The sequence below is a fragment of the Clinocottus analis genome, unplaced genomic scaffold (assembly GCF_023055335.1).
Source record: "Clinocottus analis isolate CAN_PGR_092001 unplaced genomic scaffold, fCliAna1.0.p SCAF_3, whole genome shotgun sequence".
NCBI classification, from domain to species: Eukaryota; Metazoa; Chordata; class Actinopteri; order Perciformes; family Cottidae; genus Clinocottus; species Clinocottus analis.
Window position 1 is genome coordinate 9684412 of NW_027176042.1, and position 131260 is coordinate 9815671.

General features: G+C 43.5%; 11 protein-coding genes and 1 long non-coding RNA gene across 25 annotated transcripts; 5 read left to right on the forward strand and 7 right to left on the reverse strand.

Moving 5' to 3' along the window:
- Nucleotides 1-2771: 2771 nt before the first annotated feature.
- On the reverse strand, nucleotides 2772-14704 carry taf4a (TAF4A RNA polymerase II, TATA box binding protein (TBP)-associated factor). Of its 2 annotated transcripts, none has more exons than XM_068594697.1 (15): nucleotides 13312-14704; nucleotides 12986-13113; nucleotides 11676-11804; nucleotides 10598-10687; nucleotides 9821-9943; nucleotides 9512-9601; nucleotides 9182-9394; nucleotides 8896-9037; nucleotides 8708-8810; nucleotides 7089-7258; nucleotides 6869-6999; nucleotides 6483-6608; nucleotides 5348-5404; nucleotides 5133-5255; nucleotides 2772-4130 (listed from the first exon to the last, which is right to left on the reverse strand). In XM_068594697.1, the coding sequence occupies exons 1-15, from the start codon at nucleotides 14054-14056 to the stop codon at nucleotides 3963-3965; spliced, it is 2538 nt and encodes an 845-aa protein (XP_068450798.1). In that variant the 5' UTR covers nucleotides 14057-14704; the 3' UTR covers nucleotides 2772-3962. The 2 variants fall into 2 exon arrangements, with proteins under 2 accessions (XP_068450798.1, XP_068450800.1); XM_068594699.1 differs by having other exon boundaries at nucleotides 11676-11786; nucleotides 13312-14702.
- Nucleotides 14705-15577: 873 nt separating this feature from the next.
- LOC137796614 (protein LSM14 homolog B-like) lies at nucleotides 15578-17574 on the forward strand. Its single transcript, XM_068594634.1, has 8 exons — nucleotides 15578-15704; nucleotides 15827-15990; nucleotides 16105-16234; nucleotides 16405-16584; nucleotides 16687-16764; nucleotides 16966-17106; nucleotides 17212-17335; nucleotides 17418-17574. The coding sequence occupies exons 1-8, from the start codon at nucleotides 15578-15580 to the stop codon at nucleotides 17572-17574; spliced, it is 1101 nt and encodes a 366-aa protein (XP_068450735.1).
- A 1147-nt stretch (nucleotides 17575-18721) lies between these two features.
- Nucleotides 18722-25732, reverse strand: cdh27 (cadherin 27). Its single transcript, XM_068593697.1, has 16 exons — nucleotides 25712-25732; nucleotides 24960-25082; nucleotides 24639-24788; nucleotides 24157-24298; nucleotides 23912-24075; nucleotides 23585-23716; nucleotides 22587-22769; nucleotides 22095-22402; nucleotides 21851-21993; nucleotides 20993-21217; nucleotides 20701-20916; nucleotides 20489-20610; nucleotides 20327-20386; nucleotides 20058-20117; nucleotides 19855-19944; nucleotides 18722-19060 (listed from the first exon to the last, which is right to left on the reverse strand). Exons 1-16 carry the CDS (start codon nucleotides 25730-25732, stop codon nucleotides 18854-18856), a joined length of 2346 nt encoding a protein of 781 aa, XP_068449798.1. The 3' UTR covers nucleotides 18722-18853.
- A 377-nt stretch (nucleotides 25733-26109) lies between these two features.
- LOC137796781 (dysbindin-like) lies at nucleotides 26110-38356 on the reverse strand. Of its 2 annotated transcripts, none has more exons than XM_068594895.1 (4): nucleotides 38149-38356; nucleotides 27206-27358; nucleotides 26969-27112; nucleotides 26110-26885 (listed from the first exon to the last, which is right to left on the reverse strand). In XM_068594895.1, exons 1-4 carry the CDS (start codon nucleotides 38273-38275, stop codon nucleotides 26632-26634), a joined length of 678 nt encoding a protein of 225 aa, XP_068450996.1. In that variant the 5' UTR covers nucleotides 38276-38356; the 3' UTR covers nucleotides 26110-26631. The 2 variants fall into 2 exon arrangements, with proteins under 2 accessions (XP_068450996.1, XP_068450997.1); XM_068594896.1 differs by lacking the exon at nucleotides 38149-38356 and adding an exon at nucleotides 28282-28501.
- An 8668-nt stretch (nucleotides 38357-47024) lies between these two features.
- Nucleotides 47025-55391, reverse strand: LOC137796246 (bone morphogenetic protein 7-like). Of its 2 annotated transcripts, XM_068594058.1 has the most exons (8): nucleotides 54968-55391; nucleotides 50834-51011; nucleotides 49747-49757; nucleotides 48112-48255; nucleotides 47667-47888; nucleotides 47477-47535; nucleotides 47264-47374; nucleotides 47025-47174 (listed from the first exon to the last, which is right to left on the reverse strand). In XM_068594058.1, exons 1-8 carry the CDS (start codon nucleotides 55371-55373, stop codon nucleotides 47025-47027), a joined length of 1281 nt encoding a protein of 426 aa, XP_068450159.1. In that variant the 5' UTR covers nucleotides 55374-55391. The 2 variants fall into 2 exon arrangements, with proteins under 2 accessions (XP_068450159.1, XP_068450158.1); XM_068594057.1 differs by lacking the exon at nucleotides 49747-49757 and having other exon boundaries at nucleotides 47477-47550; nucleotides 47682-47888; nucleotides 48112-48260; nucleotides 50822-51011.
- Nucleotides 55392-57220: 1829 nt separating this feature from the next.
- Nucleotides 57221-63263, forward strand: rae1 (ribonucleic acid export 1). Of its 5 annotated transcripts, XM_068595258.1 has the most exons (13): nucleotides 57644-57779; nucleotides 57914-58055; nucleotides 58172-58276; nucleotides 58488-58580; nucleotides 58663-58749; nucleotides 58834-58920; nucleotides 59199-59270; nucleotides 59383-59490; nucleotides 59658-59764; nucleotides 60195-60270; nucleotides 61811-62005; nucleotides 62119-62204; nucleotides 62715-63263. In XM_068595258.1, coding segments are annotated over exons 2-13 (1107 nt in total). In that variant the 5' UTR covers nucleotides 57644-57779; nucleotides 57914-57965; the 3' UTR covers nucleotides 62716-63263. The 5 variants fall into 5 exon arrangements, with proteins under 5 accessions (XP_068451356.1, XP_068451358.1, XP_068451357.1 ...); XM_068595255.1 differs by lacking the exons at nucleotides 57644-57779; nucleotides 62715-63263 and adding an exon at nucleotides 57221-57340 and having other exon boundaries at nucleotides 62119-62208; XM_068595257.1 differs by lacking the exon at nucleotides 62715-63263 and having other exon boundaries at nucleotides 57560-57650; nucleotides 62119-62208.
- Nucleotides 63264-64864: 1601 nt separating this feature from the next.
- Nucleotides 64865-74220, forward strand: LOC137796601 (RNA-binding protein 38-like). 2 transcript variants are annotated; one of them, XM_068594605.1, is made up of 4 exons: nucleotides 64865-65293; nucleotides 67477-67600; nucleotides 68021-68075; nucleotides 72403-74220. In XM_068594605.1, the coding sequence occupies exons 1-4, from the start codon at nucleotides 65081-65083 to the stop codon at nucleotides 72743-72745; spliced, it is 735 nt and encodes a 244-aa protein (XP_068450706.1). In that variant the 5' UTR covers nucleotides 64865-65080; the 3' UTR covers nucleotides 72746-74220. The 2 variants fall into 2 exon arrangements, with proteins under 2 accessions (XP_068450706.1, XP_068450708.1); XM_068594607.1 differs by having other exon boundaries at nucleotides 65187-65270.
- A 13966-nt stretch (nucleotides 74221-88186) lies between these two features.
- On the reverse strand, nucleotides 88187-92527 carry tada3l (transcriptional adaptor 3 (NGG1 homolog, yeast)-like). 2 transcript variants are annotated; one of them, XM_068593419.1, is made up of 9 exons: nucleotides 92372-92527; nucleotides 91779-92026; nucleotides 90862-91109; nucleotides 90599-90704; nucleotides 90324-90459; nucleotides 90120-90223; nucleotides 89876-89982; nucleotides 88846-89037; nucleotides 88187-88728 (listed from the first exon to the last, which is right to left on the reverse strand). In XM_068593419.1, exons 2-9 carry the CDS (start codon nucleotides 91986-91988, stop codon nucleotides 88536-88538), a joined length of 1296 nt encoding a protein of 431 aa, XP_068449520.1. In that variant the 5' UTR covers nucleotides 91989-92026; nucleotides 92372-92527; the 3' UTR covers nucleotides 88187-88535. The 2 variants fall into 2 exon arrangements, with proteins under 2 accessions (XP_068449520.1, XP_068449521.1); XM_068593420.1 differs by lacking the exon at nucleotides 92372-92527 and having other exon boundaries at nucleotides 91779-92230.
- Nucleotides 92528-92872: 345 nt separating this feature from the next.
- On the forward strand, nucleotides 92873-95620 carry LOC137795878 (actin-related protein 2/3 complex subunit 4-like). The gene is made up of 6 exons (XM_068593421.1): nucleotides 92873-93014; nucleotides 93702-93820; nucleotides 94163-94274; nucleotides 94381-94476; nucleotides 94824-94994; nucleotides 95121-95620. The coding sequence occupies exons 1-6, from the start codon at nucleotides 93012-93014 to the stop codon at nucleotides 95124-95126; spliced, it is 507 nt and encodes a 168-aa protein (XP_068449522.1). The 5' UTR covers nucleotides 92873-93011; the 3' UTR covers nucleotides 95127-95620.
- A 254-nt stretch (nucleotides 95621-95874) lies between these two features.
- On the reverse strand, nucleotides 95875-107981 carry LOC137795875 (6-phosphofructo-2-kinase/fructose-2,6-bisphosphatase 4-like). 4 transcript variants are annotated; one of them, XM_068593418.1, is made up of 14 exons: nucleotides 107867-107981; nucleotides 104040-104156; nucleotides 103822-103918; nucleotides 103670-103736; nucleotides 103482-103556; nucleotides 102888-102944; nucleotides 102685-102806; nucleotides 101915-102122; nucleotides 101686-101832; nucleotides 101485-101589; nucleotides 100522-100651; nucleotides 100012-100074; nucleotides 99825-99889; nucleotides 95875-96748 (listed from the first exon to the last, which is right to left on the reverse strand). In XM_068593418.1, the coding sequence occupies exons 1-14, from the start codon at nucleotides 107916-107918 to the stop codon at nucleotides 96689-96691; spliced, it is 1365 nt and encodes a 454-aa protein (XP_068449519.1). In that variant the 5' UTR covers nucleotides 107919-107981; the 3' UTR covers nucleotides 95875-96688. The 4 variants fall into 4 exon arrangements, with proteins under 4 accessions (XP_068449519.1, XP_068449517.1, XP_068449518.1 ...); XM_068593416.1 differs by lacking the exon at nucleotides 107867-107981 and adding an exon at nucleotides 105163-105423; XM_068593417.1 differs by lacking the exon at nucleotides 95875-96748 and adding an exon at nucleotides 97599-98341.
- A 2040-nt stretch (nucleotides 107982-110021) lies between these two features.
- LOC137796608 (uncharacterized) lies at nucleotides 110022-112713 on the forward strand. Of its 2 annotated transcripts, XR_011078595.1 has the most exons (3): nucleotides 110022-110097; nucleotides 110967-111061; nucleotides 111863-112713. It is a non-coding gene; the product is annotated as an uncharacterized lncRNA (long non-coding RNA). The 2 variants fall into 2 exon arrangements; XR_011078594.1 differs by lacking the exon at nucleotides 110022-110097 and having other exon boundaries at nucleotides 110672-111061.
- Nucleotides 112714-114112: 1399 nt separating this feature from the next.
- On the reverse strand, nucleotides 114113-127525 carry LOC137796379 (MAP kinase-activated protein kinase 2-like). Its single transcript, XM_068594280.1, has 10 exons — nucleotides 126813-127525; nucleotides 122012-122151; nucleotides 118671-118735; nucleotides 118377-118456; nucleotides 118135-118261; nucleotides 117947-118022; nucleotides 117693-117817; nucleotides 117277-117362; nucleotides 117080-117160; nucleotides 114113-115067 (listed from the first exon to the last, which is right to left on the reverse strand). Exons 1-10 carry the CDS (start codon nucleotides 127104-127106, stop codon nucleotides 114912-114914), a joined length of 1230 nt encoding a protein of 409 aa, XP_068450381.1. The 5' UTR covers nucleotides 127107-127525; the 3' UTR covers nucleotides 114113-114911.
- Nucleotides 127526-131260: the final 3735 nt, after the last annotated feature.

Here is a 131260-nt window from a genome sequence, read left to right on the forward strand (position 1 = left end):
TAGTCATTAAGCATGACCTACTGATCGTTGTGAAACATTAATACGAGCCATGTAATTGAAAGCTACACAACAACGTATAGATGTTGTTGAATGAAATCATGCATCGTCGCTGAGATGGAGCCCGGTGTCCTTGAACCGTGTGAGCGTTCAGCCAAGAAGCAAAAACACGACTGCAACTACCCATGGGTCATTGCTGCCTTTACGAGATTGAAACAAAGCGTTTTGCATTCACACCAACTCCCCTGTACTCAACCCCCCCCCCCCTCCCTCCTCCTCACGTTGCCATGCTAGCATTTAGCTCAAAGCACTGCCTAGCTGTGTATACAAAAAAAAAAACCCTCAGCTTGTTTGTTCCTGTGCATGTCGCACAGCACAGGTGTGTATGCTTAACGCATTTCAGTGCCTGTCCCTCCTCACATATAGGAGATGACTAAACGGAGATGTTCCTCTCCTGTGGGCTGATGGTGCCATGCTGCTTGACCTAATCCAACTCCATTAAAGAGGCCAACGGGCTATTAACCCCCGCGTCAATACCTCCCAGGTTTAGCCACACTTACAAACCCATTTCAGCAGCAGTCGTAAACACTGGCCTTATTATAGTATCTGCAGGCCAGAGCAGTCTGCCCCCAGCAACCCCTTAACGAAAGAGTCCTAAAGTCAGTATTAACCCGGGTGGAACAAGGGCCCACAGGAAGCACACAGGAAATGGACTCTTTTGTTGGTCTGGACTAATAAACTGTTGTTAAATGTGATATTGAATGGTTTGATTATTCAGGAAAAGGCTCAAATTCATTCACTTTGAAACCATGATGAGTGGTTATAGACTACTGAATTTGTGCATCTTAATGGGAGATAAAGTGCCACATCAGTTCTTCCAAATCCCATTCTCATGTTCCTCCTCGGAGGGAGTTTTATTCATAAGCTCCAAGCTTAATCAACAATATGCAAGGAGGCGTTAAAAAGGATCAAATTAATTAACTGACTTTTAGTATTGCATTTGTGGGATTACAAATGTCATTTTTAATCTATTGGTTTGCAAAGTAATGTCAATGAAAACGCGTCACGACGCTCTTATTCATGTTGCTATAGGGGTCGTACCTTTAATAAAGATTTTCATAACTGTCTGATTCATGTGGGTAATGGGGACAGAGGCAGCTTTCATCAGCCTCCAACCATCATTAAATCTGAGCCCCTCTGTGAGCGTAAACAAGCAAAGAATTTCAGACTGGAGATTTATCCTAACAGTGCAAGAGGAGCACCCTGCTGAGAAGCACTATCGCAGCAGTCAAATCGCATCTCGGATTCAGGATCCAGACAAAAGCACCCGTAGCCAAGAACAGGCCAGCAGTCACAGTAACACACACACACACACACACACACACACACACACACACACACACACACACACACACACACACACACACACACACACACACACACACACACACACACACACACACAAAATATGGTTTATTATATAATCTCGCCCTGGGGCCAAAAAAGAACAATATTCAATGTAACAAATTAATACCCGCCCCCTTTAATAAATGCCAAGGAAGGCGGTGGCAATGTTGCTTCTCTCCTCTTCCCTCTGGCAGGCTTCGGGTGTTTACCCAACACCCTCAGGTGCAGTGACTGAGACGTCGCTAGGCAACCGCACCATCCCTGTTGTTGCTCTGCCTCTGGCACTCAAGTGGGAGCTTATGTGGACTTAACTCTGAAAGAGCAGCAGTGTTGAGGAGTGGAAGGAGGATTACCAGGAAAAATATTGGATTGGGCTGAGGCGCGAGGGTCGAGGCCTAACCCGAGTCACCAGCACAACCACCAGACAGACGCCGCGAGGGACCACCGGGCCACGCCAGCCCTGTACTCAAGACTGAAAGCCTGGTTTTCATCCAGCTCTGCTCGCTCGCAGCAGCACAATGCTGGGATATAGCTGTCAATCCACGCCGTTTCCCTCTCTTTCTAATTCTTTTTGTCAAATAGGAGTGCCCAACTCCTTTGTGGTGTGTAATGTCCAGCAGAGCAAAGCATGTGAACACTTAACTCGACCAAATGTAACAAGAGAATATTAACTATACACAAGAACCTGCTGTTTCAGTCCACGTCGTCGGCTACAGGAGAATCCTGTTATGGGGTAAAATTGCCACCTAGTGGCTCCCCAGATGTACTTTCATTGAAGAAAATGAGAGCGTGGGTCATCCCCACTGATGGCTCCAAATATACACTTATTGTTCCTCTTTAGTCAACGCCGATACGAAAGCTGCTCCCAATCACTGCAGCATCAGGAAACTTTCCCAGTGGAAGAGCAGCCTAATTATTTCCAGCCTATGGTTGTAGTGAATGCTCGCAGCTGTTGTGCGCCGTGTGTCGGGCCGATAATGGAGACGGACTCAAACACGACTCCCCAACATAGTACCGCACAGACTGGGAGCAGACTGTGTGTGTGTGCGAGTGTGTTGTTCTCTGTTTGAGAGCTGTGTGTTCTGCCCATGGGAGTTGTGCTGTATAGATGTGGACCCAGGGGACACGCGTTGTATACTACATGCGGCTTTGCAGATGTTAGAGGCTTAAGTGGCTTTATCTGCGAACAGGGAAAGTGAGAAAGACTTAAAGGTGTTCAGCTCATTCATGTACAAAGCCTCAGTATTCTCGGTGCTACATGGAGCACACGTTCAAATGTTATGATAACGCAATGCTGCCCCCTGGTGGGTTGCAATGCATTGCAATGTGTTCACTGGAATTTTCTCTGGAATCACAAAACAATGCCATTTCCTGTAAAATCATTATTTATTTAAACTATTTCATTTCTTTATGCGAGCTGGGTAAATTCTCAATTCTATACAAAACCATGTGTAAACCTTAGGTGTAACATTTACAAATATACAAGAAGATACTCCACCTTCTTGAGTCAGAGGATGCTGTCAGTCACTGTTGAAAAAGTAAAAATGTGTGTTGGTGGGCAGCTACAAAAATATAAATCACTTTCAGGTAGATGTATGTTTGGTATAGCAATAGAGGTTAAAAGCTTTCTGAAAACTTAAGTTTTAGAAGTCAATACATGTTAAACTACTATTAAAAATAACAATTTAAAAGATTAAAAAAAACAAAAAGATAGCAAAGAACAAACCCCTTTTTCACTCACTGAAATCTACACACACCCAACAACATATCAAAACTGATTTTAAAACACATCCTATGCAGGTAAATGCATTTTTGTTTTGAATTTAAGCTACATGAAACAACTGACCGAAACATGAAATTAAATAAATATCTAAACATTAATTTAAGCTTGAGTTTAGTAAATAAATATGCTGAGCAAATAAAGTATAGTGATGAAGATGACAGACAGAGAGCGGTTAATTGCGGCAGGGTGGCTATATGGCTTATTCATAGTTAGGAAGGCAACTCAGTAGGTTACACAGTTTGGAGCTCAAACTAAATCAGTTAACAAATCCAAAAATAAAATCTTCAATTATTCAATAAAATTAGTCGGCGGTCTATTAAATCAAATTTGAAACAACAAAGCGACTTCCATTACTGTTAAGTCTAAAGCACAAACAAATAATCTACAAATATACTGTGCTGAGTGACAGTGGATAACGTAAAATAAGCCATTTGTTCATACAGATACTCTTCCTCGTAGCACACATAATCCATTACTGCTGCATCAGAGTAAACAGTCCATCTGAAGCCAAGTAGGCATTATTTAAAGAGAGAGGGGTGGCGGGGGGATAGAGAGGCCATCCAATATGGTTACTACTGTACTTCAGGTTATCAGGTGGATCTGCAAAGCCTCAAAATGTTCCTAGACGCTGCCCTCCTCATCATTCAAAGGAGTCTGTCTTTGTGGTGGGAGTGATTGGTCTCTCCACACACCACACACACACACACACACATACATACACACACACCCACACACCGACTCACACCCCCCTCCTCTCTCCCCTCTGACACCAGGCCTATTTGAGAAAGCCTTTGTAGAGGAAATGGGAGTGACTGGTGGATCTCTCGTTCTCCAAACAGAAGAGCAGGTCCCTGAGATTGACACGCGTGATGCGCTGCCGCGTGGGTCTGGAGCTCGACGACGCCGACGCCCCACCGGACAGAGAGGGACCCGATCCTGACCCCTGTGAGATGAGAGTTTGCTTTACCCACGTATCTTTTATACATAACAGGTTTTGTTGACCACTAAAGGAGCAGCAGAGTGGTTGAGTGTGTGAGCCTTCCCACGGGCAGAGTGTGCATGTTCTCCCGTGCGTTCCGCATTCGATTCAAAACCATGCAGTCAATGAAATCTGTCCAGGAGAACTGATGCCCCGGGGCGCAGCCCTATTTCTGAAGCTACCGGGGAGTTCCTGGAAAGATTGTGGAATAGCTCGACTAAATAGAAAATGCACCGTTTGATCACGATGAATGCATCCACACCACGCATGGAAGGTCCACCAGAGAGCTGGCAGAGAGGTTTAGAAAATGGAAAATGTTGAAATAATATTGAAATAGGAAGGTAGTTAGCTATGGTTTAACTGTTGGTGTGCATGTGTCCATCTACATGTGTGAGCACAGACACAGAGTCTGAACTGCTTCTTGTCAGAAGCATGATAGCATGGGATGGACGTCAGCCTCACACGACCCTGAACCGCTTTGGGAGCAGTGAAGGAAGGTAATGTATGCATATGAACTTGTTTTTCTTTCATACATCAGAACAACATATTTTTTCTACAAGAGTAGATTAGAATAGATTGCAGTATCATAAAAATATCGCATTATCGTATCAGGACTTAAGTATCAGGATGATATGGTATCGTCAGACCTCTCGTGATTACCACCCCTACAGAGAGCAGGTTTCTCTCGGGGTAGTCGGACACTCTAAATGGCAGTTAGTCAATAAAACGACAAAGCCTGTTGGTCACTGGGGTAAAGAACTGACTAACGTTATCTATGTTCTATTCTGACATAGTAAGTACTGTTTTAACTCTAACCTGATCGTATTATTGGCATTTTATTATTTATTATTGGCATTTTAACTTTGATGTATTTTTGGAGTCATGCAGGATTTTCCATTCAGTCTTTACCCAGCTGGCCCGGGACAAATAACAGTGTGTTGGGAATGTACTGTAATTAGCAGTTACCTCGGCTGCAGCGGAGGAGGATGGAGAGTCCAGCATCTTCCTCTTCTTCCTGGGGCCGATGGCTGCCAAAGCTGTGAGGTTGGCCTCCCTCTGTCTCATCTGAGCCAGCTCCTGCTGCTGCATCTGGAAAATGCACAAACAGCAACAGGACAATTCACACACGCATTGCCTGAACAAAAAAGAAACTAGTTGACCGTCCTGCTCCTCTCGCTTACCTCTTTTGCCTTCTGCTTCAGAAGCAGCTGCTCTGGGTCTTCTTGCCGAGCTCGAGACTGCAAGGCCAAGAGTGAAACACATTAATAACTGATGCTAACAGAAGCAGATCAAGTCCCCTGAATAGCCCTTTAAACAATCATTTTTTTACTGAACAATTCTTTGTTTGTTTCAGTCTTTTGTCACACACACATATATAGTGCCTGTTATATTGTTCTGATAACATTACTTGAAAATAAAAGCATGCAATACACATAGTTTTTTACTTCAATTTGGTTGAATTTGGCGCATTATGCGATAAATCACAGAAAAAAATCATGCGATTAATTTTTTTCAACTTTGCACAGCCCTAATATATATATATATATATATATATATATATATATATATATATATATATATATATATATATATATATATATATATATATATATATATATATATATATATATATTATCAAACTCAATGAAAGCATAACACAGGGAATCTCCACTTTTCCAGTCTCTGATATATATATATATATATATATATATATATATATATATATATATATATATATATATATATATATATATATATATATATATATATATATATACACACACTAACATCCTGAGGGTGAGTCAAAATCAATCGCAAGTAACCTCTAGTCAAACTTCATAGAATACAAATGTCTCAGGAGAAGAAAAAGCTGTGAGATACCAAAACGATCGAATGTAGGCCAAACAAATCAGCATTTATGACACCTGCTAATATTATTAATAAATGGGTGGATCTCATCCAGACATGAAAAATACAACACAGTACAGCCTGGAAATAAAAATTAATTCAAAAATGGATAAAATCTATTTATTCCCAGAAGATCTGCCTGCTGCAAGTCACGGCAAAAAAGTGCATGTTTTGATGAGAGTTTAAGAACACCGAATCTTTTTTATCCAAGTATTTATTAAAGAAAGGACTTGATTTTGAAAAAAATGTAAAACTCTTACTCTATTATGGTGCCATTTATGTTAATCCACAGAATTTTACTTACTCTTCTACCTCATTACATATACTACAATATTGTGTTTAGTGAGTTTCACCAATATCCTCTGGACATATTATTATGATTATTATTATCTGATAGTGGAGCTGCACCTTAGCTGCCTTTAGGAGGATCTCTCTCTCCTGTCCCTCCTTCCGTTGTTTCTCCAGCTGGTCCAACTGCTCAAAGAACTTGAGCTGAGCACGAACCTCACTGCTCTGCTCCCAATTGTCATCCTCCTGCAGCCAGACAGCAGTGACACAACGTTATCCCAGAAAAGGCCAAAAGGTTAAAAAACGAAGGAGAGATTATTGCGTTTACATGAACTCAAAAAAAATTGTTGACTGTATCCGTCGCTTGCATGCTAGGCAGCATTGTAAAAACAGTGGAACCTTACACGTTACAGCACTAACATTACATGTATGCAAGATGTGCCCTAAACTCTGTGGAGGAAACAAGTACACTCGTACGAGTCTCTCTCATGATGCTGTGAACAAACCTTGAAGTTGCCGTTTCTCTGCTGAGCCACTTGGGAAACTTTTCCCAACAGGTTCTGGAGCCGCTGCTGAGTAGCGTGGGAGACCAAGTTCACCACCTCTGCGCCCAAGTCGGTCACACAATGCCTCCGACCTGGAAAAGAAACAGACATCTTGGGGCTTAAGGAGGTTGGACGGATGGATACCGTACTGTCAAAAATGTTGGAAGTGTCTCACTCTCACCTATCTCCTGCATTCTCCTCTGTAGAATGGCAAAGGAGAGGAACGCCTCGTCCTTACAGGAATGTGTCACCGCTCCCACAAGTCTAGAATTGGTTGCGAGGATATTCGCGCTTTCCTCAGATAGATTAACCCCGGCCATGGAGGCCACGTCGTTGATGTCGTCCTCATCTCTGTCAACATAAATGAAAGGTGTGTCAAAAAAACAGACATGACATATCACTATCAACTGTAATTTATTTGTCTAGCAACTCAACATTTTTAAGTTCTAAAAAGTACTCCAACTATGGGATTAAATCAGTGGCAGGCAATCAGGGTCTTCCAAGCCTTCTCTGAATTCCTAAACAGAATCACAAAGTTAAACAAAAAAACAATATATATTTTTTATAATTAAAAGTTATACCTTTTTTATAATGTAATTGTTTTTTACAAATACACTACATGTATTAAAATTATGTTTGCTTATTAGTTTATTTTCTCATTGCACAACTGAGCCTTCATCTGTTCCTCTGCTCCTTCAGGCTTCCTGGCACCTGTTTAACAGCATTTTTTATCCAATCACATTTTCACTTCTCTTAATCTATGCAAGATTAGCCTAGTTAAAATACATGGAAGAGCCTTTGCGAGACCCTAAACATTGGATTGGTCATGGGCCCGCGGGACCATTAACATGCGCTGTGATTGGTCAGTGAAGCTACCATCTCAAACCTAGGTTCATGTACGTCTGGTAAGTGAAATGCTCATTATGTTACTGTTTTATACATTTGCAGTCATATTTGAATCATAAACAAGCCAAATCGCTGTTGTTGCTGCAGCACCTGGGGCTGCTTGTGGCTCTACCCGCGGCCGGCGGGGTTTCGCGGATCGGGTCCGCGGGTGGGGTGTCTGCTGGTAGTGGGTCCCAGCTCCGTGGGGACTACGGCGCGTGCTGGTGCTTCTCAGTGCGGCCTCTCCCTGTGCCAAAGTACACACCTTGGCACAGGAAGAGGTTGTTGCCAGCTCAAATGCTCTGCAATGTAATGTCTGCACTGTGCAGGGTCAGTCTGGCGGTTTTTGTTGGATAGATTTGGACAACATGCATTGTTGTTGAAGCATTGGGTTGTGCTCTCTCCTCGCTGTGCTGGCCCTCATTGGGCACATTTCCTCCACTGTGATGTGCCGCGACCAGCTCTAGGTCGGCTTGGAAAGGCTCAAGCTGAAGGTTGCATGCCGGCTTCGGACGTGGCCCCCTACTCCAGGTGGGATTGTCCACTGGTGCGCATTGTCCTTAGCGCCACATCGCATCGCCAGGGCGGGGCTTGGCCTACGTAAAGGGTGTCAGGGGTCTGCGGCGATGTTGGCAACCCATCCGACCAGTCTTGTAACACCGACCAAGGAGTCTAACGCACGCGCAAGGCGCACCTTGCCCACGGCGTCTCCTTTTTTTTTTCTTGCACCACTCATTGAAGGCCTAGGCCTGAATCCCATGGCCCGCCACTGGAGAAAATACACTTTTTTTATTTTACTGGGCAAGTTTCCAAAAGTAAAATTTCCACTGCCAGTGATGCTTTCAGTAAAACCTGCACAATTAAAAAGAACATTCATGGTGAAACGGATATGAATTCTGTAATCTTTGTTCTTACTTGAACAGGCCACCCGCCTCTTTCAGCTTGTTCTTTTGAGCCAGGCTCAAGGACGCAGGAGAGACTTGTTTCGAAAAAGGTGACACCTCTGGCCTCACAGCAACTGGTAGAGAAACCAAATCTCAATAAATACTACACATCACCCACAGAAAGACAGACGTAAGATGTGATCACATCTCCGTCCTCACCTGGCTGCAGCGCTTTCAGCTGGACCTGTTGCTGTCCCAGCATGATGCGGCCAGGGGCCTGATTCCTGAGAGTCACCATGGGGGTCGTGGGTAAGGCTACCTGAGGTTTCAACAATGCTCTCTGCTGTTGGGGCTGGATGACCTGCATGGATAAAGTTCCAAATGCAGATTGTGTAATTATAACCAGAGTGATATGTAACCTTTACGTTTGATCGTGCAAGGTCAGGGAGAGGAAATATTAATACTGCTCAAAGTTACGGATTTGAGTTTCGGAGTATCGGTTTACCAGTGAGGGGGTCAGTCCTGGTTTGGTAACGCCTGGCTGGAGCTGAGGCCTGCCGACTGGAGCAGTGAGACGCGGCGCCGTGCTGCCCACCACTACCATGGTGGGGATGGGTGAGGTGGAAGGGACTGGACCCGAGGCTAGCTGGGGAAGATGACTCTGCTCGATGAAGGCTGCAGAGTCTGGGGTGAGCTGCCTCAGTGCGGGAAGGCTTCTCTACAGAAGATGAACGGGTTATATTTAACAGAAATGCACACTGCGCTACGAGAAAATACTTTAAAAAATAGTTTTGCTCGTAGGGAAAAAATTACATTAGAATATAAGCTATCTTACTTTGAGGAAAGGCACAAGGTAAGGTTGGGGTGAGGAGTTGAGCTCTTTGTACAATCTGCTGGTGAATTCCTCCGCCTCCAGTCTTCCCTCCTAGTGCAATATTCACACATAAAGAGCTGAGAGAGAGAGCTGTCATTTGCAGGTACAGATGATGCTTCCACTTTTTAAAAAGGATGATGGAATTACTTTAATTGTTGTACTTTTAAAGTCAATAATTCTCTGTATTTGTTATTTGACAATATCCTTGTCAAGTGAGAGGCCTAATAGAGCAGTTGGCATGTGTGTCTCGTGGATGTATGGCTCACTCACCAGCAGGTCCTTGACCAGGTCTCTCACACTGGCTGCAGTCTCTGTGGATTGCTTCCCAGAGGATGCTAGCTTAATCAATGTGGACAGGAAGTTCTTACATTTCTTCACGTTCTCCATCGTCTCCTGCCAAAAACACACAGCATTCAGATTATGAACAAATTCCTGATTTATTTTTGAATAATCATAGTGCACATCTTCTATCATCTGACTGTTGTCTAGAGCAGTGGTTCTCAACTGGTGGGTCGTGAATCTGTTTTTATTGGGTCGCGGGCCGTTGCTTGGGAATTTTTTTTTTAAAGTAATTCTTTTTTTTTTAATTTTGTGATTTTATTTTGAAGATACTTTTTTATGCAGCGGTGTCGGGTTTTTTTGCCGGCCCGTCCGTGAGCCAAGTTGGGTCAAATCAGGGGCGGACTGGCCACAGAGGATCCCGGGAAAATCCCCGGTAGGCCGACAGGGTTGGGGCCAGGCCACCTCCATTACTAACTGGCCCTCCCTCCAGAACACCGACAGACTTGAAACGTACGTTTAAGTTTCATTTTTGGGGCAACGTTGTCACGTAGCCTCTTGACATGTGTCAAAGGTAAGAGGCTCAGATGCACAGACGGATGTATCCGGTTTGAGATGTTGAGAATGTTCCTCGATTTGGGTCGCGGCTTGTTATTAAGGGTGATGATGGGTCCTGGAGCCAGACCAGTTGAGAACCACTGGTCTACACTCTACAGCACATGCAGACACCCAGCTCTATCTGATCCCTTGGGGCACAGCACAACTTACTTTGCTCATTGTTACTGAGGAAACTGCGGTCCCAGCTGTTTGGCTGACACTCCTCGGGGTAATTCCTGGTACTGCAGTCCCAACAGAGCTCTGTGAAGACAGACATCACAATCATCACAAATGTGTTATTTAGGTTGTTCAAATGTGCCAAAAGCCCAATTTCAAGTCATCATAGAAGACTATGGGTTTTAGTGTTGCTCCACAATTAATCAAGTGCATCAAATGTCAGGTTTACAGGAGGAAACAGGTGTTCTTGTCCTGCAATGGATTTGAGTTGGGTTTGCGTCCTCAAAAAATGACTTCAAATGCTTTTGAAGTCAATCAGAAAAACATGTATTCTCTAGGGCTGGCCAAGTCAACGCGTTAATATCGCGTTAACTTTTCTATCAATTAACAGCGTTAATTATTTGATCATGCATTTTTTTATTTTTAAAAATAAAATAAAATTTGAGGGCTATCACTTTGAAGGCGATAACTTACTTCCGCCCTCTGGCTTCCGTAGCATTACCGGACTATTTGCCGACTTGAGCCAGACGTGAAAGCACGTATTGTTCTGTAGTTTCTGTCCTTAACGAGCACTGCGCGAGCGAGTCGCCTCTCAAAGCTTCACAAGCGTCACCGGCAGCTCGCGCTGCAAGCTCAGCAGACCCGGATTGAACATTAATCGGGCATGCGCAAAGCCACCGCTGATACCTGTCAGCTGTTATTCACATCTCCACCTCATTCAATCAGATGTTAGTGCACTTGTTCAATACAACACAGACTAGACTTTTTTCACTGAGGAAGAAAAACTGAACTGAAAACATGAAAAGCACTTATTGCTTTTGTATAAAGTGAATCAATGGCTGGTCTTTAACATCTTTAAGGTAAGCAACAGACTGAACATGGACCAAAGAAGGAGTGGCTTGTCCCTTACAGGGACCCTTACTATTTAACAGTACCTGTTAATCTTTTAGAGATAGAGTGTTTGTGTCTTTACCATTGAGACTAAATGCACTGCAGTGTCTCTTTGATAATGTATTATAGTTACATATTATAGTTATACATTCTGATGTTTGACGCTAACAGACAGTGTTACCTGAAGGATGGGAGGTCTGTGAAGAGTGGTGGTCGCAGTGAGCGGCGTCGGGGCAGGACAGCTTTGACGGATTGTGCTGGGGCCTACTTGTCTGCTGATGTTTCCAGGAGCCTGAGATGAGACAACACACTGTTTCGTGTAACCAGAAGACGTCTATTGATTATATCTTAAAAGTGACAAACAATGTAGTGATCAACAATCTGATGTCATCATTAAGATACTCTTTGAGTTGAAAGTTTCCATGGTACTTCTGTGTCACCATGTCAGTCAGGTGTCCAATGCCCAGTAATAAAATTGTAAAATCCCATTTTAGTTCATAGAAATGTAACTCAGTGTGTAAATTGGGCAAATGACACCGTTTCAAATTGATCGCATGACCCTGACAAATACAAATTTATATTGTATTGTGGCATGAGGACATATACTACGGCTGTCCAAAAGAATCAAAAGAACATATTGTGATGAATACAACACAATAATATAGAAACAGAGTGTTACCCACATTCCTACACAGGAGATAGAGACCTACATAATTCGCCTTCAAAGAAAAAGCAGTGTCATATTGCGTTTATCTTATTTATTTATTTGTCATTTTTGATTGACGGAAGAGCCGTAAGACGCCCAGGTAAGGCGTCTAGGAGGGATTTAAAGTGTAGCCCTGTGTGCGGCAGTGATGAGCCCCTCCCAATGTAACTACTAATGTTGTTTTACTCTTTGCCTCTCCGAGTATACACGGAAAGCAAGCGCAGGAGGCGATATATATATATATATATATATATATATATATATATATATATATATATATATATATATATATATATATATATCTATATATATATATATATATATATATCTAGATATATATATATATATATATATCTAGATATATATATATATATATATATCTAGATATATATATATATATATATATATATATATATATAACTAAAAATTAATTATTAAATTAAAAAAAACTAAAAAATAAACGGGTAACGATCAATAATAATAAGAGTAAAGGTAAAGTAAGGTAAAGTAAAGTGCACGGAATGAGGTTATGATTATTGAAAGTGACAGGTGATGGGTTAAGTGGCGAGTGATTTTAAATGTGTGGTGTGGAGAGATGTGCAGGGGAGAGAAGGGAAGATCCTGAGGGAGACAGAGTCAGTCAGAGTCAGTCAGTCATATCTATATATATTAACTAATGTGCTACTAAACAAGTAATACCTGCACTGTAGGCCGGATGATAAGCTGCTGTAAGTGGACTATAACACTGACACAGAGCTCTTCCAAGGCAGAGAAGGGGATCTTACCTGGCCAGGAGGCATGCTTGTTGGTGTAGCGGTCCGAGGTGCCATGCCTGCCTGTGCCTGTATCTGGGCCAGAGCCTGCTGAGGAATCATCAGCAGCTGTCCACTCTCACTGCGCACAAGCACCATCCCTGAACCATAAATCATCACAAATAGTCTTATTTAGGGCATTTGGCGCACGACTCAGTGAATCTGAGAGAACACATATTGACGCTTATATATATAAAGAATATAGAAAAGAATCATTTAAGGTATATTTTCACAATCACTGATGAGAGCAAACTATGAAGGGAATCGAGTCAAGTGTGTAAATGAACGACCTCACTCACCAGGGGGGAGCTGGATGTTATGCAGGCCTATGCTGGGCTGTCCCGGTGAGGTCTGGGGTAACCTCGGGGCCAACATCTGGGGCGTCAGGGGTCGGATCCCGCCGGGAGCGCTCGCCACCGTCGACGGAAGCCGGGCTGCGCCGACGGCACCAGGAGTGACAGCCAGCGGCGGGGCCACCTGCATTATTGTTGTGGGTGGCTCTGCCTTGATTATGTGCGATCCGGCGCTGACGGGCACCGGATTGGACGGCTGGCTGCAGGTCACAAGCGGGGTCCGGATGCCGTAACCCGCGTGACCCGTTGTGCAGACCGCCGCGGCACGGCTTGCGTTGTTGGTCCCGTTGAAAGTTGCACCTGAGCCCGCGGGTTGCGCGGGCGGCCTGACGAGCTCCGCTGGCTGAGCCGCAGAGACGACGCTCTGCGGGTTCACGACCGCCGTCTGAATCACGCTGTTAGACGAAGGGTGCGTTATTGCCCCAGCCAGACCTTTTGACAACGCCGGTCCACTGGTGACAGATATCACGGTATCGCCGCCGTTGCCACTTGTCGGCGTCGCCCCCACGAGAGAGTCGGCACTTCCTGAATTGTGAGAGTTCATAATTTGGCTCCCATTGAAGGTCTGCGCCGAGTGCGAGCCTACTTTCCCCCGGTGGTTCGGGAGCGGAGTTACGGCGCCGCTAGCAACAAGTGTTTTGTCGGGATCGTGTCCCGCGGTGGAGTCCGTGCTGGCCGTCGACGCATCCATGGTTCAACCATGGGGGACCTCGTTATAATGAGACCCCCCGCTCGCAACTTCAACTTGTTTGGAAGGAACACGGACGGATTTTGTTGATGGGGGCAAAAACTCTGACAGTTTATTTTTTGTTTTTTTGTTTGTTTTTAACTCAGTCGGCTCCTGCGCTTGCTTTTCGTGTATACTCCGAGAGGCAAAGAGTAAAACAACATTAGTAGTTACAGCGTACCTGCTATGGCAATCGTCTTGACCAAGTCCCAGCTGGACATTAGCTCGCGCTACCCCGTTGTCCGGGAACTATAGCCATGAAATTACCGGCTACCTCGTGCCTACACCGGTGGTTGCTGTGACACAAGAACGACAGGTGTGACTCTACGGACTGCACGGGACGACAAACTACCGCTTTATTCACCTCTGTGTGTAAAAAAGGCTCATCCAGCGGACCGGACCCGACCGCCATCTTCACACTTCTGCGAGCTAGTGAGAAGCGAGGGACTTACCAACTGACGTGCGCGTGCGCACATCAGCAAAACGTCTCCGTGCAGGGCTTTCGGCGAGCTGTGATTGGCTGCTCCGCATTCTAAAAGGCGGTACCAATGGCTTCAGCTGTCATTCCTCGGGACGCACGAGACGGAACAACATCATAACAGAGACGAATGGTTTTCATCAAATATTACGCGGTCGCCGACGTGTTTTCTCAAACCCAATGACGATTTCGTGTCAGAATTGTACAGCGTGACTATTAGAAGAATAAAAACGCGGTTTACGACGACACAACACACCTATTTCCATAGTTTCCTCACTCTTGGTGCGCGGGGCAAGATGGCTGCAGTGTTTTGGCCAACAAGTGAAGTAGCTGTTGTAAAGAGGCTCGCGATGGCGCCCCACCCTCCTTTTTAGAGAGCAAACAGTGAGCCGAGATGGGACTAATCCCGTGGTTGAAGTCCCACGTGCGCTCATGTTTAGATTGTTTTTGGTTTTTAAATATAATGTATTAAAAATTAAAAACTGCAAAGTTATAATCTCTACTGTGTAGTCATTTTCTGGTATATATATATATATATATATATATATATATATATATATATATATATATATATATATATATATATATATATATATATATATATATATATATATATATATATATATATATGTGTGTGTGTGTGTGTGTGTATAAATGGAAATTAATTGTTAAATGGAAATTTAACATGTTAATCTACTCACTGCCATTTCACAATATCTATTCCAATTCGCTTTTCTTTTTAACATAAAAAAAATGCGACTTGATTATCTTGAGTAGAATGATATGATATAGCCTCATAAGATAATAGTGGATTTTACATAATTCACACGCAGGTGTGCGCCATCGACAAAGAGGCGTGTCACTGACGAACTCATAAAGCGCACAGGTGCTCGTTAATTGTGCACACAGCTGATCCGATTTGATTCGTGTCTAATGTGTGCACCATGGTTCAGTGCTCTAGGATTTAGCCACAGCTTTTTAAGTTTGAAAACATTTTCGCTGCTACTATGAGTGCTGGAGGAGGAACCCCGTACATTGGCAGTAAAATTAGTTTGATATCCAAGGCGCAGATGAGGTATGAGGGAATATTGTCGTCTGTCGACACGGATAGGTCCACCGTCGCTTTGGCCAAAGGTAGGCTGATGGACACGTGGTTTTCTCGCGAATGATCTCTTCATGACGGTAGAGTAACCTATCCATCTGATCCTGAATGTAAATGGAATTCTGATTTTTTTTTTTTTTTTCTTTCTTTTCAGTTAAGTCCTATGGGACAGAAGACAGGTACACGGATAGACCGGCCCCACCCAAAGATGAAACTTATGAATACATAATTTTCAGAGGAAGTGACATCAAAGATATCACTGTGTCTGAGCCACCAAAACAGCAGCATGGACTTCCTCGTGACCCTGCTATTGTACAGGTGTGGATGTGTGCCCTCAGATTTGGCAGACTTTCTAAACATTATTTAAATGTTCATCAAAAGTTGCATTACTCTATTAATGAAACGGAATGTTTTTGTAAATTTCTATTATAGTCATCCCTCGGCAACTCCTCTTCTACGTATCACCCGCGTTGGAGTTCATACAGGGACATGTTGCCCACCTACAACCAGCTGGCTGCGACTTCCCTCCTCAACCAGCAGTACAATGCAGCACTGGGCCTAGGTACAGTGCATACCTCAATGTCAGATTGAACACTTTTTTTTTTTTTTTTTTTTTTTTTTTTTCCCCAATGCTAAAGTGGAACGCCAGTGGCTTTTTTCTCACATGAATCTGCTGTTTATCAAACCCCACCATGTTTGCTCCTGCTTCCCCCAACCCTCCTTCCACCTCAGTACCAGGACTTCATGGCCTCCCACCCAGAAGGGCTCCCTCGGTGGAGCAGGCTGTCCAGACTGTGCCCTTGGCCACTGTCGCCCAGAAAAGGGGAAAGACTCTGACCCAGCCTCAGGGCAAACCGCATGTTCGTCCACCTCAGCGCACTGCCCAGGTTCAGAAGGAGAACGTACCTGCTAGTAAGCAAACTTAAACATCGGCTCATGCATGCAAGAGAAGGCACTTGTTTGTTACGTTGATTCTAATATACTTGAAGACCTAACATTTTTATTTGTGGTTAGGTCGGGCACCATCTCAGCCAAGTGCAGCCAAGGTTCAAGGACAAGGTACTGAGAATCAGAAGCAAAGGCAGAAACAAGGTATTACAATTCAAAATGCGTTTTTTAACACTGATGGGTTGCAGTATTTTGTTTTAGTCTGTTTCATGTGAGGGCCAGCAGGCATTTTTTTTAATCGTAAACTTAAATTTGCTTTGCTCTAAGTGCAAATATCCAAGACTAGATGAACCTGTTCTAAATGGCTACAAAAAACGGTTTCATAGTATTTGTGATCCCGCGCAGGCAGTCGCAGGTCCAGGAATCGAAGCAGAGGTCAACTTCTTGTGAAAAACCCAAAGGCCACAACCTTGCAGTTTGAGTCGGATTATGATTTTGAAACTGCAAATGCTCAGTTTAAAGATGATCTTACTAAGGAGGTTGAGGGTATGTTTTATTTCAAGGAATATCCGTCAAGCTGTCGCAAGTGAACATCACACAATTTTGTGTATATGCATTAATTTTTTTTTTTTTTTTTGTGAATTGCCGCAGTGGAAAAGGTTGACTCTGGGGAGGCCCAGGACTGCTCGGGTATGCAGGAGGACACTCTGGGAGAGAAGTACTACGACAAAGCCAAATGCTTCTTTGACAACATCTCCTCAGACCCGACGCCCAGGTAATTATCTGTTTATCTTTGTTACCTCAATGGTTTGTCATGTTCAACAATATCTACTTATTTTAATGTTGTGCGTACGCAGGAGAACCACTTGGGCAGAAGAGAAAAAAATGAACATGGAAACATTTGGAGTGCCCGGGCGCTTCCTGCGAGGCCGAGGATTCAGAGGCCGAGGACGTAGAGGGCAGAGCACCGCTGAGCAGCGACCCCTCCCAAAAGTTGGTAGTGGGAGGGTGTAAAGGCACTTTTTGTTAACCTTTTCTGTAAATATTGTAGTTTTCTACTTATTTAAAAAAAAAAAAAAGAGTACCTCCCTTTTTGTCCCCGATTTTGAAGTGAAGACATTTATTTTTAATTTTCTTTCCCTCGGTCCCAAATTCACATTCAAGGAATTTTGTACTTTGAAGCTTTATTACATGAATTGGGGAAAGGTATTTATTTTAATCAAGCAGCTGGAAGCAAATTTATTAATTTGCAGTTGGCTTGGTACGATGCTATGTGCAATTTGTCTTTTGAACAGGCCAGCAGGCACAAGCATTTGTTTTGTTTTTTTGTTTTGGGGTAAATGTATTCAATGTAACAAATTGTTTTGGAGGACAGTTCTACTTTATTTCTTTCCCTACTAGTAAAATTAAAACTGTGGAGGACTTTGTAACAGTTGCTATTAAATACCATATAATTAACAAAATGGCTTGTATCATGCTTTCCTTGTAAAGGTGCCTCAGTGAAATGACCTGAAAGTATTCAAGTGGATAATGAAAGCTGTTCAAATGCTCTAAATGCTAAGGAAATGCACTTCAATGCATTGGAAGGGAGAGGGGTGGGGGAACTATACCAATCCCTAGTCGTATGCTAATGGTATTTATGTTGAATGAGGTGGTGACCACTAACCTGTAAAATAAGTGTCGCTAAAGAAATTCTCAAACGACATGCGATGAAAAAATAAACCTGCATACCTAGTCTCAGAAATGTATAAACTCATTGTCATAGAAACCTTTGTAACGGGTCGCCTGTATTAAATGTTTTATTTAAATTCCTAACATAATGTCCAAATTTAGGATAAGAGAATCCTTTCCACGGGAGCGACATTGTCAGACTTACAGCAGCAAAGGAAGTGCACAGCAACAGGCATCAGTTGATGAGTTGAGTTTACAATCGGTAATTAAACAGTGAAAAGCTAAATGGTTAAAATCATGTTCTGCCCATAGGAGATATTGAACAGTTTAATATTGCACATGAAAGATGCGACATCTGATGCACTTGTTATAGTTAATCTTTCATTGTGCCACCCTCATTTTGTAGTTAAGTGTTTGCTTGTGAGCCCTGCGGTTGTCTTCATAACTCCTTTGGGAACCTCCTTCACATCTGTCATTGACCACATGACTTATTCCATAAAGGTTAAGGAAACTTGGTTAGGAATAAATGTTAGGCAGTAATTCTTTGACTTTTCATTAGCAGCCCTTGTATGGTTTTCAAAATGTCTGGTTTGTTTCACCGCTCAAGAACAAATTATGTTGGTTATTCATTGTTTGTATCTAGTGGTTTGCAAATGGACGCCAGTTGCTTGAAGTTGGGACCCAAGTCTTCCATCGCTTTCTCGAACGTATCCTCGTCAGAAATGTAGATGTTGTCCAGCTCCGAGACTGTGTCAGAGTCGCCCTCATCGGCATAGAGGTGAGGCGGATATTCCAGGAGATCTTCCTCTGTCTCCAGGCGAGAGAGTTCCTGCAGGAGTGGAAAGAAACAAGCGACGTCTTACTATAGAGCGTATTCACGTGACGCCATCTCAATCGCGCCATCTTGGGGTTCACCTTGTTAGCCTGCTGCTAGTGGGAGGCAATGGATTTTGCGTACTGGAGAAAGTTTTTACACACAGGAAAGTTTCAAGGCGTACAAAAGTCTGCAGGCTTATGCTGTATTCACACCAAAAGCGCAACGCTTATTTCCCTTATTGTACTCGCTTCACACGTGATGTGGTTAACTTCTTTTTCGCAACCAGTTGCGGTGGAAAGCCGGCGCGGCTTGAGTCCCGTTAACCCTAGTTACCATCGTCACATAGCCCGGTCACGTTCCTGTAAAACAGTTTTCCTTTCTGCTATCGACCATGAGACGTTACCAACTATGTCTGCATTATGCTTGTGTAAATACCACAAATAAAACAAATGTCGGAACATTAAGCGCCCCGTGTCTGGGTTCATACTATTCTCCGTAGTCGCACACAGCTGTCTCCGGCTCCAGGACGAGTGTCTGGATGAAAAATAATCATGATAAACCCATATTCTGAATCATTAGTCCCACATCCAACAATAAGGCACAGTACAATAATCACAAGACACACCGCTTTGAACTGAAATTGTGTCTCCGTGATATAATGGTCATTTCCTAAGAAGAGCGGCATAAAACACAGCAAAACCATGCCGTGCATGGACCCCAACATGGCCGCCAAAGCTTGTTGTGGTCATGTGGATGAATACGCTCTATAGTGATTCTTCTGAATGCATGTGTTTATAGTGTCTTACCGAGATACCAACCTCAAGAAGCAGGCCTAGGAGCGCTGCATTGCTTGAGTTTCTTTTGTAGCAGAAATCCATTCTCCTCATGTCATCAATCTGTACAAAAAGTTGACATAGGTTTCTTCAGCTGCATCCTCAAAGTGATAAAGGAATTATTTTTTCATGCACATGTATAACAGATATTTGACCATTCGATGAGTGCATATTACCTGTTTCCAGTCCATATTGAATTGGTAGGAAACATATCTGTCCAAAGTTGTCTCCATATCCTGTTAAGTGACGGGAGCAACTGTGATAAACGGCTAACGACAGGTCACACTCACTCAAATAGAAATCTTTAATTTCTACTAGGTGTGTTAACTTCAAAGTATTAGTGTGAGAAAAACTTTGAAAGACTAACATCGTACCCCTCGTAAAAATCTGAAGGTTATTGCATTTGAATCGAAAACCTTACAACATAATTTGAGTCTATTCCCACCGTTGAAGCTGTGCTGTAGTGCGTCTTATCAATGGAAAGTGCCAGGACACCATCAGGTACCTTGAATGAAGAGTGGGGGAGGGGAGGGGTTACTGATATTTGCATGAAGGCAAATCTGGGAAAGTTTCACAGGTTTGTTTGCAAATGTTTTTAAATAGCAACCTGGCAATCAGTTCCAGGTGTCTCAATGTTGGATACAAGGAGGGTTTCTCCAGAGGGATCACTGGTCTCTAAAGTGGTGAACTCTTCTTTGCAGGTGAAGACGACCGCCATCACAAGCAGAACTGTCAGCGAGGAGACCACAAAATCAGAATTGTGACAAGACCGCAGTATCCTCTGACGCTAACTAAAAGCCGACAACTTATATTTCTTACACAGGAGCAAAAAAAGCGAGGCAAACACGATGCCTATCGCACCGGAGACGCCTTTTGTGGGCGTGCGGTTTCGACAGTTGGACGTCACAGAGCAGTCGCACGCGGTCACACTGAGGCTGTAAACACCAAACTCTCCCTGCATGTCAGAGATCTTCAGATCAATTGTATGTGGGCCAGCTGGCACACTGGGCTCCTTCACCAGGCCAGCTATGTATCCTGTGGGGAAATTAAATGATTAGTTTTTGTTTCATTTATGCCCTAATTTTTCACTTCAAATCATTGCTGTCCCTACCATATGAGGGATTCAGTTTCCATTTCCTGTTGACGTCCCCCAGCAGTTCAAATGTGAAAGGCCCTCCGAAGGGGTTTTCATCCAGGTCAAAGGCTGTGATGTTGGTTGTGGTGGGGCCATCAGACAAACACACATCAATGTGGTCCACTGTTGGCTGAGGCGTGTTGTCGTTCTTGTCAGTCACATGGATGTTCAGTGTGGCTGTACCTGTCAATGGTGGCTTACCTGTCCAAGATGGAAGAAGACAAGAGTAAGTCTACAATCCATGCCAGCACCACTCACACTAAGGTCTGCTAACGTGTTGATGTGAAGCAGGTATAATGTTCATACCATTTTCACCAACTTAGATCTGCATGCTAACATTTGCCAACTTAGATCTGCATGCTAACATTTGCCAACTTAGATCTGCATGCTGACATTTGCCAATGGGAAGTTTTGGTTACTTTGCTGGTATTTGGTCAGAAATGGAAATGTTGACTCGATGGTGGTGCCAGGCAAAAAGGATCACCACAGTTATTCCAAGTTATCTTAAAATAGATGTTTGAATGTGATGGCAATCCATCCAACAATTTAGAATTTCACTTAAACACACAAATGTGAACCTCATGGTGGCGTTAGAAGAAAAGGCAGATGGTAACCAAAGTCCTTTGGAGTGGGAACTGGCGAATTACATTTATTTTACAGAATAAGTAAAAACTTTGACTTGCTGGGGGCACCAGAGGAAAAGTCCCCACAAAGTTGTGGCAAGCATGGCTCAAATAGTGCGACAAAGCAGTAGAGAATGGAATGAAACATTTCCTCAGTCATAAAAATATAAAATACTTGGTTTGTGCCAATGAGTAACACTTTGAGTTTTACCATCGTCCACCGCATGCAGTACGATGGTGTAGACACCGTTCACGACATGGGGAGATTCTCTATCTGGTGTCTGGGATGTTGTGATGTCTCCTGTGTGTGGATTCACCGTCACCCAGCCAGCAGGGTCATTTCTTACCTTGTACCTGAGGACAAATACATTTTGCTTTAGAATAGCCGGTCCCAGACTTGAGATCCCGCATATAATTGGTGACAAACAAACCAGACGGTGAACATAGCCTCTTACACAAAATCACTTGCGTGACTGGAGTCCACATCAACAGCGGTCACCTTCTCCACCCAGGTTCCAATGGGTGCGTTCTCCTCCAGCGTGGCCTCTTTGACAGTCACACTAAAAAGTGGGGGGTCGTTGGTGTCCTCAACTTCGATGATGACTTTTACAGAATGAGGTTGAGGCTCATCATCGCCTTTGTTGGAGTCAACTTTCCAGAGGCCAAAGTGCGTTTTCTCCCTCACTTTGCATGAGAAATATGGCGCATCATTTTCCACTGAAATGGTCATCTCCACTTGTGCTCCCGCCTCAAAGTCGAAAGGCTGAAACAATACTGTGTGGTTTATTTTTTCATTTATTAGATGTATCATTCATGAAGCAATAATTAAATTGAAGCACTCAAGTGCGAGCAGACGTTCTGTGACAAGCATGCGTGTGTAGTAACTACATACCAGACTAGAGGTGGGTGTCACGGAAAGGTAAAGAATGCAGCTAAGCGTCACTTACTTTTATGACCGTCAAGATTCCATCATTGGTGTCTGGGTCTGTCGTTATTTTAAAGTGCTCTCCCGTGTCACCCTGAATGGTGTATTTGGCTTTCCATGCCTGGCTGTTTGGGCTGTCTTTGTCCGAGGCATGCAGCCGAAGAGGAGAGGTCCCGATCTCATCTTCTTTTACTTTGCCAGATCCCTGTGGTATTACATTACATTTTATTTTGCCCACGCTTTTATCCAAAGTGACTTCCAATAAGTGCTTTCAACCATGAGTACAAACTCTGAACAAGAATCAAGCAAGTACAATTTCTACAAGAAAGCGATAACTATAAGTGCCATTTAGTTGCTAATAAAGTGCTGCTGTCTTTATTGTATGAATCCAAGGTCCAAGGTCAGGAGAATGAAATCTGCCATACTACTTCCTCTTCCCGCAGGTACCAAATATGTGCACACCTTGTGGTCATATTGTAACCTACATTTTTAACCTACAATTAGAAGGAGTTGATGGGGAAAATATAAGTGTAAGATAGGAATTGCATCTAATAATAATATATAATTTTTATAATAATGTTTTATGGTCATATATATAAGGGGTTAAACCACTATATACAATTAAATTACTGACAAAAGCATTTGCAAAAACATTGCGTCTTCTTAATAAAAATAATTATAGGATAAAGTGAAACAGATTTTTTAAAATGTTTTTGATGAAGTGATTATGAAACTCCAACTTGCAGCATGAATTCCTGTATATATATATATATATATATATATATATATATATATATATATATATATATATATATATATATATATAGCTTGGCCCTTGACAAATCTATCTATCCTCCCATTATTTAAGAATTTCGAAGATTAATATTTTGACTAAAAACATCTGTCACATTTTTAAATGGAAATTGCAATATGTCAAGTCCAACATGCACTGTACAAAAATATGTAGAACTGTGTGCTAAAATCATTGTGTTGTTGACATATAGCTAACCAACTTCTTACTGTTTGTCCACTGATGATCGGCGTGTGGTTGTTGCCGTCCTCCACATGGATGACAACAGTGGTTGAACTGGACAGACTGACCACGTCTCCATGGTCCTTTGCCTCTACCACCACAGTGAACATTTCAGCCACCTTGATGCAAGAACATTTAAAATGGGATTGCAATTATGGTATACATAACTGCTAATCAAGTCTTTGTATGTTTCTTTCCTTCTATGATGATAAATGTATCTTGCAGAACAGGAACAGCTAGTACAATTCGATTCACTGTACAGTATAAACTGTATGTACTTCTAAATGTACTGCATGTACTGTACAGACACTTGCCTCATGGTCCAAACACCCTTTAAATGAGAGTGATCCAAACTCATCAATGGCAAACTTGGTGTCTGGAGGGCTTGGATCCACAGACTTGATTTCATAGTGGAACGTTGAATTCGGCGTCCCGCTCTGGTCTCTGTCATACGCTCCCACAGTCAGGAGATATGAGCCTGTTGGAAAATGACAAGAAATAGTTAATTTGTTATACATTGTGAAAGAGAAGGAAAAGTACTATTTAAGATCGTGTTTACCTTGTCTTGTTTCCTCATTAACGCTGATTTCAAACAGATTCCTCTGAAAGCGTGGCGGGTTGTCGTTGATGTCCAATATGGAGATTTCAACTCCTAATGTGGTGTCAATCGACAAATCAGTCTTTCTGGCCTCAAATTTCAGCTACGAATTGAAAGATATGAATCAATACAAACAAATAAATGTGATTGAATTATTGGATGTTGTCATATGATATGGAGTCAAACAAGATTAAGTGTGCAAATAATACATTTCTATGCTACGCTAGCCACAGAAGGTATACTAATTCATAACGCACGCTGCTCTTGCTTTTTAATGTTTGTCCATTAATGAGTGCAAGGTTTGACCACTTTCCAATGTGTTTATTCATTCCAATACCAATATGACAGATTCTGCATCAGTGTGTCAAACTTTACAGCAGTATAAATATGAAAGGAGTTGTCTAGTTGTTTCTAGATGTTGGGATGTTATATGGAAATCTAACCTTCAGCATTGTCTTCTCCTCGTAGTCCACAGCCCTGTGTACAGAGACGGTGCCAGTCTCCTTATGAATGGAGAGAACTCCTTTTGGCTCCTCATCCACTCCTTCCCCAAAAAGATCAAAGTATACACGATATCTCCGCTCGATATTTATCTGTAAGCAACAACCACTTTACAGCTGTCTTTGTTTGCCATTTATTCATTTATTAATATATAAATCATTATTGACGTAACATGATTCATGATAATTGGTATTGGAGTTTGAAAACTATTCCATTGGCTATTCTGGCAAAACTCTTTATTTTCTGACTGGATGGTTTCTCACCTTGCCCAGCACATAAGGGAAGGGTCCTGAAAGCTCCTCCTCAATAGAGAAAGAGCCAATGATCCAACTCCTTCTGTGACGGCTTAGCAGCTCTGAGCATGTTGCACTTGAGAAATAACAAGCCTGTAAGACACGCAACCACGCAAACCTGAAGCACGAGGTCTTCATTGTAAAACGTTGAAGGAATGTTTGTTTAAAAGTTTGTTGTTGTCTCCCCAAATAGAGAGGGAGCACACTTTTTAAAAACCTTTGCAGCTATGTTGGTAAACCAGTTCAGAATGGACACTAGCAGACATTTCCACAGAAATGTTTATATCACAGTGGGCTGCTGTACTCACGTTTATTTAAAGTATATGTATTTATTGTATAAAAGTGGTCAATTTTAGACCACCGACTCACTTAAAGACCTACACGGAAACTTGAACTTAGACTGCAGAGTGATGGAAGATAATATTAACTGAAAATTAAGGTAAAAAAAAAGTGACAGATGTTTATAATCAAATATTAAATTATTACAATTATGTAATTTTTATTATGATCGTTATTATTGCATCATTTCAAATCGTATTGTGTCACAAATTCACTTCTAATTGCAATATATATCATTCCTTTTAAGTATATATTCTTTTCTAAGGAAGACTCAATCAGAAATAAAATACCTATAAAAATCAAGTAATAATAAACTTGAATTGGAGTGTTTTTGAATTGGAATTGGAGTGCAACACAGACCTGATGTCTGTGTTGCTACTTACCAGGAGGAAGAAGCAGAGCATGGTGCTTGTTTGGTACATCCAAATGTCAAAGTGTACGAGGACTACGAAGGGATACGAGACGCTGTCCCCTCTCCTTTACACACCCACACACCAAGAAAAATATTCACAGGTGTGTGTGTTTATTACCTCTAAAACGTCACTGTTTGCTCAGGCTGGTTCCTTAGGAATTGAACCACAAGGTGAAGTTTTTTTTCAAACACTGTCCTACAGGTTCAGGTTGTAGAGTCCTCCGGCTCCTGTGAAAGTTGTTTGCGGCTCTTCATGAGGCCGCCCTGCAGTTTGCAGCGTCCTCGGGCTTCAGTGGAATCAGCCGAGCTGTTCAATACAAAAATAACCAGTAACTTGTTGGTTGATTATTAGAAATTGTCCCCTCTTTCTTTATTGTTCAAACAAAGAAACCTTGTTAGAGATTCATTTTAGATTGGAAAATTCAAAAACCGCGAATGTTGCATCATCTGGACAATGTATTGCTTTGAATTACAGAACTCGCTTTCTCTTGCCAAATGTACCTCAAGTCACCCAATTGTCATTGTATTCTTATAGTCACTGCTTTGCGGCCTTGGATTTTGTTAATACTGTACAAAATGCATCATTTATCAACAAGAAACCCTGTGAGATCAGAAACCGGGGAGCAAATTGTATCTGTCAAAAACATGCCAAAACAGAAATGGAAACAGGTGCATATGAATAAATCTCCATATTTACAGTTCACGATCTCCACCTCCAAATCAGACACAGCACACAACTCACAAGTCAAAGAAAAGGTTGAAAGCAGCCATAAGAGCCACTATGTCGCGGCCGAAAGACCTCTTTCAACCGCTCCCCTCCCAAAGTCCAGTCCTGGCCGAGGTGTCGGCTTCCACGCTGCAGGTGGAGTCCTATTGTGCGGAGGATCCCTCCTACGAGGATGGGGTCTGACTTTTCAAGCTCTCTATCTCCGGAGGCAAGGCTCTTCGCTTGACTGTGTTGGTGTGCGTTTCCTCATCGTCTGATCTGACAATGCGGGTGTCTCCTCCGTTGGCATTGGTGGTCTGACTGTCAGAGGAAGAGTTTGAAGACGTGGAGGACGTGCGGGACTTGGCATCAAGACCCTCGAGGACGTGTCGAAAGAGTCCATTACTGATGACTTCATTGTTGTTGTTGTTTCCTTGGACTGGGAGTCAAATAAAACATCTTGTTAGGGATGGAACTGCGCAGCGCTTCTTGCAACCTCCGCTCTGTTTCTGGTTTCCTTACCTGGCAGCGGGGAGGTCAGCAACCCCTCTTCTCCCCCGGAGCTGAAGAAGACATCCAAGGTCTCCTGGTCAGAGATGTCAATCTGCTCCATCTGGTCTAGCAAGTCCACGTTCACCTCCATGGACGAGATGCTGCCAATTGGAGCTGCAGGAGAGGGGAAACAGTGAAATGATGTGCAACTGGATATGAGTGTGCATTCGTGCCGGGTTTTACAAACATGCCACCAGTTCGACTCACGCCTCTTGTAGTCTCGGATACACAGGTGCGCCGAGGACAGGTAGACGTCCACGTCGTGCTGGAAGACCTCCTCGAAGAAGCGCTGTCTTTCTCTCAGTTTCAGCTGCTGTGCTGTGTCCACATCTGGGAGCCTCTGTCCTCGCTCGGCCTCCGCTGGCAATCACAACCGGAAGGACATAAAGTTAGAAACCAGCTCAGGGAGAGTTTACCATCTGATACCAGTTAGCTGCCTTACAATCAAGTACCATACAGGAGATTTTTACACCAGTCCCTTCTCTCTGGACGTGCTCGTGCTCGGCAGTGAGATAACATTGTGTTACATATTATGACATATAGTCTCAGGCCCATTTTGCAGTCACTCAAGGGTCAAATGTTGGCTGCCAGAAGGGGGAGCCATTGATCTGTAAGTGAGAGACATCAGGAGGTGGAATCCCCTTTGTGTGGACTTACAGTGAGGAAATAAAAGGTTGGTCACCTATGTCTCAATTATGAACCGATATTGTTGATCAACTGTTTGCATTTCATCAGGACACTAATAAAGCAAGCTTGCCAAACACTCCCACTGTACTAGCCTGCACATTTATCCACAGATCCACAGATTTATTTTCAGAAGTAAGCTGCCAGGTCCTTAACTAAGTTAATCTTGTCAGAAATACCATACGACCCCATTTCCCCACTCATCAGCATTATTGCAATAAAGCTGAGTGCAAGACCAATGAGTGGATGGGTGAACTGTAGCAGTGTGACCGCAAGAGGAAGGAGGAAAGGGCGAATGCTGGACTAGAAATGTCTGACACTATGAGTGTTTTCCACAGTGAAAACCACGCTTGGATTGAGTCTGAAGACGCGTCAAATTGTAAAGCAGTTCCTTTTTAAATGTGACTTATTAGAGCCTTGGACGGCTTTGTAGGTGGACAGAGTCAAGCTTGTAGTTTCCATTTTGTTATGCTAAGCCAAGCTACACTTATCATGCCTTGGCTGTAGCTTCATATTTACCGTACAGACATATGAGAGATCATTCTTCTTATGTAACTCTGTACTGTGAGTATGCACGGACAAAGTCTGCAGTCTTTTACCTCCACCAGGCGCCATCCTCGAGAGAAGTTTTGTGTTAGGTCATGTGTGCGCGTCCGTCCGTGACTGAGTGCATGTGCATCTCTGTGTCTGTCTGCGGCTAATCTGGCGTCCTGCTGCACAATACTACCGGTGTACATGATTTTTTTGATGGCCAATTATGGTTGTATGCTCTAAGACCTCTAATAATTGGTGTGACTCGCGATTTCTTCATTGGCTGCCTGCTTACCCCTTCCTTGCTCACCACTAGGTGCCGTTAGTTCTAACACAACTGAGTGACTCACTGACCACAGTCTCTCACGGTGGGGCGAAAACAGTTGTGCACGCTGTGTTTGGCAAGCGCAACTTCCGAGTACTCCTCGGCCGCTGCTCTGCGAATCGCTTGAAATGTTGTGTTTTTTTTAATGTTTAGTTTGGATAACAGCTATCGGAACTACCAGTGTGCAAACTGTGAACTACCTCGCCCCCAAATGACTTAGCAGCACTGGTTGTATTCATTCAATCACACATTACAGCTGTGGTCATTGCAGACATGTCTGGCTGCGTGAGTGCGCCTTCCTGGTTGTGAAGTGCATTTTAATTCTGTGTTGTGTTGTGTGAGTCATTACAGCAGAGCCTGAGTCTTGAGAAGATATTACAACCTGCAGTCAGGGATTGAGCTAACTGGATGACGCTTTCAAGCCATGTCTAAACTGGGAATAATGTGAAGATTATCCCGCTTGTGTTGACAGCAGCAGTCACAGCAGCTCTATAAATACGCAGCACTGGGTGATGGAGAGCAAAAAGACATTCAGCGCATAATGTTTACAGTACCAGGAAAAGAAAGGATTCCAGGGTTTGTTTATGAAGAGACCCCTGTTGAGACATCCTGCCTCATAAGGCCTCATAATGCTCCACAGCCAGCACTTAATAACCGCTGCAGTCTGGATAAAGCTGCAAAGTTGCCCCAAAGCAGCAATAGGTTGCAATCGGCGGAGCGCTGTGTCTGCGTCGTCCTCCCAACACGTCGTGGCCACGCGTCTGTGGTGACATTAGGACACTTGCCTGTCACTGCAGCTCTGCTCTGGCTGTTTGACAGGTGGCCTCCTGGGTGCAGGGACCTGCTGGCTCTGATATCAGACCGGCAGACAGATTTGGATGGGAAGAGAAGTAGAGGACAACTCAAATCCCAGGGTTGACCCAGCTGACTGCAGCCACGAGCTGACAGTATGTATGTGAGACGGAACCCGAAAATATAGACGGGGATTCCCAAAAGACCGAAAGCACACGTTTACAAGAAAACTGACGAGAAAAAGTGATGAGTTGACAATATCTGCCTTGACACAGATATCATAGTGTAAATGTGTGTTTTAAAAAAAAAAAAAACTATTACGCTGGAATAACAGACGAACAGAGCATCAACGTGTCTTATGTACTGACGTTTGTATGATCCTGTCATTGGACACATTGTCAGTGATCATAAGTGTTTTAGCTTGATGTCAAATAGTGTTTATTTACGTGCTGTGCAGCCTAACTGACTAGGCTTGTTTGTAATCAGCACATCAATAAAACTATATGATAAACGATCATATCTTTCTCTGGCGTGTTGGACAAGTTCAGACGGCCCTCTCACAGCCACCAACTCTCACGCTTTCGCCGTGTGACACACGCGTTTTCATGTTTTCACACGCTCACACGCCACACAACCAATATCTCACGCCAAAAAAAAAAAAGTCTGGGGCGCGTTGGTTCCTTTTCAAACTCCCCGACGATAGATGGCGCTGAAGAGCGCATCTGTAAACCTATTCGCTGCATAGACATCCTGTTCAACCCAAACAGACAGTCGGGGGACTGCGTCCATGACTGTGTCCGTGACTGTGGGACCGCCGGCAGAGAGGAGCAGAGGGACTGAGGTATCCGGGCTCTCAAGTCTCACGCATTGAACGTGACTGTCACTCAATGGTCTTAAGTCACGCCCTCCCGACACACAGCTGTTCGCTGCGGCGCGTATTTCTCGTCGTCAGCTCTGCCCTCTTATCCAAATTCATCCTCCACTTCATCCCCAAACAAAACATTACTTATTTCCAGTTCCATATGGACGTCGATGCATTCTACTGTATGTTTAATGCATATTGCATTTTAGAGAGCAAAACATATTGACAAAGATCCAGCTTCTCTTTTTTTAATGGAATAGCGTCCAAAGAGTTTGAGGCCCTTCAAGAAATCTATGTGAAAATAGTAATAATGGTCAAAATTGGTGGAGCGGAGACTGAGATACTATTATTTTTATCCCCACGACTATTTCACTCCCTAGTATTGGGCAGGTTCCAGAAATCCCGGAGCCTATGATACCATAATGCTGCTCAATAGCATCTTTCATTTGCGTCTCTCTGCCTTGTAAATATCTAATATCTTTTCAATTTCACGGCCCTAAATTACAACTGAGTCTCCAAACCCAGGATGAGATATCTCGATCACATGATCATGGATTCTTTTCTGAAAGCTTAAAAGGGTTTCAGCATTGTACTTCCATAACTTTAAAAGAGTCAAAAACAGAAAAAGGATCAGACTCGACGCAGCAGAACCAGAGACATTGTCTTTTTGTTCTCCTTTTTTACAACATGGTGCCTACATTGCCCACAATTCAACTTCAATATTAAACTTGACCGCCTCGTCAGATATTTAAGTATGTTATGAAAACATTCAAACATTAGCCGTCTAATAAGCTCACTTGTTTTTCACTCTACATCACCAGATTGTTTTTCGCCTTCAAACTTCTGTCTCAATTGATGCTGTTTTAAGTGACATCTCTTAAGGCAATGCATCAGATTTGGAGCAGCTCCCTCTGGAAACCTGACTTTGATGTGTCAAATTGGCGCACTTCACCCTCTTAAGTCATTTCCACCACTGCTCTTTAGCGAGCAGACACAGGAAGTCTGTGTAGGAGGTGGTGTGATTGAAAGTATGCAATAAGGGAGTCGGTCACATGGGACGACTGCTCTTTAGGAGCTGCAATCTTCCTCGAGAAAAGTGAGATGGCAGTTGAACGATTCCAAGTTGCTTATCCTCGTGCCAGTCGTCTTCATGGCGGTTTGTGTTTGCAGCGTTCCTGTGTCTTACTGTCGACGTCAAAGGTCGTGTGAGAGTGTGACGTGTCCGCTTTTCTTGCACTGTCTCACAATCAGAAACAGCGTATTGTCTGCGGGGTCTTTCAGAAGCAGAAGGACGAGCGCTGACAAAGCAAGTTGTCAGTCACAGTCAGGAGCTGCCTGTTTGAGTTGGTGTCTCAATGAATAGAGAGAGCTCCTTGTTTTAATGTAACCAACCGAGGACGTTGCATCAGATAAAGCACTGGATCTGCACTGGATAAAAGACTATCCTCTCTTTACTTTTCCAAAGACGGGCAGCGGCCAAGGAAACAATGCTTTGCATTACGTGCTACAGGTTGATACAGATTGCTTATCCTGTAGTTTTTTTCTCCCCCACGCTCAGTTAAACTCTGATTGATCACAGCATTGATTGTTTCCACTTAGAGGATGAGACCTGTGTGAGCTAAAGGTTAGCCACGGATGCATATCCTCACATTGATTTTGCTTGCCTATCCAGTTCTTTTTTTTCCATTGAATCACATTGATCGATGCTTCCCTGGCCGCGGACGACCCCGGTGACCTCTGATTAGTTAAACCGCTCACACGGGAAATACGTCTTTCACAAGAAAGGCCCGGCCACAGTCTTGATGAGATCACAAGTTCAGTCCGCTAAAGCCAAACGTCTTTAGTCTGACGCCACGAGATGTCTGAAGGGCCTGGGATTGTCTTCTTTGAATTATTGTCTTTATGCCTTTATTTTATTACTCTATCTTTCTTTCTTTTTTTTCTTTCCTCGTCTTTCTTTCTTTGTCTTTTTTTTTATCCTTGTTGTCTTTTTTTCTTTATCTTTCTTTCTTACTGTATCTCTTTGTCTTTTTCTCTCTCTTTAAGTTTTCTCTCTCTTTCATCCTCTCATTTCCTGTCTCTCTTCCTGTCTTTCGTTCTATCTATGTTTTTCTCTTCTGTCTTTCCTTTTCACATCTTTCTATCTATTTGGGTTGTTATTCCAGTTTGTCTTCTTGTTCTCTGTCTCTCGTTATGTTTTTGTCTCTGTATTTGTTTTTTGTCTTTTTTTCTGTATTTATTTATCTTTCTTATCTAGTCTCCTTTCTGTCAAACTTTCTTTCTTTCTTTCTTTCTGCCTGTCTTTCTCTCTCTGTCTCCAACTCCATCCTCTCTGTCTCTCCATTCTTCCTTCCGCTGTGTCCTTTTAGTCCTCTGGGACTGTAAAAAGAAAAAGGTCATGGGTTCAGACCCAATTGGACAAGCAGAATGACGGGAACAGACAGAAAGAGCAGGCTGGACGTGTATGCGAGCCACTCTGCCTCCCCACATAAAGACAAACCCAGATCCCCGCTCAGGAGGCAGAGAGAGAAAGAGTCCATTCAGAGCCGGACAAAGGCTCAGATGTAAGGGAACGGGACTGGTCCTCGCTCTCTTAGACGTGATGCCATTTACAGGAAATCGCTTTGGATTTAGCCACGAATAAATTTGCCTTAACTCAGCCTCTAATTACTGTATTTACTTTTCCTTCAATGAAATGTTCGTTGAATTTCTCCTTTTTTTCTCAATATCAAAATTGCTAAATAAAACTCATCGAAACCACTCGGCAGATATAATGCATCATCCCCCAAATGATCGCCAAACCTTTACCGTCTACAGCTTGACTATCCATCATATTTAAAAACACACACACAAATGCTAAGAACCAGCTCACTTTTTTTCTTCATCTATCTGAGTATCATGTGCTTCTTTTCACTGCCACATTGTCAAAGATGGGACCCTGAAACGCCGTTTTGGAAGCTCCGACTGCACAGACAGCAGAGGCAGCGCATTGATCTGAAGCCTAAGTGAAGGAACAGCAGGAGGGCTCGGTGTCGCTAACAGGCTGCCTCTAGCCCATCACTGTGCGAAGTGAAAATGTGAGCTCACTGCCTGGCTCCCATGTGACGGGGAAAGAGAAGGTCAGGCCAGAATGGAGCAGAGAAAAAGCATCTCCAGACGATCCCGTTGTTTACACACTTGTTGGTTGAAGGAGAAGCTCTGGCTAAAACCCCTGAGTGTACACTATGGAGAAACCCCAGTGGGAAACATCACTACCTGCTCTGCTTTGATTATGCAGCCTGAGGCTATGTGCACACGACAATGTTTCCATTTTAAAAGGCATATCTTTGGCTTTGTTTAAACTGAGTGTCCACACTACAAGCAAGAGTTTTAGAGAGTCAGGAGGCTCCGGGCTACGTCCTATCAATTCAAATGCAATGCTGAAACGCTCCTGGATGTAGATCGTTTTTGTTTTAAAATAAAAACGTATTTCATGGATTGAGCCTAATTATTCAATCCAATGCTTGGTGGTTTTCATGTACAAATCCCTGTTTAAATGGCTGTGGTGATGGTGTTACATGCATCCACGTTGCTGCTTCATCCACAATGTGTAAATATGGCTTTTAGTTGGGAGGACAAAACAATGACATTCATAAATTCATAAATTAATAAATGTTAAAATTAGGGCGGGGCAAAGTTGAAAAAATTAATCGCGATTAATCGCATGATTTTTCTGCGATTAATCGCATTATGCGCCAAATTCAACAATGAAGTAAAAAACTATGTGTATTGCATGCTTTTATTGTAAAGTGATAATATATATATATATATATATATATATATATATATATATATATATATATATATATATGTATATATATATATATACATATTTCAAAAAATGTGTTCATCTACTTATTGATTAATAAGTTATTTTGTCTCTTCCATCGCTCTGTAGCTCTTCTTCTCCCTCTGTGTTTCTCTCCAAATATCTCTACTACATTGACTAGTTGAGGCATGATGTCACTAAGCACTAAACACTGGGACAGATGTGGAACTCTGTAGTGACACTTGTTTGTGCTGAGGCCACGACGAACGGACTGGCTGCCCTTTTCACCCAGGCACTCTTCCTCTCAGGGACGATCTTATTTACCATGGATGTGTTCTCAATTTCAACAAGACAGCAAGAGAGGGAGAGAGAGAGAGAGAGGAAGAGAGAATGAGTGGCTGTAAACACAGTAAGGCAGCAAGAAGAGAGAGGGATGAAAGGTGAATGGAGGACAGGAAGACTTAAAGGAAGGCTAAAAACATAGAAGAAGTCTTAAAAAATGTAGGGATTGATGGGGTAGAGGTTAACCACAACTAAGTCAATTCAAGGGTGTGGGTTATAGACGCGGAAAGCACAGAGAGAATGAATTCTGCACGGGCTCATTAGAGTTAAATGTCTTGTTATTTTTACCAAGCGTCTCTTCCGTATACCTTCCGGCACAACAATGGCCCAAACAGCCGGCTATTAACAGTCTCCATCGGTCATTAGTGGATCAGTCTCGGGCAACAGTAATTAATGGTGTCCCGGTGAACGATGGTGGAGCGCCTGATTGGCTACAGGTAGAATATTTATCCGTCTCTAACAGCGAGAGCAGAGCTGCAATCATCATTACCCCATCCTGGTCATCCTGGTCAGCTCACCCTAAGGGTGAAGTTGCTCCTTCCATGTTACACTTTTCTATTTTCTCGTGCCTCTTTCACATTGCTTTGCTTGTGTCTTTTCCTCTTTTAACTAAAGTGGAACAGACAATTGGCCACGCTCATAGAAGTGGACGGTAATATCTTTGGAGACGATGCACTTGCGCTGTCTCACACTTTTATTTTGGGTTCCTATAAAAGTCTCTTCTCCCAAAAACCTGCCACTTACTGGGCTCCAGTTTCAAGGGCTGTAAATAATTCATGGCAGCAGTTGATGTGTGTCTGTCCGGTCTGGACCTCAGCGTGTGCATTTGCAAGTTGTCATCTGCATATTAGATCTGTTTATTTTTCCCAGGGACAAAGCAGTGTCCAGCCCCGTCGGCCCAGTCCGTCAGGACAACAATGACATCAGTGTTACCCCTGCGCTTCCTTCCTGATGGACAAAAGGACAGTTTGTAGGTCAGTGTCCTTACCCACTGTCCTGCATAAGCCTAAGAGCAGTAGACCTCCCTCGCTGACAAATCCTTTTATCCAGACTAACTATTAATAAACAATATTGAATAAGATGTATTGAAGCAAGCCAACCAGTTAAGTTCAATCATATGGGCAAGATTGATGCTAAACCAGCGTAATTAAACAGCTCTCTATACCTACAGGATTAATCATCATAAGCCTCATTGTGAAGACAATGGTGTTGATTGATTCATCCTTATTTTTTTATAGTAAAAAGCAACGTGCATCTGGAGTGATGACCCTGATGACTAAATCTGTAATTAAACTCCAACATTGAATTATCTCGTGAAGGTTAGCAGAGTACATCGTCTCTGTAAGGCTTGCAGTTCGGGCTCCGACACATTCCTGTCCCTGGATCAGCTGTGAGGCCGGTTTAAAGGTACTTTCACTTCAGGAATGCTTGCTTCGACTCGCCACAGAGTCTTAGGAGCGTCCTCAGACGTTTGCTGAGGTTGAGGAGGGTTGGTCCGCTGGTCACAAAAGACAAGTGCTTTATAAGAGGACAGTATTCCAAGATTACATGTGAACTATATTGTCTTAACTGTGGCTCTAAGAATCATTTGGACTTCATGCTTTTGGGTTTATCCTTTTTTTAAATGTAATTACTTTTATTTTTTCTTCATTGCATTTTGAGAAACGTATAAATGTGCTGTTCCTGCACTATAATTGTATTTCTTCTTTATGATTTGGTGATTTTTAATTGGATTCTAATTTGACAGGTTTTATTTTCCTTGCACACCCAGTTTCAAATGTTGTTTCAAAGCCTTGTCCACACTGTATGCACTGACTTTATGTTTGTGAAGTCATGTTTTCTGAAAGTTGTTATCTACTGTTTGTAAAATGTGTAAATAAAAAAAAAAGTGTAATTTAAAGTTGCTATAATAAGTGATTTTACACCCACAATGAGCGGCATTGGGGTGTAGTGGCTCGCACTGACGCCTCACAGCAAGAGGGTCTGGGGTTTGGATCCCGGTCTGGACGGGGTTCAGATACTGGTCTGGAAGGTCCTTCTGTGTGGAGTCTGCATGTTCTCCCCGTGTCAGCGTGGGTTCTCTCCAGCTTCCTCCCACAGTCCAAAGACATGCAGTTTAGGTTAATTGGACTCTAAATTGCTGAATGTGAATGGTTGTCTGTCTGTATGTCTGCCTGCAATCGACTGGCGACTTGTCCAGTGTGCTGGTAAACCTGCCTTTGCCCATTGACGGAGGGGATCGGCTCCAGCACCCCGCAACCTTTAAGAGGCGGTTTGGATAATGGATGTGAAAGGGGTCAGTTGTTGTGTTTCCCTCAATTTTATTGTCTTTGAGCTCCTCTGTTTTGGTTCAACACTCCCAAAGAGCTGTTTTCTCCTCTTTGAAGCAGGTATTTTAGCAAAAAGTTCCCTACCCGGCACCAAACTGACAAAGTTAGCAACTAGCTGGTGAACACAGCAGAGTATTTAGCTGCTAAAGAACCAGGTACACTCAGGAGTTGGTCGTGACCAAAAACGAAGGTAAGAAAGTGAAATACTGGAGGTACATTCATAAAGGGGGTACGAAAATAAGTGGTTCAATTTAGTCCTATTTGTATCCTTACAGCGCTGACAAAAGTTAAGTTCTTATGACTCGATGGCAGAGCAGCACAGCAGATATACACACTGTATGGATCATTCAGAGGGCGATCAATTAAAGGTACTGACGGTACATGTTATGGACTTTTACCCCACTAACTTGCTCCTCAAACAGATTCTCCTCCTTATTCCTATCTGGGTCAAGTCAAAGGGGACTGCTCTAATAATACATGAAGGATATGACAATTCCTTCTCTATGCAACACACTACTGTCTGTAACATGCTCTCAGCAGCTGGCCGGCTATTCACTCCACAGCACACCGGTGCGGCGCTCTCTGGCACGGACCCACAATAATCAAAATGTGACAGAGCGGACTGTCGAGGCTCAGAGGCTCTGGGCAGAGCAACAGATGGGGGACGTCTTTCTCTGGAGTCGCAGCCCTGATCCTTTTTAGCCTCTGTGAAATAAAAAAACTGATCTCACTGGGACTAATTCAATTTCAGTCCTTGTGCGTTCCATCTGGGTTGGTGTGTCTGTGGAATGAGCTGCAGTCAGTCGACTCCGATGAGATCTGCAGCACAATCCCATTAGAAATAAGAGATCTTTGTCTGGAGCCCTGCGGTGGCCCTGATCCAAGGCTGCTGCTGTGTGTGTGTGTGTCTGTATGTGTGTGTGTGTGTGTGTGGATGGGGGGGGGGGGGGGCGCTTCCCTATTCCGGAAAGAGTGTGACCGACCTATTCACTTGGTATTAGTGGTATATTACTCAGGGTGATGATTCAACATTCCTGTCTAATTTTTGGCTGGTGCAGCAATTGGACTGTTCACTTCAGGCAACATCCACACAAAGGCAGCTAGTTAACACACTGGCTTATATCACACACGTTATATCACACACACACACACACACACACACACACACACACACACACACACACACACACACACACACACACACACACACACACATACACTCACACACACACAGACAGACACACTCACAGCGTATGTCTCATGGAGCAGTGAATACATTTGGTGTCCATCATGAATAAAGAAAAATGTGTGTGTCTGTTTGTGTGTGTGTGTGTGTGTGTGTGTGTGTGTGTGTGTGTGTATGGGGAATCCTCCTTCTCCTCCATGCTCTGCATCTGGATAAATGGAGCTCCATCTCTAAATATCCACCCGAACTGAAAAGGTGACTATGCTTAGAAAGTTTTGAAGATGACTCACAAGGCAGGCGTTTGCTGTGAAGGTTGGCTGACGAGGCGCTCATGTTGCCGGAGAGTTGTGGAACACGAAAATAATCAATCGAGAGATGATGATCAAGTGAGAGTTCAGCAGAGAGGCTGCCGACCATCTCCCACGCCCTCTGCTCACTCCGACTGCTCCAAGGTGACTGATGCTCGCTGCCAACGCTGCTGTTCTCCCGCCCCGCTTCCCTCGCTTTGCCTCGCTGGACTCTGAGCCACTTGGATGAGGCGAGAACAAGTTTGTGGCTTTGTGAAGCCGACCAGCTGACCAATGGCAGCGAGGAGGGAGGAGCCGAGGGCAGCCGGAGGAGAGGATCGAGAAAAGGGAAGGGGGGATTTATGTAACGGAGTGGAAAATACCAAAGAGAGACAGGCACATGCCTTTGTTATTTTTGTCTTCTTACGCCCTCCCCTCCCTCTCCTTCTGTTTCTTGTCCCTGTCTCCCTTTTTTGGTTACAGATTTAAAAGCTCACTCTTATGTGTCACCTTCTGGGTCAGGTGATGTCAACAAATGTTACACGAGCAGACAACAAGTATGCCTTTCATTGTAACTCACTGGTTTAACAATAATTGGAACTGATGCCCCTGAATGATTCAAATTATTTTGGTTCCTCATCACAAAATCATTTTGATGCTGACAGAATAATTCATACTGAATGAGTAATTAATATAATATTAGAGCCAAATTTGGAAACAATGTGCAACTAGCTTTTTTTTAAAAAAAGAAAACAAAATAGATTGTACATCCAAACATTAAAAGCAACATTTTTACACAAAAGTAGAATTGTTTGGTGTGTTTTTAGATGAATAGCTGACAGAAAACTCAAATGTTTTCTGTTGTATATTTAGATATACATTCAACAATCACACAGCAATATTTACTTATTTCATATTAGAGCGAACATTCAACATCAATAAGATCGTACCAACAAAACTCAGTTTTGTGTGTTAAATACTTGACTCAGGACATCATTTCCAAACAGTGGTAGAAGTAGATTACTGTGTGTCTGAGACACCATCTAGTGGACAGCAAACAACACTTTCAGGTCTTCCCAGTGGCATGACTGATTACACAGTGTTTGCATGCAGAAGTTTCACAGAGCATCATTACATCATTGCCTCTTTCCAAAACACTACATCGGCATTCGAGAGAACCTTTAAGAGTGTGCCATGCATCCGATGGAGGCCTGAAAAGATACTGTTGTTATTGCAAGAATCTGTGTGTAAGAATCTGCAACTTTGATCAACAAAAAACACGTTTATTTAACCACGGCAAGTAGATCTTCACATGAGGCAACACATTAATAACAAACATTCATATGCTTACGTGCATAAGCATCGAAACTTTCACCACCAAAACTCACACTGTACCACGCTGAAAAGTCAAACTCCAAAGACAGGCTGCAATTTAGCAGTTGGGAAGTGGTGAAAGAGACTGCCAACTTCTATCCATAAAAACACACTCAAAACTGTAAATGTCAGCGGTTGTGTTGGTTTAGCCTAAATAAGATTGTTTTATATAGCATCTGTGTGTGTGTGTGTGTATACTTCCAAAGATAAAAAAAAAGACTGAGAGACAGAGAGAGAGAGAGAGAGAAAGAGAGAGAGAGAGAGAGAGAGAGAGAGAGAGAGAGAGAGAGAGGGGGGGCAGAGGAAGCCTGACTCAAAGTGAGAAATCCTCTCCACCTCAAAGTAGATTGTGCGTGGGCTTCCTCATGACTGGGGGTTCACCTGCTGAGGCCGTGCAAAATCAATAGCTGAGAACTGGGCTGCTGCACTGCCGAGGCAGCCATGAAGCGAAAGCCAAGTCCTCTTTCTTGTGTTTTAAAGTGAGATGCTATAGAGGAAGCAAGAAAGCAACAGAGAAAAAGTATATAGAAAGCAGGCAGGAAGCAGGGTGTGTGTGTGTGTGTGTGTGTGTGTGTGTGTGTGTGTGTGTGTGACAGGAGGGAGGGGCCATGATGTCATGAAAGGCCTTCATGCTTAATGCTGACCTCACAACAAGTGAGGGCTATTTTATGTCCCATTGCAGATGTTACAGCATTTCTGTTTGTTTTTTTTGAAATCCTCCTTTTATTTTTTTTGCTCGCGCATGTGTCCACACTCTTCAGTCTAAAGCAATGGTTTCCCGCCCTCACTCCGCCAGGCAAAGCGCCAAAGCCATCAGGCAGTCATACGCCTACCATCAGATGAGGAGTTGCACAGCAGTCTCATGTCTAATTATACACCCAACAACAGAGAGCTGTGGAGCGAAGGAGAGAGTGTGTGGAATATGGAGAGAGGAAGAGGAGTGTGATTACGAATGGAAGAGAGGCTGAGAGTGCTACTCAGCCGCAAACACGGGGTGGGTCAGTTCAGATGAGAGAGACTGAGAGAGAGAACGAGAGAGAGAGAGAGAGAGAGAGAGAGAGAGAGAGAGAGAGAGAGAGAGAGAGAGAGAGAGAGAGAGAGAAGTAAAAGTAAGAGAAGGAGGGACATCAAATCTGTCTGAGAAAGGTTAACAAGACTGAGTGACTGACTGGGTAGAGTGGGAGTGTAAAATGTAAAGGCGAGTAGGCGGGAGGATAGAGAGAGAGAGAGAGAGAGAGAGAGAGAGAGAAAGAGAAAGGGAGAGGGAGAGAGAGAGGAACGGGAGGAGAGCATGTCTGAAAGACAGTCTGTTGAGCTTGTCTGGTCGCCTGCCCTGTTTTGTCTTTCCACCTGCAGCCGAGGAGGAGGACACGAGCCAGACAGGTGTGTGTGGTTGTGAGTGTGTGTGCGTGTGTGATTGTGAGTGTGTGTTTGTATGTGTGTTTGCGTGTGTGTGTGTGTGTGTGTGTGTTGGAGCGTCCGTATGCACATGGATGGACACCCGTTGTGAAGATGAGGGGCAGAGGGAGACGCGCGGATGAAGGGATGGATGGATGGAGGTACGTTTAAGTAAGTCTCCAACATGGAGCTTCTTTGAACACCAGTTTGTTTTGATATACTTGATGTACGACGTGTTCCTGTCTTCAGGTCCACCAAGAGAGCCAGTCGTGACACATGCACAGACTTCGCTCTGAATGCATGTCTCTGGGACATTTAGCGGTCTCTGGAGGTCATATTTGGTCTCATTGCGCGACAGCTCCACAGATAGAAACATCAAGCTGACCAAGTCACTGTATGCAAATAATTGCAGATTATCGCTCTCACGATGGCACTGAACACGGGTCTGTAAACAGTTAATTTCCGTAGATAAGCAAACCTGCGGTGTACTGCTCACCTCATAAGGCGATTCACGATGCACAGCGTTGCAGTGTTGACCATGATCGCATCATACCTGTGAGCAGCCCACACCTGGAGGCTTTTGGAATTTACATATTCACTGCGTGCATTTAGCTGACAAATACTTAGCTACTGTGTGTGTGTGTGTGTGTGTGTGTGTGTGTGTGTGTGTGTGTGTGTATAGCTGAGCACTCGCACAGGAATGTCAGTGTGTGTTGTCTGATCCCACACACACACACACACACACACACACACACACACACACACACACACACACACACACACACACACACACACACACTAATAAAGAAACAGCTCATATCAGAGACATGCCTGTGGGGCTGAGTGAAAGAGGTCCATTCAGCAGCGGTGCTCAGCTGTGATGATGACATAATGCATGGCATTGAGTTGAGCTTTGCATTGACGAGCTGTAAAAGTCCTACACCGCTCTTTACTTGTCTCTGACTAGGTGAGAAACTGTGAACCAACTCACTGCTGTGCATACACGTCAGGAGGATGATGTGGTTTTAATAGCTTGAGGTGTTTGGAGATCACTTGAGTCCCATGAGAAATACACAGTTTAACATCCTGCACCTATTTAGTGACTGAACATGAACACGATGCTTTGTTTGCAGTGGAAAATGTTGATTCACTGATGATATTAACCTTGTGATGAAGTCTAACTTTGTTCTCCAAACCCGTACAGTATCACCATAGTAACTTTTTCCTGAAAGGAGTTGGTAAATGTCCATCCAACTCGGCCTCAGTATTGCAATTGGTGGTTGGAAAGCCTTCATTCAAAGCTGATTGTGACTGTGCTGTTGTTGTGTCAAGGGTATGAGTTTGACAGGTGGCGAGAGGGAAGACAGAGGCAGAGAGTCTGAATAGAGAATTGGGTGATTTTCCACAGCGCGACAAAGATTAGATATTGTTGGATATTAAGTGCACCAATATTTGTTACTTTTGACTTTTCAGATCGTGATGAGCTTGAACCTAACTATCAGCGACGCCTGCCAAGAGACTGGAGTCTGTGTCACATGATCACAACACCTCCTCAGCTGCGGCGGGAGGGCATGCAGTGCCAGTGTGACCAAAGGGCAGCCTGAGCCAATGAGCTTCACACGAAACCCGGCCCTCGTCCCAGACAGGGACAAACTCCCGCTCAAAAAGAGGGACCAGAGGCCGGGCTCACCATCGCAGCAGCAGCAGCATCAGCAGCATCAGCAGCAGCAGTGTGACGCTGCCACATTCAAGGCGCCTTACCCTTACAAGAGCCCCAGTGAGTTTAAGACAAAGCACACCGGCCCTTTCCAGCCCGTACCGAGGCGGGTTCCTGCACTGTACCAGCCCTGGACGCAGACTCACCCATCCACTCGGTCCAAACCTCACGACCTCTCTGCATTCAGGGATCATCGTGGCTGGGCCGAGTGGAGACAGTTCAACCCCCTGCACCCTAGATGGGCCTTCCCTCAACACTATCAGCACCACGGCCACTTGTCTGGCACACCTGCACTCCAAATTGGCCACCCGCCCCTCCCCTCCAGATTCAGCCCCGTCTCTTTGGTGACTGAGGGTTTCCAAAGGGCGCGTGGAGGGTACGGCTGGGAGCAGCTGAAGACGTTGAGGGAAGACAGTTTGGACTCGGAGAGGCGGAGCAATGGACGGAACAAAGGGCCATATGTGCGGAGAAGAGACAGAAAAGTTCAGCATTTCCCCACGGTTGAAAAAGCAAGTCCTCCATCACTGAGCACATTCCTACCTCTCTCTCCACACGAGGACCTCGCACTGAAATATGAAGTGTTGCACAAATCAGCAAAGGTTGTCGAGCATCCCGCTCCTGGATATTCCTCCATGAGACTTTCCCCCGGTGACACGGACCCCACCATGAATGAGGACGCCTTGAGACCTTCGGCTCTTCCGTCTTCTGAGCAGGCTTCTTCTTCCTCCTCTTCCTCTTCGAACCGTTTCCCCTGGCTGCTTCCTCACTTTGTGGCCGGCTCTCTGATCGAGCTCAGAGACGGACGGCTAAGGCGGGTGGAGCACCTGCAGACGGAGGACTTCCTGCTGGGATCCCTGGCCTGTCCAGACCTGCGCCTGAGCTGCTGCACGGTGCAGAGCATCACCCCGTCAGCCTCCTCTTCCTCCATCTCGCGCCTCCTCATCCTGCTCCACGACCAGCAGTCCCAGGTGACGGAAAATCACTCTGTAGTATGAACTTTTCACACCAGACCCTTAATACGCATTATCAATTGTATATCTACCCAATGTTGCATTTAGATCATATGGGAGATGATGCACAGACTTTGAATTTGACATTCGAGTACTATTAAATGAGGCTTAGATAAAAAAGTGTAAATACCTAAATCCTCTCAAATTCTTCTTGATGAAAAGCCTTTAGTCATTTCTATTACATGTTAAACGGCAAGGCTGGTGTGTTTTTTAATATTGTTAATGAATACAATGGAAACATGATGCATCTCTAGGGCATAGACCGCTATTGAGCATGAATGCATAAACTAGTCAAACTAAGTGACAATGAGCATGGGCACTCTCACATAAACTGTCCTGGTAGCATAACATATCAGCACACAACATGTGTAATAATACGCAGCGGAAAATATTCCTGCATCACTTACTTCTGTTTCAGTAATGTTCGCTAAAAACTACAGAAACCAGCTGTTTCAGAAAATAAAGCAGCCTTTGTAAAAATGAACTTATAGGTTTGCGACTATGTCTGCCCCACTGGGAGACACCGGGTAAAGAAAAGAAAATTAGATTACCTTTATACTTTTAACTTTGGAGTTCTGTAATTATATCACACAAGTAATGGTGATATTGGTACTCATCTGGCTTTAATTCTTTTAATCTAATTCCCCAAATAGATATTGACACTTAATCATTGCGGCAGGACCTTGACCTCACTTTGTGTTTGGCATGTGGTGTTAGTTAAATCTCTGGGTCATCAGTGTGAACTGTGCAAATAGCTTATTAGCACAGTCCTGCATCCATCAAAGGTCTCTATTGACGCTTCAGATAAGTAGCCGACATTAAAAAAAAAACACGCTTCTCTAAACAGCAGCACCCCCTAGTGAATGAGTGTGTAAGCTACATGTTCTGTGTCTGATCTTCCTGCACGTCCTCCTCCTCCAGGAGCTGGTGGACGTCTATGTGGAGTACCCGTTCTTTGTGCGAGGGGCCGGCTGGTCCTCCTGCAGGCCCCAGAGGACTGCCCGCCTCTGTGGCCTGCGTTGCCGGCAGCTCAGTGTGGGAGACATCTGCCTGGCTCTCACCCCTGTGTCCGCTTCCCAGCCTCCACCGGCAGCCACCTCGGAGCCAAAAGCCTCACCCAGTGAGTCAGGGGGAGGGTGTGAGTCCCTGAAGGCATCGCGGGGAACCCCGGGGCCAGAGAGGCCAGCAGGAGGGCAGAAGAAGGAGGCCGAGGCGGTCCGCAGAAGACACTGTTCTGCCCCCGAGCTGAGAGGTCCAGGGACTAACTGCATGTAGTGAGGAGGACGTGAAGCATGTTGATCTCTTTTAAGCTCCGCTATACTCAGCCTGTATTTGCTGTCTTTCTACCTCCTGAATCATATGTCTGTGCTTGACTGTCGTTTTTTTCCACTTGTACCTATGGAGTAAAAGCTAAAGAGGAATGATTAGATAAACTCTCAGGATTCCCCCGAAGGGTAAACTTATATTAGAGTAAGTCAGGGATCAGACGCTGACGACGTGAGTCGAGTTACACATTACAATTTCTGCAAAGTCTCGTTTGAGGCTCTGTGATGTAATTTATTTTGAGAAGCTGTTTCTCGTGACAGTGAGTTTTCAGAAAGCTCTCGTAGGTTCAAAGAATATTGTTTGGGTTTCAAAGCGTGTTCAAAGTATTTGTCTCCTTTCAAGCTCTGACAAAATCAGCCCACGCTCCTTGAAGAAGCACAGGAGAATACTCCCTCAGGGTTTTCACCGCTCGTCATATGGTTTAAAGTTGTATCTTTTTTTTTTTTCGCAGATTGTGTAAGACTTCTTTCTGATCATTAATGGTGGTTTCATTTCAAATGAATGCATTTCCTTCCTTCCTGTCTGAGTGAATTTTCACATTGACAATCAACACCACTTTGAATGCATCACTGGGAGTGCGTTTAACGCTTCTACCTCTATTTTCTATTTAAGGTGACAGATACGTATAATCTGTTTCTAACGGCGTGGGCTGTGTTGTAATATGCTGCGTTGGAAGCTCTTGGCTTCTCAGTGAATGTCAGTGTGAATGCTTTTATTTGCCTGGTTGTTACAGTACATATAGCTGCTTCGCTCTTGTTCAAATGTCTGTCCGATTGTTAACAGTGCAGACGCTTGGGCAACTAAACTTTAAAAGCACAAATCTGTGATTGGTGTACATGTCATATGTCCGCACTGCAATGTGATTTCCTTCTGAGTAAACATCGCACTCATTTTAATGATTAAATTGTTCAAAGTTGAAATGCAAACCACGTGGGCTCAACTATGATGTCACGATTAGGGCCGACCGGGTCGTCACCTTGTAAAACAGTTTTCTCACTGTTCAATAAAATACATGTAAAGTTTCTGCATCATTTTCACATAAATGTCCAAAACCCATCAACACTCACGAAGGATTCTTTACAAGCCAGAGGTGCATGGATGACAGCGTGAGGAACCTCATTGAGGCCAAATGAGGTAAAAACACACACCTGCTGCTTGATTTATAGTTTCCATTTATTAACTAAAAATACAAATCACCGCCTCCCTTTTCTCATCAGAAAGCAGCGGCAGTCGGGGCGACGGTGCACACCCCTGATGTCCGTCTCGGGAAGATGAATCATTGACATTGTGCAGATTTCCCGGTGATACGTCTGCACCGGGAAACGAGGCCCAACGGGTCGCCCAGTCTCACACTGTGAAGACGGTCTCGAGTGCCATTCTTCACTGCGCTCCTCTACATCTGCAGCACACACGCAAGCTGCCAGATGGCAAACACCTGACCCGGTCCAAGTGGCCGGCTGCACAACCAGTTCAGCACCAGCTGTTCCAACGGGAAAGGTGCCGCGGTTCAACGGAAAGATGGAGATTTGCCGTTTTATGAGCTGTGGAATCAGTTACCAAATGCACATTTCCACCCCGACAGTATTTTATATTCTGATGCCGTATGGTCAGTGCCTGCATGAAAAAATGCAGAGAGATATGTGTTGCACAGTGCAGTTAATATTAACCTCTTCATTTAATGGTTCCAGCGCTGACTGTTTTGCTTGAGTCCCTGAAGTAACTCCACATTGCTTGGTGTCCTTTCAGTGCACTTTTTCTCGTCAAGCTCAAGAGAAAGCAAAATAAACTCCTTTGTTCAACCTTTCTCTGTTACCAATAGTTCTATTTGGTTTGTGGTAGTGGTTAATACTGCGTTGGAGGCTCAGCTGCTGCTCGTAAAAAAACAGAACGCCAGATTATTTAAAGCTTGTTCTGTGGCAGGAGCTCCCTGGTGACCAGCCAGTCAATCATCTCTTGTCTCTGGTTCCTTCACTTCCGCCTTTCTCCAGCGCCCCTCCCACCCCTCTCCCTCCCACCCCCAAATTGCAGATCTCACAGGAGGGGGTTTCGAGCGGTCAGTGGCAGCCGCACGCTCTGACCACCATGTTGCGATATTTCTTGAGAATGACGTTGGAGCTGTCGTCAAAGTAGAGCACCGAGATGCCGTGGAGCTGCGTGGGGGCGCAGCAGGGCTTGGGCACCGTGTCCGGGTTGATGAAGTGCACCTGTGGCCACAGGAAGCAGAAATTAATCCTCACAGGAAGTGGAGGTTGCAGTGAAAGCGCCTGTCATCGTGTGGCCGTCTGGAACTTACCAGAGTTTGCACAATGGCGTGGTTGGTGGCATTCATGTAGGAGTTGAGAGGGAAGGCACATTCTCCCTCGCAGTAGTACGCTGCATAGCCCTCTGGTGCTATGATCCAGTCCTGCTCCGAGTCAAAGCAAAATTAAATGTCAGTTAACTGTCACTTTTGGATATGAAAAGAAGTGAACTTCTATTAAAACAAGGTCATAAAGTGTAAACATACCTGCCATCCCAAATCTCTGAAGCTGACATACAGCTCGTGCTTTTTGCATCCCTCTTTGGAGAGGCCACGGTTATCTGAAATGTAAAACATGCAAGTATGAGTACACGCAGGGATCAAAGTAAAAAAGTATCAAAGGGCCAGTTGATCCGAGTCGCTTAAACCACGACTAGAGTCGATGCTGGTGAGATTTGAAGGGTTCGGGCACCTGTTGCAGCCTCCACTGCCTTTAGTGCATCTTGGACAGTCTTCTGGGGTTTGGAGCGGTTGGACTGGCGCCCCTTGTGGCCGTGGGCCGAGCGGATGCTACGGAAACGCACCTCGTTGGCTTTGATGAAGGCCACCACGAAGGGCTGCTTGCCCTGAGGTCCACTGCTCGTCACCAGCCCCGCCAGTCTGGGGTTCCTCCTCTGACCTGTAATGGGAGACCGGGTGAACAAAAGTATTGAGACTTCTCTACTAAACAATCATTTGTTCATTCTAATATGACCACAACGACCAACTTGTGAGACAACTACTCAATATTTCATGGTCCTTTTCCCCACAGAGTTAGGAAGCATTAAATCGTCGCTCCAGACAAGGACTGTATTTGTGCTGTGACTGTTCCAGATGTGAATTAATGCATGGCGGTGACTGACCGTGGCTGTCCTCCAGGACCAGGCACAGACCGAAATTCTGCTCAGGGTTGACCAGCCAGAGGTTACTGGTGTCGGTCAGGTCAAACACCAGCCAGCCCTCCTCTGCAGCCCACACTTCTCGCTGCTCCAGCAGCAAGAGCTCCACTTCCCTGAGAAGAGGGCGGCATTTCAACGTTGAAAGCATTTCGTGTGCAAAATACTGATTTTCAAATGGAATATTCTTGTTTGGCTGCAGATTTAAATATTCTAAATGTTTTACGTTTCTGCAAATGGATTTTTGCTCCGTAAATAAAAGCAATGGCTGTATAAAAGTGTATGTATGGTATGCATGGGGAAATGAGCAGCTGTCCTTCGACTTGCATTTAAAATTTGTTTTTAACCTTTTACAAACCGTAGACGGGTCGGTACTTCTTGTTTCCCCCATGTTTCAGTAGTCGTATGAACCCCAAATGAGTTCTAATATGTGTGTTATTTTATATATTTCAGAATTTTTTTAAAATATTTACTAAGAAATCAGTTTATATCATTTTTTTTATCATAACTATGAACGTCCAGCCTGATCGAAATTCCCCAAAAATGCCTCCTCGAACGGTCCCCCAGTTTTTCAACCTGACTGACTCAGGGCCTTAACAACAGCCCACATACTAATGAGACACCCTTTAGCAAAGATTAGGACCTAAAGAATCGACTTTGGGCGCACAAGGTTTTAATTTTCTGTTGTTTTGGCAAAGTACGCAAGCACATTGGGTTAAAAATGAAAAATGACTTTCAGGTTAAAGTTCAGCCTTTTGTTTCAAGGTGTTTATATCCATAATATGGGGTCTGGGAACAGTGTGTGAATTTTAACCCTCTTTCTTGATATTCCCTCAATTCAATGAAGCAGGAAAATTATGGATAAACAGCCAAGAAGTTTTATGGCCAAAAAGTGGAATGTTGCTGTTTTTCAGCCAAGTCAGACACCTGACGTCAGACCACCAGAGAATGTGTTTTGCTGACAAAGAAAGATAATTGATAAGGGTACAAAGTTCATGTATAAAACGATCCAAATATAAAACATGATTTTTATGGTTTATGTTTGGTTGTCGAATTATTTCACTGTGTCACATACAACTGTTCAATTACACACAAATGGAGGCATTCCAACTTTGTTCATCAGATTTAAACAACATCAGAATCAAGCTGAGAGACTGAACCGAATCGTCATTGTTTCAAATCCACAGTGCTGAAACACACAGCCAACACCACAGAAAATGTAAAAGTGTCCGTTACAGTTCTGACTGAACATTTTTCACAGGGAATTGAATCACTCACAATGATTTGCATAATACATTAAAACAAAATTCTAAATATTTTTATTGCAAGATTACAGAAGATTTGACCGTTCAAAACGATGTCATGAAGCATCGTGTGAATCATGTCCCGGACACCCACATCCAACTGCCTTCATCAGAGCAGCACTTTCCGAACATCCCAGAAGAAATCTCCCAGGCTGATCCGGGCCGTCTTGAGGGCAGATTTCTCACAGACAATGGCTGCGTTTGCACACTCGAGTTTCAGACCTTCGGGCAGACGTCTGCCTTCAGCCCTGCTGGCTGCTCGTCTGTGTAGAGTGGCTTTTGTGTGTCTGCGAATGACAATGGTGTTGCCTCTATCACCGTCGTCAGCCGTTGAGAGAGTTTACAGTGTGGGGGGGGGGGTGAAGCTTTGATTTGTGAGAAAGAACGACACGTGCGGGGTCTGGGTGTTCTGCAGTCGGATCATTTGTTGCGTTGTTATCTCGTTTCAGAAGAAGTTTAAGAGCGGCGTTAGAGTACAAAGGCTGGCAGGCTGACCGACACAAAAGAGCTACAGACACGCTTTCGGTCTGACAGTCTGACAGTGAGAAACACGGTGGAGTGAACAAGAGAAAGAGAGTGGATGTCTCCTGGGGGCCCGTCCTGTTCTGTGTGAGAGAGTAAATTTGCTCTGGAGAGAATAATTGTGTTTCTGTAATAGACACTAATGTCTGTGTAAACAGCTTCAGTGCCGACACCAACATCAGCAGAAATAACCGTGGGAAATGTAGAGAGACACGCGGACAGATGAGTGCGCACACAGCAGCCGGGAAACACACTATTCATACCATGTCACTGGAGGATACGCATGTGCACCAATGGAACGAGCTTCGATGACTTTGTTTGTAAATAAAGTGCTTTATAGGGTCAGTTCCCCCAACATTTTAATAATAAAAAAAGGGTTGGCTATATCTGTTTTCCCGCTCGAAACATCTGAACAAATACTACACCAGTATTTGAGTGAACTAATCCCTACTTGCGGTGGTGGAAAGTAAATTTGGGGTACTTGTACTTTGAGTATTTCTGTTTACTTCATACTTCAACTTCACTACGTCTCAAAGACAAATACTGTATGTTTAATTCAGATAAACAAAACACATTATCAATAAATAAATCACAGTCTCTGCTTTTGATACGTTAAGTATATGTTGATACCACTGCTATTGTACTTTTGAATTGTATAGTTTTAAATGCAGGACTTTTACTTGTCACAAAGTATTTCTGTATTACTACTTTTAGATATGGGTGCTTTCACGACTGCCTGATGGTGAAATGCTGCTGAGGAGATCAAGCTCATGCGCATGACAAAGGATAAAGCAAATCACAAGTAAGCAGCAGTAAATTCCTCTGAAATGTTAAGAAGAAAACATCCATACCTGTTTGGAGGCTCCTGCAGGACCTGGTATACACTGACTCTGAATGTCTGGTTCTCATAGCGCTCCTGGATGAAATCTTTATAAATCCTGAACTCTGCCGCTGTGACAACTTCGCCCACAGGAATACGGGATAGGTCGAACCGAAATTCTCTTCTGTGTTGCTGGTGCGAAAGATCCTGATCTTGATCGACTATAAGAAAGAAGGGGCGGGGGGGAGCAATCAATTGATTAATGTGTTTCATCACAAATTGCTCCATATACAACCCACCAGATAATGACATCATTATGAGAAGTGATTTATCGTCTCACACACACACACACAATTCATACATACACAATGAAATAATACTTCTGCATGGGAAAGTTTGTACATCTGAGGGAAAGGCCGACCACTGTGAGTATGCGAGCCAGTCGGTGGTTGCATATATCTGTCAAATCTGTCGCCAAATCAAACGTTGCTCTGATGTGTGTCACTCTGCCCACATCTCGGAAGCACTCGGTCAGAAATAGGGGAAAATCCGGCTGTGAAGCGATTGATCTAAACATCACTTAAGTCTGCCATACGCGCCAATATATGTGGGGGAGAGAGAAAAAACACACATTCAGGGCTCAGCTTGGCTCCACGTTTAAATTGCACACATGTGCTGACCACAAGAAAAGGCCCGTTAAGGCACTGCCCGGAAAACCGCAGCTGCCAGTGTGCTTTTACAAACACGCATAAAGCGGAGAAAGACACACAAATTCATGTGTGACTTTAGCTACCAGAGTCTGTACCACCCGCACCTCCATGATCATTTTGCCATGTATCACTGCGCATGTGAGTGGGGAGGGTAGCGTAAAGCAGCGGTCGCTGATGGCACTGTGGGGTTTCCGCCCCGCCCCGGGGGCCAGCTGAAGCTCTCCAGCTCTCAGACTTTCCAGAGGAAGGGTGGTCATGAAAGACCCCAAGAGCCCCTTGACGCTTTCCAGCGTCGTGTTTTTACAGCGGTAGCCAATGCGCTTGTCCTTGGAAAGAGCGGCGGAGGTCCCTGGTGAAGGTGTGCAGAGCGGAGCTGTGATTAGTCACCTTTAAACACATCCTGCCCACTGGCGTACACCATGACATCATCATGACATCAGCCCGCACTCCCACGGATGGTCCACTATTGTTTCAGTGCACTGACAAGCAAACACACAGCACCTCAACACTAGAAACAGAACTTTTCTTTTTACACAAAAGAGCTCTCACACACACACACACACACACACACACACACACACACACACACACACACACACACACACACACACACTGACTCACAGTCTTCTAAAAACATTTCTAACGGCACAGAAACACACGCAAGCCGCTGATCGTTAAGAGCAGTGCATTCTGCGCCCTGCTAGTCATTTGTTTGACCGCAATTAAATGCTGGAAGGGAACGAGGGGTGTTTTTATGAAAGCAATAATTGCTTGTAAGGACTTGGTGTGTTTATGTTAGGGACCATTAGCTGCAGAGATCAGACCTCAGATATGCAAACTTCCCTCTGGGAGGCATTTCAACACTTCAGACTCCTGACACAGCGGGGCCACACAGCCATGAAGCTATCATTAACCTATTGCAATTTTACCCATCAGCATGGGTGGTTTAAAGGAGTATCACCGCGCATGCACAAAAAAACGGGAAAAAAATACCAAAACATAACCTTTGTGGATAAGAATACACTTCAGACATATTGTATGTCATCTTGCATCAGTCAGGATCAGACTTTCATTTTCAACCGATTCAAGTTGGATACTTTTACTAAAGTGAACATTTTTCCTTCCTATCAGATCCAAGAACGTCTGCATGCGCGGACAAGTTTGAAAATATTTCTAAAGCTCTTTCCTCGCAGATGATTAAAACCCCCACAAACGCCTTTTCTGAACAATCATTTCACGTATGCATACATTTTTCCTACATTGCTACTCATTGATGACAATTAAACCAACAATATTTCTTTCTAAAAGACAAAGGTGGGCTCCAAGCGTCTCGTGAGAGAGGAATTATTTTTGCACACAGTGTTTAAATAAAGAGACGGTTAATGCGATTTCTGGTGGGGCCAAAGGAATTCTTTGTGTGATCTCCTTAGGCTTCATACAGATCAGCTTAACAGGACAAACACATTTCTTCTCGCTTGTTCTCAAAAACACAATACACCTTCTGTTCTCCAGCGATACGACGGTTCCTCGAGCTGTTAACAAAGCATTTTGTACCTGTTCTATTCTCATGAAAGCCATTGACATTTCTGGCCATTGGGCCTTTTCCCAATGCTCTGCAGGTGTGTTGAGGTCAATGCAAGTAGCAGGCAAGCAGGGAGCAACATCTGATTGAGATTGAGCGTCAGAACAGTCTCCTGCACTACATTTGATGTATTTCTTTCTAAATAAATGGACAAGAGGAACCACAAATGTGCAGCGCAATAGCAGCTGCCTCGTGTAATGTTGCATGACAATGAGACAAACGCTTCCCGCTGGTGTTTCTGAAGTATGACCTGCGGTTTGGCATTGTAACAGACGTAAACACATGCAGCCATGTATGTGTCTCCGCATGTGTGTAGTGATGTGATATACTGTGTGCGACAACACAAGCTTGAGCAAAAGAGACGTGGAACCTTTTACTAACTTTTCTTAATCCTTTTCCCCTTCCATAATTAATTTCACACTGAGTAGATGAGGCTGAACTGCTGGAACCAGTATTCTTGTCCACCTGCAGGTTATAGCTGCAAGGCATATTGGGAGAAGGGTGACGGGCGGCTCTATGGCAGCTTTCCCTCACGCTGGAAGTTGTGGTCTTCTGAAGGGAAATACCATAATCTAGTTCAGTCTTGAAGCGATCATCCAGGACCACCAGGATCGAGTCACTGCAGCACTTTGTGGGAGCCCCAGCTCGAAGCTCTGCCAATCATCAGCACAGGAGGAGGCTGTGGTGGGCTTGAGAGAGAAATAATGCACACTCACTGTGTCCGTTCTTTCCTCCCTCCTCTTTATAATCAACCTCCTCTGATGTGGAACCACAAAAGTCTGCTATGAGTTTTCTGAAACAATGTTTCCAGATCTCATTAGCCAAAAGGCCGTCCGTTAAAAGTTCAGGACTGAGGACAGGGATTGCTATGTTTTGAATTTTTAAAATGTTTTGCATTGACAACATATTTATGGGCAGGACAATAAGTCTAAATGGCTCTTCATCTTAAAGGCTGGAGTTCAATCCCAACGCCATACAAGCAGACAGAAAAGGTTTAAGGTTTCTGGGAGCGGTATCTCAGATGAAGAAAAAACGTCATATGTTCTGGTTGACCTCCGACCCTCCTCCTGATGAGGTCGAAAAGGGGCATAAAGAAGACACAGGTTGGTTTTAGGTGTAACCACATCCGGATAAGAGCCACAGGCACCGTGCTGTCTGCTGCCTCACCATAGTGATATCAGAGCCGCCGTAGGATCTCCAAGGGAAACAAAGGAAGGATTTGCCTTTAATAAAATCAGTAATGTCTCAGTGAGCCTTTGACTCTTGTGATTTGCGCCCTCCAAACAAACACACACATAAGTGCAGTGCACACGAGCACCTGCACTATTGGGGATTACTGCAGCAATAACATGTGTTTAGATGCAGTTTGTATCTTGATCTAACTTCACTCTCCCTCCCCAGAGGTTTAGAAGTGCCCGTCCAATTCCTGGCCATGCGAAACAAAGCTATGCTAAAGCCTCTCCCCCAAAGCTTTGAAAGGATCCTGGTGAAATCGGATACAGGCATGTTGTCATAACATTTACAGCTCGGAATGCATAATGCCTGATCTCAAGTAAAGAAAGTGACCTAAAAGCCACAATGTCAGAAACACGGGCTCTCACACAGACTTAACTAATGCACTCTGTGCTGGATGAACATGACAACAAAATGGAAAGCATTTAAAATCTTGGATTCAATCTCATAACAGAGACGAAACTTGAATCCCACAACATAATAAGTACTCATTGATTTAGACTTTGTTTTATGTAAATACTCCCACGTAGGTTTAAGATAATAATACAAATACAAAATAAAATGTTAATGTAAACAGGAGCACAGTAAACAAAGTCCCTGTGGTGATATTTAGTAAATCCCTGTCTATATAAAGGGCAGATTGCAAACTTACCGGTATTGACAAAACTCATCACCGTGTCTGCGTCATGTAGGAAGCGGCTGTCCTGTGGGGTCACCATGGGGGAGACTTGGGTCGGTAAAACGGGCTTGTAGAAGGAGAATCCGGGCAGGGCTGCGTCTGTAGAGATGGTGTTGTACAGGTCCAGCATGAACATCGGGGCCGCGTTGTATTTGGTGTGGACGTGCGGCCGCGGACGATGCGGCAGCCCCAGGATGGAGAGGATCTCCCGCTGCATCTCCCTGCGCTCTTGGCTCCGCAGCCGCCGCTGGATGAAGCTGGAGCGCACCTCGTTGTCCACGGAGAAGTTTGCGAAGGCGACCTGCGTGGCCCACACGCAGGAAGCCCAATACTGGAGGATTATTATCGTCACCAGAGCGCTTGACACCATTTTTGCCATTTTTACGCGCGGCTACACTCGAAAGTCAGGATTAGGGATGCGCGTCCTCCATACACAGTTCCCCTATTCGTGGTGGGAGTCAAACACAATAACCTCTATCAACTCAGAAGAGCATTTCCCTCATCCTCTGTGGCTGCGCGCTTTCTTGGTCGGGCGCTCCTCTTGATGGGAATTTGGGAATGGATTTTATCGAGGTGCTGTGTCAGGGGAGGGGCAGGAGGGGTGGAGTGGGATAAACCAATACTGGAAAGATTGGGAGAGTTTGTGGGGGTGAGTGAGTCAATGGGGGAGAATAGCTCCTATCATGAAGTGCACTCCTCTATCTTGGTAATAAGATAGAGTGTGGACCGTTCAAACCAAAGTGTCCCATCATTGCGTCCTTTGTTTGGCTATGATTATTTGGTCACAAATGAAAGTGGACTTTTTATTTTATATCTTCTAAGCAGTATCCTGCAGCCATGAACCCAGGGTTTTATCAACATCGACTTCTTTTCAAACCTCATTCTTTTTATAGTTTTAAATGTATTGTCGCAGTGCCTCAATGCTGTTGGAACAATTACTTCAACACGAAGTAAGAAAAAAAAAAACGCTTAATGATCAGTCCAAAGGTGAAGAGATAAAAATCATTTAATCCCTCCTTCGACGCGGACACCTTTGAACTCAAACAATAAACTCGGGCCCACCCTAATTGTTGAGGGGTTTGAGTGATTAGCAGTACAGGCACATGAAGGGGCATGCCAATAGCACGAATGAATTACAACAATGTGTAAAGCACTCTGACTCCTTTAATGGAGAGTTAATGGGGGTGGGGTGGACAATGAATGACAAAGCCAGAATGCTACACTGAATACAGATGTGTGCTTTCCTGAGTTGTGAGGACAGCATGTGTCTATCACACAGTCACAGAATGAAGTGGCCTTTTACTACACGGTTTAAAAGCACACAACTGCATTTCCACCAGCGCCATACAACAGTCACTTGTGATGTTTTATTTTTTCCCAGCACCGGTCACTTCATGGCTCAACCCTACACACTCTTTTAACGACAAGAGTCCTCTACAATAAACATCTGTGAACATAAAATAAAAATGTATGTACAATTCCTTTTTTCTCAAGGACTGTTATAGCAAGTCTGTGTACAGGTCCTTTACAAATGCTAATAAATATATTTCTATATCTGAAATACATTATCTGAGTGGGGTTCTGGCAGTATATCCACCTCATCATCCCGGTTTCATCGCATTACAACATGGCAAAAATCTAAATAATGAAATATAAAAAGAAAACGGCCTTGGTTAGTAACAGTGATGGACATAAACGGACTGTTCATTCTGTAAGTAAGTACCAATTTAAAATATTGTAGTGGAGTGTTTTTATTTGATGCCACTTCATTCATATTTGGCAATATTGTACATTTGTACTCCACTACTGACATGAAAAGTCTTACAATCATCATCATGTTCAATGTATACTATCGTTCTTATATATATGTCCTGTATTTATCTTTTTGTCAAGTTGAAACTTAACATTTTTTGTTCATTGCGGTTTGTCACGGCAAAGGCATTGCACATTGTATTTTTGGCGAAACAACATTATTCTGAGTGTAGTTAGCATTCCACTAGCATTGCACACAGACATATTTTATTTATATGCCTGTCCATGTTCGGCAGATAGATGAGGTGTACTGAACAGTCGGATTGGGATCTCCCACCTGATCTGCACAGCAGTTTACGCCTCACAGATCTGGATTACTTTGGTGACTTTCCATCAAAGTCACTTCACTTGCTTTCCCGCACTGCCCTCAAGCGATTGCTTGTCGAAATTGCATGCTTTTACCCGGATCCACCACGTCATCAGAGTGCGACACACGGGGGAAGAACAAGCGCCACATTTTTAATGCGCCAAATTGTTTTTTGGGGAGGCATTTTCCAGCGTTACGGCACATATCTAGAGCACAACGCATTTTGGGTATGTATAGTCATGTCGGTTTGAGGCTGTCTTGCGTGACGGTACAACTCGTTACACCGGGAAGTTGTTCATAACCTGCTAACGTTACATCAGCGGCGCTGCCACAGCAACTGAGCTCAGAAACGGGCTCAGCTAACGGCAGTTAGCGTCGAATCGTCACGTTCCACACGTCGCGACTAAAATAAAAACCGTTGACGTTACCCGCGCTTCGAAGTATGTCCCACACATGTTTTAACGTTAACGAGCTACCGGGGACGTGCGCGTTTGGAGCGAGCAACGGGCAACTGATTAACGCGACGTTAGCGTCACGGTGCAACTGTTTTTGCTCTACGCAGCTCAGTCTCCTCCCAATGATATCTAGTTAACCGTTGAGTTTATAACTGAGTGCTATGATTGAGGTAGCTAAAGTAATTGCGCGTGACGCCTCTTCGACGTTTGAGTAGGGCCTTTGTTTACACGCCCTTTTTCAGTTCAACGCCACATCCCTGTTGCCATATTGGTTATATCGACCCGATGATGTTGACGACTGTCAATTTAATGACGTCTGCTCTTCTTCCCCTCTCTCCCTCTTAGCCGAGCCTCTCTCTTTCTCTCAGTCGGGCAGTACGCATAACCACCACGTACTATGAGTTTATTTGGGACAACCTCCGGGTTTGGAGCAGCGGGGGCCGGTGTCTTTGGAGCCGCAACAACAGACAGCCACAATCCCATGAAGGTGAACCAGCAGACTGCACCATTCAACATGGATTTTTATAAACTCTTATGGTGTTTCTCTGAAACCTCTGTTCTGCACTGTTCTCTTGTTTCCATTTGTTGTTTATGTTCCCCCAGGATGTTGAAGTGACTTCCCCTCCGGATGACAGCATCAGCTGTCTGGCTTTCAGTCCCCCCACTATGCCAGGGAACTTCCTCATCGGAGGATCCTGGGCCAACGATGTGAGTTATGTATTCAATCATAATACTGGTGTCCACTAGTATATTTGATTGATTTAGTGAAAGTTATGACTAGATTTGAGTGCAGTTGAGGTCCAGGAGGATCCATTCACCGAGCTTGTCTTCCATGAAGGACTACATCTGCACTCGATAATGAGTATCATATGCTATGCTTCTTAAACAAGTCTACCCATGTGGTATCATCTGACCTCAGGTCCGGTGCTGGGAGGTTCAAGACAATGGGCAGACGGTCCCCAAAGCCCAACAAATGCACACAGGTCCTGTGCTGGATGTATGCTGGAGTGACGTAAGTCTCATCATACAAAGTAGGTTAAGCCCTGGAGTAGAACTCAGTTATGATGTACTATTATTTTCTTTTTTTTCACCAGGATGGGAGTAAAGTCTTTACTGCTTCCTGTGACAAAACGGCCAAGATGTGGGATCTTAACAGCAATCAAGCTATGCAGATTGCACAGGTTGGATACAAGTATAGAAATTAACTATGTGGTCAAAGTGATGAAGCAGAATCATCTTACACCTCTCACCATATCCCCTTTTAGCATGACGGTCCAATCAAGGCAATCCACTGGATAAAAGCCCCGAACTACAGCTGTATTATGACCGGCAGTTGGGACAAAACACTGAAGGTACAACAGCACACAGAACATTTCCACACATTTATTTTTTTTTGCCATTAGGATCCCAATAATATCTAAAAAATACACAACCATTAAATATGATCGGCCATTCTGCTTCCAGAGAAGTTGTTTGGTCAACTTAATTTCAGTCTCTTCTGGACCATCAGTATTTGTGTGGACACTTACATCTAACCATAATAATCTCTTATCAGAGCTAATCAGATAGTTGGCATATTGAACTTTGTGGTGAAGAACTGAGAAATATGAGAGCTTTTTTTCCTCTTCAGTTCTGGGACACCCGCTCTCCCAATCCCATGATGTCTCTGCAGATGCCAGAGAGATGCTACTGTGCAGATGTTGTAAGTGGTTTATAAGGGTAACGGCAAACAGTGTAATCATTGTTGAGTACATAGTTAAATATGTGACTTTCTGTGTGTGTTTTTTCCCCACCTCCCTGGCTGTTGTATGTAGGTGTATCCCATGGCTGTGGTTGCCACAGCGGAGAGAGGTCTCATAGTGTACCAGCTGGAGAACCAGCCCTCTGAGTTTCGCAGAATAGATTCTCCTCTCAAACATCAGGTAAATGGATTTCCTCCATTAAATATGTTCTACCTTTTGGTATACATTAAGCCACTTGTTCCACTAACTTCATGTATAGCCAGATTCTTGTAATTTTACTTGATTCCGGATTTTAAGTCCCACATTTATTCCTATCTTTTGATTCAACTCGCATTTCCGCCCTACAGCACCGCTGTGTTGCCATATTCAAGGACAAGCAGAACAAGCCCACTGGATTTGCACTGGGAAGCATTGAGGGCCGAGTGGCCATCCACTACATCAACCCTCCAAACCCGTGAGTATCTAAAACAGTCTAATTCCAACAAGTGAAGATATTTTGGATGTCTTGCTGCAGGTGCTTCTTCAATCCAGTGATTTTTCAACCACTGTGCCACGGCACACCAGTGTGCCGTGTGAGATCGTCAGGTGTGCTTTGGGAAATATCCAATTTCACTTCACTTAATCGGTCCAAAAAATATTATTTAGTTGCCGCAAATCATTTATATTTTACTTGTTGTATTATGCTACAATGTGACATTTTGTAACTTTCTTTGATTGTTGGTGTGCTGCAGGATTTTTTTATTATCGAAAATGTGCCGCAGCTCAAAAAAGGTTGAAAAACACTGCTTTAATCCAGTTTTCTTATGCATGAGTCAACGAACTGCTATTATTGTCAAAGGCCTGAAGAAAAATATGACATGAATGTGTTTCCTTATCCCATTCAGAGCCAAAGACAACTTCACCTTTAAGTGTCACCGGTCGAATGGAACCAACACAGCCACTCCACAGGACATCTATGCTGTAAGTGATTCAGAATTTCTAAGGCGGTTTGAAATAATTTGATCTTTTGTGCTCTTAAATGAGATTGCATGAACACATTCTGTTGGAACAGAGACTATGCACTTTATTGTCAATCGTTTTGATGCAAATTCGTATAATAGACATTTTTCCGTACATTTGTCTTTAATAGTAGGAAAACCTTAGGTGGAATGAATAATAATAGTGATAAATGGCTTGGAACAGACTAACAGGGTTCGTACGGCCATGAAAAACCTGAAAAAGTCATGGTATTTTAAAATGCTAATTTCCAGGCCTGGATAGTCATGGAAAAAAATAAAATCCCCAAAGTCATGGAAATGTGTTATATTCATATGTTCATGTCATTCATCTACGCTGAGTTTGAAATAATTTAATGTTTTTAAAAGAAAGCTAAAAGAAGACATACGCTTTCATACTCGCAGTGTGAATTATTTGCGATTTGCGAGTGATTGCACCTTAGCAAGTGACATGCCGTCCGCTTCCCTAAGCTACTTATTTTAGCAACAGTAGTTTGCTTCGTGAGCGGTTGAGATAATTCACTATGCCAGGGAAGTGTAGCTTTAACAATGCTTGGCTACATATGGAGAAATACACATCACGGGTTACAACCGACAAAGACCCGGGACGAGCCAAAGGTAGACTGTGTGGAGGCAAATCCTCCGACATTTCGACATTTCCCTTTAGCATTAACAAGCCATGCTAAAGGGAGCCGACATTGGAGCACTGTAGATTGCGGAGCTACAGTGACCCCCCCATCACCAGCCTTTCCGCCACAGTGGCCAGGGCAACAGCTATGCTGAGCGCGCTGCTCGCTTCGGCTAACAAGCAGGCGGCTATAACCGATGACGCTATAATGAAAAATTACATTCTCACTGCGGAGGTAATGTGGGCATTGAAGGTTGGCAATTCACATTTTTCTTTAAAATCATGTGAAGATGCCAGTCTGCTCTTTCGCCGGATGTTCCCCCGATCGCCAGATCGCGGCACAATTTGCTTGTGGCGAAAGCAAATGCTTATATCTCTGCTCGTTCGGGCTCGCTCCCAACTTTAAGAGTCTATAAAGGGATTTCACTAAATGTTTGGTGATGGAAATTTGGTTCAAAGTCATAGAAATCCATTGGTCAAAATGTGTAAGAACCCTGGCCAAACCTAAAATGAATATACTGAATGAATGACACATGTGTCACATCTGCAGCAAAGCAGGTCTGTTATATAGTGTTCCACTTGGCACAGTGGTCAATATCTGAGATCAATATTCATGTGAATATAGCCTAACATTAATGTAATTTGCATTTTTTAAATACACACAATTATTATATGATTGCTGCATAACTTCAATAATAGGATGATTCCCTCTCAAATTTCAGTTGCATTTGTCATATCCACAGATTTATTTTTTATGCGATCTGGTTGACATTCTTGTGTATTTAAAAAACGTTTACAGACCATCATTGCAATATAGTCACACTGACCTGACTAGTTTCCTCAAGTCTCACTGAATGATTTCCATTTTCCTCATCAGGTGAATGCCATCTCCTTCCACCCTGTCCATGGCACACTGTCTACTGTAGGCTCAGACGGACGCTTCAGCTTTTGGGACAAAGACGCCCGCACCAAGTTGAAGACGTCTGAGCAGCTCGACCAGCCGATTACAGCTTGCTGCTTCAACAGCAATGGCAACATCTTTGCATACGCCTCCAGTTACGACTGGTCAAAGGTAGGCGTGAAACCTTTTTCAAATGTGCTGAGCAGGGTTTTTTCATTTCATTACACACGCCCCAAGCCGGCCTTCTCTCCTTTTAATATTGTGCCCTCGTCTGAATTTGTCAGGGCCACGAGTACTACAACCCACAGAAAAAGAACTACATCTTCCTTCGGAACGCTGCAGAGGAGCTGAAGCCTCGAAACAAGAAATGGTGAGTGAAGGGTAGCCACTGTCTGTAAACCTAGAGTGGGCGGGCGCCGCTCCACTTCAATACCTTTGATAGATATGAGTCCAATCGCTGTAATTCCATGTAATATTACGATTAGCTGTTTGGTATAGTAATGGTACTGACTGAGTGAGGTAATTTTGAAGGCCTCTGTAGTTTTAGCTGTAAAGCTGTGTTTGCACAGTCAGGAATTCTGTGATGAAGCCTGCTGGCTTTTTATTTTTTTTAGAGAGAATTTAGCTTGTGCAGTGTTTTCAATGACATTGAGAGGTATTTAACAATTATTATATGTGTAATTATGGTGATAACAATTTTGAAAAAGTAAACATTGAACACAGGCAAGCGATGATGACCATTGTATCAACAGCCTTCATCACCAGTTGAGTTTTGTCTGCTGAAGTGTGACATTGTGCTGTTTATTCTGTACAAAACAGTGAACACACAAAAATCAAGAAACATTTTCTTTTCGACTGACTACTCCCTCATGTCTTTTAGATTCGTCGTGCCAATTCGCATCTCTTGCGAGGAGATGCAGAAGAGTGTGCGTGTGTCTGTGTGTCTGTGTGTGTGCGTGTGTCTGTGTGTGTGTTTGTGTGTATGCGCTCCTTCCTTTTGGCAAACACCTGGACCAATGCCGTACTGTGCATGGACCAATCGGAGGGACCTTTCCAACCTGGCGTTGATGACTTTTTTTTTCTTCTTCTTTTTTTTATACAGCTATTCAAAGACTTTTCATTCTCTTATGATGTGCTGTTACTCGGTGGTCTAGCTCCCTGACTGAAACTGGGAGATAAAATAAATAACTACGTGCATACTGTTAGATTTGAACATGTTTGTTCCAACTGGAGGGAGTAGGTTTAAAAATTAACCAATTGTGTTTGGTGTTTAAGGGTGTGTTAATGATTCACAGAACCGTGTTGTGCATGCAAAACCGTTACCCGCTCTCTTGGGATTCAGCTGTAAATCTCTCTATGATGTCGGTCCCTCACATTGGAATCATCACAACCTCAAACTTATAAACTTTGGACAACATCTGTATCACAATGAGCCTTCCTGTCTGCTTGTTTTTACCCAACTTGACCAGCAGGTGGAGCATTTTTGCCCCTCTGTCTTAACTGCAACAGTTAGCTGTAGAAAAGTCAAAGAGCAAAGCAGGATAAATGAGATCAAAGAAGGGCAGTGGGGTTCCTTGTCCAGGTTAGGTCCTTTTGGCAGGGATACATGGCTGGAGGGGGGGGGGGGTAATTTGTCAAGAGGATATGAATGAGGTAGCTTGAGCAGCTACAAAGACCATATGTGAAAAGTGAACCAGTTCATAGAGGAGAAGGTGTGAATTAAATGCCTTTTTATTGAGGTCATTAGTATGTCACCTAACTGTTAACTTGACCTTTGGTACTTAGCAGTGGAGCTCCAAGGCACCGGGGGCGGGAGGATGTGCTGCTGCCCCAGTTCATCGGCTCTTCTCAGCTTTCATGGGGTCACACTAGTATCACAGCTCGAGACCGCTGTCTCCTGTTCTGTTCATTCGGTAGCAGATTTTCTTTTTTCCCCAGATTGAGCCCAGTTCAACAGCCCTCATGACCATACATACGTGAGGTGGACTCACTGGCTCCTTTAAGTACAAGGAGAATTGTTTTTTTTTGTTTTTTTTTGTTATTTGTTGGGACAATTGGGCAATTAGAAAGTCTTCTTTTGGATTGACCTGTTTATGCACCCTTGGGTCGTCCCTTTCTTGCAAATATGTTATCAGTGTTCCTAAGTAGCATGAAGAGATGTGTAGAAAGTGTTAATGACACTGGAAAAATAAGAGCTTTGAGTTCCAGTCTACTTTTTTTGTGTGCGAAATGTGCCAGTCATTTGCTTTTATTATAGGGTAATAAGAGGTGGCCTATTGTCACAGGTCCAATGAAGTAATCATATTGTACTTTACCAGTGTATTTAACGAAAGGACACACTGCTACCTGTTAGGGCAAATATACAAAAAGTCCTCTCCAAAAAATAATCAAAGCCAGCTTTCTACATTATTTTAATAGTTTTAGAATGACACTTTGTAGGGTAGCAATATTTCAGACTAAAGACTAAGAATTCAATAAAAGTAAACGCATACAAGTGGTGTGATTTCCCCATGATAGGACACTTTTTAAGGGAAAGACGAGGCCCAGCACAATCAGTCAGGTGTAGGAGATTATTGTATTTTATTTGAAGTGGTGTAGTATCCACAGCTGCATTGTAAGGTATAACTGCATCGCATAATTAACAGATTGTGTGCTCTGTTCGGGATGTTGTGTGCCACGTCACAATTATAACCCGAATTTATGTGCGATAAAAGCACGATAAGCATACTTTAATGGCGGCTTTTTTTAAGTTTGGAAAGCTCATATAGGTCGGAGAGCCGAGACAATTACTTCCTCATTACAGTAGCGCGGTACACCATGTGGCAGAGCCGCGCTTTCTGCCGTACAGTTTGAGCTTTTCTTTGTGTCGTAAAGGACAAAAGCAGGTGCAGCACGGCGCCGGGGTTTGGGAGGGGGGGACCAATGGGAGGAGCCGCTGCCCAAGTGGGCTCTCATCGGTGACGCTGATTGGTCGAGAGGCGTTGTGGGCGTGGTCTCAGCCCTGGCATATAAAAACCTCCCGGCACTTTTTCCCCCCCTCACAAGCGGCAAAGAAAGAAGTTTGGACGCGTCCGCAGTAGCTCGCGCAGCGTGAAACGTACTTGTCACCGGGTCGCGACAACTTGGAGCGAAGGTCACACCGCGAGAGGGGAACCATTGCGCTTTCCTGTACTGATGCGGGCACGTTGTTAAGACGCTTTGTACATTTTCCCGGCGTGCCCTCTTGGTCTCCTCTCCGACTGACCAATGCTTCTGCATCAGTTCATGAACGGAGCCCTGGAAGTCATGCATCCCTCACCGCTCCAGAAAGACACCACTTTTACCAAAATCTTCGTCGGTGGGCTGCCGTACCACACGACCGACGCCTCGCTGAGAAAATACTTCGAGGCCTATGGGGACATTGATGAGGCGGTGGTGATAACGGACCGACAGACCGGTAAATCCAGAGGATACGGCTTTGTGAGTACAACCCACACGGCCCGTGCGCCGAGACCCTCCATTTAGACAACGGGGCTCCCCGCTGCAACTTTGACCGCTTTCGCACCACATTGCAACTTACTTTTGTTTTTGCTTGGTCTCCCCGCCACACCGACGATATCCTGGTCTATAGAGCATTTTCCAGTGTTTTTTTGTGTGCACAACACTACGTGTGGGTGTCTTTCCGCCATATGGGAATTTGTTTGAATACATATCCCTCGAGTGGGGTGGAGGGGATTAACTGCATGTCATTTCTTTCATTACAGTCATTTAGATGCATGTCAAAAGGTAATCTATAGTTGAACAGCGTCTCTGTTTTGGGTTGTGTTTTTTTCCGCTTGGCTTAATGGCTATTGTATCCTAATGAGCATGAGCGATCACACAAGTTGATGGGTATATAAGAAGATTATATTTCAACATGTCAGATGCGCCCCCTCTCCCCATAGTGTGTGTGTGTGTGTGTGTGTGTGTGTGTGTGTGTGTGTGTGTGTGTGTGTGTGTGTGACACACATACACACAGGCTGCACTCCTCGCTCGCTTTATATGGTTATTGTGGAGCAGTGGGGAGGTTGACCTTGCACACCCTGCCCTTCATTGTAAAGTAACGGAGCAGTCGCCTGTAGCACATGATTTGCATCACCTCTTGGTTGCTTGGTGAGAAATTAAACAAAACAATAAATTGGCTCTTTGGTGTTCTACACGTATGTTTAGCGACCCATTTGATCTTATTTATTTCTATTTTTTAATTCTTAAAACAATAAATCATTTGAGGCCGTAAAGAGTCTTAGCCAAACCTTATTATATATATTTTTAAGTTCATAAAGTATAAATTGCTATGTACCATTCTAGCCCGACTGAAGTCTGTATGTTGTTAGACTGGGAAAGGTGTTGTTTATCTGCACATTAGTCACAACTTGATCTCCTGGCTCTTCGAGTCAGATTAATGAGAAATATCTAATCCCTGGGATGTCTGATGTGAAACCGCCAATAACAGGTTACTCATCCTGCTCCAGACACGTAGAGGTGTCTTTTCTCTCTTGGACACAAAGAACAGAAGCAGCACAAGAAATGCAAATATTTACCAGAACCTTGAAAAGACACATCGGCGCTGATGTACTGTCAGGCCAAAGAAGGAATGGAAAACTGCCATGTGTGCATGTTTATCTTCCAAAGTCAGAATTGTAAGACAATTACACTCGGTGTTTACACATCAGCTCCTTAACTCTGAGAAAGAGAAAGGAAAAAGAGAAGAAAAAAGCTGTCCCTTGAGTAGCTTGTATCCAACGGCTGTGTGTCGAGGCTGGTGTTTCTGGTTGAACCGGCTCGAGGTGATTAGGGAGCTGCCAGGGACACGGCATGCATACCCGCGGTAGATCAGCGCTTTACACTACGCACACTTTTTGTGTGGCATGAGGCAACCTGCTCACTCTGTTCTCTGAGCGTTTCAGTCAGAGAGGAAGCTGGCAGGAGGAGGAGGAGGGGGAGGAGGTGCTCCAAAGCTGAGCGCACCTTTTCTCTAACCCCCCCCACACACACACGCACACACAGACAGAGCAAGGCTCTTCACAGTGTAAACACAGCCATGTTCCTTCCTGTGTGTTCACAACACAGGCCCTGGAGTGGGCTTTGTTCCGGATCCTTCCACTCTGAAGAGGCGCGCTGCTTTTTTAAAAAACGTCCTCTCGGAACAATGCATGGCGTGGCCTACATTCACTGCTCGGGCCGCACACCGAGGTGACTGAACCCTCCGAGTTGGCAGAATGTGGCAATCAAAACAGAAGGACTTGTCTAATGCCAGGAGGGAGAGAGGAGGGGTGGACTAATACCAATCTCCTTAATAATTTGTCCCTAATTGGATAAGCTCCTTGTTGCTCTTCCCAGAACCATATTTCAGCCGGGCTGTCGGGCTTGAGTGGCAGTCCAAGTGGCTACTGCTGCTGTGGGCACTTTTCAAAAGCTTATCATTGTGCTTTGTTTGTTGTTTCTCTACAATGGATCGCCTGTAAGGGAGGGGGGCTAAGACCAACAAACCAATTCCATTTTTATGCATTTTAAGTGCTTTTGTTCTTGTTTGCCATAGATAGACACTCCATGCTACTGTTCATTAAGTAAGATGATGATTTTATTTTTTCAATCCTTGTTGACAACTCTGATTCCACCGCCAGGTGACAATGACGGACCGAGGAGCCGCTGAGAGAGCCTGCAAGGATCCCAACCCCATAATCGACGGCAGGAAGGCCAACGTGAACCTGGCCTACCTGGGTGCCAAACCACGCAGCATACAGACAGGTGAGATGCGTCACGTTGTAAGATTTAGGGAATTCAGCATGAAGTCAGGGAAATGATGGTCGTAGGTTCAAGCAGCATAACGCATAGAACGTACGTTGTGAATATCCCACAACATAAAACCACAAACCAACAAATACAACCTACAAGCAGGTGCACCAGGGTTTGGCTGTAGTCCAGTAACACAACTCAAACTATCCAGATGCAGCATATTTTACTTTTTCCATACCAAATACGTTTGAGTTTCTCCCAGTGCATACAGGCTCTAATGTTGCTTATTGTGCATTTGTTACTGTTGTTCCACTTGTGGTAGGTCTGGAACAGGCACTGCCTCTGTCTCTCCGTGCCCTCTGTGTATTGTTCACTGGTCCTCCTCTGTAAATGCAAATGTGTGTGTCTGACAGCCGGCCTCCTATCTTCCAGGCATATCCATCGGAGTGCAGCCCATTCACCCGGCACTCATCCAGAGGCAGTATGGGTAAGTGAGCGGGAGTGGGCGCTTGTATTACACTCAGTGGGATGCCACTGGGCTACTGTTTCTTTGACAAACAAGGGAGGGGGTGGGGGTCTCTGGAAAGTACATGTCAGTTTCTGTGTCTACACGCAACACCAGAAGTACTCTATTAGCATATTTGGGTTTTGTAGGGCAGGGCAATGTTTCGCGTGTCTGTGGTAATGGAAGAGAATTCCAGAGGCCAGTGTGTGACTCGCGTGTGGACTCCTGTGTCCTTGGCTGGACGTGTACCTGCCCAAGTGAGCTTCCTAGAAGTGGCCGCTGTGTTGTAGAAACAGCCTGGATAGCGTCTCGGAGCCGTGGTCTGCCGAGCAGCTAATGAGCATTTCACTGATGTAATGAGTCTTCTTGACCTTTTCACCTGCCGCAGCCCTCCTATTTCATCTCTCGCCCCTGTTCGTATCACACAGACACAGACACACACACTCCTGTCTGGAAGATTAAAATGCCTCAAAGAGTCAAGTTAACTTTACAAAGTGGTTTTATGTTCAGATGTTAATGGTGCTTTTAGAAATACAAACAAACAAACAGCAACATTTCTATTAACTTGTTATTAACCCAGTTATTTTAATAAATTAGCAACAGACGATCTATAATAATAGTAGGGTTAGGGTTATCACTTACGGTCCAAAGATTAATAATGAAATACTCAGCCGTGTCGCCATATCCAGTTTTTTTGATTTCAGAGCATACGAGTAAGAGCTTCACGGAAATCCCGGGACAATCTGAACCCAAAAGACATGCAAGAAATTAATATCGCCCATATCTGCCTCTGTAATACTTCACTGGGTCTGAATGATGAATCCCAAGTCCACTAGGGACAAGTCCCATCATGTTCCAAGACCATAGGCGTCTGTGCTCCAGCTACCACAGTGAGCACGGATGGCACACAAACCCTGCGGGTTGGAAATGTGGAGCACAGTGCTGCTTTGAGGGCATTTGCCCGACAGGTGCTGGCTCGTATTACAGCCTTTTTACACCCCCTTAATCTCCCATGACCACCACCCCGGAGAGGCGCAGGGAGCACCTGTCCGCCTGCCTCTGAGTCTCATATGTGCGGCGGGTGACAGACGCAGTGCTCCCTAAGATGCAGAGCGCACAAGTGGCTTTTCTTTCAGCCTCTCTGCTTACCCCCCCAAACCCAAACCCCTTGACAACATATGGTGTGAGGACATGGGCTGAAGTAGGATTTTGAACTGTGCTGGAGCGACGGGCATAGCGTGCGTGTGTGTGTGTGCGTGTGTGTGTGTGTGTTGTCAGCAGATGCCGTGGACTGTGAGGGCCACAGGGGGGGTCATCGAGGTCGGGGAACATAGTTTTGATGGTTGAGAGGAGGAGTTGTCAGTGTGCTTGCAAATTCATCTCCTCTCATGCATCGCCTTCTCCACACCGGCCATTTATTGATGCCATGTATCCCCTTTTCATTACTTTAAGCACAGTTGTTTTTTTTTAACTTCCAACTGAAGTGCTACTCCTAGCCGTGTCGGATACAGACACTGAAAACTGACACCTCTGTGAGCGAGGAGGGGGTTTATAGAGGGGGGAGGGTATCTGGGGGTGTATTCTGGGACTAATGCTTAATGAGGCAGTGAGCTCCCTAGGAAACTAACCTCTCCAGGTGCTAAACAAAACACCATTATTTCCTCCTGTTGCAGTCACAATCCTCTGAAACAAAGAGGCCAGGCAGGAACAGCAAGTCGTCTTACAAGTATTGTGAAGTGTTTGTTTAATTTCCCCCCACCCAGTCCAGTCCTGTCTGTTTTCACACTTTGTGCTGCAGTGAGTCATGCGCTGAAGGTCATTTGTGTTATCGTGTAGAAATATTTAGCTGCTCGGTGTGATATCGCCCAGGCTTTTCACATTGGCTCATTATTTTGCCTCCATGATGAGGAAGAGGGGAATGCTGATCATTTCGGCCTGTATCTGTTAGTGTTCATGGGCACCGAGTGTTCGGAGCATCTCTCTCCAGTGTTTCAGTCTGCCTGAGTGACGCTATGTCAAACGCACACAGACTGGCAGTCAGCACAAAGCCAGCTGACCTCTGGTCTTCTGGCAGTCATCCACATTCCCCTCTGCAGCTTCCCCACAATCCACTTGGCGTCTGGTATCTCAGTGGCCCCCGAGAGCTCACTGCTGTCCCCAACTTGCCTTGGCCCTGTCCCTCTTTTTTTTTGGTGGCAGCTAAAAAAAACATCTCCGTCTCTCTGGGCATGGCACAGATCTACGACAGGAGGGCTTTGTCTATACGCAACTACCTTTTAGGCATTTGTTAGTTAACTTCAACAACCTAAACAAGGTCACTTGTGGCGACACCACCACGGAGAAGGCGGGCTCATTTTACATAGATGCGCCACAGCGTTAATGTATGACCATCTCTGAAAGCTGTGTGTGTGAGAGTGAATGCCTCTTTGTGCGTCGCTCAATAGCACTGTGAAGGCGAAGTGTAGATTGCGCTCGTGGGTGGTGCGTTGGGGGTTTAACTTAATTTGCTTATGCTTACTTGTTACATGCTGCTGTTATCTGGTCGTGTCTATCCCCATCACTCCCATATGTCTCAGTGACGCTTGTTAGAAACGTTCTCCTCATGGTGGAAAGAAAAAAAGGCTTTTATTTGTTTTCACTTATTAAAATTGGTTTTATTTAGCTAATGCTGTCTCCAGCTTTGCTCTGTCCTTGTGGGATTTTTTTCTTTCTTGTTCTGAATTTCAGGAAACCTAAATTTTGAATGAGTAGAACAGGACCTTCATGTTCTTTCTGACAATAATCACTGCCCTCCTCCTATCCAACCTTCTGCCATGGCTGCTCTCTGCTGCCAGCTGACCAGTGTACCAGCAGATGAGCAGAAGATGCCCACAGTGCAGGACTAGTCCCGAGGAGGGGTTTGAGGAAATGTCTGCCCAACCTTCTTCCCTCCCTCCCGCAACCAGCCAGCCAGCCAGCCAGCCAGCCTCTCTCCAAGGTGCCAGTGATGGCTTGAGAGTGCAGTGCAGTGCGGTGTGCTGTGATGGAGTGTCATTTTATCTTTTCTCTTTTGTGTGATATGAAGTGAAGAGGTTTTGCTGATTGTGGTGTGACTCTTTCCCTATTATGGCATGGTTTGGGGTTTTGTAACTGGTGTGGGTGGCTGGAAGAGACGGGGGATGGGGAGGGTGAGTTGGAGTGTGTGTGGGTGTTTAAGAGCGTGATGACATCCCTATTCATGCATGCTTCCATCTTTTGCTGTGTCGAGTACACGGCTGCCTCTCATTGCTGATCCACTTCTTCCTGGATTGAATCTGAAGGAAGAAAAAGGAAAAAAAGAAAAGCTTGGACTTAAATTGAATACGTCCATGAAGGGAAGTTTCTCATCAGTACTGGGAGGCAGCGTCTTGTCAACGTGACATTTGTTGTGACTATCTTGTCTTTGTCTGTGGATGTATTCCCCTAAGACATAGTATCAAAGAGGAAGGCTCGCCAAAAAAAAAGTCTATTACATCACCCTTTTTAACTGGAACGGGGTGGGAGGGGCTAATCGTTGCCACAACTATCCCTCCCTGTAGACGGCAAACCAGGGAGAGTTACTTCAAGTCCCGACTAAAAATAGACTCCTGTGCCGTTCTCCCCTTGCCTTTCCTCCACGGGTGAAGTCGCAAAGGAAAGACCGAAAGAGAAGGGTAGACGGCACAGTCCCCAAACCCGACTGCTTTAATCAGCTACTTTTTGAACGCCGGCCCGTGAGAGCCCGGCAGGGCCTGATGAGCTCCCTGGCCACCACTGCCTCCCTCAGCTACCATCATCACCTGTGATCACGAGACGTACGCTCAAGTCAGAACCAGGAGTCTGCAACTTCTGCACAGCTGTCATGTACGTGTGTGTGTGTGTGTGTGTGTGTGTGTGTGTGTGTTTCAGCAAATGAAGAGCAGCAGCAGCTGTTAAAACACTCTGTTTATGCCTGAGCTTGAAAACCTGCCAGTAACGGCTGACTCTGTCATTCACGCACACACATGCACACTCTCCTCCTCCCCCAGGATGCTCAACCGAACAGGTTTTGTAGGTTTTACTAACTGACACAGAAAGAGGGTTGAGTCACCTACGCCTCCTAACCTCTTCTGCCTCGTCTATTTAGTCTTTCAATAATCTGCGCGAGAACTCGCTAAAGTCAGAACCCCAACAGAGCGTTTATATCCTCGACGTGCTTTCCCCTCTGGGAGCAATGTAAACAATGGAAGCCAGGCCCTGAGAACTATCTTTCTCTGGAGCGTCAGCACCCTGTCTAATACCCCCCCCCTCTCTTCTTTGTGTCTGTGTACAGGTTGGCCCAGCAATACGTCTACCCACAAGCCTATGTGCAGCCCAGCCTGGTGCTGCCCTCTCAGGTTTCCGCCTCCGTTGGCAGCAGCCCCTACATGGACTACAGCGCGGCCTACGCCCAGTATGCCCAGGCCGCCTTTGAGCAGCAGTACCCGTACGCCGCCTCCCCGGCTGGCTTCCTCGGCTACAGCTACGCCACCAGCCCCGCAGCCACCACCGGCCCGGCCGCCGCAGCAACAGCCCCGGCCGGCGTTCACCCCGCCCTCCCCTCCGCCGCGGGCCCGGCCCAGGCCTTCCTACACTACGCCCCACAGCAGCACATCCAGCCGGACCGTATGCAGTGAGCCTGTGAAGGAAGCGGTAGCAGAATGAGCGGTATAGGTAGTGGAGGAGGGAGTAGTGGACGCAGACCTTTTGGACAGAGGACTGCCAAATGCCCGAAAGGGTGACCCAGCTATCGTCAGCAGAGGCTTTCAGGAAAAGGGGTGGGTCTATTGCACTATAAGATCAGAATGAGCCGTTTGCTCATTGGTTAAAGGGTTGGTAGGGGTTGGACTGTCTAGGTTCAGTTTGGGGGCCTAACAGTCGCTTCCAAGGGCTTCCAGAAGCCGACACTTCATTTTTTTAATTATTATTATTATTATTATTTTTATCGTCCTTTATTATTGTATTAATGTCATTGTCAATATGTGTTTGTATGCCTTTTTTATTATCAATGTTTATGGCTCAATCCGATGTGTGTCCATGGTACATATTGATGAGTGGTGAGCCGTCTGGGACACACCTCTTTCCTCCCGTCTCCGGAGTATCCGGGGCGGACATGAAGGGCACTGCTGCTTTAGGACACTCGGGAACAGTCAAGCTATTGGGCGGAGGTCAAAGACAGCCTCGTGCTTTTCGGGAGGCGTACAGCGAGCCTCTCAGCCACTCACCTGTGACCCCATCCTGGTGCCATCCAGTGAGGTGAAGCACCGTCTGCACCACGAACAAACTCTTCACATCACAGGAGGACGATGAGAAATTTCGCCTTGAGGACAAAAAAAAAAAAAGGAAAGATAGTTTCAGTATGTATTGAGACTGATGTCAGGACTACACATTTTTAAAAAATAAAAAATCTTATTAATTAAAGAGGCCTTAATAAAAAAGAAACTTCTTTTAGAATCTCCTGGTTTTCCAAGCGCCCCCCCCACCACCACAAGGCCAAGTGCATAGAGCCCTTTGTAACTGGCATTTCAGCAGTCGGTCACATTAATCTGGCTTACTTGGGTCTTTTGATATTTTCAGATGGATGTAGATAATCACATGCAGTATGTGGGCGGTGGGGACCAGGAGTGCTGTGTATCATTCTCTAAAGGTAGCTGACACTGAGCTCAGACACCAGTGTATTTTATTTTATTCTTTTCTGCTCTTTTTCTCACTAAGATTGTTGCTCTCAAAGGACATTCATGTACAGCAATTTGAAATGTTTTCAGTCATCAAGTACATTTACAATATTTATATGTAGGTATTTATATGAGGTACTAAGTTAAAATAGCTTATTGTTTTTGTTACTACGACTATAGTTGTGGCACTGATGTCATTTAACCTGAAGAGGCATACCTGCAGATCCACAGGTGACGTCTTCATTTATTTTTTAAACATTTTTTTTGTCCTTTCTGTCACCATGTTTGTGGATTGGCTCTGGTGCACAAGTACAGTAGATGCTCATTTGTAAATCCTTCTCCTGTTGCGTCAGAAATTCTCTAGATTATTATTTTTTTTTCACTAAAGATGTCTTTTACAGTCCCTTCAAAGAAGCCATACCAAAAAAAAAATAGAAATAAAGACTTTGTACTTAAAGATGCCTCTTGCCGTCTTATTTGATGTTAAAAAAGTGAGTTTAAAAAGAGGCCTAATCACAGTGCCACCCCTTGAGTTATTTGTGTTTGCAGTATGTTTGTGTTATTGCAGCGTCACTGTGCTCGTAACAAAACTGACAGGCAGATGCTGCTGTGATGATACTGTGAAAACCTTTCAGGGTGATAGGGTTCAGTTGTGTGTGTGTGTGTGTGTGCGCGCCTGTTATCAAGGCGGTGTTTGCGTTTGAATCCAGCAGAGGGTGGAGGAAGGGGGGGGGCAGGGCAAGAGGCCCAGACTTTTATCAAGCCCCAACACCGCCACCTGCCAGGGGTGCTGGGTGTCCCGGTCTAACACACTTGCCGTTTGTATGTCCCTTCATACTGAGAGTTTCATGCAGGAGCCTTGAACGCCTGTTGTATTTTTATTGTTTATTTTTAAATGCTGAACAAGCTCAACTAGCTCAGTTTCCCACATTGTCTCTACATGTTTGTGATTATATCAACTACTTTAGAAGATGTGTCACTTATTAACCTCACCTGACCTGGAGACCAAAACGCAGGCGAGGGCTTCAATTATCTTTGTGTCATTACCCAGGGTGTGATCTTATAATGTACAGTACAGACTTTAATAGAGGTAAAAAAAAAAAAAAGGTTAGGTTTTTGGTTAACATTTAGGTCTTATTTACTTATGAAAGTCAATACTTTATGACAGCCTGCCTTTCTACCGATCATGTCCGTGAGATTCAGTTCAAATGATTGTCTTTTTCTAATCTTGATACTCGGTTCTTTTGGTTTTGCTTCATTAAGTTTGGGGACATAAAACAATGTAAATATAGCATGTAGAGAGGAATGAGGAGTGGTAACGTCATAATTTAGAAAATCTTTAAAATATCATAAAAGTTATCTTCGTCATAATAAACATAAAAATGCATACTATGTTATGTCATTAAAAATCCTAGTAAAGTACATCACATAATCCATTACAGTGATTGTATAGTATGTCATTAAAAAGGCACAGTGTATTACTTCATTTAGTTAGGTCATAAGGGAAAAAAAGCTGAAAATAAAATTAGGTCATAGGATGTTATTGTGTATATATATAGTACAATGTCAACATGTCAAAAGTAATTAAACGGTACTCTTATTGCAGGAAAAAAAACAAGTAACTAGAAAAGAAAGTCAGAAAAAGTCAAAGTATACTGTATACAAATCAAGTATAGAAAAGGTAGAAAAGGAATTATATTATGAAATATGTAATAAACTCGTCGTAGTTTAGTATGTTGAAAAAAAGTAATGGTGTAGTTTGTCAAATAAAGTCAGATAGAAATATATCCAAAAGAATATATAAATTGAAAACTCAACTTAAAATTAGTCTTTCTATGGGGGAGGGACAACTAAACTATAGTGCATTTCCCACAATGCAACACTGTTGCCTAGTAAAAGCCCACGCCTGTCAAACCCATGCGCTCCATCAGTTTGTAATGCTCACTTTCTCTTCTAATGTTATGTCTCCAAGACGTCACCTGGTTATTGTCGTCAGCGCGCTCCTCACACACAGAGGACGACATGCAGCCGTTTTCACACTTTGGTGAGTGTAGATGTTCACATTGACTTCGATGCCATTGAAACCGATTTGGTGACGGTGTGTTGATGTATAGGACATATCAGCTTCGGGTTTTTCAGGGAACAAGACGGCAGCTAGAAGTAACAGGAAACGCTCAAGAAGCTGTGCCAGTGTGTTGGGACCAGTTGCACTTTGTTTGATATCTGAATCATCTCACAGATTTTTAAACAAACTTGCATTTAACATAATTGATGTCCGTGCCGTTGCTGTGTTTACTGGTTGTTACTGTGGCAAAGCAGCTCTGTTCCCGCTCTCTTCTCTTCACGTTGTCACAGTTTATCTTTTGTTATCTCACCTCCCCCTTCTCTGTCCGTGATCTCACTCAAACATTTATTCTACTAAACTTTTCTTCTTGTCATTTGGGCTTTTTCTTCCCTTAATAACATCTGTTTGTGTCTTCCCCACTTCAGCACTCTCGGGCCTGTTTCTCATCACATGCCACTTTCTCTTTCTTTCCTTCTTTCAGTCTCTCTCTCTCTCTCTTCTTCCTTATCTCCCCCCTCTATCTTTTCTACCTTCTTCGTTCTCCGTGTGAATCCCACCAGAGTGGAGAAGAAACGGAGCCCGGCGTCAGCTTGATGAACGAGGTCATACAGGCCCAGCAGACATCGTTCTGCTGAGTCACCATAAGGCCTCTCTCTCTCTCTCTCTCTCTCTCTCTCTCTCTCTCTCTCTCTCTCTCTCTCTCTCTCTCTCTCTCTCTTTCTCTTTCTCGTTTGCTTTTTCTGTCCCTCTCTCTCTCTCTTTCCACCCCTCCCCCCACTCTGTCTCTCTTTCACATGCCCATGCAAAGTAGGGTCAGTCAAATCTCACTCCCCACACGCTTCTCGCAGTCATGTAACTCTGACATCAAGGGATTCCTCAGAACTGCCGTGAAAAAAGGAGTCCTGCCTTATCGGACCTCGGCTCAACGTTAACCACGACCAGGCGAAGACGCTGCTTGTTTCTATGGTGTTAGCACCATATAGGACACTTTTGATTGTGCCTGCATTATGTAAAATTAGATCCGTTATATCAGAAAATGATCATAAAAATAGACCAATTAATTATAAAATAATCAGTCACACTTGAGCAACTAGTTTATTCTTAATTTTAGATGTGTTTTAGTGTGTCAACCATGAACACAGCTACATGTTACACATTTTCTTTGACCCAGGTCTATAAGATTCTGCTTCTTAAAGGGTAGTTGATATACACTCCTGCAACTACAACTGCGGCTGGCCACGCAGTCGGATTGACGGACTCGTTTTGGTTTATAGTTCCCGTGCCGTTTCCAAACGCCACAACAGTCGGTGGCGCAACAAGCGTTTAGAGTCGACCTGCACATCGACGTTCACCGATATCTCCCTCCAGGAATTCACCTCCATCTGCGTGTCCTTATACTCCGTCAGACGGGTTTTATAAATGCTCATATTTGCGGACCTCTTCAGCCAAAGGTTCTTCAACGGGATCCATTGTTCGTGTTTCTGCTATGGCTTTTAAAAACAGCGGTATTATGCTATGAAACCGGACTATGCAAGGGGCCCTTGCGTGTCTTGCGTGCTTGCGCCTCTGCTTAAAGCCCGAGTATAAATGACCCTTAAGACCAACTGGCAAATGTTACACCCTCCAGGCCTCTAGAGCCTCCTGCGTCTGGGAGTCGTGACATAGACCAGTCCCACATGGGTTTGTCTGGGCCTGCTGAGTGTTGCTGCTGTGGCTTCAGATAGGCCTCTGATACAGGCTATATTTACCCAGGCTCTTAGAGGAAAGGACCAGACCCCAGAAACCCATCAAATGCCACCCCCCTTTCGCCGATAACCCATTCAGATAACCTGGTCCAGTCTAGAAAACCCAGTTTCAACGAGGAGTAGAGACAGTCTGTAGGTTTGAACAGAGTGATGTACAGGATAGTATCGTGAAGAAGAAAAAAATCACTGCCGCATAACAATTAGTTTTCACTTGGTGTATTAATGCTGTTTATTCATGACCAGCCAAGCTTACTGGAAAGAAACAGTGAGACTACCTCATAAATGAAGAATTTCCACTCGGTTGGGATACCTGTACAGTGTTGTGTGCAGCGTTAAGATTTACTCAAAATGCAATTAGTGGAGGAGGAGGAGGAGGAGAACACTTCAAACTGCAACTCCTATGCTCCTGACAAAGGTTTGGAGGAGGAAGAGACATACCGACTAAAAGCAGGTTAACTGGGTGAAAAGCTATTGCCAATAACCTCAAACAAGCCGAGTAACCTGATCATTCAACAGCGTAAAAGATTCAGCTGGTTCAGCCGGTAAAACTGGCACACAGCAGAGTCTTAAACCAATAAACTCCTCGCTTCTACATAAACATGTCCCTTTGTCCCCGCCGAGGCCGAGTCAGGGATGCAGGAGGAAAAACAACCAGGGTGAGTTTTCCTGAACAGCTTCAGTTTGAGGCTAACTGCTTAAACGTACCATCACAGCAGATACATTAAATGAGCCAACGTTAAGCTACTGGTCATAACAGAGCAACCATAGACTTAACACAACTCCTGAGTATTCAGATTAGAGCAGGGGTGCAGTTTGTTTCTTAAGAATACATTTGTTCGGTTTTAGTAGCGCATTTCTTCTTTCAAAAGTTATATAGTGTCCCTTTAACTTTAAAGAATGCTCTGGCACTTACTTTACAATCACCTTTCGGAAACAATACACATTCGTCTTCAGTCATACGTTTTGTCGGTCAATGAAAATGTTACTTGAACGTGACTAGAAAAGGTTACAACCAGGGCTGTGGAGTCTGGGGGTGATACAGAATGAGATATTTGTGGATCAGTGTGAGTTTTCAGGGCTCTGGCAGAAACAAGTGCTTATCCAACAACAGGTTTCCTATCAGCTGCTCTGATGACCCTTCACACCACTCGCCAAACTCTTGCTCCTTTGGCACTTCTGCTGGGGCTGCTGATAATGAGGCGAGCCGGAGGAGGTTTCATCAGAGTTAATGGGAGTGAAGAGCAGTTAATTACTTGGCCAGACGGATAAAAAAAAACACGACAGCTGGAACAGGTTGCGGATATAGTATGGGATATAGTGTGTGTGTGTGTGTGTGTGTGTGTGTGTGTGTGTGTGTGTGTGTGTTAGCCCAGTAGTAGCTGGAGTAGTCTCTGTAATGTGATCTGGGGAGGGACATCAGATCCTTGCTGTAATCACAACCCCCCCCCCCCCCTCCTCTCCCATCACCAACAGCCCCCTATCCAATGAAAAGCAGAGCTGAGGCGCCGCAGATGCTTTCCCCGCCACACACACCCTCTCATGTCCATTTCACACCACACCAGTCGGGCAGTGTCGGTATGCACGCGCAGGTAACAGTCCTCCCACCAACGAACGTGTGGAGCCGGGCTGCTGCGAGTTTGTGTTTGTTTCCCTGTCATTCCGCACGTGAGCAGCTGACGTAGCGCGAGTGACGCCTGAAACGGGCTGACAGGGTGAGTCCAAGAAGCCATGAGAGGTGGTGAGGAGCTGAAAAGTGCAAAATCAAAGGGTAAAGCGAGGTCAAAGCCATGTTTATAATATCACAAAATAAATGCCTTGACCTTTGGCAGAAATATTTATTTATAATATACACATGTTTGCTGTGTATGTGTGTGTGCGTGTGTGTGTGTGTGCGTGCGTGCGTGCGTGTGTGTGCATGTTCGTAAAGATGTTCATTTAAGAGGGAGTTTTGTTGGTCCTGTGACACGTTTCCTTATCTCTGGCCAACATGCTTGTACAAACCAGCGCCTCCACCTCGACCTCAAACCCAGCCAGCCGCTGTTGGGGCACAAGAAAAGCAAGAAGGGGGGTGGGGTTGGAGGTTGCCAGTGTGTGTGTGTGTGTGTGTGTGTGTGTGTGTGTGTGTGTGTGTGTGTGTGTGTGTGTAGCTCTAGCAGGATCAGCAAAGAAACAGAGAAAAGTAGAGGCCTGACAACTACTGACAGCTGAGTTTCCCCTCTCGGCGGGGCTTTCACAACCACAAACTGACACAGTTACACACACACGCACACACACGCACACACACACACACACACACACACACAGATCGATCCACATAGCAATTGAGTGGTCACGCACAAATTATAGCCATTTTGTCTCAGGGTTTGACATTGACTCTGTCGGACTGCTGTGGAGCTTCCTCTGAGGAAGAGGAGCGCTTATGTAACAAGTGCTAATGTTCAGTGAGGGACTCTGTTTGTGTTTGTGATGCTTTCTGTGCTTTGGAACGCAGTCTGAACTCAGACAGCTATGGGCGTGTGTGTGCGTGTGTGTGTGTGTGTCTGTCCAGACCTCAGTGTGTGGCAACAAACACACAACACAGCGGACAGTAAGCAACAGGTGTAAAAGAGGATGTGAAAAACACAGTGAACCTCTTTTCTCCAGTTTGACTTCTGAACTTCTGCTGTCACCGCTGGCAGACAAGGACAGCTGTAAAAATGATCTTGTTTGCTTCACACAGAGCGTGGCAAACAAGATGTGTGCGTCTCTGTGCCAAAGGGCGCACCGCAAGTGACCTGCTTCTGTGCCCCCCCGGTGAAAATGTCGACGTGTGGGGTGCGTTGGCCGGTGTGTAGCAGCAGCTGCCGATTTCACAGACGACAACAGCACAAAAAAAAAAAGAACAGGTCATCGCTGGATAAGATAGGATGTGGAAGTAAATCACATTAGACACTCACACTGACGACGCAGCTGTCGGGTTTGTTAGTTTGTCAAGAGGGGAGTGACCTGAGTGAGGAGGTCACCTTCATGTTGCGGCCTGAAGCCTGATCATTTACAACTGATCAGGTCTTCTTCTCTTTTGAACAGGGAGCTCCAACTCTATCTCTCTTTTGCAAAGTCGTTCCATTCAGCTGCAAACACACTGTGGAAAGGGAACGGACGGGATTGTCAAAGAAACTAAGTGGTTCAAAATGATGGCTTAAAAAAAAAGGTATGCATATTTCTATTCTTCCATATAAGGCTACAGAAAGCAACTGGTTAGCCTAGCTTAGCACAAAAAACAGGACATGTGGAAACAGCTTGTCTGGTTCTGCCCAAAGCTCATAAAACCCCTGAAGCTCACGAATAAACATGTTCGTCTTTAGCTCGTTAGCTCCTTTTGGATTAACTATACAAAAACTATCCAAAACAAAGAACAAGGTAGTTGTGGTTTTGTGGTGTAACTGTAATGTACCAGACTTTGCTGGGCAACTAGCAGAAGCACGTTTAATATAAAAACAGTGTGCGACTTGTTTGTACTTTTTTTAAGGTGCGTAGTCGTAGTTGTTTGTGTGAAGTTAAACCAGATACAAGCAAAGAGTGTTTAGCACCTTCGAGTTAGCTTTAATTATTTTACGAGCATTAATATCGGACTTCATTTTGATGTGACTGCAAACAATGGGGGCTTTTCAGCCATGGTGCCAGTTATATAATAGGAAGTACTTTTCCTTTCACTAAGCGAGAGATTTTACCCTTTGATTTTATTTCAGACTAAACCAAATAGATACATGTTAACCGCATGTCATTGTCTTGCTACACTATATTCATTATTTTCATGACATCTCTATCATCTCTAATAAAGCCATAATTATGCTACAAAATGGTATATATTTTGTGTATATGTAACCTTTTGACAAACACAGACCAGCTGTTCCCAACTGTTTCTAGTCCCGATGCTAAGCTAAGCTAACTGGCTGCATCTTAATATATATCATACAGACATGAGAGATATTGATCTTCTCTCCCCACTGTCGAAATGAACACGAAAAATAAAGCATATTTCCAAAGATGTTGAAGAGAAATAAGAGTTTTAATCATCTTCCATTACAGGGTTAAAAGTACACAAGAACAGAGGAGAAAAGTTCATCATGCTCTTAAAAGTTCATCATGATTCTGCAAGTTTATACTTCTGCAAAGTTTATATGATTGATAAGTTTATATGCCTGCAAAGCTTATACTTCTGCAATTTGCTAAGCGCAGCGCTAAGGTGTTACTGTTACTTGAAGGTAGACACATTTCAGGAACTTGAGATGTACAATGAGTTTTTCAGACCAACATGCAGTGAAGGATGAGTTTCTGTTTCTGCTATCGTATGCTTAGAGAAAACCAGCACGTAGAGGGGCTTCACACAGGCCGGAGATACCACCTTTGCTCTACAGACACATATATTACCTTGATATGAACCACTCCAAGAGAAGGAGTGAGGATCTCAAGAGCCAAATACATGTTTCCTTCTATTCACAGGCACACTTATTATCTTGTCGTGACACATTCTCACAAACAGAAGGTAGGATTTCACGAAGTCTGCATTACCATTTTAGAATATACTCATTTATGTAAATGATTATCACGCATTGCTATTTTAGAACATACCCACTTATGTAAATGCGTATGGACTCTTCATCCAATATTATGTATTAGAAAAGACAAGTATGCACAAAGAAGGAAGAAGGAAGGGTCATTGGAGTCAGATAAATACGCCCTGCTCTCAACGATCGGGGCTCTCTCTTCCTGAGGGGTGCTGACTGTGAGGTGACAGACAGACAGGGGAGCTGAGTCCAAGGCCTTGTAGGTATGAATTTCATGTATGCTTTTGCTTATTAAACAATCATTGACTGTACTATAACCTGTTCTGTCAATACTTGAACACGAAAGAAATGTCCTGTCAAGGCCCATTTCCCTTCAATGTTAAACTATTTTATTAAAACAAAGCCAAGTTTAGAGGACAGCACTCTCTTAAGAAAGTCATAATGACTTGAGGTAAGTAGGATCAAAGTAATAAAGGCCTAAAAATGGGCATCTTGGAGCTGGAGATTGTGTTGATATATTGTATAATCCATCCTTGGAGATATTTCGGGACATAAATTTATCTGTATCTTCTTTCCTAATCTCCCACTGTCCTGAACTCTCAGGCCAGGAGAGCCTCCTCCCCCATCAGTCATTTCTCCCATCTTTTTTTTTTTTTCAAACCTCTCCTATTTTAGTATGTTCCACCAAACATGATTTGCCCTCTGGTGTCAAGAAAAAACTCCCAAAACCCCTGTCCTCTCTCCCTCTCTCTCTCTCTCTCTCTCTCTCTCTCTCTCTCTCTCTCTCTCTCTCTCTCTCTCTCTTTCTCTCTCTCTCTCTCTCTCTCTCTCTCTCTCTCTCTCTCTCTCTCTCTCTCTCTCTCTCTCTCTCTCTCGTGCGTGTGTGCGGGTGCGTGTTTTCATGCACCAACAGTCATGTTCCCCTTCTTGGCGGGAGTGATCAGGTCTCGGTACACAGTGAGGGGGGATAGCACACCCGGATCCAACAGCAGCTCTTTATAAGGACACGGGCCTGCTGCCTCTATATTTAGATGGACTTTATTGGGCCTCTTGTCTTCGTTATTCTCCCCCCTCCTCCTGTGCTGCCGCTGTTGGAAATCTCTCACCAAAGCCATGTGGGCGGGAGGCCCTCCTCTCCGTCACAGCGAGGGGAGAGTGAGCCTGATAATGATCTGGACTGGGTGATAATAACAGAGCAGAGGAAACGAAAGAGAGATGGGGAGAGGATGGAGGGAGGATGACAGAGAAGTGGTGGGTGGTGAGCGAAGTGCTTTTCACTGCATCTTCTCCTCTACTTCACCGACTATTATCCACAGTGCCGCCGATGTCCTCTCTCAGCCCGACCATCCCACAGCCTGAAGGAAGTCCCAGGAGAGGGGCACGTTATCCATCCGGCCCCCTGAAGTCCCTGAAGGCACAACCACTGGATGGGTCTCTTCCAGTCCCGTTGCTCCAATGTACACACCATGGGGAGAAGCTGAAGTGGCAGAAATATGAGCATATATATCCATACAGTCCTCTCATTGGTCCGCTCTACATACCTCTGCTTTCCAGCCTTATCTCCAAAGAGAAGCATATTTCTCAAGAGCTTTGACCTCTGCTGTCCAAATTTAATGCCTAATGACAAACAGTGCTCTGACACGGCGCTCTCTTATCCACCTATGTCTTTCTTTCTTATCATACCCCCAAAAAAGCATAGTTAAACACTTAACGGCACCTTGCCAGCCCTCAGGAGACGTTGCTCTAGAGGTGAAAAAGAGAAATCGGCTTTGCTGCGTCAGGCGGACGCACTTTGGATGACTTGAGCCTTTACAATGGAAAGACTCAGAAAACGCTGAGTAGACATGGGCTGAGAATGGTGGACGACAAATTCGAGCCGCTTGTGCAACAGGCCTAACAGTAAGCACCGTAACAGAACCTCAAGCTCATCTTCAGTCGCTAATCCTGATTTCAACATATGTTATTGAGTTGGTATCAATGTTGCTTACATCCTTCTTTGACAACAGGGCTACAGTCTCCAGCCATGTGAGCAGCTCTGGAAAGCAGCACTTTTATTACGCCGACGTGATCACTTTATAGCCAACAGAAATACTTGAAATGACCTTGACCTCTTAACAGCACGTTACACAGTTTATGTGTACAATTACACGTTGGCATCACAAAAACAATTTAACATTTGGTTCAGGCAACAAAATCACTGAGACGGGTGGAAAAACATAAAGGTCGGGCGCAAGGATATAAACTATGTAAACATTAACTTAACAATAACTTAACACCTGGTCTTGCCCACCGTTTATACTACGTCAACAACTCGGAGTGTTTTTCTGAGTGTCTTCAACCATGCTCACCATCTTGGTTTAGCTATTATTATATGTAATTTAATTCAGCGTGAAACGTTATTTAATAAGCACAAAACACAAAGTGCAGCTGAGGCTGATGAGTACGTCATGAGTTTTGTATTGCCTTTGGCATCAGACAAATTAAAAATATTTACATAATGATGGCGCGAGAGAAAAAGTCAGGGGATTACCAAACTCAAGATGAACAGGAAAAGAAAAAACGCTGACCTGGTCAACGTCATTACATTTCATGGCAAAACCATCCAACAGCGATGTCCCCCACAAAAAATAAATGAAATGTGAACATTCAATCAAATCTATGGGATTCATCCTCTTGCAACTGGCAATAGCATTTCTCGAGCATGACTTATAATGCCTTTGCAACTCATAGACTGTCAGACCGGGTTTGTTGCCTTGAACATTGTAGTGGAAGAGCTTGTCTGTGACTGATGAACTGACTTTCTTGTACAAACTACCCTGGAGACGTGGCAGGCTGGAAAGGAGACCCAAAGATCTTTATCTTTGCCTCACAGATGAGCAAATCCCAGGCAGGTGGTGCTGAACGAGGCAAAAAGATTTGCATATTAGCTGCCAAATTCAGGAGTCACTCAAGAAAAGCATCAACTGCCATGCAAATGAGAAGCAAACCAGATTCAAACCAGACCAAGGTAGTGTGTTTTGTGTCTGTAACTATCTCACCATTTATCCGTGCAGTCATTGGCACCACTGACTAAAAGATCTGTCAAGCTTGACCATGGCAGCAACAGCAGCCCTCTGGGGAAGGACACGCCATGACATCAGAATAGTGAAAGCGGCGTTGAAGACAATAGTTCTCTGTGCGGGAGTAGAGCCGAGGCGTGGCCTGGCTCGACAGAGGGGTCGTCTCAGCGGACCCGTCAGCCTCAGCAGCTGTCTCAACCTCTGTCTGTGTCTCTGTCACACACACCGTTTCAATCCAGCATAAAAGCTGACATAGCATTGGAACAAAGGATCAACAGTCATGTTAAATCCCTTAACTCCTATGCGTTTCTGTGTGTGTGTGTGTGTGTGTGTGTGTGTGTGTGTGTGTGCGTGTGTGTGTGTGTGTGTGTGTGTGTGTGTGTGTGTGTGTGTGTGCGTGCATGCTCAGGAACGCAAGGAGATGGAGGTGGAGTAGGAGGAGAGACCAAGAAAAAGAGACAAAGTTCGTACAAGTTGGCAAAACAAAGAGCCAATGGACAGAGAGGCCCTCACTGACAGGAGTCCTGGCGTGATAGTATCCTAGATAAGTGTGTGTGTGTGTGTGTGTGTACGTGCTTATGTAAACAAATGACAAAGCCTGCCAGCATGATAGCACTGTATTTACACACCATTTGTCTTCTCGTAATTGTTTGAGGAGATGCAGGAAAAGCTTCCAGACATGCAGCCGCTGCACGCCTTGTGCCAGAATGCTGAAGTTCAAGATATTTACCCAGGTCCTCCAGTGGAGAGCCCTGCACTTAAACAACCATAAAGGGTTCACAAACCATGACACAGAGGAGTGAAGAAGCTCACAAAGGAGCTGAATTTCACATGGCGGGACGAGAGAAAGCTTCACCACCGAGGGGAGCTGAGGCTGAAGTTAGAGCCTCATCATAAGTCCCTCGAGAGGGAGGGGGCCACACCACCTGGGTTGTCAAAAGGAGTCCAGCTAGCCTTTAAAAAGACAGCTCAAAGCGTGATGCGCAAACAGCAGGCGGGCATTAGTGAGCATGTTTTAGCAACGTAACCACACTAAAACCCACCTGCCCTTCAGTTTCGGTCTAACAAAAGCCCTGCGCAGTCCGCCCAGCCTGGAGGGCCGCCGGCTGTTTGTTCAGCCTCTCATTCACCTGTGAGGAGGATTCAATAGGTCTGTATGTTATTAGAAGCTTTCATACACACGGGCTGATGGCATTATTAATTTGCATAGAGGACACCGAGCTAAAAGGGATTTTTTTTTTTTTTCACATGAGGATTGGGCCGTTGTTGCAGCCTCAAGGACACTGAGCATGAGCTCTTATCTCAAACCAGTAGGTTCTGAAAAGATGGTTGAGCTGTATAAACACTATACATGTGTGCGTATACATGTCTGGAAAATAATAGGTATATTATATGTATATGTGCATATAATATAATATTTAAGATTATTAACAAACATCCTGTGGAACTCTTTCTCTCCACGCTTGCCAAAGCCTGATGATAATTATTGGACATACGTAGTAAAACAATGATTGAGATTTGGAGCGACTAAGATGGATGGATGTATACTTTATTCATCCCCAAAAGGAACATTTGTTGTCGAACTAGCAGCTTACAGACACAAAATAAAAATAGCAGTGATGATACACTGCCTGGCCAAAAAAAAAGTCGCCACCTAAAAAAAAGGTCACACACACTAATATTTTGTTGGACCGCCTTTAGCTTTGATTAGGGCACGCTTTCGCTGTGGCAGTGTTTCAATAAGCTTCTGCAATGTCACAAGATTTATTTCCATCCAGTGTTGCATTAATTTCTCACCAAGATCTTGTATTGATGATGGTAGAGTCTGACCACTTGTACAGTAGGCAGGAGTAGTTAATCCAGGTGGCGACTTTTTTGTCCAGGCAGTGTATACACAATTACAAAAATGCAAAGTATGTGAGGTGTATATAAACATAAACATGTACATTAGGTAACAAACAACCAACGCGGTGCAAGGGCTAATGATTCATTTACAGAGGATCTGGCCACAGGTGACTTGTTGCCGTGGGCAGAAATGCTGTTCAGATTTGGGTGACACACAGTTTCCTGATTTCTAGTGGGTTTAAAGTCAGATGAAGACTGGACACACACCATGCTGACACATGCTATGTTGAGCTCATGCCAGGCTCAGGTAATGGACAATGACTGCCATCTTGTGGTGACTCTGCAAAGAGAAACGCTTCATGTGAAGCGTTTTGAAAGAACCATTGGAAAAACACCATTTGACCCGTTTGCAATGCTCATATATCAGCATCTTGACTCAAAAATGGAAAAACATTTAGGTAAATAAACCCAAATGTGAGTAAAATAGAGAGAAAAGTGATGTGCTATGTTGCATATTTACACAATATGTGACTTTAAGTAGTCATGAATTTAAAAAAGTAAAAAAAAAAAAGACAAAAAATGTCAGTTGCCGCCTCCTACTGGTGTAATAATATTACTGTAATACCAATATTAATTATTCTAAAGCTAGCAAATACACAATGGAACAAGTTGAACCTCAGGCTTAAACTTAACTCAAACATAGAGACAAGAGTCATTAAAACATTGATGCAGACATTTGTTTTTGTTGAATTACGTTTTGTGAGCATGACCAATTTTTCCTCGTTCCAAAAATGATCAAATATCTCCTGCTGCTCAGTTCTAAAAGGTGGATGTGTTGTTTGAAACTGAGATTGTAGCACAACATCGATATACTTTCTGTCCATATGTGCTGTGACAGTTATGGAAATTGATCAAAAATAAGAATGTAAACATAGCAACCCAAGAAATATGTATTGATGCACTGATGTTTAATCATTGTTTGAATCAGCAGCAGTTTGTCTTCAGCTCTTCGGTTAAGCAGATGACTTTGAGGAATCATCGTCTGCACTAAAGAAAAAAATCACAGCACGCTATAGTGATGCCTCACCTCAAAATGATGCATTTCAAACACTTACGAAACAAAAAAAACTGTCCACAAGTGGTACTGATTGATCTGTGTGTATTGTTTTCATAGCATTACAATGGTAAAGAAAAAGCAACATGAAAAATTCAACTGACAAAGAAAGAAAGAAAAAGAAATGCTGCCGAACAATCGAGCATTCTGCTGTACATGACGGAAAAAACTAAAACGACTACAGAAATGTCCCTAATCAAATCACGCAGACCTGCGATAAACAGTGTCATACATCATCATAAATTCATAAATACAGCTGCTCACTGACCATCTAACAGCTGTCACAGCAATTCTTGATTTGTGTCAATCTGCGGGAAACAGATTCTTCTTCCAACATTTATTTCTGGAGAACCACCCGAAACAATCTGTTTCTTCTTCTACCCGTCCAGTAACTTGAGGATGCTCTCCCTCTCCTTCAGTGCTTTCCAGGCCTGGTCCTTCTCCTTCTTGGTTGGAGTGCGTTTCTTTTGCCTGGCTGCCATGATTCGCCGAAATCCCTCCATGACCTCGTTGTCAGACACCCTGACTCTCTGCCTCAGCTCCTGCTTGCGCATCTCCTCCTTTGCCAACCTGTGAGGCGGCAGAAACACAAAAGGTTGGAAGTCAACAGCTGATCGTGGCTCACCCTGTAGTGGAAGCACAGCCTACTTTGCGGCGCATAGATTCATCGTTGGCCCGCGTCCTCACCGGAGTAGCTCCTGCTTTCGGGCTCGGTTGTGACCACTCAGGGCTTTGAGCTCCGCTTGCCTCTTCTGCAGCTCTGCCAGGATCTCATCCTCAGAGTCTCCTCCTGGTCCAGGTCGCTCCTCCGAGTCCAGCAGCCCCTGAGCGACCAGCTCCTCTTTGATCCGGGCCTCTAGAGAACGCGTGTGAGGAACACTGGGAAGAGAGGGGAAGGAAAGACCGGAGCCATGAGACATGTGGCACAGAGCGAAGTGCTCAAAATGGCAATTTGATGCCTGAAATAAACTTTATTTGGCCGACCCATTTCAGAGCTCTGTTGAGGACTGACGAGACTAGACTCACACCCAATAGACAACCTCTGTTGTTTTGAATGTTTCACCAGTGAATCCAGGATTCAGCAGTGTTTTCATACGGCCGGCTCTCGTAATGTAAACACACACTTTTATCGTCATGTACATATTAAAACAACATTCATAAAAGGCTTTTGTCGACTACAATATTTAAAATAGTTAATTTTCATCCTCATCCTTAAAATATGTATTTATATTTTGAAGCTTCCATTGAATTTTAAGAAATAAGTTTCCCATTAACAAAAATGGATTAAAGCTGAATACTTTGTTAGATAAAAACATGTTGTGAATAGATATGCTCCTTTTTTATATATATTTTTTAAAAATATTTTGACTTTTGGAATTTACAAAGCTCAAGGAGGCGATGTTTGGGTCACACAACTATATGCAGCCACCACTGGAACATAACTCTATAAATAGTAGAACACTGACAATATTAGTGGAGCAAAAAACAGTTATCTGCAAGTGTGCAGAAAAACGGGTTTGAAACAGAATAAAATCTTTAAAAAGGTTCAGCATTCAAATGTTGAATTTTAATGTTACAAATGAAGCTTCAAACCATTTGTTTCAGACCGAATAAGATTAAGAAATCAATAATCTCTGGGTGGGGTTCTTACTGGATGTCGAACACAGCTTGAACAGGTGTCTCGGGCTTCTGCACTCATCAGGTGTTGGACAAATACCTGAAGGCTTTTCCTTGGCTTCTAGGAGAAGTCCCAGCGCCATCATTAGCATCCTTCCCTGAAATGTCCGGTACAGGTGAATCCTCCATGGGGGATATAATGTTTTCCTGGAAGAAAACAAAAAAAATAACGTCAAGAAAGAATGAATAATATTTCAAAGGCCATGCCTCACTCATCAGTCATTTGTATTCTGCATTAATGTAAGTTTTATCAGTGCATATACGCGTGATCGCCGCATACCGACCTCTACGAGGGCCTGGAGCAGACGCTGAGTGAGCGGACCGAAGGAACATCCGTCTTCTGGAGATTCGTGTTGAGACTCAGACTTTTTCAACAAGGAGTCAACATCTACAGCAAATAAACATGAAGAGGAGTTTATAAAAAGGTGGATACATGCTCGTGCAGTGTGGTAATGCCCAAGGGCACACAGGCGCAAGTCTCGCCTCACCTTTTGCGTCCAGCTCAGACAGCGGCCCCCCCATGAGGCTCTTTTTCTTGTCATTAGCTCGTGCTCCTTCCCTCTGCTCCTCCAGCAGATCTTCCTGAGCCCACCGCTGAGAGTAGTGTTTCCCCAGAGCTGGAATCTACAGTTAACACAGACAGTACCAAAGCTCAACACAAACTGCTTTACACAATAAAAAACAATCGCAGTTTTGACGACGACGCCAGTAAATTTAGGGGTACCACAACAATAATAAAAAGGTGCGTGTCTTTATGTCGTACTTTGAAATACTCAGCCTCATCCTCCGGGGGTTTCAGGAGCTCTTCTAGCAATCGTATCTCTTCGTTTGTGATGTCGGCACAATACGGCTCCACTGATGCCCAAAATCTAAAAAAATAATAATAACTAATTAACACAAACAACCTTGTAACGTACACTACCTTCAATCTTAAGACAGCACACTTGTGTGAAACTAGCCTCACTAGTAAGATTAGTCCCATATGACTTGAACTGAGCGATATTATGAATGGCGGTTGTTGCTGACCTATTGGGGGCATCGTTTTTAGGAGTGCGGGGAATGTCTTGCGGATCATCAGTGAATTCATACTCTTGGACTTTAGCCTGCAGATTTTTGGATTTGGGTCTGCCAGGACCTGGACCTGCTGCATGACCGCCTTTGCCGTCCAACTTCTGCTTTTTTGGTTTGTGGCGAGATGAGGCAGCCGGGTCTGGGTCTTTTCCCAGCTTCAGGAAACGCTTGTCTCCCTTCTTGTCCTGCCAGTCTGTGAGGATCTGAGAGGCCGCACAGAGAATGGGTGGTGGTGGTTGTCAATAATTAGCACACAATTATTCAAAAACAATTACTCATTGACCTGAAAAGCTTCTTGAATTTATTGAAAAAAAAATATTTTTCATAGTAGATATATAATACTTCATTTAAATATGGGCTCTCTTTTCGGCATCTTGGTTCAGCTGAAGGAAACATTTTGTGCTCTAGTAAACAATTTCATCAAAAACCCATTAGTTGTATTTGTGTGAGTATATATATATATATATATATATATATATATATATATATATATACACACACATACATACATACATACATACATACATACATACATACATACATACATACATACACACACACACAGCAGAAAGAGAGAGCCCAAGTTGTCCCTACAGCCCCAGGAGTCATCTTACACAGGAGTCATCTTACACGTCAAGCTGCAGGGGCCCTTGTGGTCAACCTGTGCTTTAAACATTTAAAAAATGGTCTGGGGGCCATCACATTGTAAGCCCGGAGGAGTCTGCGGGGCCCTTGTGGTCAGCTTGCATTGTGCTCACTGGAGGCTTTGGTGTTTCACTTCCTACAGATGCCTGAGGTTAAACGCTGCATGTGGCCTGAGGCCGGGAGTTTACCGGAAAGTAATAATGAGGGGTGTCCCAACTTCCTCCTACCTGTCTCTGCTCCTCCAGGGCTCGGAGGCGGCGACTTGCTGAGGACAGCAGCGTCTCCAGCTCCAGCTGCAGGGTGTCCAGCTCCTCGATGCCGATGCCATCGTCCTCTGAGCGGCCGAGCACAGCAGTGTAGCGGGGACACACTTTGACGTGCTCCACGGGCTTGAAGTCGTAGTATTTGAGTGGGGGGCAGTCCTTCAGCTCACTCATGATGCTGTGTGGCGAACACCTGGCGGCTTCTAAAGGAACTGATACAAGAAGGTCGACAGTGTGTGGGCTATAGTGATAAATGAACCGCAGGCACAGTGGTGTCCAGCTGTGGTTCACGTCGTCTGCATCTCTCTGTCGATATACGCACGCATCACACGCACACACGCACGCGCCCACATACACGTACACGCAGGCCTGCTTGAGCAGAGCTCGCTGGGCCCAAATTGCCCGAATGACTCTCACGCGTAAACATCGGTGGTTATGATTTCACGGTTTTGCACACAAACATTGTCAAATCAAGTTGAACAAATTATAAGAATTGAATGTGACTAACGAAAAGCTCATATGTATATCAAAGAATGTTTAGGAGAATTGATATTTACGGTCAGCGTATGGCGTCCATGATGGAAAGAGCCATTGTGGTTGAAGAGGGGTGTGAAATTTGTTCAAATTAATACATAGCCTCTTTTTGAAAAAGTCGCATTCAGAACATGATTTGATCACATAGTAGTAAACACATCTCAGGCTTAGCTTATCTCATTATCTACACACATCAATGTAATCCACAGTAACGTGACTGAGCGTACCGAGCTAATGGTGGAATGGTTTCATCGGGTCAAACCAAATCGTGTCAAGGGACAAAATAAATAAATTATGTGGTTTGGTTATCTAATTGGAACTTATGTGTATTGCAACGTTGTTATTAAACATGTTTAATAAATATAAATAAACTAAAAAACTAAAACTCACTTCTGAACCAACGGTCGCCAACCGACACGTCTCCTGCTCAAATACCGGAATGGTCGCGTCGTAGGGTATGTTCGTTTTAAACAAAACATACTCCAACTGGGCGGAGTTAACCAAGCGCAAACACTTGCATGTCCGTGGTGCGGAGAAATCCGTCTCTTCAAACCAAGAGCTGTGTAGAAAACGAGCGCACCCTGCCTATACTAGACGATGTAGGATATACGGAAGAGGAGTCCCAGGCGTGGCTGAGGAACTTCCGTCTTTTACAGCACGAAAATGGTAAGTCTCTTGCACTAAATGTATCTATATAGATCATTAATCCATTAATCAGCGATTTGTCTTCGCTAACTGTGGCTACATTTAAGGCGAGATTAGCTAACTGGCTTCGTATTTGTCATAGTCGGGGTTTCTGCTTGGCTGTAGTGAAACGAGAGGACGGGCATCCTTAAAACGGTTTGCAGGAACTAAAGTGATCGCGATGAGCTGTCTTTTCCTCCCGGCCCCTTTCCTCATCATTGCTCAAGTCAGCACCCCCTAAAGCGCTGTCAGCAGACAAGGGGCTAGATGTGTATTTGTTAGGGGCAGGCGGACTGATGTAGAAGAAGCTACATGACCTTTATGGGCTGCAATCATCGCTCACCGCTCTCGTTTAACGCAAGAAAGCCCATTCATGTTTTAATGACCCTCACGTCTACAGACTGTTCACATCAGGAGACTATGGATCACCACCATCGTGGGTTTCTTTCTCTAACACATAAAGGCGCAACACTTGCAGTGTGACGGAGCACCGCTGCATACAGCACATTCTTTTGCTTCCTGATCAGACATGACCTCACAGGCTGACCCCGCTAGTCAAGTCGCCCTCACTCGACCGGGAGATTCAGTTTACCTAATGAACCTGGTCCAACCTCTAACTAACCAAATGCATGATGATTTAATGTTGATCTGTGTGCATTGTCTCCTCAGACTGCGACTCTGCGTCCCTACTTAAACGCTGTGAGGGCCACCTTGCAGGCGGCCCTCTGTCTGGAGAACTTCTCCTCTCAGGTGGTGGAGCGTCACAACAAGCCGGAGGTGGAAGTCAGGTATGTCCAAGGCGTGTGTTTGGAGCTAGCAGATATGCAGTTTCTTCTGCCCCAAAGCTTCTTCTTCTTTTTCTTCTTTTTAAACACCATCTGGCAGCTTTCACACCAGTGCAGACTTGTGCAAACTTGCATAAGACAATTCAGGAGGGTAAAAAAAAAAGACAAGCACAAGCGAGGCTTTGAAATTGGCCTGCGGGGACTTGCCTGAGCCCATTTTCAAGTGTTTTTTGAAAATGATGAGAAGAGTTGGGACTTTTTCAGCGAGTCCCTTTAAGGGCCATGCAGTCTCCGTGAAACACGGCAAAAGAAACGTTAAAATGTTTTCTCGCTCTGTGGATACAGGAGCAGTAAGGAGCTGCTACTTCAACCTGTGGTGATCAGCCGTAATGAAAAGGAGAAGGTTCTCATTGAGGGATCCATCAACTCTGTCAGAGTCAGCATTGCTGTCAAACAGGTGATTGTTGGGGCTGTTATTGGTTACGAGTGACACACAACGCACATTTTCCCAATTGCCTTTCACGGTCCAAATGCATTTAACAAAACAAACTTCTTCACTGCAGGCTGATGAGATTGAGAAGATTCTTTGCCACAAGTTCATGCGCTTCATGATGATGAGAGCGGAGAACTTCTTCATTCTGAGGAGGAAACCGGTAGAGGTGAGAGAGAGAGAGAGAGAGAGAGAGAGAGAGAGAGAGAGAGAGAGAGAGAGAGAGAGAGAGAGAGAGAGAGAGAGAGAGAGAGAGAGAGAGAGAGAGAGAGAGAGAGAGAGAGAGAGAGAGAGAGAGAGAGAGAGATAAACGGGTGATCTGGGTTGTGTATAATATAATTAAAGATTGCAAGTGACAAAAAGAGGAATCATTTAACAGCAAGATAAAAAACTAAACAGGAACAATGCTCATCTTATAAATCTAAAACATCAGAGGGCTATGTCATAAATTTCCTCCACACTCCCTTGACTACAATGTAATGTCACGTTTTTCTTTCTCCCTTGCTCTGATCTCAGGGATACGATATTAGCTTCTTGATTACCAACTTCCACACGGAGCAGATGTACAAACACAAGCTGGTGGACTACGTCATCCACTTCATGGAGGAGATCGACAAGGAGATCAGCGAGATGAAACTGTCCGTTAATGCCAGGGCCCGTATTGTTGCTGAGGAATTCCTCAAGAACGTAAGAAACGGGCCCTCTGCTTTGAATTCATTTACATAAATATATACACAATTAATGTTTTTAAGACTAATGGCAAAAAACAGAAATGTTTACATGGACAATGATGAATTTTCTCCTCTTCCACAGTTCTGATGGCAGCGTTGTTCCCACATAAGCTGGGAAGATGCTTCGAAAGGACCAATCCGCGCAAGAGTGGGAAAACGAGCCAATCAGAGAGGCGATAAGAGGAACATGACCAATCCGGCGATGACACCTTTTACACCCTCTTCGAGTATTTCCCTGTACTCATGAATATCAATGACTGTATATAATGAAATATTTACCGGTTTAATTTTTCAGCCACGTAGAACAAATCCCCAATTCAAAGGCGGGTCCTTAAAAGTATTAGTCAAGTTGGTAGCCATGAATACAGGGGCACCGAGAGCGCGCTGTTGCAAATAAACCGCCAGTTTTTTTTTGTGTACCCGAGTCTGCGTCATTCGTTGCCGTTGTGTTTTCAAATTAGTTTCCCAAATTTTATTTGTTCAGGAATGGCATGTTTGCTGAAAGTAGTCTGTGTGGCACTAAATGACTGTCAAGAAGAAGCCACACAAAAAATGAAAGATAATAAAAGTCCCTTGTTTATACTTTTTGGTGTTCCTATTTATATTTGTGCTGCTGTACCTTTTTAAACAGCTCTGTTCTGTCTGAGGAAGTTGTTTTTCAGTCAGCACTTCGCCGCAACTCTTTATATACTTACCGTTTATCTCTGCCGTGGGGAAGAGGAAGTACTACGGCCGGTCACACGAACCCAGTGTGAATATTTGAGTTTTTTAGACCGTTAAGGAAGACAAAACAGTGTTGTAGAATAAATCAACTTGGGCTCAGAGAAAATGTGATGCCCATTTCTTTATTACTGACTTTTTACAGACTTAAAACACATTAAGAACATACTGGCGGGTTAATTAAAACCTAAAGATTACTTTAACCTATAATGACAGACTGTTTACAAAAAAAACACATCTTTATGGGACACAATCACGACTGAAATCGACAACTTCTTTAAAGTCAGATTGCATTTTGCTTTTCCAACAGTGTGTGCGTAGATGTGTCCAGCAAAACATCTTCATATTTCACTGAATGTCTTTGTAGAATCCTCAGAAGAAAGCTACGATTTAATTTTGACCCGTCTGTATAAAATTGAAGTTGTTCTTCACAACCACAATGAGCCAGTCTATTCATTCCCTGAATCACTACACACTCTGAATAGTGAGCTTCATGTTTACCAAGTAGGTTCGTGACCTTCAAATTGCACAACACTGACGACACCCTTTACACGAACACGACGATTGCACAGGATAGCAGCAGTAAGACCTTCATGAGGCCACATGGTTCATAGGTTTTCCTTCAGGGGTAATTCTACAGCTGCATAACAACACACGCTGAGAATGAGCAAACAAGACGATAATCTACTGCGAGTGTTTGAGCGATACATAATCGTGACATGCGTGAGCTTTTTCAAATATGATCACACAGTGTGTTTAGGTTGAGCTCCTTCAAGTCATGAGAAGACACACAAAAGGTTTACAAGTGTGCGTGTGAGAGAAAGAGGTGAGAAAGGAGAAGTCTGCAGCCCATCATCGACCCAGCAGGTCAGGTGTAGATTTGGCAAAAGTGAAGAAACCACGAGAGTGGGCGAGGGGGTCCGGCTGCCGTCAAAGGTGAGGGGGGACGGTCTGCAGGGCGTCCTGAGTTGTACGATGGATGTTCACGTTCTGGAAAGAGGAACGATTCTGTGTCAGATGCCTTTTCTTTTTGAATCAATGTACCAACACATTTACAGGGAGTTGAGTAAAAGAGCAATTTAGTTACCGGGTATCAAACTAAACACACACACACACAATCTGTCGTTTCTGCACTTGTTCTCACTACTGCTGTAGCTTGGTTTTCAAGACAATTTAAATTGATACACCTAGTTTAGCCACAGCTGATTTGACCTTTTTTCAAGCTGTGCTGGATGCTTTAGGTTCCTTTGCACTTACATGATTTTTTGAATATTACCATTTCATAGCCATTTGTGTTGGATCGTACATGGCAGCAACTGTTGGAAAACGGTTTCGGCATTGCAAGATCCTCTTTAATTTTCCCAAAAATGTCTTTTGGCAAAGTGCCAGTATTATTAGCCGTGAGTATCAGCGCATGTTATGTTATCACTCTAAAAGGGAGGCAGGAAGAAATCTGTCTGTCTGTGTGCTCGGGACACATCTGGCATTTTGTTCAGGGTGATGAATGGCAGCACATTGTTACGCATCACAGTGGAGTCTTTGCTGTGCAAGACTTTCCTTATTCATTTATATGCAGAGAAAGCAGGAAGGGCGCCGCTTGTGTGATCATACGAACAGGAAGGAAGTCGTCTGCCACTTCTGATCTCCGAGTATTAGGAGTAAGAAATATCCAGCTCAGCAGTCTCAGCATACATTATCATAGGAGATACCTTCCAGGACCTTGATTCGAGGTAAAGAGTTTAACCCATAATCCTAACTTTTAAGATATTGAAGAGAAATGCCATTTCAGTGTCAGATTTTCTAAAATGAGGCACAAGAAGGGTGGGATAAGGATACGTGATATGGTTGAGTTGAGTTTATTTAGAAACATAACAGAAATACTTCCTCCTATGTGTTATATGGTAATATTCTTCACATTAAACAAAAACTAAACAATGAATATTCTTGGAGGACCTTCATTAGACAGTTTTAAACATCCTAAAATGAGAGGCAAACTGCAATAGAGGACATTTGATAAGAAAATAAACAAGAGTTGATTTTTTTTATGTGCAAAATATAAAAAGGCACAACTTTGTTTTGTGTTGTGCAACTCTGTCAAACTAAAACTAGTGTCCTGACTTCTACCAACAGAAACATGAAGTGAGACGACCTCGACAAGTTAATATCGTAAAATCAGTTCAACAGGCAAAATCTATAAGAAAACAAACTTAATCACTAAATCACAAAATAGCTGCTCGAATTCCAACGCTTCACAATTGGGATCAGAGCATCGGTTCAGAACCCTTCATCGGCTTGTCATTCATTCTCCAAAAATGGGAGAACGTGCTCAAGACACAAGATCTGTGTCAAAATTAGAAACTGGATTCCAGTCAATTACCACCACCATCATCATTGTCATCATCATTATGTCTTAAAACACAAGTGGAGGGTGATTCAATCAAAAGGAAGACTAGAAGCAGCCGAGTTTGCCAGGTACAGTGTGCGTAAAGAAGGGTAAAGGAGGGTGGGGGTGCGGTAACGGCCTCATTGGTGAGCTGGCACTGTGAGCAAAGCCTCCTCTGACATCCGCGACACTTCTACGTTCTGTTCGATAGGAAAAAAAGCACACAAAGACGGGGAGGGATGAAAACACATCGGAGATACTAAATCCACTGCACACACACGCTTAGAGGTGTGTTTGTGTGTCCGCCTGCGCCACCAGTGTGTCTGTCACTGATGTGTCAGCAATGCAAATCAAGAAGAAATCAAACCATTGCAGACTTGCTTTTCTTAGAAAAAGCTGACATTTTCTCAGCTAAAAATAAATTATCCTGAATGTATTGATTGTCTAAGCTTTGCATCATCTTACTTTGTTCCGCTAAAAAGGTAAATACATTCACCGTCATAAAACGTGCAGCCAAAGCCAACATTAGTATTATATCAGGTATATTTCACTGAGACTAAGGTGATCTACACGGAGGCGTGAACACACGAACGGTGAAGCAATAGGAGCGTCAGTCATTGTTGTCGTCCCGATAAAACATAATTCAGGCAGGGATCCGTGACATAAATCTGCTATGAACGCATTATTATTTCACACCACTGATATCAAAAAGGAAAACTGCCATCAGAGGGACCTGTGACGGCGGTGAAGTATCACATGTGGGCTGCGGCACCTGGTTGCACCAACTAGTCTTTACTACGCCTGATCCTAACGGCTATGTCTGTCTTCATAACAGACTTCACGGTGGTTGTTGGACCAACTGAACTTAAGCCGAGTCATAACTACGTTGATGTTAACTTTCTCATGGAGGACGATAGGAAAAGGAAATCTTATCGAGATATAAAGATGAATGTAGCTACAGTTAAAGATAGCATGACAACATAATGATTTGTGCTCATGAGCCATAACTATCCGATAAGCAGCTTTCAAATTGTACAAAAATATATAAGCCAACTCAAATCAATCGAAATCTGCTCAATATTTTTATCTCCATCTCCATTTTTAACTCCATCACATGTTTCACTGACATGTTTAAATAGAGTTTCTGTAGAGATAATGTTGGAGGATATTTTTTTCATGGTGATCCAGCTGGTGTGGTCGACCCGCCGTACTTCTGATGTATCATATTTAGGTGAGTCTATAATTTGTGAGTAAAACGGCTGCAGTGAACGCCTGAGTGAGGCCACAGACTCTGCCTTCTCCGGTCACATGTTCACCACCTCCTGCACAGATAGCTTTCTCCTTAATAATTCCAGTTTCACGGCATTCAGAGGGGGAAAAGAGATTACTTTTTGGAAATAGTTTTGCCTCATAACTGGCTAAGGCCATGAGGCAACAAGTGATTGTTCCGACTTGGTATTTTGACTTGCTCCTGCTCCTGACTAGGACTAAGATTTAAACTTGGTTTTAGCGAGAAGGCGGCTTAAGCCTAGATGGTGCAACCAGTGTAAACATTCGACTGGGCTTCCAACGGCAGGTTATGATCAACAAACCGTTTGATGCAAGCCGGACCAACCCGTCTGTGAGTCATCTACACTTTCACAAAGTGGCTCAGTGTGTGTGTGCGTGTCACAATATACCCACCTCTGGCCTTTCCCTGTGTGTGTTGACTGCATCCACGTTTAAGCTGATGGACTCCACTTTACAGCCTGAGCATGCAGACAGAAAATTTGTTTGTATTAGTTAAGGCGGCCCTCTTCCTCTTTCTGTCTATTAGAAAAATAAATATATGCATTATGTGGAATGTATGCCAATAGTAGAGCAGTCTTACCGTAGGCCACTGGCGTTAGCTTCAGCACAGTGTGCAGCGGGCATTTCAGGTAGGGCAGCTCCTCTGTGTGAAGACAAGGAAAGAGCTCTCATCCCTGAACATCATTTCCACCCAAAGCTTCTTTTGATCAACCATGTTTGATCTTCAAGAGTAAATATGTTAAGGACAGGACAGGAAGATGGGAATGTGAAGATGTTGCAAAAGTTAACAAACATGTTTGTTGCTGTAAGTGCAATGAAATCTTTGCAAGTAGAAAAGTCATTTTTTCAAAATGCCTGTTCAACAAGCATAAACATCTGTTCTAGCCACAGAGCACTAATTCTAATTAGTGCTAATTATAAACAAGCTAATCCGCATTAGCAGCAGTAGTGGGAGGAAAGTGAACCGCATGAATGATGGTGACTGATTTCTGGCCTTTTTTGGGGGGGTTTCGGTTCAGTGATTTGATGCATGTAACATTTCTGCTCTATTTTTTATATATTTTAAATACAAATACATTGGAGGTCTAACCTGCTGTCTTGTCCAAGAAATAAGCCAACAGGCAGCGCATGACGGCCTGGTGACAGATGACCAGCACGTTCTCTTGCCGCTCCAGCTCCATGATGACGGGCTCCAACCGCTGCACCATGTCCTCGTACGACTGAGTCAGAAGAGATGGGAAACGAGGCCAAACAGGGCGGCGCAAAGTACGATTTAATCACAGATTCATTGTTATGCGCTAAAGACCGCTCTATCAACATCTATTTGTTTTCTACTACAGAAGGACACCAAGACCCTTCCAAATAAAGTCAAAATAAAATGAATAAATAAAACACAGAAAGTCGTAAATCAGTAAATTAAAATGTCCAAACAATCCATTTTTTCTCACGATCTGCTGAATAATCAATCTCTTAAACAGATTGACCTTTCAGCGGGTGAAAAAAATCCATAAAGGCCGCCGAGACTGACAGTATCTTTAACAAGATTCTCCAAAGCCCTGTCCGCCTAATGCCCACATCCATCTCCCAGTGTTGGGTTAATGGTGAGGTAATGGGATGGACTTAAGGTGAGAACAGCCCAGCGGGCTTTCAGACACAGTAAACAACCTGACGCCAAATTATGACTGACACACACACGTGCACACACATACACACACTTTGTTTACTGTAATCTAGTGTTAAGCCAAATCACTCTAAGAGGCTGCTGCTTGTCCAAGTTGAAGCTCATTAGCAGAGAGTAAGTGGCCATAAGCCACGTCAACACAGTTTTATTGTGTTTGTCATGACGTGTGAGTTTCTATGAGAGAGTTTGTGTGTGTCCTACTTTTCACAAAAGAGAGGACATACTCTGCTTTGACAAGTGCCGGGAATTCAAAAACAGAGACACTGTTCACAAGCATGCTTCAATGTTACAATACAAAAAAACACACTGTCAGTTACATAACAACATCCCGTCATTAGACAAAACACATCTAGTGAAAGTGTAGCCACTGACCTCTCCTTTTGGGTACCGATAGCGGTATTTGTCCTGGTCCCTCAGTGCGAACTCCAGAGGAAAGTGATCCTGAATCTCCTCATACATCATCTCCTCACACACGCCCTGAAATCGCATCACACACAGATGACTCTTTGTTGATGTCGCACACATGCAAGAAGACAGATGCGCTGGCTTAGCAGTCGTGAACGCAGTACTCACGGCATCAATCTCGTTCAGGACCTTCCACTGTTCATAGGGCACAGAGAGAGCCTCGGCTGTCTGGATGGTTCTCTTCATCTGGCTGGTCCACACCTTCAGGTCACTGATGCCTTGAGCCTGGATGAACTGACTCAGCTTCTTGGAAAACTGCGTGGAGAAGGAAAAACATTTTGTATTACCTCTGTAGAGAAATATTTTTTTAAAGATACTGATAAAAAGTCAGATATACCTCTTTCCCTCGAGGTGTGAGGCCAGAGTCTCCACCAATTCTGCCGTTGACGTTGAGCTCGCTCTCACCATGGCGGCACAGATAGATGGAGCGCGGCGTGATGTGAATATTCATGAGGTAGTAAACTATCCGGCTCTGGACGTGGTCCAAGACCCTGTTGACCAAGTAGCGCTGGCCCACGTCCATGATTTTAATGAAGGAGAGATCCCTGCGAGGAGAACACACACGTTATGCCTCGTGTTTAACACCGGCTGAGCCTAACCAGTGGACAGTTGGAGAAGTCCAGTATCATTTGTTGTTCAGGAATACAAATTAAACTCTATATAAAAACAAACTATACAAAGGATGATGGTATCAATTGTAAGACATGAACATGCCAAAAAATATTAAAATCTCACTTCTATGATATTATGTTATTAATATTTATACTATGCCAAGGCAGGAAACTGTTTACTCCTGACCTTACTTGATAAACAAATGATTACTGAAATAAAGGACCATCCTACAATCTTAATGTCATTACAATCTTTGGAAGATAAACTTAATAAACTAATATAACTCATTTTGAAAAATGTCCCTGTATCTGTGTGAGCAAGTTTTGCTGTATTTACCTTTTCTTAAACATAATTATTTTTTAAGCACAAGAAAAGCTTCATGTCGATTACATTTCTCATGTATATTTGAAAATGCTCATTTGCTAAGCTAGTTGACCCCATATCCTCCCACCGCCAGGACATCTTTAACACACTCAGATGCAGCATTCCCCTCACCTGTCCAGGACTTCGTCCAGCGGCTCATAGGAGTTTTCGTAACACTTGATCCTCTTCATGAAATCCTCAGCCGCCTCCTCCGTGTTGCAGTTGGTGTAGTCGGGGCTCCCCAGCTTCACTTGCTGAACAGAGAAACAGCGGAGAGGAGCCGTTAACTTGGACGGAAGTTAAAAAAAAGTAAAGAAATGTAGTTGTTCACTTACCACTATGTTCTCCTGTATGACATCTGGGTCTTCACACACAGACTCCACGAAGAACACCTGAGAAAAGAGGACGAGGAACAAGTCAAACTCAGTAAGGAACGTCAATCATAGAAATAGAATAGGAGCGGGATGTTTGGATGCATGTCTTTCTACTGAGCGACAGGGAGTGAGGCGGAGGGACCGCTGGCCACTAACCAGCGTAATCTCTAAAGGCGGCTTAATTAGCAAGATAATTAATAGCCAACTGTCTGCTAGTTAGCGTGGTAATTCCACTTGGATTTAGTGCTACACTTACAGAAAAGGAGCCAAACAAAGTTGTCGCTCATCTGGAGATACAAGGTATGTGGATGAAGCATTAAGTTACATTTGTATTTACTCTTGCTCTCTTACCCACAGCTCCTTTGAGTCATTACTGCAAAACTTCACTGAGGGAGTCAGTGACTTGCTGTAAAGATTGTTGAGTAGATAAGGAAGTTAACCGGCTACCGGTCCTGCTACGTTGATTTGAACGGAAACGTCTGTTCTACTCCTACTGGTTTTCTAGGGCACCAACTTATGCGGCATGTCCTCCCACCACGGTGACCCAGAAGTTACCTTGAAGCTGTTCTGCTCGGCAAACTGGATAATGGTTTCCCGTCTTTCTCTGGTGGTGTTCGTTGCATCAAAAACCTGTTTAAACGTAGACGAAACAAAAATGGAATAGGCTTTTTTTAAGCATTGCACATCATGTTTGACCCGCCTGAACCTTCGAAACCAAAAACAGCATTTAGCATTTGACCCACCGCCACTTGGCCTCCATCTTCAGTGAGATACTGTCGCACATCATTCAGTGCTGCCGAGGCACATTGGCTGTAAAGATCAAAGATAATGTATGTTTAAAATGTCTCATGGTTGGTGGTTAAATACATTTTCAACGCAGTCCGAGGCCTCTTACCGTCTGATCTTTAACCCCTCCTCGTTGTCTGGACGGAAGAACTCAAAGGACTTGTAGATCTTCACACACTCTCTCCTGTACTGCCCAACATTGAACTCTATGGGAAAGACGGAGGCAAGGACACTTGAAACTTAAGATTCACCTCTTCAATCCATTCCCATTATTCTTAAGCCTTGATGCACCTGCAAAACTAATAATTCAAGTCCAAGAAGTCATACCTCTGGTGGGCACTCCGATCCAGTTGAGATAGCGGGTCAGCTTCTTGGAGATGTAGGTCTTCCCCCTGGCAGGAAGACCCACTGTGACAATCAGGGTGGGACAGTTGGTCATACATACTGCAAAGACAGAAGGAGAGGGGAGAGAAAGCTTAAGTCACACGCTCATTGCACATTATGCAATGAAGGATGTAAAAGCAATTTCAGTGTATGTAAAAATGTAGCACTGAATGTGACTCCATCATTTTCCAAAATCTGCCTGTACACTATTTTGCACGTTACATCATGTATAAGAGTCAATATTAACCTAAATATTAGTCCATATTGATATGGGTGTGTAATCCAGTGCTATCCGCCACGAAGACAAAGTCACATCACTGCACTCTGAGAATATAGTCAGCCACGAGCAGAGGTCACCGACACCCGACTGGCAGGGCCCGAGATGTTGTGAAACGAGTCTAGAGAGAGCCAACAGCTATGGTTTCCACACTCAGATGACTGGGTCAGGGGGCGACACAGTTTTCATGTTCCTTTGAAGACAATGTCCATGTTTTAACATTCCCTTTCTTTAAGAGTATGTGGAGGAGGGACTGCACCATCAGAGGAGGGCTCCGCAGTCTGTCCTGGTGCATGCACCCACACAGCTGTGATGCGTTATTGACTTAACGAAAAACAACTTCTTTTTTTTTCCTGAACTTTCTCAAGTCAGGTCACAGTGAGGAGACAATGGCCACACGGGCAGGAGGGCTAATCGCTCACATGATCGCGGGGAACTTGGCACACGGTGACGGTGAGGTGGACACCTCGAGCATCGGTCCTCCCTCCTCTAGCATCAGCCATCGTCTGCGGCGATCACCACGCGAGTCCTTACATAACTGAGCCGTATAGCCAGAAGCAGCCACGCGAGCAGTACCGTGCGAACAGTAACGTTAGCTAGCCCGTCACGACGGGTTTAGGTACAAGGCTAGCATGTTTTGTTTTTTTGAATTAACTCAGCGCTCCCGGTCACATTCGCACACATTAAACCTCAGACGAAAGAAACGATAGAAGTGGTGTTACAAAATCAACCGCTATCGGTGAAATAGAAAAAAGATGCTAGCAAGTGACGCCACGTCGTCATACGCACCCTTTCTTTGAGAAATGTGCTTTTCGGGAAGGCCATTTTTACACGGCATCCAGATCTTCTTCAGGGGGTTTTGGGTGAGTTCCCGCGGTTTGGGCGGCGTGTTGTTCTCCATTTCGTCTGGCGCTGAAGTGGAGGAGGCCGCAGCGGGGACACGGGGCCTTTTCCCCTGATGCTGCTCTGACTGAGACCGGTGTTTCATCCGCGCTGCTCTGCGGTGGTGATGGAGATGACCCGGTCGCGAGCGCGCGAGCTCTCTCTCTCTCTCTCTCTCTCTCGCAGAGCTGTTACGTCACGTGCTCCAGTCTGGCCACAATGAAAATCGACGAGTGCCCGTAATGACCACAATACGGGGGCAGCGCGTCTTCTGCGTTACCGTAAGTGACAGTAAGGTCCAGACAACACGAGCTATTCAAAGCTGCTTTCGAGCAACAAGGAAAACTGTCGAGCGGGAAACACGAAGTTTTAGACTTATTTGTTTTCACAACAGCAAAATTGGGCGACAGTAGATGGAGTAGGAGTGATGCAACGTTTAATATAAACCATCTTTCACAAAATAGATGTCAGTGTGTCTAGTAACGCTAGTGTCTGCCTGCAGTGAAACAGGTCTACTGTCATGAGTTACTTAGCCAATTAGCCAATTAATTATTATTTTAGCCTCTTGGGGCAGCAGGACTATATAAACTCAGTTACTTTGAGTCCTGTTTCTGGTCATCCAAAGATAGGATCTGACTCCTTCTTGGCTGCTATGCCCCAAATAATCATCTTCATCTTCATTTGCAACAGTGTCTAGCGTGGTCCACCCACGCCTGCTTTTATTCACCTCCTCTCACCAGTGTAAGGATTGTGCTTGGTTCAGATCCCTTACTCGCTCGCTGTAGTGGGACAAATTAAACCTTAACTGTTCTTACTGGTTCGTATGTTTATTTCGTTATTTTGTGACTTCACATAATGTCCAGCATAGCAACTTTAATCTTAGCTGACCTGGTTCAGTATTTATTAGGCGGCCTAGTAAAAAGAGTTATAGTAATGAAATATTCCTCCTTACAGTTAAGCTGAGATCCAACAAGTGAGGAACAAAAACAAGTAGAGATACTCAAAAGCATTATTGTATTCACAAAGCATATTAGCCATTAATTAAGAGATCTCCTAAACTGAAGTCAAAATATTTTATCTGAAAAAATATATATTGTGATAATAATGCGACACAAACTCTTGATACTGCACGTTTTCACAGATCAGCCATCAATAGTGACAAATGTTTTAAACTATATTTGATCTCTTCTTATCGAAGGGCGCATTAAAGGTTCATGAGGTGACAGTGGCCACCAGATGGCAGCATTACTCTCCTTCTTTCTCTGTCTGTGTGTTGACCCAGCCTCTTAAACTACCAGTGTATAAAACACACCTGTAAAGCAATCCAGCCTAACAGCCTTGGCCCAAAATTTTTACAGATGTAATGTGTATCTGATTTCTATCAGGGTGGCTCTAATATTCTGTCCATCTCAGCTGTCAGAGTCAAGCCACACTGTCAGAGTAAAGCCACACTTACAGTGTCCACAAAAACTGAACACTCTCGGCCTTACCAAGACAGGACTTTGGTGTGTTGTGCATTGAATTGATGTGCAGATGTGCCTGATTGTGTGGGGACCCCGTCCTGGACTATCTGATTCACTGTTATATTAAGCTTGAGTCAGTCTTCAGAGCAACAGGGCCTGTGACCTAAATGTGATGAGATTGAAGGTTTTCTAATTAAATCGCTCCTACTCTCTGAAATTCCCTGACTGCGACTATAGCCTATAATACATTTCAGGTTCATCAGGTCCACACATAAATGGCACACTAGCTTATGCTGGGGTTATTTTTTAAGCTTTTTCGGGCTAAAAACACACTGCAGTGCAGATTAAAATAATAATTTTAAAAAAAACATACAAACATGTAGCGTATCTTATCTGCATAAAGCGTGTAAACAGCAGCAGACAGTCATTCACATGTGCAGTGTGCGGGATAAAATGTCACACAGTTTTCAAACGTGTCTCGCATACTTTACTCTGGAAGAGGAAACTGCTCGGAAAGCTCCTCCTCGACACAACAGCTGCAGCTCTGACTGCTGCCTGCAGCTTTTAGCCCGGTGGACTAGTCATTCCCCAATATAGTATCTGAACGTCGCACTCAGAAAAGAGACAATCAGAGCCCGCTTCGGCTCAAGAACCAACACTACTTTTTTATATTATTTTTTTATTTGTTTCATAGCACCCTTGTACAATCTGTACACTCATAAAAATCACAAGTACACAATACATAATCCGCCAGAAAACGCAAACCCCTCAACCATCAGCAGCATCTCCAGCACGATCAGTGTATGGGAAATGAAAATATGAATAATAACCGAAAAGAAACCGAAGAGTTCCGCTTCAGTCTTCTCAAAGCATTGCATTGTTTTGTTTTGTTTGTTTCGGCAGCAGCTTCAACAACATCCGCCTGACTCTTCTCCCTCCGCGAGGCTGCATGGCGCTATAATAAAATCAAGTATCGTCGCTCGTTATTGTTATGTGGGGTAAAGGTCTCGACGGTGACAGCTCAACACACTGACACCGCAACGGGACTTCGAGACCCTCTGTCATCCGGTTTAAAGATGCATCATCTAATTATTAAACACCCCCCCAAGCACACGGTCTACTTAAGCCGTCAAAGCGACGTGTCTTACCCGCCGTGTCCTGGTTCTGCGTGAGCTTGGTGCGGCTGGAGCAGCCTCTCATCGTGATCTCTGTTGGATGGAGCGCAGCGCCTGCGGTGTGTGTACGTGCGTCCAACAGCAGCCTGCTGAGCGCTCCTCTCTCACTGATGCTCACCGTGTAGCGCGCGCGCGCACACACACACACACACACACACACACACACACACACACACACACACACACACACACACACACACACACACACAGAGGACCTCGGGTTGCCTACCTGCCCCCTGCACCCTCCTCCACCCCACCCACAATTTGACTGCTGAGAAATGTCCCCACATGTCCTCCATTTTTTTTGACACTAAAGGTTCAGGTCAGGACGATATATTGCTGGAAACATAATACAGCATATAGACAAGCATAAGTCACTCTAGTGTAGTTGTACTACAATATAAATTCACCAATATGCAACATTTAAATCTCAGACAATATGTAATTAATTACCTTATGGATACTTTTTTTTTTGATTTTGCAAAGCAAAGTTTATGGGTATGAATACAACAGGAAGAGTTTTAAAGTTGTCCAGCAGCAGTCTAACTTGCAGAGCTTGTTTTTCTGTAGTGCCAGACAAAGTCATCAACATACGCCAAAGGTGCCCATGTTTGATTGTGTTACTATGTCAGGCGTTTTGTCCAATATAAGGAGAACCCAGAGAGTCCTTGATAATTAATTGAAAGGAACTCTCTAATTGATCTGAGGTTTAGAAATTAATTGCATTACTGTGCAGCCCTTTATTTTGACAACACCTAAAGCACGACTGGAGCAGCTTTTATTTGTTGTGTAATTAGGGCGTGGGGGTGACATGAGGACAGTTAAACACATCAAATTTGTGGAACGTTTACTCAGAGGTATATGTGTAATTCACAGGAAGGTTAGAACATATTTTTTAAATATCACCAATTTCAGATAATTTACCCAGCTGTCTCATCCTTGGAGTACAATGCCATGAAGCCATGCACAGTTCGTGGCATGCAGGGTAAAGACCACTCTTGGGTATATATTTCTTCCGCAGTCATGATTCTCTTAGCAGCAGTCTGTGATAGTGGTGTCACTTATTGTCAAGCACAAGGCTTTTAACTGCACATCTCTGCATCACACACACACACACACACACACACACACACACACACACACACACACACACACACACACACACACACACACACATACAAGAAGCACATAATAGAGAAGAGAAATAAATTGTTGTCGTTGAGCTCTTCACACCCCGGAGGCCATGAAACATGACACATAAAGAAAGGGAGCGAATGGATCTCAGACAGTTTTAGACCACTTGAACTGAACATGGCAGAGATGGAGTTGAAGGTCAGATGGCTCTCTAACCTTCAGTGCATTCCTCCCCAAAAGGCAAAGTGATCTAAACCCCACCCCATCTACACATATACACTCCCAAGTTTCACACCCAAGCTTCAGGCAGCATGCCCTCACACTCGATACGAGTCAGACCTGTCTCGCTGCACTCTAAAAAGCCCAACTTCAAATTTGTTGTCCTAACACATTTTTTTAAGTTGAGTCAACAAATATCGTTGAAAAAAGTTGAACTAACTCAAAATCTCAATTTTATTAATGAGGAGTGGAATCCACTGAAAATGTTAAGTTGAGAAAACTTAGTATAGTGAGTTGGGCATCTACTGAGGTAACTAAGACCACTGTGCATGTGTCAGTAAACACACAAACACACAAAAATAAAACATATATACATATATATATATATATATATATATATATATATATATATATATATATATATATATATATATATATATACTACTTTAATATTATATTTTAAATAATGAAATAAATATTAAAATATTTTCTTTAGCCCCTGTTTAAGATACATTGATTTGATAATACCATTGTTTCTTTATTATATTTTGATAGTTTTTCAGATCTCATTTGATTGACATGTACTTTTTACATCTTAATCTTAAACTGCTGAATGTCTGTTGACAATATATGTTCAATAAAGCGAGAGAGAAGAAAAAACCGCCAACTGCCATAAAAGAAGCAGAAGAAGAAGATAAAGAAGAAGAAGAAGAAGAAGAAGAAGAAGAGATTCAAATATCCGTCTACCACTGCGCATGCGCACTTCCGCCTGAGAGAGCAATTTCGCGCCGGTCAACGGCAGCTCAAGTGTTTCTGCAGAATGCCGTTTACGTCCCGCACCACTTAACCAGGTAAGACTGTGTATGTTCAGTGCGTTAGCTAACGAGCTAGTCAGATAACCTGTTGATTTTTAATGCCAAAGTTAACATTACGAAGTTTATAACGTGACAGACACCAGCCTACTTTTCACGTGTTCATAACGTCATGTGTAATTTTACGATAACGACCCGCTCGTGTTAGCTAGGTTAGTTAACATGTTGCTGCAGTGCTTCGCAGTTCTTTAGCGTTGGTGGCGTCGGGACTGCCTCTAGACTAGAGGCTCTAGTTCACTCTTTAGTTACCCGCGCGTAGCATTCAGGGGCACTAGATAGCGACCAGGACCTGGACGGTAGCGCCGTTGGCACCTGTTCGCCCGCAGGGACCACGCGAGTCGCCCGCGAGGCATGTTGTAAGAATAGAACACATTTTGAGCTTCGTCAAAAATATATTTGTTTTTATCAACCGACCTGTCTACATGGTCGCGTTACAACTCTTCTCTGTAACGCCATGCACACAGACACGGGCGGGCACACAGGTGAACACCCAGTGGACAGAGAGCAGCGAAAAATACGTTGCGTGCTTTTCACAATGAGATTTGCAGCTATCACTTTTAAAGCAGTAAATGTATTGCTGCAGCGTGGAGCTCCATGAATGGACGTTTCTCTCTTGAGACACTGCAGTGACAAAGCCTGCACACTTTGTGGTTGACATTAAATTGAAGTTAAAGTTGCATCATTGTTTCTTTTATATGCAAACTGTTTTGTATGTTTCTAAAAGTGCAACTCTGCAAATAATAAGTGGATTTAGTGATATTGTGTTGTCCAAGTTTAATTTTTTGTGTCATTCTCCAAATTTATTTTGTATTATGTCAAATTTTTAATCTTCAATTTGTATTTTTCAGATGACAGATGTCCTTGCCCACAAAGTGTACAGCTCTGCGAGGTCTACCTTTTCATTGTGAAGGAGAAGCCGGACGGCTTGCTAAAGACATGTCTGGTAAGACCAATTTGTCATTAAGGTTGCACATTGAGCAAGAACACACTAATGCAAACTTTCATCAAACCCTCATTTCTACTTCACTGTTACTTTGTTAATCCATCTAAATTTTTAATAAGTGTAACTTTTATAGTTTTTAATTTTATGTAATATCGCCAATACTGGCAATGTTACTGTAGCATCAAGGTTACAAGTGAGTGTAATGCCTGCATCACATGCATTTTGTAACAGCAATTCTCCTTCAAATTTACATTTATAATTCCAAGCCCAAATTGGTCATGGGTTTTGAGAATGATGCATATACACATTTTGTCAGTATTTAAATTACAAAGTTATTCTGTCAGTACATTTTCAAAGTTGAAGTACACTTTTGTTGAGCTAATCTTTTTGAGAAAATAAAACAAAAACCTTTACAGCAACACCCTTTGCCGCTAATACTCTTTAGGGTGAGAATCCGGCAGATTTGGAATAGTAATGTCCATTGTTTTATAGCAGATTTGTTCCAGTTTAGGTTTTTGTCACTTATTAAATTAAAGGGAGCCTGTACCATGAGAGCAAATGTTTCCCTGTCTTTTGCTCAATTAATTTAATTTAACAGACTATGACGATTTAAATACTATAATACTAATGTGTAGGAGGTGACTCTTGTATGAAAGTTTTATATTTTAGTTTTCAAAATCTGCATGAAAATGTATTTTGGCTTTTAAATTGTATTGTTACAGAGTGATGAAGGAAAAAAAGATGAACACTTAAGAGGCGGTGAATATTTATTATTGTCTCTGTATTCTTGTTTTTGTGTAGAATACAGACCCGAAGGAATCTTATGTGAAAGAAGTTGAACTGGGACTACTTGCTGAAGATGACGTTGGGACGGTCCGCTCAAGTCTAACAACACTATGCATCGCCCTGATTATTGAGAAACGGATTGTCATGGATGATATATGCGACATCCCAACTGCATTTGCCCTTTTGTTTGGACTCATCTATGCTCTCAACCTGGAGTATCCGAAAGACATGAGGTACACCTTCGAAGTAATTCAAAGTTGTTCATGAACCTTGGTACCCAGTGCTCTGCCCGGGTTCGGTCCTTAAAAAGCAGTTTGCTCAAGTAGCCTGCCATATGTAAACCCCGCCTATGGTCTTGGCTGGATTTTGAGGGGGGTAAGAGTTCAGGTTGCAGTTGTCTTGTTACAGACAATACATTTTTTTATGTCCATTCATTGTAAAAACAATATAACTATGTCCCACTGCTGATAGTGTACAGTGCCCATAATGATAAACTGATATTGGAATCAGCATTGGTACTGTGTATGTTAAGAAAGCATAACTTGTACTAAATTGTTTTTTGCATCTTAACAGTATTTAAGATATTGCAGTTTTAAACAGTAACTGGATGGATAGATGCATGGATAGGATAGGTTTTTAAGCCATTGTATACCTCCCACCAATGCCATTGTCCTTCTGTGTTTTATATATGTTCCATCATATACAATGTCCCAAAGCTTGTATCAAGGCCTTGCTTTTGGATTTCATTTTTTATTTTTTTTGCAGCCATTTGGATTTTATGTCGATGTTTAAGTGTTGACACCTGGAATTTGTATAGTTATGCAAACAAATGTTTACTTGTTAATAAACATTTTGTGTTTGAAGAAGTTTGTTTTGTTTAACTGTTGACTTTTCCAAAGAAAATGGTGTACATTTTTAATTTATTTAAATAAAGGCAACGTTGCAAAGAATTGAGTGTACTCAACTAATGGGCAGTGAAATTTAGTAACGACACTTTAAGTTTGAAGTAAGTTTTCTCAACAATAAATTTAAAGTTATGTTGATTTATGTTTTCAATTTACAAGAACACACAATTTCAAGTTTCTCCAACTTAATATTTTAAGTGTTCTGAACTTAAGTACATGAGTAGATGTGACTATCAAATTAAGTAGTGGTAACTTAAATACATAAGTAGGTCTGACTAGTAATGTTACGTTTGACAAACTTAAGATAGCACTTTGAGTGAACTTCTTATTATAAGTTGACACAACTTAGTTGAGTGAACTCAAAAAGGCTTTGCAGCTGGTTGCCTCACTTTTTTAAGTTGACTCAACTTTTTTTTTTTTAGAGTGTGGGCTTTAATTTAAGTTTAGCATAGAATAACGCATTATAGATATAGCTGCAGATATGTATGTGTATATATCATATATTTTATCACAAGGTACTGTGTCCTTGTGATACTGTGAATGTGGCCTATATTAAAAGTTGTAAATATAATACTAATAAATAAAATCCCCAAAATAATAATACAAAAACCTAATCTAACAAAAGTATTTAAAACTTAGCCCTGTATGTCTTTCCTATAAATGTTACTGAAAAAACTGACCTATGGCCTAACCTAACTGTTGACCTCTGACCTAATAAGAGCAGTCGTACTCAGGTTTCTCCATGAGACACTGTCAAGGACGCTGGAGGGGCGGATCCGTGACTTATTGTGGGAGGTTATGCGAAGAGGTAGCACATGAGACACTATTATGTCAACACCATGGTGTAACAGATGCATGCCGTAATTATGACTGTTCTTCCCTCAAAGAGATGTCTGACTAACAAAGGAAAGGTACTGCCTGCTTATGAGGAAGTATGTCCCTTGCAAAACACTGTAAAATTCCACTCATGTCTTGTTCAGAGATCTTCTCTACCCAAAGACACAGAGCACCGAACAACAGCTGCTGAGAGCTCGTGCTCTATTTGGGCCACGTCTAATAATGGCCCGACATCCTGTATTTACACCAGGGAAGCCAAGTAGTTTTTTATGATAAGCTTCCCATAACCCATCACCTAAATACTGCAGGGGGACCATGTGATCAAAGTAGGGGAGAGGTACTCAACATATAATCTAAACCTAATATTGTTGACCTTTTCCAGTCGAGCACCAAGTCAGATAGCTCCTTCCCGAATAACGCTATTTATAGCGGCCTGACAAAGCCTGAAAGGCATGAATACAAAAGCAATAGTTCAAAGGTCCTCGGGAAAAAACAAAACATTACACACATAAAGCTTGCTTTATAAAGTTTTATTTACAATCATATGAACAAATCCAATCTCTACATGGAGTGGATGTACTTGACCGACGAGGTTTCCACTCTCAAAAGGTGCTGATGTTAGAACGTGAAGTGAAACTGCAGCCGCTATTTACCGGAAGCATTGCAATCAACCCCCATAAACACCTTGCAACACCTTCCTTTAAGAAAAGTGTCACAACTCATCCATGTAGCACAACCAACCATTACGCCACACACACATCGTTATGCGACAGAAAGCAGACAGGTGTGTGTGTGTGTGTGGGCGGCCTCTTGCGACTCTATTAAGAAGACACAATGTTAAACATAAGTGTGGGCCCATTTGTCCATTTGCCCACACGTCTCTGTGTGTGTGTGATTTGCACAATAGTGCATAGTTACAGAAGGAGGCCTCAAATAGGTAACTCCAGCATTAAATACACAGACATGAACATGAGAAATACTTCATGTCTGCACACAGACACTCTTACAAACAGGCATGGTCTAAAAATGTCATTTATACAAAAACAATGTATTCAAAAGAGATAAAAACATGGTGTTGACGTCTCTCACTGATGGGAGTAACCGGTGGTATCGTGTCTTGATCTCATGAATGTCCGGCTCTCACATTGTTGTTGTTCCTATGTCGTCCCTTTATTTAAGAGATTGCATCCTCAACATCTAGTCTCTCGAGAGTCTCGGGAATCTCTAAATGATCTCCTCCTGCAAAAAAACAACTTTTCCCTCCTCTTCTCAACTGCTTGTCGTCATGATGGGCCGTCATGCTTGGACAGTCCCCCTGCCTCTCACTGACTTTGGCAGACCGTGGAGCCACTCTTGGCCCCTGCAGCGGCCTTCTTGCGTCTCTTGTTGAGCAGCGGGTTGCTGGAGGTGTCAAGATCTTTGATCTTAACCTGGTCGTAGTCCACACGCATGGTCGCTAGAGCGCTGGTCATCTCTTCCTGTGAGAGATGGGTCAGAGGGTAAGATGTGGCAGAGTGTTTAGTAAGTTCAGTGAACGCTGACTACAAACACAGCGGTGATACTATACAGGGCAAGAGTGATTGGCTTAGCTACTTTTATGCCTCTACATTAATAGAGTTGAGCTAATTCAGCAAAGACATGCAATAGTGTAACATTTTTTGGGAAATACGCTGATTCCCATTCTTACAGAGTCAGATGAGAAGATTGATACCACTCTCAGATTCGTACAGTAAACACGTAGCTGGTTAGCTTAGCTTAACATTAAGACTGGAATGTGAGGGAAAGAGCTAGCTTAGCTCTGTCCGAAGGCAATAAGATACACCAACCAGAACCAAAAGGTCAAGTTGCTGTTTTATGGGCCTATGCTCCTGACATAGACATAGTCTGGCACATAAAACCACTATAAAAATACACAACTTAACCAGCTTTAGGTGTTTTTGTTACCCTTGGACAACGGTTTCCAGTCTTTATGCTACGCTGAGATAGCCGACTACTGGCTTTAACCTTTACATGCAGACATGAGAGTCTTCAAAAGCCAATAAACCTGCTTTCCAAAATGTAGAACCAGTCCCGTTTCACTAAGAGATGGGAAGTGCAGGGAAAAATAACCAAATGTGGAAAGGGTAGAAAGTAACTTTAAACACTTTTATAAGTTTGGGGTAAAGATCAATTCATCGCTCTTCAAGGAAAAGAGAAGCTGGGGCTAAAACAGACCTCAAACCCTTTACATTTGTATGGGTTATGACTTGAGGCCACTTGTCAGTCGTGTCAGTCAACTGTTTTTTTCTTTTTAAAAGCGGTTGCTCAGGAGTGCAATCTGTGAACTCTTTTGCACCACGTTGCCCATTGCAGAACTGAACAGTGGTGTAATGTAGTGGTAAAATATTGAAGAAATGTTCTCTTCGTGGCGTATTGCTTTCAACATGCTCATTCAGGTCTTGTGGAGGAACGAGGCACCCTACATATTATTTTCGCTCACATTTACAGCTATTTAGAAGTTATGCCACTGCACGACCGAAACATTACGTACAGTGCTGCTCATTAACCCCACGGTGACCTGATGAGAGCAAACAGCCTTCTTGTCTTCTTTTTGTAAATCATAGTAACAGAATTGGAAAAAACAGCACAGGGCAGCCAAGATTCTTTATGTTTTAGTGTGTGGTAAATGTACATTGTGCGTCTGCGTGTGTGTGTGTGTGTGTGTGTGTGTGTGTGCGTGTGTGTGTGTGTGTGTGTGTGTGTGTGTGTGTGTGTGTGTGTGTGTGTGTGATGAGACTGTGACCACTGCTTCCCTCTATTGGCCATCGAGGGGATCGTCAATATGTTGATACTCTAACAAAAAAAGTTTAGGTTTTAAGCAGTTAAATTTGTTTCATTGACTGAAGGTTTTAAACAGATAAAATAATTTAAATTAGAAATGTTCCATTGCCTGTAATCATTATACTCATTGAAGGGACACTTTCTTTCTCTTTAAAACACATAACTATCGGTTTACCAGTCATTCAGAGTACTGCTTAATCTGTAAAAACGGTTGTATACAGTATGTCTTCTGTGGTTCTGGACAAGTTTTGTAATAGCTGAGAAAAAATCAAGCTGATGATGTCATAGTGATGTCATCAGGGGGTAACTCAGGTTGGGCTTGGATATTCAATATTTTAACAAAGAGTATTACAAAGGAGTTTGAATATGGGTATTTACCAAACATGCTTGTAAGTTGCTCCTGAGTTGCATCTTGGGAAATGTAGGCTTTAAGAGTTTGCCCCTTACTCGAGAGTAAAAGTCTGGATATCTCGATCTCTGCCCCACTGATTTTGATCATTCTTTCTTTATTGTGTCTCTCACTACTCCCTACATTTCAAAGATGTGTAATACTTAATTGCTGGAATGCCCCTGAAACACTGCGGACAACCGAAAGCTCTGAAAGCCCAGCAGTAAGAGGTTGTAATATGAAGATGTGACCAAAGGGGGTCAGTGTTGTTGGGCTTCTGACCTTCACATCCTCCCACAGCTCTCTGTCCTCAGTCAGCACCCGGCTAGTGTGGAGCGGAGTTGAGGGAACCACCATGGACTTCTGCAGAGAGCATCAAAACACACAGACGGATGTAGATATGAGCAAACCGATGTTCCAACAGGAAGCAGGACAAGAAGTATACAATGTGTGTTGGTACATGATCCACAGATTCTTACATTAATCCAGGGGTGGTTCATAAATTGAGTGATGGTCATTCTTTCGTTAGGGTCAGTCTTCAGTAGCTCATGGATCAAATCTTTGGCTGGAATAGCAAAGGCAATGCAAACAAAATGGCATTATCAGCGGCAGCACACATACATGCAACTTGTGTGTCTTGGGAAGGTTTTCAAGGTCTCAGGGACAGACTGGCCTACTTTTACAGAAAAAAAGGATTACTGAAGAGAAAGAGTGAGACTGAAGGAAAAAAAAATAAAAATGGCAGCATGTGCCCAACGTCATGCACTGACGTCGCAGTTAGAAAAATATTTTCAAATGTTTAAGTGTGAGTGTGGACAGGACCGGTTTTTGTGTGTGTGTGTGTTTGTGTATGTGCATATGTGTGTGTGTGTGGGTTTGGCAGGTGGTTTCTCACCTTCCTGTGACACATCAGCCCACTCTGGGTTGGGGAATTCGTACTGGCCCATTCTGATCCTCTTCTTCATCCCCGGAGAAATGGCCTGGCCCGTGTTGGAGTAAAATGGAGGGAAGCCACACAAGCTACAAAGACAAACAGGTTGAGACAGACAGAATATCGTTAAAACATTCAATGTTTTGTTTGAAGGCATCTAAATACTAAATGAATCATATAAAAACATGTGTATTGACAGCCCAACGACCAGTACTCACAGGATGTACATGATGACACCCAGAGACCACATGTCACATGACTTGTCGTATTTCTCCGGGCCCAAAACCTCAGGAGCTTATCATTGGCAAAACATGAACACACAGAAATACATTTTTTTTTTAAAATCAGAGCCTTCCCTTAAACATGTCATAAAAAAAGCAAATCTTCGCAACATAAAGCAACATACCCACGTAGTACGGAGTATAACAGGGCGTCTGGAGAGGGTTGTGTAGCGTCGTCTCCTTAGCGAAGCCAAAGTCTGTTAACTTGAGGACCCCATTTCTTTCTTTCATGGTGTACAGCAGGTTCTCTGGCTGGTTAGGAGACAGAGGAAGAACACACACACGTATGACAAAATGTCCTTTTCATGACCCAGAATGGATTAACACATTCTTTATGATTTCAGTGATGGTCTCGATGTCTCTGCACCTTGATGTCTCTGTGCGCGATGTTAATGTTGTGAAGATAGTCGATGGCCGTGCCGATGTCTTTCATGATCTCAGAAGCCTCTGGGAGGAAAAGAGGAGAACACACTCTCGAACCAGAAACAATTCCAGTATCACACAACGAAAGATACAAAATAAAAGATCAGAAAGGAACAACATATATATTATTCTTTGTCAAAGGTGATCCAAGATGGCTGCCTTACATCGTTCCTCCATGTTGATCATGGTTCCTACTTTCTCTCTCACATCCTGTGACACACAGTCCACCGGTCCTCACCTTTCTCAGTGAAGGCCTGGTCGCCTCTGGCCTGGATTCGGCTGAACAGCTCCCCTCCCTCCATACTAGAGACACACACACACACACACACACACACACACACACACACACACACACACACACACACACACACACACACACACACACACACACAATTTACAAACTGACAATCCAGGGTACAATGTTATCTATAATTAAAATAATCATTTTAATGTGTTTGCTTTTTGTAGTGCAAGACCTACAAACAGCAATACATCTACACTTAGCACCACAGTCACAGCATATCAGGCAAACTCCACAGGTGCAAAGTACACTGAAGAGGATTTTGATCGGTCAGCTGACATAACCATGGCAATAAAATGTTATTAACCACATACAATTGCGTGGTCAAGTTACTATTTAATAATCATTATATATATATATATATATATATATATATATATATATATATATATATATATATATATATATATATATATAGATATCTATATATCTATATATCTATATATATATATATATATATATATATATATATATATATATATATCTATATATCTATATATATATATATATATATATATATATATATATATATATATATATATATATATATATATATATATATAATCAGTTAATCAGTTATCTACACATTTTTACACTGTGAGCCACTTTCAGTTTCTTGCAAAGAGAAATTTCTAAAAATACTGTAGTGAAACAGGATGGAAAACCAAACTGAAATACAGAAGAAGGGAAAAGGACGAAAATATTCTTAATAAAGGGTTTGAGAAAAATACTGGTTTTCATCATTTTAACAGGAATATGATTACTTTCTGTCCTCTGTAGTCTAATCCAGAAATGTTTCATGAAAAATTTCTTTGTTGGACAATACGACACCATATGACAACACAATTCTGAGGAATGGCGAGACCTATGACCCAATTCTTTAAAAGTTCAGACAGTTTCAGAATCACGACCACACATCAAACGACCCACACTGATGATACTCATGACTCTCAGCTCTGATCCTCGGGGAAATGTCTGAGCTGACGTGGTTGTAAATGACTGTGCATTAAAACACAGAGGAAACGATAGCTGAAAGAGATACGTGTGCTAAATTGACGGCACTGCCGACCTCCTCTGACCCTCGGTCACACAGGAAGCAGTGTGTTAACACTGAGAGCACACACACACGCACACACATGTCAATATATGTGATGATGAGAGCCAGTTAATCACTTTCTAAAGTCCCTGTGAAGTCACAGAGGATAGTGTCGTTTCTCTGCCGTCCGCCTCTGTGGTTTCTTTTCTATTCCACTGAATTATTGCCTTTATCTCTCCAGTCACAAGTGAGAGGCAATAAAAGGGACTAAAGTTCAGCGACACATCAATGCCCTGTCTCTCTCTCTCTCTCTCTCTCAGAAACACACACACACACACACACATACACACTGGAGTCACTCTGGGTGTTATTATGGACAGTTTGTTCCTAGACGTGTAGCCCAGATGGAAGTCTGTCCCTCTATCAGTGCAGACGTCTTTCTTTTGTCGGCCTTTTGACTAACCTTTAACATGCTTCACGTGGCACAAATAACCGTGTGAGGCTTAAGGCTCTAATTTGGGTGAAACAAATAGGAGCTTATTCACAATATTGGAAAAATGAATTTCCGACACAACGCTCCGGATAGTGACTTCAGTTTAGTACCGTGACAGGACTTTTTTTTTTTTATTCTTTCGATCTACTGTGAAAACTGAAGCCACAGCTTCTGCTTTGAGTATTGATAAAGATACCCATTTGAGTCGTCAATCGCACATATCAGCAGTTTCTCATTTAAAAAATATCAGCTTGTGATCTTCATTTATCGCAAAACAAAAGCAAATGTTCCAGTGTAAGCCTGAAGGATCTGAGCAGAGGCTTTGTAACTTCCCATTCTCCGGGGCGACATTTGTTTGAAAGAGGCTTGTTAAATAAATCCATTCATCATCCTCCTTTTTAAAATCTGTGCCCCGCAGGGAAAATCCCACCGAGCTGTGAGTTCAGAGACATTGTAGCCACTGTAAGCTCTTTTTAAAAAAATAATCTTTATAATATTTTATGAGAATTGAATCATTACGTTTAAAATAACTTGCACTAAAAATCCGTGGTTTTAGACCTAGGCCTTTAATGAGTGCCGTATAGTTCACATCACGAGCGGACTGGGGGTAAAAAAGAGTCCCTGGTGTAACCCCTCAATACACGGCCGTTCATACAGTCCACCATGTGTGGACCCACTCCACTGCAGACACCCGACCCCGCCCCCACGCGGAGCAGTTCCTCGCAGAGAAACCTCCGTGGGAAAGGGTTCATCAGTAAGTCCGGAGATTCGAGCTTCTAGGCTTGAGATGGTAGCTACACTGACCGATCACAGCACACGTTAATGGTCGCACGGACCAATCACACGTCCAGGCCTTCGAGAAGGCCTTTTCATGTATTTGAACCAGGCTACTCTTACATAGGGTGCATTTCAAGTCTCTAAATGGCATCCCCGTTTCCCTCACTTGCGTCCCTTCCTTGTGTCTTAGTCCTGCCTGTAGTGCGTCTTATTTATTCATTATTTATGTCGGTATTTTTTGAAATTCTAATTGTGACATTATAAAATAACCATACAAAAGTGTTTCCTCTCTCCAGCTCTCTGATTTCAAATACATACAGAATAAAAAGTTGTTGAGCAAGCAACAGATCCAATCGTTGATGAAAATAGTTTGTGATCATTTTTTGTTCAGACTTAGGATGGATGAACACATATTTTAACCAGATGGTGAATCAGAAAACACTAAAATATATAACTTGAGTTTATTCTGTGATCGTCTTCATTCTGGTATGAAACTCCAGCCATTAGTCCGCTCAGCTGCAGCGTCCAATCAAATAACAGAGGAACAGTGAGGGGGCGTGTCCAGCGTTAAAACACTTTCCCTCCTCGCTCGTTGCTCCTCCGAGCCAAATAAGAGCTTTGGGGCAGCCTTCAATATGGCGGCGCAGAACCACTTCTGGTTCAAGTGAGGAGCGAGGAAACGACAATTTAGAGACTTGGGATGCACCCAATGAGGAAGACAGGTGAAATGTGATTTGGATAAAAAATGATATTAAACAGCTCCCAAGAAGCCATACTGAAGGAGCAGAGCAACAGATGAAGCTGTGCAATGAATAAATAAGCTAATATGCAAAAATACTTATAATACATGTAGTTTGTTTGTGAAAAACAATTACATTATAAAATAGTTATAACTTTTAATTATTTAAATAATATACTAATTTTGTGATTCTGTTTAGGCCGTCAGAGAAGGCTTTGCAATGTGACTCCTACCACTCCATGATGATGAGCAGGCACTTCTTCCCGTGATGCATGTTCTCATACAGGCTGATGATGCGAACGATATACGGTCCTCCTGATACTTGCCAGTGGAGCTCCACCTCTCGTCTGGCTTTGGGGCTGTCGTAGAGAATCTGGGAAACAAGAGATGTGACACCATGAATATATATTTAATTTGTGATTCATCAAGATTACATTTTAGTGGGTGATGGGGCAGACAAGTTATTTGCTATATTGCTATAGATTCTACGCGAGATTCGACTTCCAGTGCATTATATTTCCTCGTTCCAGTTCCTCAAGTCTGAGGATGTGCTGCGTCTGTTTTATGACAATGCATAATCAATATCTTTGGCTTTGGGGCTGTTGGTTGGACAGAACAAGCAGTTTCAAAGCGTCGCTTTAGACTTCAGGAAACTGCAGTGGACATTTTTTTTAAATAACTTATGGTATGAACAATTAATGGATCAATTGAGAACATGACAGGTGGATTAATCAACGATGGAAATGATAGATAATTGTCACACTAACGATTATATCAGGAAGAAACATTATTACTGGTGTAACTATAATGTCACCCAGACCTGTCAAGTTTACAGCATCATGTCAAATATAGTCATAATCATTTGGTCAACAATTATCTTTCATTTGTGACATATATCATCAACGTAGTCTCACGTGGTTCAATGGCAATTACTTGTGTTTGTTTTAGTTGGTGAAAAGTGACCTCAATAGTGGAGCCCCAATAAGAGAAAAATAAAAGCTCATAATAACGAGCAGCAAAAATACAACTGACAGCACTGACCCACCACGTGTGGGACTAACACAGTCCTTCAGGCAGCCGAGTCACACGACAGGATGTGCGTTTGACACGCGCGCGCACGCACGCACGCACGCACGCACGCACACACACACACACACACACACACACACACACACACACGCACACACGCAGACCTTGACATAGCACACATCTTCAGTCAGGGTGTATTTTTGGATGTGACAGGAATGGAGTGATCTCCTGCTGTTCACCAGGCGGGAGCTTGGAGTATAACACACACACACACACACACACACACACACACACACACACACACACACACACACACACACACACACACACACAAGCCCATGTTCTGTGACTTTAAACTTTGATATTTAACTATTCAAAATGTGAAAGGTTTTCGTCGTGTGGGTGGAGATAAAACAAATGCTCCTTCCCAAATGTTAGAACACCCCATGACATCCTTTTACCTCGAAAATGTTAAAGAGGAAGTGAGGGCCGAGTGTTTCGGAGCAGCGGCGTGTTGAAAGTAGAAGTTGAGGGTTTCCGTTGTCTGATCTACTACTACATGTGGCCTATTTTGTAAAACAAACGAGTGGGCGGTTTTGTGTCTGCTGAATCATTTCCAATTTTATGACTTTAATCAGAGCAGATAGCATGTGAGCTGATTTTATTAATTTCCTACATTGGACCAGAGTTGCCAACAATAAAAGGGGACTTTGTCGGATTAAATACGTACACAAAACATGAAGAGGAAGGGGTAAAAGACAAAGAGACGATTAAGAGAATGAGACAGACGTAGTTAATCTTCTGATGCACTCTTTTCTTATGTGAGGCCATATCATGAAGACTAAACACGCGCTTGTCCCTGATCCTCCTATAAACCAATCAACAGCAGCCTCACACTCCAATAAACCAATCAGATCCCTCTCCATAACCCACAGTGAGACACACACACACCTTGACCTGATAATGCCCACTGAGTTTTATCAGCACATTACCTCTCAACTGAAGCTACACATGCACATACAAACACACATACAAACACACACACAAACACACACTTTTATGGCTACAACATGTTTCCACTCTATGACATCTTAGCGGCTTAGAGTCCTGACCTGTCGGTCTTGATGAAAACGTGGTTTATCTTTACAACTTCTACCAATAAATAGCTGCTCATAAAGTCTACAGCAAAGTGTAAACAGTTCATCAATGAGTGTTAACATACGATCTAATAACTGTCTGCTTTGTCCAGCAATACCAGTGTAACATTAGAGATTACCAATACTGCTACAATTATCTTACAACTTAAAACTCAAACCGCACTTTATTTTACAAAAAACCTTTGGAGTAAAATCCTCAAGTCCCAACTCGGTGGGAAAAAAATCCACATAAGCACATTTACGCTTATTTCAAATCTCTCTATTTGCAACCCAGCGAGATCCTTACTGTTGGCCTGTTTATATTCATCCTACACACTGTAAACCTGTTTTTTTTTTTTGCCATTGCATCTGGAGTGTATGTAATTGAGATTTGGACTTTGGTATTTTAGAATTGTATATTTGCCCTTTACATTGAAAGCTTAAGTTCTTCTGTGTTGTATGAACTGAACATATAAGCAGTGATCGAATGATCGTCACCAGCACAAAGATCCGAAACCAAAAAAGGATCGCTCATTGCATTCATTCATGACAACCTCACACCGGGCAGCTAAAGAGTCAACGGAGCCTTATAAGCCCAAACCTCTGAGTCTGATGAAGTTGTTTAACCGGCGGCCTGGAGCGAGTTGGCTTGAGATCTGACTGCCGTTTTGATGCACCAGATCTCTTTCATAAAGAGTCTGACCAAACTACAGAGCATTACAATGACAGTTCGGTGTCTGTGGGTCTCAGAGGAAACCCAGATGTGTCACAATCATGCCAAAGGGCCTGATCACACACACATGAACTGTGAATGGAGTTGTCAGCAGACCTGTAGCTTGCACAGCTTTCCATGTGCTAAGCTGGAAAGCACTTCAGGCTCTCAGATGGAACAATCAGTGGCCGAATTTGTGCCTCCAAAGGTATTAACTGCTAATGGAGGTGCTCAGGAGGACTGCTGCGCACCACAGGGCTCTCCCAGGTGTCAGACAAATCCAAGTTTAAAGAGTCCTGATGACTTTAACTGAATTACATTAACAGGATGGCTCTCCTCCAGCTCTGCTGCAAAGTGGATTACACCTGTACCACCCAGCCATTACGTGCAGCGCTGAGAGCAACACTTCATTAAAAAGCCAGTGAGCTGGTCAACTCTCCTCAACACTCTCCATTATTTCCTTTTGCTCTATTTTGCCTTAAGATGTAATAAAGGGAGAAATTAGCTTGAATGATAATAAATTCCAATAAAAACTCTGTCAGGTACATTCGGGTCCCTTTACGACCAACACACACAAGACGCCAGAGTGTTTCCTTTGTCATTGCTCAAACCTTTCACCAGCGTTTTTAGGGATCAGAGTGGTTTCAGACTCTCAGAGTGGTGGGCGTGCAGTGCTTTCTCAAAGCTGAGGTCACCCTGACTGGCTAGAGCGTTCTCTGGTGGAAGCTGAAGTCTACCGATCACCAGGCGAAGCTTTTATGGACACAGTCAGCAGTTACATGACGATACAGAAGAACATGTTCACAGATTAACACATCCTTGGTTGATAGCCAACAGGAAGTTTCTACCACGACCAATTATAGTATGTGCTGTGGTTCCATGTAAACGGCTTAGTGCCTCTAATATCAGATCTTTCGACAACACACACACACACACACACACACACACACACACACACACACACACACACACACACACACACACACACACACACATATATATATGTATTGTTCTCTCTGTCATTTCTAAACCGTGCTCTTCTCCCTCTCTGTCTGACATGAAGGATCCTATTCTTCTTTGGCCTCTCGTCTCTTGTTTTGGAGTCCCTACCCTCTTCTGCAGTTAACTCTCCTTCTCATCCTGTTTCTCTATCCATCCCAGAGTCTGGGTCTGCATGTGCCACTGCTGCCCTGTTTGACAGCCCGGATCCAGATGGATTACTGTAAGCCAATAAATCTCTCAGAGTCTGTGGCCCGGTGGTGACAGGCTGACGACCCAAGCTTGTGTGCCTCTACCCTGGGTATGGGAACAAGGTATCACTGTCAAAATCCAAGTGCCCCCTTGAAGCAGCGTAACATATGGCCGGGTGAGCATGCGGCCTTTAACTTGCATGTGACCCAGTGACGGGCTCAGACTCTCACTCAGCCCGTCCACGTGTAGTGAGCTCAGTGGGAAACATGTGCGGTACATTTTAAACCCAGTAAGAACAGCAGAGCCCTCTGAACAAAGTGAATGGTGAACTATTCAAGCGCACAACGCTGGGTTTCTTTGTCATTATTACAAGCTTCAGTGTTGTGTCCTGTATGTCTGAGACAGAAATTTCACCTCAATAAAGGGCCAATTCTTTTGAATCGGGGTTACTGACCTAAATACACACACCAAACAATGTTTCCATATCAAGGAGGCACTAATAATACAACACACACACACACACACACACACACACACACACACACACACACACACACACACACAAAATAAGTACATATTCAGCCAGGTATTAACACCCTATTATAATTTACCATTGTTTCTATTTAAAAGCTAAATGCTGAAAACACTCCTCGGCTCTTTTATATGCTGCATTATTTAATTAAAAAAATGGAAACAATAACTAAAATATTTGGAAACAATGACTACTCTAGCTAAAGATTAAAACCACGTTCAGTTTGTAAACAAGTCAAACTTGGTCTCAAGTAGGATCATTTGGCACACACGAGGCTCAAAAGTCTTCCATAACGCAGTCAGTGACCTACAGATATCTTTACCTTTGTGCTGACTGGGCTAATTTACTTGTGATGAGTGTAAACTCATCTGCAGGGGTCTTTTGTCTACTTCCCTGTTTATAACGCAAACACGTGTGTCAGGTGACTTCAGTACCTTCAGGGCGCACCTCTCTCCAGTCTTCTTGTTGAAGCACTGCAGAACTTTGCCATTGATGCCTAAGCCCAGAACCTGACTGGAGATCTTATACTCGTCCGTCACCGCGTTGCGCTTTATCTCCAATTTGGGATGAACGGGCATGGGGAAGTGTGTGGGCTCACAGCCCGCGTGCCCTCCGTCAGGTGCTGGGGGGGCTGGCAGCTGCAGCTTCGGCTCATCGGCCGGGGAGTCCGGCTCTGGCTCAGCCTTTGGCGCTTGCAGCTTCTCATTTCCGTTCCCATTTTGCAACATGTTGACACCGGCTTGTAGTCACCAGTGTTGCTCCGGAGAAGAAAGTGTGAGTAATTCACCGAAAGTACCGCAATGACGCCCCGCTGCCCTCCGGGGATTGCGTAAAAGCCGAGCGGAATCCTTGAGCACCGCTGGCGCGCACTGGATGGACTCCACACACTTATTCCTCTGTCTCTATAGCGTACAAAAACTACACGTATTGAATTAAACTGTCCAATAGCTATTGTCCTCAATTTAGTACCTGGGAAATGTAGTATAAAAACAATTCTTTCAATCGGTCAAAGTTGTTTCTTCAGAGCAATCCAAATATTGTAGATGACCTGAATGTCACACAAATATAATTCCAGTTAGAAAAGTCTTGAACAGACAGCGGTGGGAGGATATCCTCTTGATTTCTGCTGATCTCAGCCTCCCGGTGATCTGGAGTCCTTTGGTTGCGTTCACATGGCCGGTCACTGTCACCGTTAGTTGAAGCACCACCCTCCTACAGTTAAGTCATATTTCCCATCAATGTGGAAGCCTTAAAGGAGCAGGACGTATATTCAGTTCAGTGTCTAGAGAGCAGTGAACAAGAGGGGCTGGGAGGAGAGAGGATTTAGGTCAAAACTAAGACGCAAAGCAGGTATCGTATTTGGGAAAACACTGACGGGATCCCTCTAACATCTATCAAAGTAAATAATCTTTATTTCACTCAACAGTTTACTATACAGAGAGTTTAAGTGAGCTCATTTCTAGTAATATGGACACAGTGTCGAAGTCAGTGGTTCTTAAATAGGGGTACTTGAGATTATATATATATATATATATATATATATATATATATATATATATATATATATATATATATATATATATATATATATATATATATATATATATGTATATATATATATAAAAGATAGGATCAATTCAAAAATCTTTTAAAATATTAATTTAAGAAATGTTCAATAATATAAGTGTAATTGTGTATACTATATTAAATCATAAACTGATGGCACAGCGCTCTGTATTAAATAGTTTTTTAGTTGTTTTTTTTAACCAAAAATGCTTTTGCACCACGACTGCAATCAGCATTGTGGGCTGTAAAACAAAGTTATGAAGTTTGTTTTGTTTGTCCGAATTCAGTCGTTCAGTGCACAGATGAAGGCGATACGCCCCGTTTGAGCCAGTGTCTGTAGGCAGTTCCACCGCCATCACATAGTTGGTGGAGCGACCGGTTTTAGATGAAGTCACGACAACCGCACACAAAGCAGTTTGGTGACATAAGAGCATTTTAACTGTTTGTATTTTTTCTCTCCCCGTCATGGCAATGAGGTAAGTGTTTCTGAGCAGTCTGACAGCACACAAGGTGTCGGCTACTGTGCGATGGGTGGAAAATACAGAGCTGCACTTTCAGACGCTTCGTGAAACGAGACACTAACTGGAATCTATTTTGGGTGAGTAATAAAACCACCAAAAGGAGATACACACAAACACTACAGAGCAGAGCAACACCTAGTCACACTGAAAAACAGGTTCAATGCACCTCAGCATTAGTTTCATTGAATCAGTTTTTCTTGACGAAAAAAAAAAAAAAATTCACAGATCTTTAAATTTACTACTTGTTCATCTAATCTAGCAAATAATATTAGTTGTAGTACAGATTAATACACTAAAACTCAGATGCTGCGTTTACCAACCAGCACGTGTCAGTGTTTTGCAGATGGGGCAGACGTATAGACCCCAAAGGTTGGAGGTTTGCCATTAGGTTTCAGTCAGATGACGGCCAGTTCTGTGTGCAGTACCCTCAAGCTTTTCTTTTCAGGGAAATTGATTCAATCAGAAAAAACTGCTCAAACAGAGAATAAATGTATTCCAACATATGCCTACATATAGTGAATGCACCTGCAGGCTACTTTCTACAGGTTTGCAGGTGAATACACATGTGTGCTTCTTTTAGCAAATATGCGTGCAAAGTCTTTAACCATGCTCACGTTTATTCTCTACGCTAAGGATGCCCAGACCTAACAGCCTCTCTTGGGACATGGAGCTTCTGAGATATGTTTTGATCTTTGTCAGAAATCATCTGATGGCCGTGGCTACATCAGGCACACTTGATAGTATGGAGTTGTGTTTTATTATTAGCTTGTTTGTTGAATCATACATTGAGACATTTTTGATCTCCCTGATGGCGAACTCTTACGCCTGTCTGAAGGCGAGCACCTGGTCTGGGAAGTCCGCGGATAAGTCGTCAGAGTATTGCTCAGCAAGGGCACTAGCTGACTGGTACATATCATTGTCTGACTTTGACAGGAGTTCTCGTGGGTGGAGGAACTCAAATCTCCTTGCCACCTCTTGCATTCCTCTGAACCTACGGGTGACCTGTGTAATGGCTATGTCTTCAGTCTGGTAAAACACTGACACTTTGAAGTGTTCCTTGGGATCCAACAGCCTCTCATCCTCGCATAATTCATCGAAATGCCTCTCGGTGCGAGGAATGATGTGAGGAAGAGACTAGGCCAGTATAAAGCATTACACACAAATGAAGTCGATATGTCAAAATTCATACAAAGTCAATTTAGACTGGTGAATGTGTTGTGCTACAGCTGAAATCTGTATGTTTTTTAGCCAGTGGTGCTCAAACAGTCTGCTTAATGTCTGACCTCAAAGTCAAATCCAATTGTGTTGACGGAGGTGCCGGAGCGACAGGCGTAATTCTGGAGAGTTTTCTGAGAAAAGCTTGGGAAGGAAATGAAGCCACTAATCCAGAAAACAGGTGGAAGGCCTTTATGGATCCATCTCTGCAGGAAAACTGATCCCCTGCAGCAGGTCTGACACCCATGAGGCCATGGGGCTTTAGAGACAGGTATGCCTGGAGGAAGAGAGGGAAAGAGGGAGATGCGTTGCCAGTCAAAGAGCTGCGTATTCTGAGAAAACAAAGGCTGGATTTTTTTTTTTGCAGGACAGAAATGTCTCTAAAGGTTCGTCGATATCCTGTACACTGAGATCATTCCCATATGCATCCACGAAAAGAAACACACGGAGGTCACGATATTAGTTCAGTTCAAAGCCCACTGATGTATTCTGTCCCAGCATTTTCAGTTTAACTTACCTTACAAATTCTCCATGTATGTATATTGATTTAGTGTGTGTGAGTCAAGGCTTGTCTTTGACCCAGGGTGAGTCTTACAGCCGAGAGTATGCTGTACGCATACAACATATGAAAAGGTAATTTCTGTCAAAGATTTTGAAATGAAGAGAATTAATTCACATAAACATTGCATGTTGTATCTGGGAGACAAAACAATACAAGGACCAATTACTGAAGTACAAATGATTGAGCGGGCGGTAGCTGATTCAGTACTCAGTCATGATTCCTATTTGCCAATTACAAGAACATTGAGCATCACTTGTGTTTGTTCATTTAAACCACATGGGAAATACGAAACAATTACATGTCATAAATGGAAGTAAATAAATAATGTTTCTTAGGGCCCACAATAGTAATATTTCCAGATACAAAGCCCTTCACTACCCTGAACCCCTTCATACCTTTCTGACCTCCTCCAGCGGTACTCCGGGCTAAAAAGACTGTTGAATATTGTCACAAGCATCTCTCCTCCCACCTTCTACGGGACGTCCTGGTACTAATCCAGGAACATTTTGAGCTGGCTGATGCGGACCTTCAGGTCTCTTCGTCTGTGAACCCGTCGGGGAATGTTGAAGTCCAGTGAGCCAAACTTCTTTCGTTCCAGAGCGATTCCTTGTGAGAGGAGGCACAGAGACCGAAGGCTGTGCAGAGGAAAGGAAGAAGTTGGAGATACTACGATGTACTGGATGAAAAGACAAACTGATATAAAAGTCAGGTGTTCTAATCAAATGTATAAAGTGATTCATATAATAAGCTCGAACAGACTCAGAAGTTAGGCAGACATTGATGCAAGAGGCGATACAATCATTGGTGAGCCTTTGGTAAGTTGAAGATTGGCCTTTACTCCTCTGGGAGGCTCAATGGTCGTCTTTGACCCATTTTGAAGAATGGACATCGGGAACATGTTGCTGGGAAGACTTGTGAGCTACAGACGGACGTGCTTGTGCACCTGTTTGGGTTGTTGATGGACATGTGGCGCACATGGGCTGTAAAGAAAGTAATAACACTGGCAAAGTAATTGAAA

Excerpts from the sequence above, each read along its gene's own strand:
- tada3l (XM_068593419.1), bottom strand. The coding sequence starts at position 91,988 with ATGAGTGAGCTGAAGGACTGCCCCCCACTCAAATACTACGACTTCAAG. Across the intron at positions 90,460-90,598 it reads ATGAGGCTGAGTATTTCAAA|ATTCCAGCTCTGGGGAAACA; the intron begins GTACGACATAAA and ends TGTTAACTGTAG. Across the intron at positions 89,983-90,119 it reads TGCTCCAGGCCCTCGTAGAG|GAAAACATTATATCCCCCAT; the intron begins GTCGGTATGCGG and ends GTTTTCTTCCAG.
- taf4a (XM_068594697.1), bottom strand. The coding sequence starts at position 14,056 with ATGGATGCGTCGACGGCCAGCACGGACTCCACCGCGGGACACGATCCC. Across the intron at positions 13,114-13,311 it reads TAACATCCAGCTCCCCCCTG|GGATGGTGCTTGTGCGCAGT; the intron begins GTGAGTGAGGTC and ends TTTATGGTTCAG. Across the intron at positions 7,259-8,707 it reads GAGGCGGGTGGCCTGTTCAA|AGATGAGGACGACATCAACG; the intron begins GTAAGAACAAAG and ends TTATGTTGACAG.
- rae1 (XM_068595255.1), top strand. The coding sequence starts at position 57,966 with ATGAGTTTATTTGGGACAACCTCCGGGTTTGGAGCAGCGGGGGCCGGT. Across the intron at positions 58,750-58,833 it reads AAGCTATGCAGATTGCACAG|CATGACGGTCCAATCAAGGC; the intron begins GTTGGATACAAG and ends ATCCCCTTTTAG. Across the intron at positions 59,491-59,657 it reads ATTCTCCTCTCAAACATCAG|CACCGCTGTGTTGCCATATT; the intron begins GTAAATGGATTT and ends TCCGCCCTACAG.
- LOC137796379 (XM_068594280.1), bottom strand. The coding sequence starts at position 127,106 with ATGTTGCAAAATGGGAACGGAAATGAGAAGCTGCAAGCGCCAAAGGCT. Across the intron at positions 122,152-126,812 it reads GAGAGAGGTGCGCCCTGAAG|ATTCTCTACGACAGCCCCAA; the intron begins GTACTGAAGTCA and ends CTTGTTTCCCAG. Across the intron at positions 115,068-117,079 it reads AGCTGTGGGAGGATGTGAAG|GAAGAGATGACCAGCGCTCT; the intron begins GTCAGAAGCCCA and ends CATCTCTCACAG.
- LOC137795875 (XM_068593416.1), bottom strand. The coding sequence starts at position 105,361 with ATGAAACACCGGTCTCAGTCAGAGCAGCATCAGGGGAAAAGGCCCCGT. Across the intron at positions 104,157-105,162 it reads GCACATTTCTCAAAGAAAGG|TATGTATGACCAACTGTCCC; the intron begins GTGCGTATGACG and ends CTGTCTTTGCAG. Across the intron at positions 102,945-103,481 it reads CCGAGCAGAACAGCTTCAAG|GTGTTCTTCGTGGAGTCTGT; the intron begins GTAACTTCTGGG and ends CTCTTTTCTCAG.
- cdh27 (XM_068593697.1), bottom strand. The coding sequence starts at position 25,732 with ATGCTCTGCTTCTTCCTCCTG. Across the intron at positions 22,403-22,586 it reads GAATCTTGACGGTCATAAAA|CCTTTCGACTTTGAGGCGGG; the intron begins GTAAGTGACGCT and ends GTATTGTTTCAG. Across the intron at positions 20,611-20,700 it reads CTCGCTTTTTTTGCTCCTGT|TTCTGCTTGTGATGGCGGTC; the intron begins GTAAGAAATATA and ends CCTCGCTGACAG.
- LOC137795878 (XM_068593421.1), top strand. Across the intron at positions 94,275-94,380 it reads TCAGCATTGCTGTCAAACAG|GCTGATGAGATTGAGAAGAT; the intron begins GTGATTGTTGGG and ends TCTTCACTGCAG. Across the intron at positions 94,477-94,823 it reads TGAGGAGGAAACCGGTAGAG|GGATACGATATTAGCTTCTT; the intron begins GTGAGAGAGAGA and ends CTCTGATCTCAG.
- LOC137796246 (XM_068594057.1), bottom strand. The coding sequence starts at position 55,373 with ATGGCAAAAATGGTGTCAAGCGCTCTGGTGACGATAATAATCCTCCAG. Across the intron at positions 47,551-47,681 it reads GGCAGTGGAGGCTGCAACAG|ATAACCGTGGCCTCTCCAAA; the intron begins GTGCCCGAACCC and ends TTTACATTTCAG. Across the intron at positions 47,375-47,476 it reads TCAGAGATTTGGGATGGCAG|GACTGGATCATAGCACCAGA; the intron begins GTATGTTTACAC and ends GACTCGGAGCAG.
- LOC137796601 (XM_068594605.1), top strand. The coding sequence starts at position 65,081 with ATGCTTCTGCATCAGTTCATGAACGGAGCCCTGGAAGTCATGCATCCC. Across the intron at positions 67,601-68,020 it reads ACCACGCAGCATACAGACAG|GCATATCCATCGGAGTGCAG; the intron begins GTGAGATGCGTC and ends CCTATCTTCCAG. Across the intron at positions 68,076-72,402 it reads CTCATCCAGAGGCAGTATGG|GTTGGCCCAGCAATACGTCT; the intron begins GTAAGTGAGCGG and ends GTCTGTGTACAG.
- LOC137796781 (XM_068594895.1), bottom strand. The coding sequence starts at position 38,275 with ATGGTCGGCAGCCTCTCTGCTGAACTCTCACTTGATCATCATCTCTCG. Across the intron at positions 27,359-38,148 it reads TCACAGCAAACGCCTGCCTT|CGGAGGCCGAGCGAGGACAG; the intron begins GTGAGTCATCTT and ends TGTGATTGCCAG. Across the intron at positions 27,113-27,205 it reads TATCCGAGACTACAAGAGGC|CTCCAATTGGCAGCATCTCG; the intron begins GTGAGTCGAACT and ends CCTCTCCTGCAG.
- LOC137796614 (XM_068594634.1), top strand. The coding sequence starts at position 15,578 with ATGAGTGCTGGAGGAGGAACCCCGTACATTGGCAGTAAAATTAGTTTG. Across the intron at positions 16,585-16,686 it reads GAAGGAGAACGTACCTGCTA|GTCGGGCACCATCTCAGCCA; the intron begins GTAAGCAAACTT and ends ATTTGTGGTTAG. Across the intron at positions 17,107-17,211 it reads TCTTACTAAGGAGGTTGAGG|TGGAAAAGGTTGACTCTGGG; the intron begins GTATGTTTTATT and ends GAATTGCCGCAG.